This window comes from Mesoplodon mirus (assembly GCF_964341445.2).
Source record: "Mesoplodon mirus genome assembly, chromosome: 16".
NCBI classification, from domain to species: Eukaryota; Metazoa; Chordata; class Mammalia; order Artiodactyla; family Ziphiidae; genus Mesoplodon; species Mesoplodon mirus.
Genome location: NC_138992.1, coordinates 46,537,001 through 46,646,772, shown reverse-complemented (window position 1 = coordinate 46,646,772; position 109,772 = coordinate 46,537,001). Strand labels below are relative to the sequence as shown.

The following is a 109,772-nucleotide window of genomic DNA, read 5'->3' as shown; positions in this document are numbered from 1 at the left end:
AATATACAAAACAGTATTGTTAGCTATAGTCATGTTGTACATCACAACTGGAAATTTCTATATTGTTTTTTATTTACTATCTTGCCTGTGCAATTTCAGAGGCTCCCCATTGGCCTTTCCCACTTTGATAGCTCTTATTCTGTAGGCCAAAGAACTGTACTAATGTGGGTGCTTTACTAACTAGCAAATATGTCCTTTTCAATTATATATTTGGCAACTGTGGAAATGACCACCAGATAGGTCCCTGTGCTCAGTGGACGTACTTCTTCCACACCTGGGCAAAGATTCCATTTATTATCTGGCTCCTATCTACCTCTAACTGCAGGTCATAATAATTCTTTGTGTTCCTGGGTATCAATAATGATTGTGTCCAACAATCCTCAAAATGTTTGAGCATTCCCTATTCCTCAGTGTATGGTTTCCCAAGGGAATGGCCATAGGTCCTTTTGGGGAAGGACTGAGGGTGGGGTGGGCATGGACGGGGAAATCACTACCATATATTCTCACCAAAGTGTTACAGGGTGCTTCCTCCTGGCAATCCTGCCTCTCCTTCAGTAAATGGGTTCTGGATTGGTAAACTGGCTCAAGTTAGAAAACTGGGTAAGAGACTGACTTTTTATTGAGACTGCTGCTCTCAGCCTTATGTCACCCATCCTTGATTTCTTGTCATTGTATAGATTGAGCATGCCCTTGTTAGCTAACCTCTATCTTTCCCCCTAGGGATGCCGTATTCTATTAATCATCTTCAGAGGTCAGGATCTCTGATTGTCACTCCTATTTTGCCACTCATTTGGATACGTGTAGTGGTACCTTTCTTATGGTTAAGTGCTGCCACCTGGCTTCTATTGTTTCAGGATTCTGTTACCCTTGTTGCTTATATGTGAACCCAGTTCTGTAACAACATCTTTTATCATTACCCATGACCTACGAGAAGAGCCACCACTGAGCTTCTCAGTGATGCTGGTGCCCCTCTCACCAGAGAATTCTAGTCACTTTGATAAAGTGCATCTGTATTGGAATACTAGCATGCCTACTTTTCTGAGCATTTTGCTCCTTACATCTTCCATCTGCCATGACAATTCTGCCATTTCTACTTCTCTTAGTGTGGGCCACCACTTTCTTCAAGCTTCTAAGAGCCATCATGGAAGAATGATAGTCATATTTCCTAGGGTCCTTGATAGTATTAAATCCTCTCTCCCTGGAGAGTGGTGCCAAATCAATAAACTCTCCCTTGTCCAAATTTATTTTCCATCTGCTTCCTTGTTTAGCATTTTCAGAATACAGTCTCATAAGCACTCTTCTTGTTCCTGCTGGTACATGTTGGTGAGGTCCTGCAGCTCCATCACTATAAAGTCACTTTTTCCCTTTTCAGGGCAAGTCCTTCCCCAGCTGGCTTTTGCTATAACTTTGTCCTGTTTATGTCTGACTACCAGGAGGATAGATTGAGTAGTCTCAGAGTGATTAAGGAAAACTTAACTGTTGCTTGGCAACAATACATGTCTGTTAATCAGAGTTGAGAAATATTAAAAAGATGGGACACAATGCGGGTAGAATTTAAGATTGGTAGGAAATTGGTCTGCTCATTGTTCCATGCTCCTTGCTTCATGTAGTTTGCTGGCATCTCCTCTTACCTCTGTTCTGTTATAAACAAACCCTCTTAGATCTTTAAAGTCTTCATGGAAAATTCCCTCTACATCTTGCCTTAAATGAAACATGGCTCTCTCCCTAGGTCACAGCTTCCTTCCATGAGTTCTAGGATGGTCATTCCAATACCTCTCCCACTGACATGCACCATATTTATTGGTCAATAGAATTACTATTTCCCCAAAACTTTCACTTCCATTTTAAGATATTCATCTTCCCTGCCTTGCAAAATCTCTTCTAGGTCAGGATTATTTCATATGACTACCCACTCTCTATACCCCTTTTATTGTTACTAACTGCACGTATGTCCATGTCATTTGCCCATATTCATTGAGGACATTGCCATCTATGTGAGAGTTTTCTTCTCCATCCCAACTCCTCCCATCATTCTCAAGTAATTGTAAGACACAGCTGGACAACATATTCTACCAACTAGGCTCACATTTCTTTGACTTTCAGCTCCTGTGGCTTTCATTTCTGCTTCACACATACTACCCTATTGATGGTCCGTTTTAGCTCTTTATATCACCAGAATCTTCTTCACCTTTAATATCCAACTTTCTGACTGGAGCTGCTTGGCCTTCTCACTTTCTTATATGTTCACTCCCATTACACCTGCTGTTTAGCTTCTTCCTGGTATCCAGCCACTTGAGCCCTCCACTTTACCCCGGTTAACTGTATCCTTCTATCCTCCATCATATGCAGGATAGACACCAGGATCTGAGCTTGAATTACTTTTACTCTTAGCTCATCTCTCAGTACTGAGAATAGCTCTCAGAATAACTTTTACTCTCTGAGCTTTCAACTCTCACTTTCAGCTCTATAGTTCACTTTTCTATGAGCCCTAACAACCCCTCATGTTGCTGTATGATTGTCATGAGTCAATCATACAGCAACATTCTAGACTGAAGCTTCTGGATAAAATCTGCCTATCTTTGAAAATATGAAATGAATGCAAATTCATAAACTCTAATATTAGTTGAACTACAGAGCACTATTCATCAGTCCCATTTCCTGTTTTTTTTTTTTTTTTATTCTCTATAAACGTAAAGAGCTATTCCACAGCTTCGCAAATCTCCTCAGATCTGGTCATCTCCTAGCCCCCTTCTAAGAATATGGTATCATATCTTACTGAGGAAATTGATGCAAGAACTTCCCTGCAATTTCTGTTCCTACTCTGCCTCTATCCCCATCATAAGACAAACTTCTTTCCTTTTAAAAGCTATACCTACAACTCATTCTTGCCTTCTTTTATTTTTTGGCCATGCTTCACAGTGTGTGGGATATTAGTTCCCCAACCAAGGATCGAACCCATGGCCCCTGCATTAGAAGGGCAGAGTCTTAACCATTAGACCACCAGGGAAGTCCCTCATTCTTGCCTTCTTATCTTTTATTTCAGGGTGTGATTTGACCTTTCAGTTTGGGATCAAATCCTCCATTTGTACTTAACTTAAACCCATCTCCTCTCATTTCCACTAAGGTTTTGCTTTATGAGTTACCTCTTTATACTACATACCTTCAATTTCTTTGTTTGTTTCCTTCACATTATCATAAAAACGTTTAAAAGACTATCTTGTCTTCCCCCCAAATTCCATTAACCCTGCCATTATTTTATAACAAATGTTAAGCTAAAACATAGGTTTAATAGAGCTAGGATTTAATTGTCTCAAGATCACACACTAACTAAGGTAGCTCAGTCTCCTCTGACATATAAGTGGGATTAAATAATAGCTACGTTGAAGTATTATTGTTAGCATTAAATGAGATGCTGTACTATGCATGGTAGATGTTAAACAAATATTAGTTTCCTTTTCTTTCCTTCCTTTCTATTTCCTTAAGGGTAGGGGCTGTGTCTAAGTAATTTTTGAGTCCCTACTGTATGAATCATTTTTATATCTCTAATATTTACCATAGTGATGGGCACAAACAGGCACATAAGTGTTTGTTGAACTTAACTGCTCATTGATGTCTTTTGAATATCTCATTGAATATCACTCTTTCCAACCTTTACTTATATTGGAACTGTGAAGATAGGTGGGGTGTGGGGGAATAAGAAGCATGTGGAGAAACAATGTTGACGCAAGGTGTATCTTTATGATTCTGAGGATTATCTGATAATAAAGAACAATGAGTTCTATTTTTGTAGTCTAACCCTAATTCTATTTTACTAGAATTATTCTACTATAATGATTTTATATTTTTTGAGAATAAACAATTTAATTTCTATGTGACTAAATTGCTTTGTCTTTACATGGCAGTATAATAGTATATATGTTAATCTATGCATTATTAGTAGACTTAATGAATTAATCTACTGGATTACAATGATCAAATTGGCTGTTTGACCGGAATTTATTTGTTAAAAAATTGGATGTTAAAAGAATGCAAGAGGGCTTCCCTGGTGGTGCAGTGGTTGAGAGTCCGCCTGCCGATGCAGGGGACATGGGTTAGTGCCCCGGTCCGGGAGGATCCCACGTGCCACGGAATGGCTGGGCCCGTGAGCCATGGCCGCTGAGCCTGCATGTCCGGAGCCTGTACTCCGCAATGGGAGAGGCCACAACAGCGAGAGGCCCATGCACCGCAAAAAAAAAAAGAAAAAGAATGCAAGACCCCAAATTGCAAAGTATATGACTTGACTTTACAGAATGAGAACAAATAAGTCTATGTAATGGAAGCATGGGTTAGCTTTACTTCCAGAAGTCACTCAAGTCACCCTAAATGATTGCAAAGCACTTTAAAAATCTGAAGCTTAATAATCATCTAAAATGTGCAAATTAGATGAAGTACGTAAATACTAGAATACATAAGAGCTACTATTGTAAAGAAAGTCATATCTTATCAATTACTTTATGTTAACAGCACTTAACAATGACTTTCAGAGTACCATACCAGATGGTCTATAATAATTCTACCAAATCTCATTTGTTTGTAAAATCACAGATTTTTAGACTACAAGTGATTTTAGAGATAATTTATACTAACACCCCAGTTTCATGGATGAGGAAAATAATGCTGATAAAAATTTATTTGCACAGTAGCAGAAAGCCAGTGTGCAGCAGAGTCAGGACAAGAACAAACTTCTGCTTCTCAGTGCAGCTCTCTTTGGATCCCTTCAACTGCAACCTGGACCAAATCCTTGGAGCCCTACCCTTGAGCAATCCCTGTGTAGTGCAGCCTGGGAAGTGAACACTGGATCAGAAACTAGAAGGAGGAACATTATCAACTGTTGCTTCTTTTTCTCAGGCTCAGACATATACCTTTAAGGATGTTACAGGTCACATGTTCAGTACTTCTCACCTAAAATAAGCAGGACATCTGCTGTTCCCCAGTAGTGAGATAGAAGCCAGGACTTCTTAGTCACTCTAATCCTTCTTCAAGACAATACTAAACAACCCTCTGGTCGTTTCTGGAAGTCATGGTTCTTTAGTACCCCACAGTCCAGGCCCAAGCCTGGTGTGACTATATGGCTTTAGCACTGGGCATTGTTGGCTTTGCTCACTGAGTGGTTTGTTGCTGGGGGGCAGGGCATGATTAAAAACGAAATCTCCTGCTACCCCAGAAAACCTCTCCACAAAGATAGAAGAGAAAGGGAACAGCTTTATTATCGAATAAGCATAAACTGTAATTACAGGTGATCTGTTAAAGAGATTGCAAAGACAGAAAGAAATCTCACCCTTTTGTATAACGTTGACAAAAAGTTAATCAATGATTGAGCTAAGAAAGAAATTAGAAATTTTATTTGAGCCAACCTGAGAATTATAACCTGGGAGACAGTCTTTCAGAAAGCTCTGAGGACTGTTCCACACATTAGAGGTCAAAGCACAGTTATATAAATTTTTGAGACAAAGGGTTACACATCAAATGATGTATTGACTGTTTACACAATCCAGACTGCATGCACAAAGCAAGTAATTTGTCATTATGACCCTTTACAGGATTAAGAAGGATGGTTGTCTCCTAAGGAGGTCTGGTTAATGCAGATGCACAATACACACTAAGGGGAATGAGGAGGCCCAAATAGGTGGAAAAAAATTTATGATTAAATTTTTGTCCTGTCATAAAATGAATTTTATTTCATCAATTTCCCCCTTTTGATCATTAATCTTTTGAGAGAAAGCATTGGGTGACCAAATATTTGATCCCTCAATGATAGGGTGGTTGCTTACCTTCCCTGGGTCCATCATGTCCCTTGATGTCAGGTCTTAATAGCCTGGTTCTTTTTTTCCTTTTAGGGGTTGTACTAATAAGAACTAATGTCAATTCCAAGTTGTCCAATAGGATTTACACCAATTTTATCTTGCATGTGCATTGTGCATGTTCATTAATTTATAGAGGACTATAGATGTGATCAATAGTTTCAAGTTGTTTATATACCATTCTTAGTAGGAGTAGGTGATGCATAGTGTGAAAGGCAAAAAATTATCGCTTTATGAGTTACACAAACTGTAATCAAATTGACAGTATAAGTAACAATGTCATTTAGTAAAGGTTTAAGCCAAGACCCTCCTAAACCAAACCATTTTCTTAGTATTTCCCCTAAACTGGGAAGAGGGTCATTCAGAGTGGCAATATGATTTTTCATATATGTCATAAGATGAGTTACAATAAAAGACTCATCAGGTATAAAAGCACAACATTCAGTATGTATTATAGCACAAGCTCCTCCTTGGGAAGCAGTTAGAATATTGAAGACCATGTGATTCTGATTTTCATGGAGACTTCTGAATTTAGCAAGCTAATGGCTTTATTACTATTATTTAAAGCTTGCTGAGTAAATTTTGTTAAAGCCTCTATGTGATTAATGACATCTTCTATTCCAAGTGATGGAACAAATACTGTAACCAAATTGTCATACTGTTGGAAAACTGACTGAATACAGAATGCTCACATTAAAGGCAGATTGGCAGGAGCTGTTTCCACCTACGTGTAGGTGACATTGAGCCCAAGGAAGAAATACATTTGGTTCATAAACAAAAGTTTAATAAAGTAATACAGGCCTGGCTTAGCATCTTGAGTCAGCTGTCTACTTCAGATGTCATCTTCTTGTTCTGGTCTGACAGTGCTGGTCTTAAGTTAGTCAGGTGTCAGAAACAGGAGTTGCAGTTCATTCAGGAGAATAAGAGGCCTGATATGATCCCTTCCATCAGGGCTGTAAAGAATCCTTTATCTGATGTTTTTTTCAGTATGCATAATCTCCTGGTCATGGGGCATCTGATCCTCATCCAAATATAGATTACTGTGATAAGCTTCAGAAACAAACTTTACAATAATGTAACATAGCAATAAGGAGCCATTTGAGAAGTGAGTCTTATGCAATAAATACAAATAACTTCAAAGACAACAACACTAGAGCTTCTTTTTAAACCACACTAGAACTTAATGCCCACTGAAACATAATCTTTTCTCTCTAAAATACAGAAAGTTTTAACAGATTACTTAAAAGGTTAAGAAACTTTCCAATCTGTTATCAAAAGCAGATTAGTATCCTAAGAAAACTTTGTCCTCTTAACAGGGAGTACACCAAGTTCAGATTTTACACCATTTAACCTTTAGTATTAAAATTAACTTACTCAATTAAATTTATTCCAATCTTAGCAAATCCCGACATAGAATTCTTTCATTTTCTTTCTCACAAACCTTCAACAACTTTCTATATCAATATTAATTTGTCCCTTATTTCTTTTCCCATTTAGAAATAACCAGCTTTAGGACAAAATTACTTTCTTTTCCCTTAAGAAAACTCATTTCCAATCCTTATACCTTTTTTTTCCTTGCATACAAAGATGTTTTCCTTGTTAATTTTTAGTAGTTTTAATTACATATTTTAATTCTTAACTTTAAAACCTTATTGTCTCAAACTAACAGGCAAGTAATTATGAACTGTTTGTTTGTCATACCAGCACTTCCTGACTGGCAAACTTAGAAACATATTCTAATTTCTTTCCTCAGTGAGGCACAATATATATCTAAAGAACCCAAATATCTTTAGTTTTTCTCTAATAAGAAGACAAAAGTATGTAAACTTAGACTTGTTTAGCAGTTAAAGTTCCAGTACATTATTTGGAATGATCTGGATATTCAATGAATTCCCATCATTTAACTTAATTTAGCAGTTTCAAGTTACCAAGAAATCTGCAGAAGCTATTTTAAGTAGACAGTCCTTAAAATAGAAACTATTTTAAGTAGACAGAAACTATTTTAAGTAGACAGTTCCATTTTAAATAGAGAGTCCCATCATTTTACTTAATTTAGCAGTTTCAAGTTACCAAAAAATCTGGAGAAACTATTTTAAGTAGACAGTCCTAAAACATCATTATTCCTAGAGTTCACCTAAAAATCTCTCACCTCATTTATATTTAATGTATTTTAAAGTTTCATCATATCAAGTTAATGTTCTTGCTGACAAATTTTTCAACAGGAATGATAAGAACTTATTTGACTTATAGTAAACCTAGGTACCATAAAAGTATTGATATTACACTTAATGTTGATGACTCTAAAGACACGTCTATATTAATTAAAACAACACACTTAAACTTGATTTCATTCATTAAAGTTAATCTTAGATCATGTGATACTGAAATTCATTTGGATTAGTTTCTTTTATATTTGAGTTTTTATATAAGCACTTAATTTCCTTTCAGCCAAGTAAATAGAGTTATTTTATAAATTAATTTTAGCAATACCATATATCTAAAACCACCTATGTGGATACATACAAACACACAGACACAGAGACCCCATAGTTCCTATAACAAAATTTCAGCCATGAATCAGGTACAATAATATAAAACCCATCAGTTACAAAAGAGATTGGATTCAAATTGGGTTTCTGGCAGATGGAACAAATCAAGGTCATTTGTTTAGATGGCTAAATCCTTTTAACTATTATTTATTGAGAAGACACTTAAGATGTGAATTTGTTCTTGACAAGTCAAGTTCCAAATTAACTATCTATCTCTCTTTTGTTTTTTTCTTTCCCTAAGAGTTACCTTCCTGAAATTTGCATTTTAAAAAGATGGCCTACATAAGAGTTCCTAGAGAAGACCAGATATATGACTTTATATCTCAAAGGCATAAGAGGAGAAATGCAAGTTCCCCTTAGGAGGAAATTTTGTTCCCTTAAAGCCAGAATTTATTTTTTCAATACTTACAAGCCACTTAAGACAAATAGGGGAGGTTTGTGGAGTAGTAAAAGGATTGGTGGGCTTTGGATTGTTTCTGGAGACACACATATGGTCCTGTAAAGACTAGACTTATAAAACAAGGACAGCTGTTTTTTTTTGTTGTTGTTTGTTTGTTTTGTTTGTTTTGTTTTATTGCGGTACACGGGCCTCTCACTGTTGTGGTCTCTCCCGTTGCGGAGCACAGGCTCCGGACGCACAGGCTCAGCGGCCATGGCTCACGGGCCTAGCTGCTCCGCGGCATGTGGGATCTTTCCAGACCGGGGCACGAACCCGTGTCCCCTGTATCGGCAGGTGGACTCTCAACCACTGCGTCACCAGGGAAGCCCCAAGGACATCTGTTTTTAATTCCTCAAAGGATTGAGTGGCCACTTAAATGATATCGAAGGGCTGACTTACTTTTTCAGCTATGTTGGATTGTTTTCATTTCCCTCCTTTAGCTTAAGGGAGAAAGCCAAAGGAAAAAAAAGAAATCCAATCAGACCCTCAACATTAGTTATGGTTCTGTTAGACTGGTAGCTTCCCCTCTTGGTAATCCATTTACAAAAACATTCGAGGATTCTCCCTGGGTTTAAAAAATTCTTTAACTATGGCCCCCAGTTTGGCCTTTGATCTGAAGAGGCTCACCTAGAGCCTCAGGTGGTCCCATTCTTAAAGGTAACCATTCAATAGTCTCTTCATAGTGGAACGGCAATTCAGAGGATTACTAGAATGAGTACTCAAATAAAGGGGGACAGAGGGGAACAGTACTTACATCAGTCTTGAAGTCTTTTGTTTTAGGTACCTTTTATATCAATCTTTCATTAGCCTTCTACAACAAATCCTTCAATGAAGCCACATTGGAATTCTGAAACCTTTTGGGGCTTTTGCACACCAATTAAAATAAGTACAATGTTTTATAAGATGAGAGGTATCTAAAATTTTAACAGTTTAGAAGTCTTTCCAATTCAAAGAATCCAAGGAGCTAGCCCTACACATATTTTCTCCTGCTATTCTAATTTTAGAAAAGAGAAAAACTATTACCACTCTTGTTTCCAGTAGATCCTGCAGACAGAGATCCAGCAGACTGGTTGCCATGGTAAGAACTTACCTTCCACTGGCTTTCTTTAACTGTGAACACAAAGTTCAGTTTTGGAGTGCCTAAAGAACACTATCTTGGCCATTTCAGGGTGGGATTTCCTTTAATACCCAAATAAGTAAGTACTTGCAAGTATACATAAACCCAGCTGGTATTCCCCTGAGTGGCTATCTTCCCAGGAACTGTTTGGCCTTTGAGAAACAATTTTACATTAATAATTTGGTAATCTAATTCAGATATTAAATCTCATCTGAACAACTTTCTGAGGACAGTGTGGTAGATTGGATGTGTGCTTCTTCTGAGTCTAGCTCCCCGAGGAGTTGCCTTTGGGTTGGTTCAAGTGTCTCAGTTTCTCCCTCTGACAGTCTGAAACCACTGTGGGTGCTTCCAGCACTGGATGATCAGTCCTTATCTCGTGCATCTCTGGAAAAGCAGTATTTACTTAATGATTATAGTGGGGTTCTCTGTGGGGACCTCACTGCATATCATGAGGATTGATCCTCAGATACTTCCACTATGTTCTTAGTCACCTAAGAACACCTTGTGGCTGGAAGGAGCAAATGCCCCTTGTTCTTCAGAGCTGAATGATTCAGTCTTTCTTACCACTAACAAAAGTTTTGTTCTGAACATATATCAAATTGTTTTGTCAATTTAAGCCAAATTAAAAAAACCCAGCCTCCTATGATTCCCTGAATCTCCTGCCCAGATCCCCCTAGGTTCCTGCCTAAGAAATGCACTGGTGCCCCTTAAGATTCCAAGTCTTAAGTAAAAACAGCTCAAATAAAAATTTAGAATCATCACTTAAAAGCAATGAGATCCAGATATCAGGAGAACTCACCAGAACACCTGAGGAGTACTGAGAAGCTGGTGGGGCTCAATGGGCCTATGCTGGTACCAAGTGACAGTTTGGGGTAGACTCCAGGTGTCCTCTGGTGGGTATCTCTGATATCCTGCCAACCATGCCATGCATATGTCAATGAAAAAATTAATCAATAGTTGATCTAAGAAAGAAAGGGAAATTTTTATTTGAGCCAACCTGAGGATTATAACCCAGGAGACAGTCTTTCAAACATCTCTGAGGACTATTCTACTCATTAGAGATCAAAGCACAGTTATATAAGTTTTTGAGACAAAGGTTTATATGTCAAATTACATATTGACCATTTACACAATCCAGATCTAAATGTACAAAACAAGTAGTGGGCCATGATAACCCCTTACAAGATTAAGAAGGAAGGTTATCTCCTGCGGAGTTATTGAGTAGTAGATCATCCTGACCCTTTACAAGATTGAGAAGGAATGTTGGGGATTCCCTGGTGGTCCAGTGGTTAAGAACCCACCTTCCAATGTAGGGGACGTGGGTTTGATCCCTGGTTGGGGAGCTAAGATCCTACATGCTGTGGGGCAACTAAGCCCGCTTGCTCTAGAGCAGGGGTCCCCACCCCCCGGGCTGTGGACTACTACCAGTCCATGGCCTATTAGGAAGCCGGCTGCACAGCAGGAGATGAACAGTGGGCAAGCAAGCAAAGCTTCATCGCTTCATGTGTTGCTCCGCATTGCTTGCATTACCGCCTGAACCATTCTCCCCATCGCTCCCGTTACTGCCTGATCCATCCCCCCACAATCTGTGGAAAAATTGCCTTCTATGAAACCAGTCCCTGGTGCCAAAAACGTTGGGGACCGCTGCTCTAGAGCCCGTGCACCACAACTAGAGAGCCCATGTGCTGCAACTACTGAGCCCACGTGCCACAACTAGAGAGCTCACATGCCCTGGAGCCTGTGTGCTGTGGAGCCCATGCACCACAACTAGAGAGAAGCCTGTGTGCTGCAACGAAGAGTCTGCCAGCTGCAACTAAGACCCAATGCAGCTAAAAATAAACAAATAAATACTTAAAAGAATATATATATGGGGCTTCCCTGGTGGCGCATTGGTTGGGAGTCTGCCTGCCGATGCAGGGGACATGGGTTCATGCCCTGGTCCGGGAAGATCTCACGTGCCGCAGAGCGGCTGGGCCCGTGGGCCATGGTCGCTGAGCCTGTGCATCCGGAGCCTGTGTTCCACAACGGGAGAGGCCACAACAGTGAGAGGCCCGAATACTGCCAAAAAAAAAAAATATATATATGTATATATATATATATATATATATATATGGTTAGAAAAAAAGACAGAATGTTATCTCCTAAGGAGGTCTGGTTAATGCAGATACACAATACACATTAAAGGGGAGGGAGGAGGCTCATATAGGCAGATAAAAATTTTATGTTTAAATTTTTCTTGCCTTGCCATAAAATATTAATTTTATTTCACCAATAGCCAAGCAGATATAACCTATCCCATGCATGTTCTCAAGATAAAAAATTACTGGTCTTCAAGTAAGGAGGACTTGACAGCACTGTTTGTCACATTTTGTTCATCCTAATTTTACGTGGTAATTGGAGTGACCATCTGTGTTAACTAATTGGTTTTATCCAAAGGAAAAGTAAACTTCTCATATCTTTATGACAGGAGGTAATTTTGCAAGTTGGAGCTGGAGGTCCTCCGAAGTTAGACTCCAACCTTCCCACAGAAACTAGAAGATGGGGTACTCTCTTTCTTGATAATTACATTTCTAAGAAATGGCCCCCAGATCTCTGAGAAAGACATTGCTGGATTGTAAAGCTATCAAGAAGTTTATTTAGCTTTATAAAAAAGATTTACATTCATTTCAAAGAGAAAGAGAAAGAATTTACAATTAAAAGTTTTCTAAAGTTAATGCTCTAAAAAAAGGGAGATAACGGAGTTTTTCCCCTTAGTTTCAACAGGGAGAATTGTCTATTATTTTTAATTTGTATCCCCATTACTGTACCAAACTAAGTGGGACTGATCACCCTCTTCAACCTCTTCCCCTTGAGCAGAAGCTGTGAGGCATAATTTTGTACAAACAGAACTTGGCAAACTTATTTTGGACACTATATGTCAGGTTTTCGTAAAACTCTCTAACAAAAGTTTAAATAGCATTGAATGTAATTTCTAGACAATAAATGCTTGAGCAGGAATTTTGTAAGTTTTTCCCCTTTTTTTTTTCTCCCTTGGAGTAGTTTATCTTCTATAATAATCTTGTTGAACTTGCTTAATAGTAAGAGACTGTGATTGCATGGGAAAAGAAAAAATCATTATATAGTGATGGCGGGGGTTTCCCCCTAATCCTGGGTTAACAATTGTCTTTCTCCATGTGCATGATAACAGTGAGTGTTTACTGGCTCTTTTCTATATGCCAGGCCCTATTCTAAGTGCTTTAAATATGTTATTTCATTTAAACCTGTATAGAACCTTACAAAGTAAACACTCTTCTTATCTGTACTTTACAGATAAGAAAATCAAACAGAGTTCATAACTTGCTGCACATTAGGCATCTAGTGAGACCTGTAGCTTGGCTTGAACCTCAGCAGTCTGACTCCCATATTTACACCCTACTAGCAATGGCTGCGAGCTGGGCCCCAGAGCCAGACAGCTCTGGGCTCACATACTATCACTGTTAGCTGGGAAGTTTGCCTAGTTGTTCTGTGCCTCAGTTTTTCAAATGGGGATAATAATAGTATAAACCTGTGAATGAAGAATGTTGCCTGCCATATCAGTAAACAAAGGATGTTACAGCCATAAAGCCATCACATTACAGCCACCCCTTACAGTGAGCCCTGAGGGAACTCAGGATGGAAACAGGCTGCCCACTGCCCAGCCCTCAGCTGCTGTAACCACCCCTGACAGTGCACCCTGAGAGGACTCAGGATGGGAAAGAACAGGATACTGACCCTGGTTGGTTACGGCGCATATCAAAGGAATGATTTCAGTGAGCCCAGACTCTTGCATCTTCTCATACATAGAAAAGTGCTAAATTCCTTAACTTGAGATGTCTGGTTTTCTTTAATTAACAGCAATCTTTTGAAGTTCCTACTACCTGGTCTTTGTTGCAAAAACTCCTGTATATCCTGGCTCCTCCTTTACCCTTTTGGAGCAGTCTCTCAGAGCTATATGAGAGGCTGTGTCCTGGCTTAAGTCCTCAGTTTTGTCTGCCAAATAAAACATAATTCTAAACTTTTAGGTTTTGTGTTTTGTTTTGTTTTGTTTTTTTCAGTCGACAACCTCATGAAAGCTCATGAGGATTACTGATATGTGTGCACAGGATGCTGAAGAGTTTGACAAAGAGAAAAAAGTTGAGAGATATTAGCTTTCATTAATAATATATCCTCAGTCCTTGAAGTCAAACCCCATGGCTCCAGCCTAACTGAAATAACTCACTGCATTTGGAAAGGTCTCTTTCTTTCATGCCCCCAGTCTATTCCTTGGTAGTGACTGTCAATGCTATAAGTTCTCTAAATTATATTTATGGTACTGGCTTTAGAAATGGCAACAGTCTCAGTGCTTACAAATTCATGCAACAAATGTTTCTTGAGGGCTCACTATGCTACCAGTCATTTGCTAGATATGGGAGATAGAAAGATAGTAAATAAAAGACACTCACCCCCACTCTTCCCCTCTAATACAAAAAAGAGAGATGCAACTGCAACTGTGACAAGAGCTACAAAAGGGAAATTGAGGGCTCTATGAAAATGTAGAACAAGGTGGATTTACCTGAAGCTAGTAAACTTCAGGTCCCCTCACTTGCACAATCCTTCCAAGGACACAGAGCCATTTATTTTTTAGTAAAAGTTGCAAGATATCTTAACACTTGTGGTTAAAATAACTTTTCATTCCACTTCTGTTTGTCAAAACTCCTCTCCTGTTGGATGATGTTGGGGTGACCACCAGCAGTTGGGGGATTTGCTAAGAGGAAGTTGAATTGGGGATAGCTTAGACTAAATGAGAAATATTTTGTGATTATTTGTCTCTTCTGTATAGGCGTAAGTAAATTTTAGTTGTACTGCTATAGGACTATCTTCCAGAAATATACTTTCTCTGTACCCTGTGACATCCATGTCTAGGCCAGAGGTGGTATTGAGATATAGATATGTCCCAACGTGTCCAGTCCTGGAAGAATATGAGGATGGAAGGAGAAGCAAAGTTTGAAATGTTTGAAGTGTATGGAATAAGAAGTTAGTATCAATTGTGTAAAATTGTAAGCAGAGGATATGGTTTCATGGATGCATAGTCATAATGGAAGTTTTCCTTTGTCAGAAATATTCAGCAATATAGTATTTACTATTATGATGCACCATACTTTTTGTGTGTGTATGATGGGAATTGGACACAATAGAATTTATCAGAATTTCTGCCTATGCAGGATACAAATCTGTAGCAGTCCTATAAATAGCAAGTCTGTATACGTGTGCGGTCACATGATTTAGCACCCGAACTTTCTACTCCCTCTATAGAAAATGTGCTTACAAAATCTTTGATATATGAGGAGGTGATCAAAGACAATGCAGCCAAAAAAATGTAGGGGAAAAGTGTAAATAGTGGTATGGTAATTAAGCACTTAAGTAATTAAACATATTACCTTACTTTTCTGGATTGTATGAAATGTGTGATATTACAGATTTTTTTGACATTTGTAATTTGTTATGATTTCTTCTTACATTCTAAATTAATATTCATTTTTGTACCTAATTTGGTATTTTTTTTTTCTTAAAGAAGGCTCCCAAAAGTGTGTAAGTATCAGATATCACCAAACTTGGATGCAACTCTAGCAGGGAGACCTAAACTAGTCCAGAAGTCAAGGTAACTTTCTGAGAAAATGACATTGAAGCTGACTCTTGATGTTGGAGGTCAGAGGCAGCCGCACTAAGATGGTAGTGTATTTATGTGTGTGTATGTGGGATGGGGATGGGAGGGAGAAAGTGTGAGGAACTGGGGTGCAGACGCTAAGGCTGAACCATGAGGAAGGATGGCAGAAGTCATGGTGTGTTCTTAGGCCCTGCAATTTCAAGAAAAATTAAAAATTAAAAAAATTTAATATGATAATTTCTTTCGTGTCACATTCAAGACAGGTACAGTATATATGAATTTTCAACCCCATATTCAGGAGTGAAAGTAATATCATTTTATTTTATTTAAGTCCCATTCTTAGTCCTCATCCATCCGTCCATGATTGTGGGAAATTCAATCTTAGTTATCCTTAGAGTCCTGTTCTTTTCCTTCACTCTCAAGATCATGAGAAGGTGGGCTTTCTCTGAGGTATGTGTGTTAGTCCGTTCATGCTGCTATAACAAAATACCATCGACTGGGTGGTTTATAAACAACAGAAATGTATTTATTGCTCGCAGCTCTGGAGGCTGGAAGTCCAAGATCAGTGTGCCAACAGAGAGTCCCCTTCTGGTTTGCAACTGCTGACTTCTCATTGTAATACCATCGCTTTGGGGGTCATGATTGCAACATATGAATTTTGGGGGAACACTGATATTCACTTCATAGCAGCATGTGCTCTCCATCTTCTCCCAGAGTTTCCCTGTGGCATTGGTCTAACTGCCTACATTGTTAGTTAACTGGATAACTCACCCTATATTGTCTGCCTCCCTTTCTTACTGGTATTCCAAAGTTCCCCAGTGAGTCATTTGTAGTGGATCCTCCTCTCAGGATCTGCTTTGGAGGAACCCAACCTGAGACAATGAGTTAATACTGTAAGGGCACTGTCAATGCCCTCCAGCCAAAGACCACCAGGGACACATCTATAGTTGAACCAGTTGGGTTTATTTATTTTTTTGCATCAAAGTAGGACACACACCATGGGATATCATGGGGTGTCTCTGAAAAAGTGTGTCAGAAAGGACCTATTATAGTATTTGGACTTGGCTGGATGGTTTGGGAGATGGTCTAAGGAAGCGGGGATTGGATACTGTCAGAAAGCACAGGCAATTCTATGAAGGAGAATCTCAATAAATCTTACCTATAGTGAGGGGAGACTAAAATGAAGTTAAAGTTGCAACTGGAAAAGAAATAGCCACTCATCTGGGCCAAGAGCTGGGCTGTCAGGTACTTGTGGGTGACAACCGGGAACTTGTTTTTGTCTGTGCTTAGACAAAATTGTGAAGTGGACTTGCTTTGTCTCACCTTCTGATCTCAGAGTAAACTTGTCTGAGGTTGGTATTCTGTGAGATGGTTTATGTCTAATAGATTAGCATGGTCTACCTGTGAATGCCAGGCCAGGTTCCGAAAGTCCAGTCCTGGTCTGCTTTTTAAATTTCTCAGCACTTAGAAAATGCAAGGCACTTAGTAAACTCTCAGTGTCACATACCAGTCACCAGTCTGAAGTTAGGGCTTCACAAGCATCCTCTTTTAATCTTAACAATAATCTTGAGTTAGGTATGAATTATATTCACATTTTAGAAGCACGGAAGAAATGTGATCTGTGCTTATGCAGAATGTCAACAGGTACATTACATTAAGATGAAGAATGATAAACCAGAGATCTGCCCTTAATTCTGAAGTGAATATTATTAATCCCTTAGAGAGAAAAAGCAAAAGCAGGAGGGTCAGAGGCCCGCTGTCTCTCGGCAATAAGATAAAAGTCGATGTGTCCTTGGAAAAATCAAAGCTGCCCGGAATCTGCAACTTCTATTAGATTTCAGCCACTTCCCCTTAGGAATATGGAGGCTGTCTTAAATATATTATTATTCTGATGATGTGTGGTTCAGCTTGGACTTAAACATGCACTTCAGGAATAAACATAAATTACTGAAAAGGCATGAGCCCTCCGGCAGTGTATACATGCCTTTTGTTTCTGCAGTCTTCAAACTTTTCTGGCACAGTAATTCGTCCACCAACACAAGGACATATAAACCGCCATTACCAGCTCTAGAAAAAACAATCCGGACAACAAAGGGAAAGACAGCAAGAAAGAGCGTGAGAGAGGCCAAGCGAGGCAGCGCCCTGGGGTTCAGACCCGGGTGCAAGGGCGCGAGGCGCCTCGGCCGCTAGGGCCCGCCCGCTCCCAGCCCAGCCCTCATAGCTCTAGGATTTCTGGCCCGCCCCCTGCGCCGCCCGCTTTTCCGGCCAGATGTTGGGAGGCTCTACATGGCGCTGCTAGGCCGTGTCCTCTTTGCTTGGGGCCGCGGTCCTCGGCGGGTAAGGCGGCGCTGGAAGGGCCGAGGGCCCTGCGCTCTCCCCGCAAACGCCCTGTCCGGGGGGGTAGCGGAACGAAGCGCAGAGCGTGGAGTCGCGTTACCGGGACGCTGGGAGCGAGGACAGGGTATCTCGCGGAGAGAGGACAGAGGACTGGGGTTTCTGGGGAATCTCGCGAGGAGCGGGAACCCGGGGACTGGGATTACGTGGGAAGGTCGCTTTGTGGTGCTGTCGGAGGAAGTCCTGGTATATGTTTGTGTTTGGGATGGGGGTGGGGGTGGGGAGGGCACGCCGTGGTTCTCACTGGTTCCCATTCCTAGTAGTTTCAAAGTTGTGTGTAAGTAGAAAGAGAGGACACTGTACACACCGGCCTTTAGAGGAGTGGGAGAGGGACGGGGTGGGGAGTGGGGGCCCAGAGGGAGCATTGGCCTTCTCTGTAGTTTTTTTTTTTTTTTTTTTTTTAATGAAGGAATTCTTTCAAGTGTTAGTTGTTCAGTTAAACATTAATACAAACATATTCACATAAAAAACTTCCCTTCCTAGAGATAATGCTGGGCGAGCTGCATCTCAGGCTGGCTTCCACCACTTCCACTCTCATAATTTTGTTTTGTTTTGTCAACATCTCTCCAGTAGACCAATAATCAAAATAAAGTGTGCAAGAGAAGGCAGCTAGAAGGGGGAAGAAAGAGAAAGGAAAATAAAAAAGTCATATCCAAGACAGCCCCTTCCCCCAACTAAATTAAAAAAAAAAATCTTAGTGAGCTAAACTAAACTAAACCAGAGTTCACAATTTCCTTAGCCAGGTAGAAAAATTAATCTGCCAACTGTGAAAAAAACTTTTTTTTCAGTTAGAATGGGCAGCCATGGTTTTCTTTTTTGAAAAACATGGACAAATTCCAAATGTGAACACAAGGAAATGGTATAATGAGTCTCTGAAGTAAGAAAGAAATTCCTTTTAAAAAGTGAAATTTGTTCAAGGTTAGGGTTTTGTTGATACTGTTTTCTCTTATAAAGATTTAGGTTATAGGTTATTGTAAAAGAAAGCTACATTTTCAGATCCCTTCATAAAGAACTCTCTCATTTGAATCCTACCATGGATCTGTAAAGAAGAAAAGTCTTCAGAGAATTTTTTTTTATTAGTCTCTGCTTTACAACAAAGTGAATCAGTCATACATATACATCTGTACCCACATCCCCTCCCTCCTGCGGCTCCCTCCCTCCCACCCTCCCCATCCCACCCCTCCAGGCGGCCACAAAGCACCGAGCCGATCCCCCCCGCGCCACACGGCCACCCCCCCACCATCCATCCACCCCACGCCCGGCAGTGTATACACGTCCATGCCTCTCCCCCGCCCCGTCACAGCCCCCCCACCATATCCCAAGCCCACCCCCAGTAGGTCTGTGTCTCTATTCCTGTTTTACCCCTAAGTTCTTCATGACATTTTTTTTTTCTTAAATTCCATATATATGTGTTAGCATACGGTATTTGTCTTTCTCTTTCTGACTTACTTCACTCTGTATGACAGACTCTAGGTCTATCCACCTCATTACAAATAGCTCAGTTTCGTTTCTTCTTATGGCTGAGTAATATTCCATTGTATATATGTGCCACATCTTCTTTATCCATTCATTTTTTTTAAAAACACAAATCATTAGGATTGTAGTAATAAGGTCACACAGACCGTATCCCAGCTCTTCTGACACCATTAGACAATACAGCATGAGGGGGAGAAAATGAACTCATTTAAAAATTAACTGTAATCTGACAGTTGTGAAATTCCTTTGCTTAAGAAAAATGGAAGTTTTGAGGATGGGGGTTTGAAGGCAAGAGAGGAGGCCCTTATAGGTGGTGTTTCTCTCCTTCCTGGCACATGCAGGCTTGGGTGTGAATTACTGGGAAAGGAAAAGTCTTCACATCTGTTAAGTGGGAGATTGTTCCAGGCAGCATAATGTTTCTGTGAGCAAATACAAGTTTTTTCAGATAAAGCCCCTGATTTGAATATTTTAGTTACCAAGAAACTGAGAAATGTTTCCTTTGTCATACATCCTATTTATGAAGTGCTGTATTGTGCTGTTAGCTAGTAGGGTTCAGTTCAGTGCAGCGTTTAATGAGAACTGGCTCTGTGCCTGCCCTGGGGATGCAAAGGTTAAAAAAAAGTATGAAACTTGCTCTCAAGTTGCTCTCAGTTTTTTTTTTTAATAAATAAATAAATTTATTTATTTATTTATTTATTTATTTATTTATTTATGACTGCGTTGGGTCTTCCTTGTGGTGCGAGGGCTTCTCATTGCAGTGGCTTCTCTTGTTGCTGAGCACAGGCTCTAGGCACACGGGCTTCGGTAATTGTGGCACATGGGCTCAGTAGTTGTGGCTCGTGGGCTCTGGAGTGCAGGCTCAGTAGTTGTGGCGCACGGGCTTTTTTGCTCCATGGCACGTGGGATCTTCCCGGACCAGGGCTCAAACCCGTGTACCCTGCCTTGGCAGGCGATTCTTAACCACTGCACCACCAGGGAAGTCCCGCTTTCAGTTTTAATGAGGAAAACATTCACTCATTCAGAAGTTTATCAAGAAATGCTAATTAAGTGCCTACAAAGTGTTGGGCATTCTTTGGCGATCCTTACTTGAAAAGTATCTCTACCATCCTTGAGCTAATAGCCTCATATGTATTTTTCAAGTTATGGATAATAACTCATGAATGGACCTTGAAATAATTTAGTGGAACAAAATGAGTTTAAGAAAAATAAAGTGGAATGGAGTAGAAAATAAAGTGGAATAGAGTAGAAAACCTAATGTAGTAAGGTTAAGTTTACTTTGTGAAACTTTTTTTTTTAATTTACTATTCTTCCCTTCATAAATTCATTCTTTGATATCTGTGGTGCACATTGCTTTTTCTTTTTCCTTTTTTGTAATCAAGAGTAATAACTACTATTTTTATAAAAATGATACCTGACCAATATGAATTCAAGTAATATAGTTAAATTAAAACAAGCAAAGTAACACATGTTCCCAAACTGGCCACCCAGAAATAACTGGGGTTAACATTTGGCTAACATCATTCCAGGCACCTGTTTGTGCTGGTAAAAGGATGGGTAGATAGGCATAATTTTGCTTGGATGTATCACATTTATTTTTCCCATTGAACTTCATCAACATTGTTTCATTGTCTTCTGATGCTGATTATTGTCAAGAAGAAGTGTAAGGCCAGCTGGGTTTTTTTTTCCTCTTGTTTGTGTTTTGAGTTTTCTTTCTTTCCTCCCTCCCTCCCTCTCCCCCCTTTCTTTCCTTTCCTTTCCTTTTCTTTCTTTTTTTTCTCTCTTTCATTTTTCTATAGAGAAAGCCTAAGAAATCTTTCTTTACCCATCTCAGAATTTTGGAATATAAGCTTCCTGGAGGCAAGGATTTTCGTGTGATTTGTTCACTGTTGTATGCCCAGAGAGCACAGAGTAAATATGGAATATCTGTCACACGACTGAATGCATGTACTGTGTGGTGTATAAGGCATATTTCTTACTAGATCCTCATTCAGAATATGTCTGAAAAATGATATTCTAGTGGGTCATCACCAGACATCAACAGACTGTGAAAATGCAGATGTTTATTAGAATGCATATATGAACAAAGCAGTGTGTGCCTAGAGGAGGCAGGGAAGGCTTCATGGAGGAGGTGGGCTCCTAGAGCTCACTTTTGAAGGAGTTGCAGTGTACAGGATCCCAAAGATAATCTAGATGTAAGGAATTGCATGTATCAAGAAGTGAAGAAGCATGACCTATTTTTAAAAATTCAAGTGTTTTGGCATTGTGGACTTTGCAAAGTATTGGAGTCAGAGAGAAGTTCATGGAGATGAGACGGGACAGGTTGCTGGGGGACCAGGGCATGGTGGGCTTCACTTATTTATGTGGCAAATTGAGCATTTACTATATGTTAGGCACTGTACTAGGGATATGAGCATGAGAAAAAGAGCTGATTCCTCAGGAAGCTTAAGAATCTAGTAACATTATAGTATATTATGGTATGTGTTATGATGAGTGTTCTTGATCTTAGAGGGGGTACAAATAAATAACATCCCTCTTCTCCCGTCTGAAAAAACAGAGTAAAGATGGAGGCCAAAGTACCACTTGTTACAGTTTGGTATTAGAGCCAATTCTAACTGGATTTCCTGAATTAGGCAGACTTATCATCTGAGGAGGAACATTTGCTTTCTGAGGGCAGCTAGCTCCCAAGAGGGAGAAGGTTTAAGAAGGACTACTCATGCCCAATTATTCTCTCAAAATTTGCTGGTCAGATAAACCATTTCCAGGGGGACAGGGTGACTAAGGGGGCAAAAAGAAGCCTGGAGTTAAACTAACTCAGCTCCCCTCCTGGAGGGAAATGAAACATCAGGATTAGGGAAGAAACATTTCCCACCCACAGTGGGAGAAGTGTACAGTTTTAAGGAGTATAGGGGCTTCCCTGGTGGCGCAGTGGTTAAGAATCCACCCGCCAATGCAGGGAACACAGGTTCGAGCCCTGGTCCGGGAAGATCGCACATGCCACGGAGCAACTAAGCCCATGCGCCACAGCTACTGATCCTGTGCTCTAGAGCCCGTGAGCCACAACCACTGAAGCCCACGCACCTAGAGCCCGTGCTCTGCATCAAGAGAAGCCACCGCAATGAGAAGCCCATGCACTGCACCAAAGAGTAGACCCCACTTGCCGCAACTAGAGAAAGCCCGTGTGCAGCAATGAAGACCCAGTGCAGCCAAAAATAAAATAAATAAAATAAGTAAATTAAAAAAAAATCACTTTAAGGAGTATAATTTTGGGGTTTTACATATAAGCTGGGACCTGAAGGATTAGTAGAAGTTAGTCAGGGGGAGGAGTAAGAGTAAGAAAGTTCTAGGCAGGAGAGTGGCCTATGTGAAGGCACAGACTAGATTATAGGTAGCAAGTAAGGAGGCAGGTGGTGAGAGACAGGCCAGGGAGCAGCCTGTGAGCCACATTAAGGAGTGAGAGCTTTGTCCTGAAGGCCTGGGAATAGGGGTGAGAATGGAGGCAACCTGGGTAATCTCTCCAGATGAGAGGCCATGGTGGCTTCAACTAAGGAATGGCAGTACATGAGAGACTTGAAGTCTGGTGATATTTAAAAGAGATATATTGAGAGGTCTTGATGATTGGTGGTAGGGGGTGAGGAAGGAAGATTGGGCCATGCTGAGGAGGTGAATGGCACCATCAGAATTGTGAGCAGGAAAGTATTATCATCAGGTGAGACTTGAGATGGGGATACTAGAGTGCAAGTATAAGTGATAAGGGTCTGAACTAAGGGCAGTTGTTGGAGCTATTTAGGACTAAAATGAACCGAACTTAGTGGTTTGGGTATGTGGTGTAAGATGAAGCCCAGATTTCTATTTTTGATCCCTGAGCTAAGGGAAATGCTACTCTCTGAGAGAGAGCATTTATGAGAGGGAGCCAGAGGGAAGAGAGGGGTAAGTGATATATCTTGAACATGTTAAAGGGCCTCTAGGACTTCCAAGCTGGTATACAGATAATTTGATTAAGTTATAGAGGTGGTGGTGAGAATGATAATTCTGTTGGGAGTATTTGGGAAGCCTCAGCCTTGAATGATGAATGTTGAGTGATGGTGGGGATCAATTTGTTGTTGTTGTTTTTTTTTTTTTTTTGGTGGGGATCAATTTGTATAAAGGTAAATAGGTAGAAACAATTTGTGTTTGGGGAACCCTGCATATTTTGTTTTTTTGAGTATAAATTTCAAGGTGGAAAAGCAGAGGGAGATGAGGCTGGAGAGATGGACAAGAGCCAGGTCATAATGACTTGCTGTGCTGGGTGAAGCTAAGGAATCTGGACTTTATGCAGGGAGTCACTGAAGGATCTTAAGGGTAGAAGTACCATGAGCAGGTTTGCAGTACTCTGGAGCGCAGCATTGCAGATATGTTGGGGTAAAGGGAGACTGGAGGACAGAGACCACATAATGGATGATGTAGCATAGGCCCTTAGTATTTGTGAATGATGGAAGATAGGGACCTTTGAACTCAGGCAGTGGATGGAGAGTAAAGATACTGACAGGGGAGGTAAAATACATGGGACTTGGAGAGGAATGGAATATATTAGGTGAAGAGAAAGAGGATGTGAAGGAGTCCCTAGAGGGAATCACTTGGATGAATGGTAGCCTCAGAGCTCAAATATTAATGTGAAGAAATTTCAAAACAAACTCCCTTCCAAAACTATAAAGCTAACTTCGTAATGTTAAAAAAAATCTAGATCTCAGATTATTCCCCACAGGTCATTATAAAGCACATCAAAAAAAGGAGGGGAATTCTAAAGTTAGCCAGGGTTTCCTAGAGCTCATATTAGAAGGCATTTCACTGGTGTTTGGCAAACCTTAGTTTTTAAAGAAAATTCCAGGTAGAAAATAATCAGCAATCTTAGCTGTCCTATATTCTCTTCCTAAGATGATAACTTACTTTGAGATTAGAAATGCCTGTGTAAATATAAGTAAGTTAAGAGTAAGGGGACAGCTATACTTTGATCCCTTCCAGCATGGGGAAGCTCCCACATTGCCTTGCATCTAAAACAGTGATAGAACTGTAGGCTTTCACAGTTTGTGAAATGATGTTGCCGTTTACCTTTAGCCCTGATTTATTTTATTCTCTGTGCTTCAAAATTGTATTTCCAACTGCAGATTAGATATCTACACCAGAATAGTCCACAGGCATCCGAGGTGGAGCATTTCTAATACAGAACTGGTTATCTTCAGTTCTCCATCTTGAATCTTTTCGTGTCAGCCCAATCATTTCAGTAACAGCATCACTCTACATGCAGCTATTTAAACTAGAAAACTCTGTCATCTTCAGCTCTTCCCTTCTTGCTCACCATTTCCAGTTGGTTGGCTTCTGAGTTCAGGCTAATCAGCATGTTAAATATGTGTGGTAAATGTTGTCTTGATTTCTGCTGTCATTATTTCTCACTTAGACTAATGCCTTTTGTCTGACTCATATCTATTTCCTTCTAGCTCACAGTTAAATCTTATTCTTTCCAAAACACAAAGGCAATGCAAAAAGTAGCAGAGGTATTGAGGTGAAGGTGAGAGAAGTGGAAAAGGCTCTATCCGCCAAATGGCCTTGATCAAAGGGAGAGACCTCTTTGTCTGCTTTTAGTGAAATAGGTCAATGTGTGCTGAGGTTGGACTTTGAGGCAAGAAGAAATAATTGGATCAGGCAATATTATGTACAATAGTAATTCACTATATCCTCATTTTCTGGGACCTTCCCATCTGCAAGTAATCTTATTTGCTAACTTCTTACCCCTTCTATGATGGCATCCAGTCTAAATCATCATCTCTTACCTGGCCTGGTATAAAAATATTATACTTACTCTCCTTGCTTTTAGTCTTGCCTCCTACATTCCATTCTCAACTTAGTAGCCAGAACAATTCTCTAAAAACTTAAGGCAGCTCATGTCAATCCGCTGCTCAAAACTTTGGAGAGTTTCCCACTTGACTTGAGTATAATTGTAAGTCCACGTAGTGGTTGACTCAGCCTGTGTGATCCAGTCCCCTTTACCTCATTGACCTCACCTCCTGTCCCTCTTTCTCTTCCCTCCTTCTACTTCAGCCACACTGGCCCTCCGATTCTTCCTAATGTGCTAGGCATGCTTCCTTCTCAGGGCCTTTGCTTTTAGTTTTCCCTCTGCCTGAAAGGACCATGCAGCTCATCCCCTCACTCCCTTTAGGTCTTTGCTCAGATGTCACCTCGATGAGACCTTTGCTGACCACTCTATTTAAAATAGCAACACTCTACCCATATCCTATGCCTTATCTTTCCCCACAGCAACATATTAACTTTTAATATACTCTATATTTCACTTAATTTATCTTCCCTCCCGCCCAAAGATAATCTCTCTTAGGGTAGAATATTGTATCTGTTTTGCTCACTGCTGTATTGCCATTGCCTAGAACAGTGTCTGGGGCATAGCAAATGCTCAGTAAAAACATGCTAAAGATAAATAAAATGAGTTAACACTATAATCGTAATATCATGTTTATCTCTAATACTTTTTCATACAAGCAAATTCCCAAATCAGAACAAACCCTTTTCAAGGGTTTGTTATGCTATGTTGTAAACTGTTACATTGTAGACACTTATTAGGAATTTTTATTTCAAATGCGATTATTTATACCTTTATAACCTTTCCTCTGTGAGGTTGAGAAAATGTTTTAATATAATAAGAAAAGAAAGTTTATATGCAAATATCTTGCTTAATTTATCTTTCATAAAGTACCAGTTAAAATTCCCTAGACAAATCAATACTAAATAAATAAAAATTCATCTTAGCGCTTTTGGGAAATTAGAACACATTTTTTCATTATTACTAGGTAATGATAAACTCACCAGCCTACTTGTGCAAATTTCCTGATTCATCATCTTAATGTAATAGTTCTGGAGTTGGTGGCAGCCTTAAGTAAAACTGCCATTTATGCAGATAAAGATTATTGTAAGTTGCTTGGATTATCATACTTTGGCAAAAGGATACCAAAAAATGCATTGTCAACATGAAGGTAAACGAAATATAATGACTGGCACGGAGGATTACCAGATTTGCAAATTTGTCTTTCACAATTATTTTATACATGTTTTCAAATTTTATCTTTCACTAACTTTTTTCCCTGGTTAAAAAATCAAATCATATTTATTGAATAGATTTTGAAATTACTAAGAACCAATCAAACTAACAAAAAGAACAAATAATCTTCCATTATCCCATCACCTAGACATACATAGTAACTGTGAAAGGTAATGAATGGACTCTGAAGTCAGACACATCTTCGATTTGAGTCTTTACTACTTATTATTATTTGTCTTTAAAAGTTAGTTACTTGACCTTTCTGTGCTTCAGTTTTCTCATCTATAAAATGGGAGTAACAATAGAATTTACCTTATAGGGTTGTTGAAAGTCCTTCATAGACCTGGCACATGGTAAATATTGAATCTACTACTAACTGTTGTTATTTTCTTCCAGTCTTTTTTCTAAGTATATATTTTTATTTATAGTTAAGAACATCCTGTATATTTCTTTTTTTTACTTAACATCATATTATAAGCATTTTCTTGTTCAGTTTCTAGTTGATGAATAGCCTTATCCTAAATCAGTGACTACATTTCTATTTCTTTAGGGTAAATTTTAGACATCTCAGAACAACTAATGGCAGCCCATTTAACTTATAAGAATGCTCTAGCAGGAAATTATCGATTCTGGAATTTTAATCTTATAACCATAACCTGATGGGGAATATCAGATACCCGACTGGTGTGATCATTAAACTCAGTAGGAGCTCAGTGAGTAAAGAGAGGCAGTATACAAGGTCGTTATAATCTTGGTTTTGCAAGTTGGGCAACATACTTAACTTTTCTGGGCCCCTCCTGAACAATGGGATAAAAATAATACCTATCTCATGGAGTAGTGAAGATTAGTTTCTAATCCTGATAAATGGTAAACACTTAATGAATATTAGCTCTTTATTGTTTGTTATTATGGTTAACACTTAAAAGTTTGTTTTCATAATTAAAAGTGAGAGAATAGCAGTGATTTTGACAAGTAATATGAGAGTAAGCTGTAAAATATAAGATAGGGCAGTATAAATATTTTTCAGTTGAAAATGGTTTGATTTTTCCCCCCATTTTAAATATAACAAATATTTTTATCTGTTCTAAATTTATTATCCAGAAGACAACATAGGAAGAGGCATTTGGTTTAATAAATCTTATAAAGGACTTTTTATAATTTTCTTCAGTGATTCAAAGATGGAATGTGATTTTTTTCCAAATTATTCTTGCTAAAAGACAAAAAGGCTTTATGTAAGTTTTTTTGAAGTTAAATTTAAGCTAAATGCATAAACTAATAATGCTAGCATTTATAGAGTGCTTTCTGTGTGCTACACAATTTTCTAGGTTTATTATTCATATTAACTCATGAAATCCTTATAATGTCCTATGAGGAAGCTTCTGTTATCATCTCCAGTTATAGAAGAAACTGAGGCAAAAAGAGGTTAAATAACTTGCTGAAGGTTACATGACTAGGGAGAAAATTCTGCCCTGTGTAGTTGAGCTCCAAAGCCCATGCTTTTAACCACTCTACTGTTACTTAACATTCCAACAGAAAAAGAATAAAAATTGATTAAATACAGTACCAACATGTTTACAGTGAGTTTGTGTTAATCCAAGAATTTGATTAATATTAGAGTATGTTTAAAAAAATTCATATCTTTTGTGGGAATATAAGTATGCAAATTTCAATTCATTTTTTTCTTTTAGTTTTTTAGGTATGGAACAAAAATATTATATCAAAACAATGAAGATTTTCAGTCTAAATTCTTTCCACCCTTGCAAAAAGTGATGCTACCACCAAATAGTTTTCAAGGAAAAGTAGCATTCATTACTGGGGGAGGTACTGGCCTTGGTAAAGGAATGACAACTCATCTGTCCAGCCTAGGTGCACAGTGTGTGATAGCCAGCCGGTAAGTCAGTCTCAGCAAGTTGCCTGGCAAGAGTCTATTGAAGAATAATTCTGTGCCACAATATTGAAACACTATTTGCCAGAGTTGTTTGATTTGCGTTGTAATCTTCTATGAAATATCCTTTAGATTATTTAACTAAATCTCCTTGGAAAAAGTCAGTTATAATTTTTGATGATAGGGCTTCCCTTGTGGCACAGTGGTTAAGAATACGCCTGCCAGTGCAGGGGACACGGGTTCGAGCCCTGGTCTGGGAAGGTCCCACATGCCGCAGAGCAGCTAAGCCCGAGCGCCACACTACTGAGCCTGTGTGCTAGAGCCCGTGAGCCACAACTACTGAAGCCTGTGTGCCACAACTACTGAAGCCCGTGCACCTAGAGCCCATGCTCTGCAACAAGAGAAGCCACAGCAGTGAGAAGCCCGTGCACCACAGCGAAGAGTAGCCCTGGCTTGCTGCAACTAGAGAAAGTCCGCACACAGCAATGAAGACCCAATGCAGCCAAAAATAAATAAATTAATTAATTTAAAAAAATTTGTGATGATAGAAATAATGATTGATTATGGAACTGATGATATATATATTTCACAAATTCATTGATAGAATTTTTTCTGTATGTGAAGTTAAAAAGTACTATATTGAGGCTGCTTGTTTTCAGTGAGAGTGATTATAATTACTGATTCAGTGGATAGTTAACCTTGTACCAGGATAATGGATATAATGCTTCCATTTCCTATAAGATGGGCAGATATTTCAAAACAGCTGTTGTGATGAATGTAGGGAGGGTGAGACCACGTGGAAAGAATTTCTTATTTAGGCATGTCCCAGTACCTTATAACGATGTAAGTATAGAGGTTTAGAGACTGGTCAAAAAAATCTACCCCTTCTTCCAATTTTGAATAGTGTACAATTTTTAGGTAGGCTAAGTAGTAACCTGAATGACAAGTCACTATGTAATTTACAGCGGGCAAAAGGAATTTCTTTCAGATGTTGTCTTTAATGCAAATTGGCCAGAACATTTTTTTTTCATGTTGTAATGTGTCTAAGAGTGTTAAAATATTATTTTCTTTGTAACACTACATAATTTACATTATTTATTTTTTTCTGTTTATCTCAAGAGCATAAGATTCTGACTATATATAGTTGTCCAGACCCATCAATTTGATCTAAAATCTACTAACGTAGATTTTATACATAACATAGATTTTTTTATAGTTTAACGTAAGCTTACATCATTCCAGGAATGTATTTTCCTTCTAAAGCAGGCTTGGGCAAGGAAATACAGAGAGATGAATATAATTAAGGAAATAATTTAAAATCTATGAGTAGATATAAAATAACTGGCTTAGAAGTAATTCAATAAAGTAGTGTCACATATATGAAAATTGCTTAAATTTAACTTCTAGAAAATAAATGCATTCAAACTAACTTGTTTGTAGATATAGCTTTTCTATTGTCTCAAAAATTCATGTCATTAAGCTGTAGATTCTCTTTTTTAATTTATGAAATTAAAAAGAAAAATATAGCATGAAGTTATTTCAGAACTCATGCAAAGTACCATGTGTTTATTTCTAGAAAAATTGATGTTCTGAAAGCAACTGCAGAACAAATTTCTTCTCAAACTGGAAATAAGGTACGTTAATAACAGTTACTTAAATCAGATTTAGGAATTATAGCATGCTTAAGTAATTTACTCATGCTCATGGATTAGGAAGTCTGAAAAAATGTAGGGTTCTTTTTTTCTCTTTGTTATTTTGCAGGTTCATGCAATTCAGTGTGATGTGAGGGATCCTGGTATGGTGCAAAGCACTGTGTCAGAGCTGATCAAAGTCGTAGGACATCCTGATGTAAGTGTAATGGTGATGAGGCGAAAGTATGAGGTCTTTGATGTTGATATCACCTACCAAGGAAATAAAATATTGATGTGAGCAAATGCTGTGTTAAGAAGCATCTATTTTCCATTGCTAGCAGAAAGCTAGCTCTGTTTAAATCAGGGAATAGATAAGGTGGACTGCTACACCATTTCCTTTCAGGAGTACTTAAAAAATACATTTACAATCATATAGAACAAACTTGATTTCACTTTATTTAATAAGATTATGAAATAAGAGCAGTTATCCAAGAACACAATATCTAGTTTAAATGATTCATGCTCTTTGCTTTTTTAAAATAACTTTTGATTATCTCTGTCAGTGGAGGAGAATAATACAAACAAGGAAACCTACAAAAAAAATTCCAGATTTCTTCTTGTAAGACCTGAGATATGCATGGGTATTTTGCTTTTGTTTGGTTCACATATTGGAAAGAAACCATTTCTTCCAGTAGTCTCAAAGAGAGCACTTTTCTGTGTTAAAGATATTTTCAGACAGACCAATAATGTATTATATTATTGGTGGAATAATAATATTCCACCGATAATAAGTGGAATCTTTATTGATATTGAAGAAGCAGGTCATCAACCAAGAATTTCATTAGCTAAATTAAGCCAAAATGATACCAAAAATTAAAGGCATTTTAATTAAGATTTCTTGAAATAAAGTATAGTCACATGGTAGATATGCTTAATCTATATTTATATTTTTAATAATAGACTCTACCCTAATTTTGAGATGGCGATTAGAACTCTAAAATTTGGTAAATAATAATAGGAAATTTTCACAGGCTCACAAAAGGTAAAACTGAACCAAATCTCATGGTATTTTTACATAGCAGACTGTGAACTTTAGCTTTATGATATTATTTGGATTTATAAGTTTCAAAAATAAAAGCCCTTTGGGGAAAATACTCTTCCTCATCTAAGTTTCTGTAACTTGCCTTAATCATTTATTAGATTGTGATAAACAATGCAGCAGGGAATTTTATTTCTCCCACTGAAAGACTGTCTCCTAATGCTTGGAAGACCATAACTGACATAGTTCTAAATGGCACAGCCTTTGTGACACTAGAAATTGGAAAGCAACTAATCAAAGCACAGAAAGGTATGTATATTTATTCTTTACATGTTTATTGGATCCCTACTTGTGCAGGTTCTGTGCTAAGCCCTGGGATACGTAAAAACGTCAATGACAGTGTCTATTCTTGTACAACTCATAATCTAGTGGGGAAGAAAGATACTTAAATAGTTACCATATGCACTTAAATAGTTACCATATGCTGTGATCTAAGCTATATTAAATGTTATGTTTCAAGTGCATTGGAAATCCAGAGAAAGAAATAACTAACTCTCCCTAGGGATGATTATCATGTTGAGGAACAGAATGCAATTTTAGCTGAATTTTCAAAGATCTAGACATGGAGAAGGGGGAAAGAAAGGAAATGTAAATGTCCATGGGAAGAAGCTTGGTGTGGGAAAAGCAGAAGGGTTTAGGGACTGGTTACAGACGGGAGGGAGATCAGTGGGAGATGATTATGGGAGGTGGGTTGGGTGTAATTGGGAAAGTTCCCGATACCAAAATGGAGAATTTGATGTTAATTTTGAGGAAATGGGGAATTATTTCCTTATGGCTTTTTCTTGAAGGTGTCTCATAAAGAATATGACTTGATTAGAAAGGTTACTGGGAACAATGTAGGGGCTAGAAAAGATTAGAGAGATCATTTAGGAGGGTCTTATTTTCCTTTTGTTAGGATAGATGGCATGGAGGATAAATTAGGAGATATTTAGAAGATAAGATCAATAGGCCTCACTGATTAGGTGAGAGAGTTTTTAGCTGGATTGGATAGTTGAGATGATGATGACATCAATGAGAAAACTGGAAGGAGAGTAGATTTAGAATGTACTAGAACATTTTTGTTTAGTACTATAGGAACAGACTTCTTTAGAAAAGTTCATACAATATAAATAGTGAATTTCGGCCTTTTGGCTAAGATCAAGTGTAATATAAATAGTGAATATATTTGTAATGTATTTATGTGGGTATATACATATATGTCTAGAACCAGTGTACATTTATTCATTTAACAGAAACTTACTGATGACTTTTGTGTACCAGGCCCTGTGCTGCATGCCCGCATGACAGGTGACTAAGACACTGTCCCTGAGCAGGTTGTGGTTGGGACTTGAAGGATGGGGGTATTTTCTCAGAGAGGTTGGAGAGTATTCTGAACCAGGACAAGGAGGAAGAATCCTTGTGTTCCTTGAAGGATGTCCTCTGGGGCTTGAGGGGAATGGCATGGAGCTGACCAGTTTCCTTCTGTTGGTTCAAAGCCTTTGCCTCATTAGGTTCAATTTCTTCTTCTTTACAGTGTGGATAATTCTCAGATCAGCTTGAGAAAGGATGTAGGAACAGACAGAAGGATGCTAGAGAGGCACTAGTTTTTTTCCTACGCATGTGCTAATAACTTCCATCTTTTCTCCATGCACTCACTGAAATTGAAACCCCAGGTCACTCATTCCCATTACAGCAAAGTGGATATGATTGAAATTTGGAATTTACATAATTTTTTTTTGATTTTTTTAAAGGGGTGGATGATTGGGAAGGGAGACAGAGAAGTGTGGGCTGACTTCTCTCTCTTCTCTGTTCTAGGATCCTTCTATCTCTTCTCACTCTGCCTCTGTCTGATTTTCTCTCTCCATACCTCTTACTCATTTCTCTTATTTGTTTCTCTCTGTATGTCTGTCTGTCTCTCTCTTTCTCTCTCTCTGTCAACTCTTCACTTTTGCTTCTGTTTCTTTCTTCATCTTGGTCTCTCTCACCGCTTGGTGTTTCTCCGCCTTGTCTCTTTTATTTCATCCCCTGCCCATCTGTGTTACTCTGGATTTCTGTCTGACTCTCCCTTCTTTTCTCATTATTGTCATTCATTTTAGCATAGACTTTGATCTATTTTTATTCATCACATTGGTTAAAATTCTATGGGCTTCATTAAAAATACATTAGCTAAGGCTTCTTAAAAGATGGAGCCAGTTTTTATTCTTCCAAAATTCCTGTCGGTTATAGATGCTGTAACCTGACAGGGTTTTAAGGACTTGTATTAGTGAGCTGTGGAGAGTACAATGCACAGGGTCTTTTCTGGTATTGGAGCGATAGTCTAGGAACTCAGGTGCTAATGACCTCTGAGGTGTGTCAAAGTGGTAAATATGGAAGTCAGTTCAGGGAGCAGGCCATCTGTAATAATCTGTGATCAGAAATATGTTAGGTGGTCTGGTATCTAGGAAGGCGGTCAAGGTAAGATATCCAGGAAGTCAGACTAGAAAATATAAGGGCACCAGCAACTAGAAGCCAGATGCTCACTTGCTGGGGACAGGAATTGGTGATGAGTTCCACTCAGAGAGGGGCTAGCAGATCACTGAAGATCAAGAGAACTGTGGCCTTAGCAGGGGCAGAGAAGCTAAAATTAGAGGGACACTGTTAAAGTATGTTTCTAGGCAGCACTGATGCAAAGCTAACAATTTTGAACAAATAAAAGATTTAGCAAACTCCTAAAGACCTTAGCCCAATGTGCTCTTATAGCCACAAAGGTCAGTAAATACATGGCTGATCCTTTCTGGGGAGGATTCGAAATTATCCTGCTGAGGTTCATTCATCACTAGTATGTCATGTATAAATTTAAAATTTTTAGTAAATAGTGTGGAAAAGAGTACCTAATTTTATTAAAGAATTGAGAGAACTTGCAATGAGGAAAGAGTAAAAGAATAATACAGAGTTTTATTTAAGAATCTAGTCATGAAGGACATGGATAGGATAAATATTGAATTTTTCCATCAAACCTTAGAGATCACTAGAAGCAAGAGATACCTCTTGAAACTCTTAAGAGGTTATTTTAACCTCTTAAAGTAGCACTATTATTTAAATAGCATTAATAATAACTTTATACCACAATAGTGCTTTGTAATTTACAAAGTATTTTCATATACCAGTATAGAATCAGTATGAAATGCAAGATTATTGTATGCTGAAATACAGATAGATTAAAGAAAGAGTAAATCAATGCATAATGTAGCTCTAATGTATATATTATTTTTAGTTTGCTAAATGGGAAGAAACATTTATATATAGTGAAATCCACAGATTTTCTATATATAAATTGATACAGAATTTTGATTGTTTTATAAATTTATACACTTAGGTAACCATTACCAAACCAAGACATAGAACATTTCTATTGCCTCCAAATGTTCCCTCTTGCCGATTTCTACTTATGTTCCCTCTGGCTGATTTCTACTTAATCCTCACTGTCTATGTTTTTAATCCATTTTTTATTGAGTTGTTTCTCTTTTTATTATTTTAAAAATTCTATATTTATTTTTTATTGAAGTAACATTGGTTTATAACATATATAAATGTTTCAAGTGTGCAGTATTTCTACTTCTACATACACTACAGTGTATTTACCACTAAAAATTTAGTTTCCATCTATCACCATACAGTTGATCCCCTTTACCCATCCCTCCCTGCCCCTTCCCCTGGTAACCACTACTCTGTTCTCTGTATTTTTTTTAATTGTTTTTCCTTCCCTACATCACAGCAGCATCTTACCGTATCTACAGTTGAGTTTTTTGTTTGTTTTTTTTTACGATGTTGGGGGTAGGAGTTTTTTTTTTTAATTAATTTACTTATTTATTTTTGCTGTGTTGGGTCTTCGTTTCTGTACTAGGGCTTTCTCTAGTTGTGGCAAGTGGGGGCCACTCTTCATCGCAGTGCATGGGCCTCTCACTATCGTGGCCTCTTTGTTGTGGAGCACAGGCTCCAGACGCGCAGGCTCAGTAGTTGTGGCTCACGGGCCCAGTCGCTCCACGGCATGCGGGATCCTCCCAGACCAGGGCTCGAACCCGTGTCCCCTGCATTAGCGAGCAGACTCTCAACAACTGCGCCACCAGGGAAACCCTGTTCTCTGTATTTATGTTTTTGTTTTTGTTTGGTTTTTTCATTTATTTTGTTTGTGTGTGTGTGCGTGTGTTTGTTTTTTATAGTCCACATATGAGTGATATCATATGGTATTTGTCTTTTTCCATCTGACTTATTTCACTTAGCCTGATACCCTCAAGGTCCATCTGTGTTGTCACAAATGGGAAAATTTTATCTTTTTATGGCTGAGTAGTATTTCTCTGTGTGTGTGTGTGTATATCACATCTTTATCCATTCAACTCTTGATGGGCACTTAGCTATTTTAATATCTTGGCTATTGTAAATAATGCCATGATGAACACAGGGGTTCATATATCTTTTCAAATTAGTGTTTCTGTATTCTTTGGATAAATACCCAGAAGTGGGATAGCTGGAAAATATGGTAGTTCTATTCTTAATTTTTTCAGGACCCTCTATACTGTTTTCCATAGTGGCTATACCAGTTTATAGTCCCACTAACAGTTTACTAGTGTTCCCTTTATTCTGTATCCTCACCAACATCTGTTATTTATGGTCTTTTTGATGATAGACATTCTGACAGGTGTGAGGTGCTATCTCATTGTGGTTTTGATTTACATTTCCCTGATGATTAGCAATGTTGAGCATCTTTTCATATGCCTGTTGGCCATCTATAAGTCTTCTTTAGAAAAATGTTTATTCAGCTCCTCTGCCCATTTTTTTAAATGTTTTTTGTTGTTGTTGAGTTGTATGAGCTCTTTATATATTTTGGATGTTAACCTCTTATCGGATATATCATTTGCACGTATCTTCTTCCATTCAATAAATTGTATTTTCATTTTGTTGATGGTTTCCTTTGCTGTGCAGAAATTTTTTAGTTTGATGTAGTCCCATTTGTTTATTTTTGCTTTAGTTTCCCTTGCCTGAGGAGACATATCTAGAAAGATTGCTAAGACTGATGTTAAAGAGCTTACTGCCTATTTTCTTCTAGGAATTTTGTGGTTTCAGGTCTTAGATTCAATCTTTAATCCATTTTGAGTTGATTTTTATGTATGGTGTGAGATAGTGGTCTAGTTTCATTTTCTGTCAGTGGCTGTCCAGTTTTCCCAACACCAAGTGCTGGAGAGATTATCCTCTCACCATTGTATGTTCTTTGCTTCTTTGTCATATATAATTGTCTGTATATACATGGGATTATTTCTGGGCTCTACTTTCTTTTCCTTTGATCTGTGTATCTCTTTTTCTTTCATTACCATGCTGTTTTAATTACTATAGCTTTGTAATTTAGTTTGAAATCAGGGAGTGTGATACCTCCAGCTTTGTTCTCTTTTCTCAGGAGTGTGTTGGCTATTTGCTGTATTTTGTGGTTCAATATAAATTTTAGAATTTTTTTGTTCTGTTTTCATGAAAAAAGTCCTTGGGAATTTGATAAGGATTGCATTGAATCTATAGATTGCTTTAGATAATAAGGACATTTTAACAAAGTTAATTCTTCCAACCCATGAGCCCAGAATATCTTTTCACTTATTTGTGTCTTCTTCAATTTCTTTCAACAGTGTCATATAGTTTTCAGTGTATGAGTCTTTTACCTCCTTGGTTAAATTTATTCCTAGGTATTTTATTCTTTTTTGTGATTGTAAATGGGATTGTTTTTAAAATTTGTCTTTCTGCTAGCTTGCTGTTGGTGTATAGAAACACAGCCGATTTTTTGTATGTTGATTTTGTACCTTTCAACTTTACTGCATTTCTTTACTATTTCTAATACTATTTGGGGGAGTCTTTAGGGTTTTCTATATATGAAATCTTATCATTCACAAATAGTGTCAATTTTTCTTCTTCCTTTCCAATTTAAATGCCTTTGATTTCTTTTTCTTGCCTAATTGCTCTGGCTGGGGCTTCCAATACTATGTTGAATAAGAGTGACAATGGGCTTCCCTGGTGGCGCAGTGGTTGAGAGTCCGCCTGCCGATGCAGGGGACACGGGTTCGTGCCCCGATCCCGGAAGATCCCACATGCCGCGGAGCGGCTGGGCCCGCGAGCCATGGCCGCGGAGCCTGTGTGTCCGGAGCCTGTGCTCCGCAACGGGAGAGGCCACAGCAGTGAGAAGCCCGCGTACAGCAAAAAAAAAAAAAAAAAAAAAAAGAGTGACAAGAGTGGATATTCTTTCCTTATTCCTGATTTTAGAGGGATAGTTTTCAGTTTTTCCCCATTGAGTATGATGTTAGCTGTGGGCTTGTCATGTATGGCCTTTATGTTGTTTCGGTATGTTCCTTCTATACCAATTTTATTGAGAGTTTTATCCTAAATGAGTGTTTAATCTTTTCAAATGCTTTTCTTCTTCTCTTGAGAAGATCATATGGTGTTTTCAAGTTAACTTTATTGAGGTATAATTGATGTATAAAAAACCGTACATATTTAATGTATACATTTGTGTATACACATGAAACCACCATTCAATCAAGGTAATAAAACATATCCATCACCTCCATGAGGTTTCTCATGTCCTTCTTCCGTGTGTGTGTGTGTTAAGAGCACTTATGTGAGAACTACTATCTTAATAAAAAATTTTAAGTGCACAATACAGTATTGCTAAATTTAGGCACGATTTTGTACCTAAAGAGATTTTGCAGATCTCTAGAACTTATTCACCTTGCATAACTGAAACTTTATAGTCATTGAACAACCCCCATTTCCCCTTCCCCCCAGGCCCTGGCAGCCACCATTCTACTTTCTGCTTCTATGAGTTTGACCTCTTTAGATACCTTATATAAGTGTAATCATGCAATATTTGTCCTTCTGTGATGGGCTTATTTCACTTAGCATAATGTCCTTCAGGTTCATCCATGTTGTTGCACATTACAATTTCTATTAAGGCTTAATAATATTCCATTGTATATGTATACCAAATTTTTTCTTTTTCCTTATCTGTCAATGGGCCTTTGGTTTGTTTCCATATATTTGCTATTACGAATAATGCTGCAATGAACATGCGAGTGCAGATACCGTTTCCAGGTCTTTTTTTTTTTTTCTTCTTTCTCTTCCCGCGGCACGCGGGCCTCTCACTGCCGTGGCCTCTCCCACTGCGGAGCACAGGCTCCGGACGCGCAGGCCCAGCGGCCATGGCCCACGGGCCCAGCCGCTCCGCGGCATATGGGATCCTCCCAGACCGGGGCACGAACCCGCATCCCCTGCATCGGCAGGCGGACTCTCAACCACTGCGCCACCAGGGAGGCCCCGTTTCCAGGTCTTGATATCAGTTCTTTTGGATATATACCCAGAAGTGAGATTGCTGGATCATAAAGGTAGTTTTATTTTTAATTTTTTGAGGAGCCTCCATACTGCTTTCCATAGTGGTTGTACCATTTCACATTTATACAATGGTTGCACATTCACCAGTAACAGTGTGCAAGGTTTCCATTTTCTCCATATCCTTGCCAACACGTAGCTTTTTTTTTTCTCAAATAATATCTGTCCTAACAGGTGTGAGGTGATATCTCATTGTGGTTTTGATTTGCATTTCCCTGATGATCAGTGAAGTAGAGCACCTTTTCATGTACCTGCTGGCCATCTGTATATCTTCTTTAGAGAGATGTCTATTCAAGTCTTTTGCCTATTTTTTAATCTGACTATTTGTTTTTCCCTATTGAGGTGTTGGAGTTCCTTATAGAATTTGGATATTAACCTCTTACCAGATATGTAATTTGCAAATATTTTCTCCCATGCTACAGGTTGCCTTTTTATTCTGTTGATTGTTTCCGTTGCTGTGCAGAAACTTTTTAGTTTGATGTAGTCCTACTTGTCTATTTTGGTTTTTGTTACCTGATTCCACATGCAACCTTGAAAAAATAACAAAAATTTTATTCTTCTGTGTAACACCATACCATAATTTTACCTAAGAAAACTAATAATTCCACAATGTTTTATTATCCAGTTCATATTCAGATTTCACCAAATGTCTTCACAAAATATCTTTTTTTAATTGAAGTATAGTTGATATATAATATTATATGTTACAGCTGTGCAATATAGAGATTTACAAGTTTTAAAAGTTATATTCCATTATAGTTATTATGAAATATTGTCTATATTCCCTGTGTTGTACAGTATATCCTTATAGCTTATTTTATAGGTAATAGTTTGGACCTCTTAATTGTCTCCCCTAAATTGCCCATCCCTGCCCCCCTCTCCCCACTGGTAACCACTAGTTTGTTCTCTATATCTGTGAGTCTGTTTCTTTCTTGTTGTATTCACTAGTTTGTTGTATTTTTTAGATTTCACATGTAAGTGATAACATACAGTATTTGTCTTTCTCTGACTTATTTCACTCAGCATAATACCCTCCAGGTCCATCCATCTTGTTACAAATGGCAAATTTCATTCTTTTTTTTATGGCTGAATAGTGTTCCATATATACATATATATTTTACATATATATATAAAACATCTTTTTTATTGGAGTATAATTGCTTTACAATGTTGTGTTAGTTTCTGCTGTACAATGAAGTGAATCAGCTACATGAATACCTATATCCCCTCCCCCTTGGACCTCCCTCCCACCCCCCGTCCCACCCATCTAGGTCATCACAGAGCACTGAGCTGAGTTCCCTGTGCTTTATAGCAGGTTCCCACTAGCTATCTATTTTACACGTGGTAGTGTATATATGTGAATCCTAATCTCCCAATTCGTCCCACCCTCCCCTTCCCCCCACTGTGTCCACATGTCTGTTCTCTACATCTGTGTCTCTATTCCTGCCCTGGAAGTAGGTTCATCTGTAACATTTTTCAAGATTCCACAATATGTGTTAATATACGATATTTGCTTTTCTCTTTCTGACTTACTTCACTCTGTATGACAGACTCTACATCCATCCACATCTTTACAAATGACCCAATTTTGTTCCTTTTTATGGCTGAGTAATACCCCATCATACATATGTACCACATCTTCTTTATCCATTCATCTATTGTTGGAGATTTAGGTTGTTTCCATGTCCTGGCTATTGTAAATAGTGCCGCAATGAACATGGGGTACATCTGTCCTTTTGAATTATGGTTTTCTCATAGTATATGCCCAGTAATGGGATTGCTGGGTCATATGGTGGTTCTACTTTTAGTTTTTTAAGAAACCTCCTTACTGTTCTCCACAGTGGCTGTATCAATTTACATTCTGAGTGCAAGAGGGTTCCCTTTTCTCCACACCCTCTCCAGCATTTATTGTTTGTAGATCTTTTCATGGTGGCCATTCTGACTGGTGTGAGGTGATACCTCACTGTAGTTATTTTTGTTTGTTTTGTTTTTGTTTTTTGTGGTACGCGGGCCTCTCACTGCTGTGGCCTCTCCCGTTGCAGAGCACAGGCTCCAGATGCTCAGGCTCAGCGGCCATCGCTCACAGGCCCAGCCGCTCCGCGGCATGTGGGATCTTACTGGACTGGGGCATGAACCCGCGTCCCCTGCATTGGCAGGCAGACTCCCAACCACTGCGCCACCAGGGAAGCCCCCTCACTGTAGTTTTGATTTGCATTTCTCTACTAATCAATGATGTTGACCATCCTTTCATGTGCCCCTTGGCCATCTGTATGTCTTCTTTGGAGAGATGAAATTTAGGTCTTCCACCCATTTTTTTTTGATTGGGTTGTTTGTTTTTTTGATATTGAGCTTCATGAGCTGTTTGTATATTTTGGAGATTAATCCTTTGTCCATTGCTTCGTTTGCAAATATTTTCTCCCATTTTGAGGGTTGTCTTTTCATCTTGTTTATGGTTTCCTTTGCTGTGCAAAAGCTTTTAAGTTTAATTAGGTCCCCTTTGTTTATCTTTGTTTTTATATTCATTCATTACTCTAGGAGGTGGGTCATAAAAGATGTTGCTGTGGTTTATGCCAAAGAGTGTTTTTCCTATGTTTTCCTCAGAGTTTTATAGTGTCCAGTCTTACATTTAGGTCTTTAATCCATTTTGAGTTTATTTTTGTGTATGGTGTTGAGGAGTGTTCAAATTTAATTCTTTTACATGTACCTCTGCAGTTTTCCCAGCACCACTTATTGAAGAGGCTGTCTTTTCTCCATTGTATATTCTTGCCTCCTTTGTCATAGATTAAGTGACCATAGGTGAGTGGGTTTATCTCTGGGATTTTTATCCTGTACCATTGATCTATATTTCTGTTTTTGTGCCAGTACCATACTGTCTTGATTACTATAGCTTTGTAGTAGAGTTTGAAGTCAGGGAGCCTGATTCCTCCAGCTCCGTTTTTCTTTCTCAAGATTGCTTTGGCTATTCGGGGTCTTTTGTGTTTCCATATAAACTGCAAAATTTTTTGTTCTAATTCTGTGAGGAATGCCATTGGTAATTTGATAGGGATTGCATTGAATCTGTAGATTGCTTTGGGTAGTATAGTCATTTTCACAATATTGGTCTTCTAACCCAAGAACATGTTATATCTCTCCATCTGTATGTGTCATCTTTGATTTCTTTCATCAGTGTTTTATAGTCTTCTGAGTACAGGTCTTTTGCCTCCTTAGGTTTATTCCTAGGTATTGTATTAGTTTTGTTGCAATGATAAATGGGATTGTTTCCTTAATTTCTCTTTCTGATCTTTCATTGTTAGTGTATAGGAATGCCAAGAGATTTCTGTGATTTAATTTTGTATCCTGCAACTTTACCAAATTCATTGATTAGCTCTAGTAGTTTTCTGGTGGCTTCTGCAGGATTTTCTACGTGTAGTATGTCATCTGCAAACAGTGACAGTTTTACTTCTTCTCTTCCAATTTGGAGTCCTTTTATTTCTTTTTCTTCTCTGATTGCCTTGACTAGGACTTCCAAAACTGTGTTGAATAAGAGTGGTGAGAGTGGACATCCTTGTCCTGTTCCTGATCTTAGAGGAAATGCTTTTAGTTTTTCACCATTGAGAATGATGTTTCCTGTGGGTTTGTCATATATGACCTTTATTATTTTGAGGTAGCTTCCCTTTCTGCCCACTTTCTGGAGAGTTTTTATCATAAATGCGTGTTGAATTTTGTCAAAAGCTTTTTCTGCATCTATTGAGATGATCATATGCCTTTTAATCTGTAGTTTGTTAATATGGTGTATCTCATTGATTGATTTGCATATATTGAAGAATCTTTGCATTCCTGGGATAAATCCCACTTGATCATGGTATATGATCTTTTAAATGTGTTGTTGGATTCTGTTTGCAAGTATTTCATTGAGGATTTTTGTATCTATGTTCATCAGTGATATTGGTCTGTAATTTTCTTTTTTTGTGATATCTTTGTCTGGTTTTAATATCAGGATGATGGTGGCCTGGTAGAATGAACTTGGGAGTGTTCCTCATTCTGCAATTTTTTGGAAGAGTTTGAGAAGGATGGGTGTTAGCTTTTCTCTAATTGTTTGATGGAATTCGCCTGTGAAGCCATCTGGTCCTGGACTTTTTTTTGTTGGAAGATTTTTAATTACAGTTTCAATTTCATTACTTTTGATTGTTCCTTTTATATTTTCTAATTCTTCCTGGTTCAGTCTTGGAAAGTTGTACATTTCCACGAATTTGACCATTCCTTCCAGGTTGTCCATTTATTGGCATATAGTTGCTTGTAGTGGTTTCTTATGATCCTTTGTATTTCTGAAGTTTCTATTGTAATTTCTCCTTTTTTATTTCTATTTTATTGATTTGAGTTCTCTCCCTTTTTTTCTTGAGTCTGGCTAAAGATTTATCAATTTTGTTTATCTTCTCCAAGAATCAACTTTTAGTTTTAGTGATCTTTGGTATTGTTTTCTTCATTTCTATTTCATTTATTTCTGCTCTGATCTTTATGATTTCTTTCCTTCTACTGACTTTGGGTTATCTTTGTTCTTCTTTCTCTAGTTGCTTTAGATGTAAGGTTACATTGTTTTTTTTGATATTTTTCTTTTTCCTTGAGGTGAGATTGTATCGCTATAAATTTCCCTTTTAGTACTGCTTTTGCTGCATCCCATAGGTTTTGGATCATTGTGTTTTCGTTGTCATTTTTTTCTATGTATTTTTTTGTTTTATTTTGATTTCTTCAGTGATCTCTTGGTTATTTAGCAATGCACTGTTTAGCCTCCATGTGTTTGTGTTTTATCCATTTTTTTCCCTGCAATTCATTTATGATCTCATAGCAGTGTAGTTGGAAAAGATGATTGATACGATTTCAGTTTCCTTAAATTTTCCAAGGCTTGATTTGTGACCCAAGATGTTATCTGTCCTGGAGGATGTTTTGTGTGCACTTGAGGAGAAAGTGTATTCTTCCACTTTTGGGTGGAATGTCCTATAAATATCCATTAAATCTATCTGGTCTGTAGTGTCGCTTAAAGCTTTTGTTTCTTTATTAATTTTCTGTCTGGATGATCTGTCCATTGGTGTAAGTGGGGTGTTTAAGTCCCCCACTAGTATTGTGTTACATCAGTTTCTGGCTGTTAGCATTTGCCTTACGTGTTGAGGTGCTCCTATGTTGGGTGCATATATATTTATAATTGTTATATCTTCTTCTTGGATTGATCCAATGACCATTATGTAGTGTCCTTCCTTATCTCTTGTAACAGCCTTTATATTTTATCCGATATGAGTATTGCCACTCCAGCTTTCTTTTCATTTCCATTTGCATGGAATATCTTTTTCTATCCCCTCACTTTCAGTCTGTATGTGTCCCTAGGTCTGAAGTGGGTCTCTTGTAGACAGCATACATATGGGGTCTTGCTTTTGTATCCATTCAGCTAGTCTATGTCTTTTGATCGGAGTATTTAATCTATTTACATTTAAGGTAATTATCGATATGTATGTTCCCATTACCATTTTCTTAATTGTTTTGAGTTTGTTCTTGTTGGTCTTTTTCTTTTCTTGTGTTTCCCGCCTACAGAAGTTCCTTTAGCGTTTTTTGTAAGGTTGGTTTTTGGTGCTGAATTCTCTTAACTTTTGCTTGTTTGTAAAGCTTTTGATTTCTCCATTGAATCTGAATGAGATCCCTGCTGGGTAGAGTAATCTTGGTGTAGGTTTTTCCCTTTCATCAAGTATATCCTGCCACTCCCTTCTGGCTTGCAGAGTTTCTGCTGAAATATCAGCTGATAACCTTATGGGGTTTCTGTTGTATGTTATTTTTTGCTTTTCCCTTGTTGCTTTTAATATTTTTTTAATTTAATTTTTGTTATTTTGATTAATATGTGTCTTGGTGTGTTTTTCCTTCGGTTTATCCTGTATGGAACTCTCTGCTCTTCCTGGACTTGGATGGCTATTTCCTTTCCCATGTTAGGAAAGTTTTCAACTCTCTTTGAATATTTTCTCAGACCCTTTCTCTTTCTCTTCCTCTTCTGGGATCCCTATAATTTGAATGTTGGTGTGTTTAGTGTTGTCCCAGAGGTCTCTGAGACTATCCTCAATTCTTTTCATTCTTTGTTCTTTATTCTGCCTCTCAGCAGTTATTTCCACCATTTTATCTTCCAGCTCACTTATTCATCCTTCTGTCTCAGTTATTCTGCTATTGATTCCTTCCAGTGTAGTTCTTATTTTATTTATTGTGCTGTACATCACTGTTTGTTTGTTCCTTATTTCTTCCAGGTCCTTGTTAAACATTTCTTGTATTTTCTCAATCTGTGCCTCCCTTCTATTTCCAAGATTGTGGATCATCTTTACTATCATTACCCTGAATTACTTTTTAGGTAGGTTACATATTTCCTCTTCATTTATTTGGTCTTGTAGGTTTTTACCTTGCTCCTTCATCTGTTACATATTTTTTTGTTGTCTTAATTTTTTGTTGGGTGGGAGTGTGTTCCTGTCTTAATGGTTGTTTGGCCTGACGCTTCCAGCACTGGAGGTAGCAGGCAGTTGGGTAGAGCCAGGTTTTGGTGCCAAGATGAGGACCTCTGGGAGACCTCACTCCAATTAATATTCACTGGGGTCTGAGGTTCTTTGTTAGTCCAGAGGTTCGGACTCAGAGCTCCCTGCACAGGAGCTCAGTCCCGACCTCTGGCCCATGAACTGATTCTGCAAGTGATATGGTGTGACACGAAAAAAAAGAAAAGGAACAGAACAATGACAAAGAGTAAAAAAGAAAATAAAAATAGAAAACTAACAGGTATATTAGAAAAATTAAAAATATAAATGAAACAGCAACCAGAAGGTAAAACATAATCCCAGTAACAAAAAAAAAAACAAAAAAAAGCTGGAAAAGGCCTTGGCTTTGGGGGGCGGAGCTTAGCTGGGGTGGGGCTTAGCTGTGGGTGGACTTTAGGCTGGGGCAGAGCCTGTGTTCAGGTCCTATGCTGCTGGTAAAGGCCCTGGTGATTGGGGGAGGGTGTTAGGCTCAGCGGGGCTCTAGGGGCCCTTGGGGTGCCTCCAGCCTCGGAGGGTGGAGTGCCAGGCCCAGCACCCCAGCAGTTTCCATGAGGCCAGAGTGGGCAGGGAAATGCTAGCTGTGTTCCCTCTGATTCTCCTATCCTGACGGTCCCTCCCTATTTGCGTCTACTCTTCCTCCCCTGTCTTCCACACCCACAGGACGCATGTGGCTGGAGGGGGCCTCAGAGGGGAGAGATCCAGGCCCAGGACCCCAGCTGGCTCCCAGGGGCTTGAGTGGGTGGGGGAAATGCTAGCTGCATTCCCCACGGATCTTCCAACCCTGGGGTTCCCTCCCAGCTCACCTCTACTCTTCCTCCCCCCTCCCTCCCATGTTCCCATGACCCATACGCCAGAGGGGTCCCTGGAGGGCAGAGGACCAGGCCCTGGACCTCAGCAGGCTCCCCAGGGCCTGAGTGGGTGGGGGAAATGCTAGCCTCTGAACCCCTGAGGGTCTCCCCCCCCCCAGTTCCCATTGGTTCGCTCATGGTGAGTGGGCCTCTCCAGGAGTGGGAATCCCTCCCCTTCCCCAGCCACCCCTCAGGCATGCGGGTCCCGTCCGGCCTCCACTTCTCCCCCCTCATTCCCCACGACGTCCTACCCGGTTGCTCAGGGTTTCCTGCCATCCCTTTGGGTATTGAGGTCCCCCACCAGCATCTGGTAGGTGCCCTAGTTGTGAGAACATGTGAACTCTGTCCTCTTACTCTTCCATCTTGACTCCGCTCTGTTTATATCACATATTAATCCACTCATCTGTTGAGGGATATTTAGGTTGCTTCTGTATCTTGACAACTGTAGATAATACTACTTACAAATAAAGGTAAGATGTTAGGGGAAAACCAGAATGAACTTTTTGGCCAACCCAGTACAATGAACATTGCAGTGCATGTATCTTTGCAAATTAGTGATTTTTTTGGATGTATACCCAGGAGTGAAGTTCCTGGGTCATATGGTAGTTCTATTTTTATTTTTTTGAGAAACCTCTGTACTGTTTTCCACAGTGACTGTACCAATTTACATTCCCACCAACAATGTACAAGTGTTCCCTTTTCTCTACATCCTCGTCAACATGTGTTATTTGTGTTCTTTTTCGTGATGGCCATCCTGACAGATGTGAGGTACTATGTTATTGTGGTTTTGATTTGCATTTTCCTGATGATTAGTGATGTTGAGCATCTTTTCACATGCCTGTTGGCTCTCTGCATGTTCACTTTGGAAAAATGTCTATTCAGGTCTTCTGCCCATTTTTAAATCAGGTTCTTTGTTTTTTGATGTTGAGTAGTATGGTCATTTTAACAATATTAATCATTCCAATCCAAGAACGTAGTATATCTTTCCATCTGTTTGTGTCATCTTCAGTTTCTTTCATTAGTGTCACAGTTTTCTGAGTACATGTCTTTTACTTCCTTAGATAGGTTTGTTCCTAGGTATTTACTCTTTTTGATGTGCTGGTAAACAGGATTGTTTCCTTAGTTTCTCTTTCTGATAGTTTGTTGTTAGTGTACAGAGATGCAACAGATTTCTGTATATTAATTTTGTATCCTGCAACTTTACCAAATTCATTGATGAGTAACTTTTCGGTGTGTTCTTAGGATTTTCTATTTATCTTGTCATCTGCAAGCAGTGAGTGTTTTGCTTCTTCCTTTCCAATTTGGATTCCTTTTATTTCTTTTTCTTCTCTGATTGCTGTGGCTAGGACTTCCAGTATTATGCTGAATAAAAGTGACAAGAGTGGGCATCCTTGTCTTGTTCCTGACCTTAGAGGAAATGCTTTCAGCTTTTCACCATTGAGTATGATGTTAGTTGTAGGTTTGTCATATTGGGTCTTTATTATGCTGAGGTATGTTCCCTCTATGTCCACTTTCTGGAGAGTTTTTTTTTGTTTTTTATCATAAATGGATGTTGAATTTTGTCAAAAGCTTTTTCTGCACCTGATTGAGATGATCATGTTTTTTATCCTTCATTTTGTTAATATGGCATATTACATTGATTTGTGATCTTGAACCATCCTTGCATCCCTGGGATAAATTGCACTTGATCATGGTGTATGATCCTTTTAATGTATTGTTGTATTTGGTTTGCCAATATTTTATTGAGGATTTTTGGATCTGTTTTTATCAGGAATATTGACCTGTAATTTTCTTTTTTTCTTTTAATTTTATTTATTTATTTATTTATTTTTGGCTGTGTTGGGTCTTCGTTGCTGTGCGCGGGCTTTCTCTAGTTGCGGTGAGTGGGGGCTACTCTTTGTTGCAGTGCGCAGACTTCTCATTGCGGTGGCTTCTCTTGTTGCAGAGCATAGGCCCTAGGCACACGGGCTTCAGTAGTTGTGGCTCGCAGGCCCTAGAGCACAGGCTCAGTAGTTGTGGCATACGGGCTTAGCTGCTCTGCAGCATGTGGGATCTTCCCAGACCAGGGCTCGAACCCGTGTCCCCTGCATTGGCAGGCGGTTTCTTAACCACTGCGCCACCAGGGATGCCCCTATAATTTTCTTTTTTGTTGTTGTCAGGATGATGATGGCTTCATCTAGAGTTAGGAAGTGTTCCCTCCTCTTCAAATTTTTGAAAGCTTTTTAGAAGAATAGGTATTAATAGATATTAAATGTTTGGTAGAATTCACCTGTGAAGACATCTGGTCCTCTACTTTTGTTTTTTGGAAGGTTTTTGAATACTGTTTCAATCTCTGTACTAGTGATCAGTCTACTCAGATGTTCTGTTTCTTCATGATTCAGTCTTGGAAGGTTGTATGAGTCTATGAATTTATCTGTTTCTTCTTTGCTGTCTGATTTGTTGGCATATAGCTGTTCATAATATGTTTTTATAATTCTTTGTATTTCTGTGTGTCTCTTGTTATTTCTCCTCTTTTGTTGCTGATTTTATTTATTAGAGCCCTCTCTTTTTCTTGTGAGTCTAGCAAAAGCTTTGTCAATTTTGTTTGTCCTTTTGAAGAAACAGCTTTTAATTTCATTGATATGTTCTTTTGTCTTTTTAGTCTCTATTTCATTTATTTCTGCTCTAATCTTTACTGTATTCTTTCTTTTACAGACTTTGGGCTTTGTTCTTCTCTTTCTAATTTCTTTAGGTGTGTAAGTTTATTTATTTGAGATTTTTCTTGTTTCCTGTTGTAGGCCTATATTAGCATAAACTTCCCTCTTAGTATTGCTTTTGCTGCATCCCATAAATTTTGGTATGTTGTGTTTTCATTTTCATTTGTCTTCAGGTAATTTTTGATTTCTCCTTTGGTTTCTTTATTGAACCAATAGTTGTTCAGTAGCATGTTGTTCATTCTGCACATATTCGTGATTTTTCCAGCTTTCTTCTTGTAGTTGATTTCTAGTTTTATACCATTGTGGTTGAAAAAGATGCTTGATATGATTTCAAATTTCTTAAATTTTTTGAGACTTGTTTCATGTACCAACATATGGTCTATCCTTGAGAAAATTCTATGTGCACTTGAGAAGAATGTGTTTTCTGCTACATTTAGATGGAATGTTCTTTACAAATCTATCAAATTCATATGGTATTATTTCACATTTAAGGCCACTGTTTCCTTGTTGACTTTCTGTCTGGATGATCTATCCATCAATGTAAGTGGTGTGTTAAAGTCCCCTACTATTATTGTGTTGCTGTCAATTTCTTCCTTTAGGTCTGTTAATAATAGTTACATATATTTTGGTACTCCTGTGTTAGGTGCACATATATTAATCACTATGTCTTTTTGATAAATTGTCCTCTTAATCATTATATACTCTCCATTTTTGTCTCTTGTTACCTTTTCTATTTGATGTCTATTTTGTCTGATATAAGTATAGCTATATCCACTTTCTGCCAGCGTTGAGTAGATGTTCTGTGTGAATCGTTCCACTTGTACAAGTGTTTTTGATGTTTTTGTGGGAGGAGTAGAGCTTCAAACCCTACTCCTCTGCTATCTTTTTTTGTTTGTTTGTTCCCAAACAAGATGGCGGAGCCATGTTGATCACTCCCCTATACCCACTTTCTTTTGGCTACTATTTGCTTGGAGTATTATCTTCTACTGCTTCACTTTTAGCCTATATTTGTCTTTAGAGCTGAGATGAGTCTCCTGGAGGCAGCATATATTTGGGTCTTGTTTTTTAATTCATCTAATTCTGTGTCTTTTGATTAGTGAATTCAATCCATTTATATTTAGGGTGATTATTGTTAAATGAGGATTGCCATTTTATCTCCTGTTTTCTGCTTGTTCTGTATCTCCATTGTTTCATTTTCTTTGTGTTTCTGTCTGCTGTTTTGGTTTGGTGGTTTTCCAGATATTTTACTTAGTTTCCTCTTTTTTATGTTTTGTGTCTCTGATCTAGATTTATATATTGTGGTTCCATGGGATTTGTATAAAATGTCTCATAGAGAAAATTGTCCTTTTTCTGATGATAGCATCAGACCTTTATTTACCTATATGGGTTCCATCCCTTACCTCTTCACTTTCGTGTTTTTCTTGTCTCAACTTACCCCCTTTTTATGCTGTGAGTTTGTTACCAAATTGAAGTAGCTATATTTTTCTGCTTTTGTTCCCTTTTAACTTTAAAAAAAAATTATTTATTTATTTATTTATTTATTTTGGGCTGCATTGGGTCTTTGCTGCTGCACGTGGGCTTTCTCTAGTTGCGGTGAGTGGGGGCTACTCTTTTTTTTTTCTTTTTTTTTTTTTCCGGTACGCGGGCCTCTCACTGTTGTGGCCTCTCCTATTGCGGAGCACAGGCTCCGGACGCACAGGCTCAGCGGCCATGGCTCACGGGCCCAGCCACTCCGCGGCATGTGGGATCTTCCCAGACTGGGGCACGAACCCATGTCCCCTGCATCTGCAGGTGGACTGTCAACCACTGCGCCACCAGGGAAGCCCAGGGCTACTCTTCATTGTGGTGTGCAAGCTTCTCATTGTGGTGGCTTCTCTTGTTGTGGAGCACAGGTTCTAGGCATGCAGGCTTCAGTAGTTGTGGCTCGCATGCTTAGTTGCTCTGTGGCATGTGGGATCTTCCCGGACCAGGGTTTGAAGCTGTGTTCCCTGCATTCGCAGGCGGATTCTCAACCACTGCGCCACCATGGAAGTCCCCCTTTTAACTTTTATGCAATAATAAAGTGTTTAAAAGACCTGTTCTGTAAGTTTGTTATGTACAACATGATTAATATAATTAACACTGCTGTATGCTATATACGAAAGTTAAGAGAGTAAATCCTAAGTGTTCTCATCACAAGGAAAAAACTTTCTTTCTTTTATTTTGTATCTGTATGAAGTGATAATTGTTCACTAAACTTATTGTGGTAGTCATTTCATGATGTATGTAAGATTGTTATATTGTACACCTTAAACTTATATAGTGCTTGCTGTATGTCAACTTTATCTCAATAAAACTGAAAGAAAAAAACCTATGCTGATAAGAGTTGCAATTTTCCAATAACATCTTTTCTATTTATCATCTTACTCAACATTTTGTGTACTTTTGCCTTTTTGTTTCTAGTAGAAGTGATGCTTTCAACATTTTTTGTAAGGCAGGTCTAGTGTTGATGAACCCCCTCAGCTTTTGTTTGTCTGAAAAAGTCTTTATTTCTCCTTGATATCTTAATGATGACTTTTCTGGATAGAATATTCTTTGGTGACAGTTTTCTTTTTTTTTAACATCTTTATTGGAGTATAATTGCTTTACAATAGTGTGTTAGTTTCTGCTTTATAACAAAGTGAATAAGCTATACATATACATGTATCCCCATATCTCCTAACTCTTGCATCTCCCTCCCACCCTCCCTATCCCACCCTCTAGGTGGTCACAAAGCACTGAGCTGATCTCCCTATGCTATGCAGCTGCTTCCCACTAGCTATCTATTTTACATTTGGTTGTGTATATATGTCCGTGCCACTCTCTCGCTACGTCCCAGCTTACCCTTCCCCCTCGCCGGGTCCTCAAGTCCATTCTCTACGTCTGCGTCTTTATTCCTGTTGTGCTCTTAGGTTCTTCAAAACCTTTTTTTTTTTTTGGTTCCATATATATGTGTTAGCATATGGTATATTTTTTCTCTTTCTAACTTACTTCACTCTGTATGACAGACTCTAGGTCCATCCACCTCACTACAAATAACTCAATTTCGTTTCTTTTTATGGCTGAGTAATATTCCATTGTATATATGTGCTGTATCTTCTTTATCTATTCATCCGTCGATGGACAGTTAGGTTGCTTCCGTGTCCTGGCTATAGTAAATAGAGCTGCAATGAACATTACGGTACATGACTCTTTGAATTTTGGTTTTCTCACGGTATATACACAGTAGTGGGATTGCTGGGTTGTATGCTAGTTCTATTTTTAGTTTTATAGGGAACCTCCACAGTGGCGGTATCAATTTACATTCTGAGTGCAAGAGGGTTCCCTTTTCTCCACACCCTCTCCAGCATTTATTGTTTGTAGATTTTTTGATTATAGCCATTCTGACTGCTGTGAGGTGATACCTTATTGTAGTTTTGAGTTGCATTTCTCTAATGATTAGTGATGTTGAGCATCCTTTCATGTGTTTGTTGGCAATCTGTATGTCTTCTTTGAGAAAATGTCTGTTTAGGTTTTCTGCCCATTTTTGGATTGGGTTGTTTGCTTATTTGAAATTGAGCTGCATGAGCTGCTTGTATATTTTGGAGATTAATCCTTTGTCAGTTGCTTCGTTTGCAAATATTTTCTCCCATTCTGAGGGTTGTCTTTTCTTATTGTTTATGGTTTTCATTGCTGTGCAAAAGCTTTTAAGTTTCATTAGGTCCCATTTGTTTACTTTTGTTTTTATTGTGATTTCTCTAGCAGGTGGGTCAAAAAGGATCTTGCTGTGATTTATGTCATAGAGTATTCTGCCTATGTTTTCCTCTAAGAGTTTTATAGTGTCTGGCCTTACATGTAGGTCATTAATCTATTTTGAGTTTATTTTTGTGTATAGTTTTAGGGAGTGTTCTAATTTCATTCTTTTACATGTAGCTGTCCAGTTTTCCCAGCACCACTTATTGAAGAGGCTCTCTTTTTTCCATGTATATTCTTGCCTCCTTTATAAAAAATAAGGTGACTATATGTGTGTGGGTGTATCTCTGGGCTTTCTATCCTGTTCCATGTATCTGTATTTCTGATTTGTGCCAGTACCATACTGTTTTGATTACTGTAGCTTTGTAGTATAATCTGAAGTCCAGGAGCCTGATGCCTCCAGCTCTGTTATTTTTTATCAAGATTGCTTTGGCTATTCAGGATCTTTTGTGTTTCCATGCAAATTGTGAAATTTTTTGTTCTAGTTCTCTGAAAAATGCCATTGGTAGTTTGACAGGGATTGCATTGAATCTGTAGGTTGCTTTGGGCAGTAGAGTCATTTTCACAATGTTGATTCTTCCAATCCAAGAGCATGGTATATCTCTCCATCTATTTGTAACATCTTTAATTTCTTTCATCAGTGTTTTAAAGTTTTCTGCATACAGGTATTTTGTCTCCTTAGGTGGGTTTATTCCTAGGTATTTTATTCTTTTTGTTGCAGTGGTAAAAGGGAATGTTTCCTTAATTTCTCTTTCAGATTTTTCATCATTAGTGTATAGGAATGCAAGAGATTTCTGTGCATTAATTTTGTATCTTGCTACTTTACCAAATTCATTGATTAGCTCTAGTAGATTTCTGGTAGCATCTTTAGGATTCTCTATGTAAGTATCATGTCATCTGCAAACAGTGACAGCTTTACTTCTTTTCCGATTTCGATTCCCTTTCTTTTCCTTCTCTGATTTCTGTGGCTAAAACTTCTAAAACTATGTTGAATAATAGTGGTGAGAGTGGACAGCCTTGTGTTGTTCCTGATCTTAGTGGAAATGGTTTCAGTTTTTCATCACTGAGAATGATGTTGGCTGTGGGTTTGTCATATATGGCCTTTATTATGTCGAGGTAAGTTCCCTCTATGCCTACTTTCTGGAGGGTTTTTATCATAAATGGGTGTTGAATTCTATTGAAACCTTTTTCTGCATCTACTGAGATGATCATATGGTTTTTCTCCAGTTTGTTAATATGGTGTATCACATTGATTGATTTGCATTTATGGAAGAATCCTTGCATTCCTGGGATATACCCCGCTTGACTATGGTGTATGATCCTTTTAATGTGCTGTTGGAATCTGTTTGCTAGTATTTTGTTGAGGATTTTAGCATCTATGTTCATCAGTGATATTGGCCTGTAGTTTTCTTTCCTTGTGACATGTTTTGTCTGGTTTTGGTATTAGGGTGATGGTGGCCTCGTGGAATGAATTTGAGAGTATTCCTCCCTCTGCTATATTTTGGAAGAGATTGAGAAGGATAGGTGTTAGCTCTTCTCTAAATGTTTGATAGAATTTGCCTGTGAAGCCATCTGGTCCTGGGCTTTTGTTTGTTGGAAGATTTTTAATCACAGTCTCAATTTCAGTGCTTGTGATTGGTCTATTTATATTTTCTATTTTTTCCTGGTTCAGTCTCGGAAGGTTGTGCTTTTCTAACAATTTGTCCATTTCTTCCAGGTTGTCCATTTTATTGGCATATACTTGCTTGTACTAATCTCTCATGATCCTTTGTATTTCTGAGGTGTCAGTTGTTACCTCTCCTTTTTCATTTCTAATTCTATTGATTTGAGTCTTCTCCTTTTTTTTCTTGATGAGTCTGGCTAATGGTTTATCAATTTTATCTTCCCAAAGAACCAGCTTTTAGTTTTATTGATCTTTGCTATTGTTTCCTTCATTTCTTTTTCATTTATTTCTGATCTGATCTGTATGATTTGTTTCCTTCTGCTAATTTTGGGTTTTTTGTTCTTCTTTCTCTAACATCTTTTGGTGCAATGTTAGGTTGTTTATTTTTGATTTCTCTTGTTTCTTGAGGTAGGATTGTACTGCTATAAATTTCCCTCTTAGAACTGCTTTTGCTACATCCCATAGGTTTGGGGTCATCATGTTTTCATTGTCATTTGTTTCTAGGTATTTTTTGATTTCCCCTTTGCTTTCTTCAGTGATGTCTTGGTTATTAAATAGTGTATTGTTTAGCATCCATGTGTTTGTATTTTTACAGGTTATTTCCCTTAATTGATATATAGACTCATTACGTTGTGGTCGGAAAAGATACTTGATACGATTTCAATTTTCTTTAAAATATAAAGGCTTGATTTGTGCCCGAAAGTATTGTGTATCCTGGAGAATGTTCCATAAGCACTTGAGAAGAATGTGTATTCTGTTGTTTTTGGATGGAATGTCTTATAATAAATCAATTAAGTCCTATAAGTATCAATTAAGTCCATCTTGTTTAATGTATGATTTAAAGCTTGTGTCTCCTTATTTTCATTTTGGATGATCTGTCCATTGGTGAAAGTGGGGTGTTAAAGTCCCCTACTATGTTTCTGTTATTGTCTCTTTCCCCTTTTATGGCTGTTAACATTTGCATTATGCATCGTATGTTGGGTGCGTAAATATTTACAATTGTTATATCTTCTCTTGGATTGATCTCTTGATCATTATGTAATGTCCTTCTTTGTCTCTTGTTATAGTCTTTATTTTAATGTCTGTTTTGTCTGATATGAGAATTGCTACTCCAGCTTTCTTTTGATTTCCATTTGCATGGAATATCTTTTTCTGTCCCCTCACTTTCACTCTGTATGTGTCCCTAGGTCTGAAGTGGGTCTCCTGTAGACAACATATATACAGGTCTTTTTTTGTATCCATTCAGCCTGTCTATGTCTTTTGGTTGGAGCATTTAATCCATTTATATTTAAGGTAGTTATCGATATGTATGTTCCTATTAACATTTTCTGAATTGGTTTGGGTTTATTATTGTAGGTCTTTTCCTTCTCTTGTGTTTCCTGCCTAGAGAAGTTCCTTTAACATTTGTTATAAAGCTGGTTTGGTGGTGCTGAATTCTCTTAGCTTTTGCTTCTCTGTAAAAGTTTTATTTCTCTTTCCGAATCTGAATGGGAACCTTGCTGGGTAGAGTAATCTGGATTGTAGGTTTTTCTCTTTCATCACTTTAAATATGTCCTGCCAGTCCCTCTGTCTTGCAGAGTGTCTCCTGAAAGATCAGCTGTTAACCTTATGGGGATTCCCTTGTATGTTATTTGTTGTTTTTCCCTTGCTGCTTTTAATATTTTTTCTTTGTATTTAATTTTTGAGAGTTTGATTAATATGTGTCTTGGTGTTTTTCTCCTTAGATTTATCCTGTATGGGACTCTCTGTGCTTCCTGGACTTGTTTATTTCCTTCCCTATTTTAGGGAAGTTTTCATCTATAATCTCTTCAAATATTTTCTCAGTCTCTTTCTTTTTCTCTTGTTCTTCTGGGACCCCTATAATTCAAATATTCATACGTTTTTTGTTTTCCTGGAAATCTCTATGACTGTCCTCAATTCTTTTCATTCTTTTTTCTTTATTCTGCTCTGCAGGAGTTATTTCCACTATTTTATCTTCCAGGTCACTTATCCATTCTTCTACCTCAGTTATGCTGCTATTGATTCCTTCTAGAGAATTTTTATTTTCATTTATTGTGTTGTTCATCCTTGTTTATTTGCTCTTTAGTTCTTCTAGCTCCTTGTTAAACGTTTCTTGTATTTTCTCCATTCTATTTCCAAGATTTTAGATCATCATTACTATCATTACTCTGAATTCTTTTTCAGGTAGACTGCCTATTTCCTCTTCATTTGTTAGGTCTGGTGGGTTTTTACCTTGCTGCTTCATCTGCTGTGTGTTTCTCTGTCTTCTCATTTTGTTTAACTTACTGTGCTTGGGGTCTCCTTTTCACAGGCTGCAGGTTCATAGTTTCCATTGTTTTTGGTGTCTGCCCCCAGTGGGTGAGGTTGGTTCAGTGGATTATGTAGGCTTCCTGGTGGAGGGGAAACTAGTGCCTGTGTTCTGGTGGATGAAGCTGGATCTTGTCTTTCTGGTGGGCAGGACCATGTCTGGTGGTGTGTTTTGGGGTGTCTGTGACCTTATTAGGATTTTAGGCAGCCTCTCTGCTAATGGGTGGGGTTGTGTTCCTATCTTGTTGGTTTTCTGGCATAGGGAGTCCAGCACTGGAGCTTGCTGCTTGTTGAGTGGAGCTGGGTCTTAGCGTTAAGATGGAGATCTCTGGGAGAGCTTTTGCCTTTTGATATTACATGGAGCCGGGAGGTGTCTGTTGGGCCAATGTCCTGAACTCGGCTCTCCCACCTCAGAGGCACAGGCCTGGCACCCACTCGGAGCACCAACACTCTGTCAGCCACATGGCTCAGAAGAAAAGGGAGAAAAAAAGAGAAAAGGAAAGAAAAAAACAGGTACATGGGGAGTTTTTGCCTTTGGGGAAGTCTGAGGTCTTCTGCCGGCGTTCAGTAGGTGTTCTGTAGGAATTGTTCCACATTTAGATGTATTTCTGATGTATTTGTGGGGAGGAAGGGGATCTCCACTTCTTACTCCTCCGCCATCTTGAAGGTCTCCCGGATTTGTGTTCTTAAGGCCTTACTTACTACTCTGTCAGTCCTCAGCTCTACTTTGCCAATAGATATGTTGGTTACACCCCTGTCTTTTGAAATTGATATTTTATTTAAACTAAATTCAACCAATGCCTCTTGTGCCACTGTGAAAGACATATTAAATAAGTGTTCAACATAGTATGATACTCTTCATACTTGGTTGTTTTTCAGAATCTTAAATTACTTAACATTTGAGTAAGAATATTGACCACATATCCACTATTATTTTTTTAAAAAATATATTTGTTTGGATTCTATTTAAAGCGAACAATTTTTCTTAAATTTTCCTTTTTTTGTGTGTGTGAGTGTATTAATTGACAAAATATGTGACAGCCTACCCAGGTATTTTACTTGATTTTGGACTATCTTTGATCATTGAGTCACATAGATTACTTTATACCAGGAAGCTAGAATTTCTTCCACATAAGACCACATATGAGAAATCTGTAGTGATTACTGCAACTTGTATAATTATTAAATACAGATATAAGATGCAATAGATGTTAGAATACTGAACAGTATTATTTATAAGTAAATGCTCTAATTTTAACTAAATTTTCTTCCTTCTTGTCTCCCTCAGTCCCTCTCCTTCCCTCCCTCTCCCCTCCTTCCTTACTTCCTTTCTTCTTACTTTTTAAAAACACCTAACATTTATCAAGTGCTTATTCTATATCAGGTTTTGTTCTAAGTGTTAAATATTTATGAACTCATTTAATACTTGTAATGACTCTGGAAGGTAAGTTTATAGTTATGGGTAGAAACTGAGGCACAGAGTTAGTCTTTTTTAATATATTGGTAGATGTTTTTAATTCTCACTTTTACAGATGAGAAAATATGGTTTATTAAATAACTAAGAAGTGTTAATTATCACTGTTAAAATTGATGATTGACATTTTTTTTTATTGTCAGAGGTAGTCCAGGGCTTCCCTGGTGGTGCAGTGGTTGAGAATCCGCCTGCCAATGCAGGGGAAATGGGTTCGATCCCTGGTCCAGGAAGATCCCACATGCCACGGAGCCACTAAGCCCGTGTGCCACAATTACTGAGCCTGTGCTCTAGAGCCATGGGGCCACAACTACTGAGCCCACATGACACAACTACTGAAGCCCACATACCTAGAGCCTGTGCTCTGCAACAAGAGAAGCCACCACAATGAGAAGCCCACTCACCACAATGAAGACCCAACGCAGCCAAAAATAAATAAATAAAATAAATAAATTCATTAAAAAAAAAAGAAGTGGTCCAGTAGGAAAAAAGAAGGAACAGTAGTTTAATTGAAGTCATTGTCACCTAGTTTATACCTGATACTTAGATGGTGAGTCTTGATATTTTGACCACTACTTAGCTTTCTCATCTGTAAAAACGATTGGATAATCAACTACTACTCCAATATTTAGTAAGCAAACAAGGTATTAGATACAAAAGTTTTGTGAAAAACATAAATTGCTTCAAAAATATTCATGTGCTTCTTCATGTATGTGAATGAACATATGGTAGCTTAGATAATTTAAAGAATTAGGTAGAAATAATTTTCAGAGATTCAGGGAATCTAAGAGTATGGAATAGTCAGAAGCAACCCAAGGAAGCTTGAATCATATGGACTGTGTCAGGGAAAGGCAAGGAGTGAACGGTTACTGTCTAGTCAGACTAATCATGAACAATGAAGGGGAAATAGAAAGTAGTTAAGAAATGTCTGTAAAGGAAATCATGGATAAGATCAGTGTCATTGGAAGTATGCCTGAGATGATCTTACCAGCAGCCTGAGAATATCTTACCAGCAGCCTTGTGCTAGAGGAAGAGAAGAGTAAATGCAAATAATGCACCAACTGAAGAAACTAAAAAAGGAAAGATCCTTTTAATCAATAGTTATGAAGAAACAGTTGAAGGCTTTGAACTAAGTGAAATACTTTATGCTATTCTTGCAATTGAGTTAAAACAAATTATCAGAAAACACAAGGTTTTTAACCATCTTGCTGTTCTAGACACATAATGTGTGAACTGTAAACACAGAAATAAATTTTAAAGCATTCTTAGTTTCAATCCATTGATATTGAACTCAGCCAGTTACTTTTCCCTCATCATTCATCATTCAGTGAACCTCAGCCTGTCCAATCTCATGTCCTTCTGTAAACACCCTTTGTTTGGCTGCTCTTTTACATAGACTCTGAAAGAATCATTTTTCCTTAAGCCATATAGAATTGTCATGCCCAGCTTTAGTTCCACACCTCAATGAATGATGTCCTATTCAAAAGCTCTAATACACACTTCAGCATTTAAAAACATGCTGCACATTGTTATTGTTCCATGTTGTAAGTCTCCTTTTCTCATCCATCAAAACTGGAAATGCTATTACCCATCAGTATACAATACTTCTGCCCCACCTGCAAACCCTTTCCACCCTTACTCCATTCTTCTCCCCACCAGTTCCTAACTCATCACTAAGCACAAAGGTGATGCTTTGTTTATGGAATGAAACATTTTTGAGACTCACAAAAAGAAGGCGAATTGAGGGCATGTTTAACACTACTTTAAATTATGTCCTTCAGCTTTACTATTAGGGGAAAAGAAGATGACGAGCCTTTTGACAAAATCAACTGATAAGGAGGCAAATGCACCTTGTTTCAGAAGAAGGAAGAGTAGAGCAGGCATAGGATGAGGCTTTTCTTATTTGTCAGTTGTGTGAGTGCAAGTTGTATGCTGTTTAGATTTTAAAGTATAGAAGGACCATATGGGCACATTTCTGTGTATTGCATCTAGGCCTTCCTTAGAACAATGGGTGCATTTTAAGAATGTTTAAAAACACTTTCTTAGTAATGAGTTGGCATTTATTAAGGCAGTGTTAATATCCTTTTAAAATCACTTTTTGCTAGGGTTACTACTTTGATACAACATCTCTACCTCATTTATTAAATTTTCTTATAGAAACTGTGTACTTTACTTTGATGTTTTGTGAAGATAATGTAACGGTAAGGTGATTTGGAAATTTTGGAAAGGAATCTTTTTTTTTTTCTTTTTAACTATATAACTGGAAATTTCTTTGAGAGGAAATTTTATGAGTGTAGGCTCTGGATCAAACTGCCTGGTTCTAGTCCTGATGATACCACTTATTAGTAGTGTGAACTTGGGAAAACTACCTCTCTGTGCCTCAGTCTCTTTTGTAAATAGGAGGATAAAGATAGAACCTTCCTCCTAGGATTGCTGTGATGATTAAGTGAGCTAGTGCCTGTAAAGTGTTAAGAATAGTGCCTGGCTCAGACTACTACTCAGTAAGTATTAGCTATTAAAGAAAATGTTAGATTCCTCCAAGATAAGTGTATTTTTACCACCTGTTTTACAAGGGGACCATAAAGTATCTGAATGTAAGGCTATGTCCCTATGTCCCATAGTTAAAATAGACTAGAAAAACCGGAGCTCTGATACCACTTATTGTAATTAAACTTTTAAGTTTCAACCTACATGAAGGATGTATTTATGTTAAATGTTCAAATGAGATGTCTTCACTTAGTAGATAATATTCTTTTAAAAAGAGTTATACTATTTGTTTTTAAGTTATATGATCATCCTGTGAATAACTTTTAGAGTGTTGATGACTTTTAGATTTAAATTCAATTGAGGCTCTTATCAAAAAGTGGCTAAGAGTCCTCTGTGCCTTCATCAAAAAGAGAAGAGTTTGCTCTTCATGTTATGATTGTCAGGAAGATTAATTGCTGGCAATAACAGTAGAAGAGTTAAACCTGCAAACAGTAGCTCACCTGTGTGCCTAGAAAGTACAAGGAGTTCAGGTTTACTTACTTGTAGTATGTAATGCCTGGAGAGGCAAAGATGAGGCTAAGGGGTGTGGACTTTACCCTCTGGAACTGGGTAAAGATAAACTGAAGGATCTTAACAAGAGATATATTCAGAGTGGTGATTGAAACATGATTAATGACTGAGGGGAGGCCCCAATGAGGAGAAGTGTTGAGAAAGAAAGAAGAGAGAACCAATGAGGGAATGTTCTAGTCTCAGGAGATGTGAATCAGAAACACAGGTGGAGGAGTTTACTCTGGATACTGAAAGAGTTGATAAATGATGTTGAGGGCCCTGGTGAAATTGTAGATGCATCTTTCCAATGACATTTACCTACAGTTTGGAACAGTTTTAAAACTCCCTCCTTATAAGAGTGGAGAAGGCCATTCTGGTATTAAGAACTGCAGGTTGGATGTTTGAGAGAATGTGTGGCTAGGAATTGAGTGCCTGATTCATGTAATAGTCTAGGCTGTAAATAGAAGAGTTAGACTAGGAGGGAACTATAAGCCTAAAGAATATTGGAGATAAAGCACCCAGAATTTATAATGAAGTCTCAAAGAGCACATGTAGTATGAGGATGTGAAAGATCTGGAAGGACAGAATACGGAGAGTAACACATTGCATTTAGTATTTTGGAATGATGACAAAGTTCAGGTTGTGGCTAAATTGAGGTAGCACCGAAGGTCATGGAGCTGTAAGATTTATGATCTTGTCCACGTGAATGTTGAGATCTTCCAGATTGTTGAGAGAAGTTGGCTTTGAGATGTGGTTACAGATATTTTTGTAGGTTTAAGGCCAGGAGTCAAATTTTAATGAAAATGGCAGAGTAGTTGGGAAGTCAAAGTTAACATCAATTGAAGTTACAAATGGTGGTTAAAGAGCTGGATATTATCATTTTCAAAATGGGACTTTTTGCATGAGGGTAAAAGAGTAATAGGTAAAATTGATAGCAATGATTAATTAGTGAGCAATCTGTAGAATGTAATGACATTTGCTGGAAACTCCCTATTTTCCTACTTTACAGTGATAAATCTGGGGCCCAGAACATGGAAGTGATTTGCTCAAGGTCACACAGTTATAGAGCTAGTAAATAGTAGAATCAATGTTTGAGTCAGGTGTCTTTAAACTACAGTATTCCATCTCTACTGAACATTGGAACTGAAATTTTTATTTTAATGTTCAAAATTTGTATCTAAACCAGATTTTAGAGCTTTTGAGTCTTTTTTTTTGAAACTGGCACATAATCTTACACGTTTTATTTAATAGTGTGATTTTTAGTGTTTCTTTGTTACTACTTTTTTCCATTTTGAAATAGTTAAGGATGGGCTAGCATAATATTTATTTTATTTATTGCTCCCTTTCTCTATTTTCTTAACTTTGCTAACATAGGTTCTATTTTTGTTGTCAGCACTGGGATATTAGAAACTTGCCATTTACAAACCTCTTCCATAGGTAATTCTAATTTAAATGATTAGCCTTCCTATGAAAAGAAAAAAAATATATCTGTGACTGACCCTGGGAATCTGGGAATTCTTTACTTTGAGCTATTAGCACCACTGTTCATTTTTTGAAATCCAGCTGTTAATTGTTTATGCAGCATTCATCCTATTGGAACACTGCAATTTCAAATGTTTGCCTCTTTTTTACACTCGGGGTAATTAAAAGCAGCAGTATCTCATTCTAAGCAGTGGGCTACCCACATCTTAAATAAAATCTAGAGAGAAAGAGAAGAGGACGGTAACTTTCATTTCCAGTATCTCAATTATGTAATAATGACTTAACTCCTCCTTTCCCACACCTCAAGAAAAATTGCTGTTAAATCTGAATAGGAAGATAGAGCACATTCTATTGGAACACTGGCATTACATAAGTAATTGTCACTTTTAAAAGTAGTTTTTATAATTTTGTTGTAAGATGATGCAGTTAGCATCTGTTGTCAGTTTACTGTAATGGTGTACACTAAAGTTCTACTTCCTCTTCTTTCACAGGGTGAATTTGGAAACAAAGTAATTTTCAGAGATCTGAAAGACTGAGCTTGATATATTAGAAAAAGTTACCATAATGCCTAACATAACTATTCTTATTTCTCATGTCCTTAAAATGGTACTCCTGTCCCCTCTTCCACTCCCAGTGTTTTCCGGGTTGTGCTAAGTTTTGTTTCTACTCTGGAGTGTGTGGAGGGAAAGAGAAACAAAATATGTCAAGGAGAAAAAAAACTTATCTGAATATTCTTTAAATTATTTTCCTTGTAGTCCTTCAAACTTGTAGTCTTAAATTTCTTAGAGTATCTACTGTTTCATAAATTTTATATATATATATATATATATATATATATATATATATATAGTTTGATTCATTTGCTAATATTAACTTACAGTATTTTCAGTGTTGTGGCAAAGTAAGAAGTAGAAAATCACTGATTTTTCAGGAGCTAAATATTATTATTTTAAATTTTCATGCAGTCAATTTACTGAGAACCCACTATGTCCCAGGCAGTGTTGATTACTGGCTGTATTTTCCTCTGCTGTACAATATATCCTTGTTGCTTATTTTATACATAGTAGTTTGTGTCTCTTAGTCCGATACCCCTATCTCACCCCTTCCCCCTTTCCTCTCCTCAGTGGTAACCACTAGTTTGTTCTCTATATCCATGAGTCTGTTTCTGTTTTGTTATATACATTCATTTATTTTATTTTTTAGATTCCACATATAAGTGATAACATACAGCATATGTTTTTCTTTGACTTATTTCCTTAAGCATAATACTCTTTAGGTCCATGCACATGTTGCAGATGTCAACATTTCATTCTTTTTTATGGCTGAGTAATATTCCATTGTGTATATATATATACCACATTTTCTTTATCCATTCATCTGTTGATGGGCACTTAGATTACTTCCATATCTTGGCAATTGTAAGTAATGTTGTTATGAACATTGTGGTGCACGTATCTTTTTGAATTAGTTTATTCTTTTTCTTCAGATACATACCCAGCAATGGAATTGCTGGATCATATGGTAGTTCTATTTTTAGTTTTCTGAGGACTCTCCATACTGTTTTCCATAGTGGCTGCCTCAATTTACAATCCCATCAACAGTGTACTAGGGTTCCCTTTTCTGCACATCCTCACCAACACTTGTTATTTGTAAACTTTTTGGTGATAGCCATTCTGACATGTGTGAGGTGATATCTCATTGTGGTTTTGATTTACATGTCTCTGATGATTAGCATTGTTGAGCATTTTTTCATGTGTCTGCTGGCCATCTGTATATCTTCTTTGGAAATATGTCTTTGCCCATTTTTTAATTGGGCTGTTTGTTTTTTTGATATTGAGTTGTATGAGCTGTTTACATATTTTGGATATTAACCCCTTATTGGCCATCATATTTGCCAGTATTTTCTCCCATTCAGTAGGTTTTTAAATTTCATCCATGGTTTTCTTCATTGTACGAAAGCTTTTAAGCTTAATTAGTTCCCATTTGTTAATTTTTGCTTTTATTCTTTTGTCTTAGGAGACACATCCAAAAAAAGATTGCTGTGGTTTATGTCAAAGTGTGTTCTGCCTGTATTCTCTCCTAGGAATTTTATGGTTTTAGGTCTTTTTAGATCTTTAATTCATTTTGAGTTTATTTTTGTATATGGTGTGAGAAAATGTTCTAATCTTTTTCTTTTACATGTAGCTGTCCAGTGTACAATATCATTTGAAAGGTCTTCATCTGCTGATTCTCTGTTTTGTGTCATTTCTGAGAGTCTTTCTATTATCTGATTTTTTCTCCTGGTTGTTTCTGTGTCTTTTTATGTGTAGTAATTTTTGGTTGCATGCTGTGAATTTTATGTTGTTTATGTTTATATTTTATGCTGTTGCTGTTGTTGTGTGTGTGTGTGTGTGTGTGGTGTCCACATATGTGTATGCATTTTAATTTCCCTTTGAATTAAAAACTTGTGGACCAGCTTGATCAGTTCAGTGTTTATTTTTAAGCTTTATTTGGGTGAGTCTAGAGTAGACTTTACTTTTGGGCTAATTTAACCCTCCTATTAATGCACAGCCCTTCTGAACTTTCCACCGAAAGACCTGGATATTCAACAAAGCTGCTCAGACTCACTTATCTCCCAGCCCTATGTGTACTCTGGGAATTGTTCAGCTTATGGTTCCCAGGCAGTTGTTCTTTGCCTGGCCTTATGGAATCTTATCCTAAACACGTACAGCTTGATGTTTGGCCAGAGACTCAAGGATACACTATGCAGATTTATGGGGCTCTATCTTTACATACTTTAATCTTTGGGGGAACTCTCCTCACAAATTGCAACTTCCTCATTCTCTCTAAAATCAGATCTGTCTCCTCAACTCAATGATAATGCCTTATTTGGCTATTTTCCTACTCCTTATGCCACAGTCTATATGACATATGTATATAGTATAATATAGAGTATGTAATATAGAATATATAATATGTATATATATGTATATGTAGTACATACTATATAGTATATATACAGTACCTTTAGGCAAAATCTGATCTTAGGGCTCATTACATTTGTTTTTCTTCTCTCAGGAATTGCCATCTTTCCCTGCTTGCTAAACAGTATCTGAAAATAGTGGTATCATATATTTGATACAGTTTCTTTGTGTTTACAGGAGGAGGACAAATCCATGATGCTGGAGGCAGAAGTCCCTGCTATGCTAATTTAGTTTTGGTTCAGATTTATTCTTATAAATGTGTTAATGGAAATCCTGTCCAGCTGACTATGCAGGGTATAATAGGGCCATACCTTTGAGATTTGAGCCTTGGTATTGACTCACCTGGTATAGAATTTTAATTAAGCACAGACTGGACCATCCTGAATGGCAGCAAGATTACTAGCAAAGATGTAGCAATATTATTAGATTACTCTTTCATTAATTTAGGCTTAGTGAAGTTTTGAAATATTCTTCAGTTTTTGTTATACCCTCTTGAATTAGATCCCATTATTATAAATAATGTTTTCCTGATGTGAATTGATTTAGCTGTATTGTTAATTACTGTATCATTTTAAAATGTCAGGAGCATCGTTTCTTGCTATTACAACCATCTATGCTGAGACTGGGTCAGGTTTTGTAGTACCAAGTGCTTCTGCCAAAGCAGGAGTGGAGGCCATGAACAAGTGAGTACTACTGTGTTAATCCTGTCACTGAAGATAAATAATGTGCTTTGGTAGCTTGTGTAACTAAATTCCTGCTTTCTAGTCTCTTTCCAGAGAAAAATAAAACAAAGACTAATTTGGATTCACCAGGAGACATTCTATTTCATGAATAAGTCCTAGTTGTCTACAGCAGCACTGTCCAATAGAATTTTCTGCAATGATCAAACTGTTTTGTAAATCTGCAGTATCCAATAGCTATATGTGGCCATTGAACCCTTGCATTCTGGCTACTGTGACTGAGACACTAAATTTTATTTAATTTTAATTACTTATCCAGTATGACTGTGTATTATAAAGTATGAGAAAAAGTCTGATAGGAACTCAGACTAGTGTATCCATGTATCTTTACTAGTGCCCCCTCTGACCTCTCTTAAACATACCTTCATCCTTTTATTCTACCTACTATACACGATTAATAGAACTAACATAGGCCGTGACCACTTGTCAGCTCTTTTGGCCTTTTCTCAGCAGCATATGATTGCTTTTTGAATCTGTTCCCCATTGGCCTTTTCCACTGTCTTAGTTGTAATGTAAGGTCTTATCATTGCTTGTCTTGCTTACTGTAATAACCCCATAATATGTTTCTCTGCTACCAGTTTCTTTTCTCTCTATTTTTTATTCACATTCCCACCAGACACAGCTTTCTAGAAATGTATATCTGCTTATTATAATGCCTAGCTAAAAACCTAATATCATTTTTCTATTACTCTTTGGAATAAAAGCCAAAACTCAATATGGTATTCTAAACAGACTTGTCTCTGGCCTTTCTTTATTCATTGACTTATTTGATAAATATTTATTGTGCATCTTTTGTGTACATGGGATACAGGGATATGATAGTGATGGAAATAGAACAGTCCTCATTCTCACCTGAACTTGCATTCTTTTACCATTATTCCTGTGCTTTTAATTACCATCATTCCTGTGCTCTATATTTTCTTAAACACACCATGCATTTTTATATCTCTATGCCTGGGTTATGCTGTTGTTGGAATTTGCTGTGGTATTTTGCCTCCCTTCAGGGCGTTTGTATCACCTCCTCTGGGATATTTTCTTTCATTTCTCTAGAAGAGAATTAACCATTCTCTACTCTTTGCACCCTTAAAACTTTGTTTATTCCAATCTAGTGAGAAGACTAACACATTAATAAATGCCATCCAGTGTTGTAGATTCTAAAATGAAGGGGCACAGAGAAGGGCATTGTAGACTATTTTTAACATGTCATTAAAGCTATATGACTTCCCCACTAGAATGAGTGTTCTGTGAGAGAAGAAAGCATATCTTATTCGTCTTTGTATACTCATTGCTCAGCAAGATCGGGTACATAGCTGGTGCTTAGTTCTTGTAGAACTACATAATTGTTCTCTTTTTCGAGTAGTCTCAAGATTCTTTTTAACATTTAAACCAGTAATACACATTTGTTTGAGATACAAAGAAGTTATACTTTACTCAGCAGTTTAGTTTGGATAGAGATAATTACCGTTTTTTGGTTTTTTTTAAGGTCAAATGGTATTGGAAATAAGGGATTTGAACTTGACTATTTTGGCACCATTTGTACAATATTTGTTTTGTCGAGATCTTTGACTCTTGTTAGAGGTTTCAATTTCATGTCTTTTAAGGACTATGATTCTGTGCTGCTTTTTTGGTATTACTGTATAGTGAATTGCACATAGCAGATGCTCAGTAAATGTGTACCTTCCTCCCCAGCCCGTGTTCCCATCAGCCCTCTTTCATACTTTGTAGTACACAGTCATACCAGATAAGTTCTTGTAGGTCCCTGAATACTGCATGTTGTTTATGCCTTTGTCCTTTACTCACACTGGCCCATATGCCCGGGCTGTCTTATTTTCTCCACCCTACCTTCTAATATCTCCCATCCTCTTCTTTCCCCCTTACTCCCACAAAAAACTCCTAATCCTTCTTCAAGTGTCAGCACAATTACCACCTCCTGAGGGAAGCCTTCCATGTACTTCAGGAAGGCATAGATACTTCTTCCTTTAAGTAGTCTTAGCACATATTACACAGTTTCCAGGATAGTAGTATCTAGTTCATTATACAACTAAAGTGACCTCTCTTGAGAGAGGGACCATCTCCTGAAAGCAGGGCTGCCTTTCTTTATTTGAGGGTATTGGCATATAGTAAGCTCACAATAAACACCTGTTGATTGAAAAACAATAATGGTTAACATTATTGAGGATACTGTACTTAGCATCTTAACATTCAGAGTGAGCCAGTGAGGTGGATTCCTCATGTTACAACAGATCTTTTTTTTTTATTAGTTTCTGCTTTATAACAAAGTGAATCAGTCATACATATACATCTGTTCCCACATTCCTTCCCTCATGCATCTCCCTCCCTCCCACCCTCCCCATCCCACCCCTCCAGGCGGTCACAAAGCACCGAGCTGATCTCCCTGTGCTCTGCGGCTGCTTCCCACTGTCTATCTACCTTACGTTTGGTAGTGTATATATGTCCATGCCTCTCTTTCGTTTTGTCACAGCTTACCCTTCCCCCTCCCCATATCCTCAAGTCCATTCTCAAGTAGGTCTGTGTCTTTATTCCCGTTTTACCCCTAGGTTCTTCATGACATTTTTTTTTTAAATTCCGTATATATGTGTTAGCATACGGTATTTGTCTTTCTCTTTCTGACTTACTTCACTCTGTATGACAGACTCTAGGTCTATCCACCTCATTACAAATAGCTCAGTTTCGTTTCTTTTTATGGCTGAGTAATATTCCATTGTATATATGTGCCACATCTTCTTTATCCATTCATCCGATGATGGACACTTAGGTTGTTTCCAGCTCCAGGCTATTGTAAATAGAGCTGCAATGAACATTTTAGTACATGTCTCTTTTTGAATTATGGTTTTCTCAGGGTATATGCCTAGTAGTGGGATTGCTGGGTAATATGGTAGCTCTATTTTTAGTTTTTTAACAACAGATCTTGAGAATATAAACTAGGTTAAAAGAGCTAGCACTAGAACACATTTATCTGCTGCACCTATGAATAGAGATAGCATGGCTTTTCCTCTTAAGCCAGTTTCCTTAATAGCTTGGGAAGTTTTTCACAGAATGCTGTAAACTCTGCTCAGCTCAGTAATTCTGTTAAGACACACAGCTACTACTTCCCTAGCAATCTAGGAGGTGCACTACAAGTACATACCCAGGGTAGGTATGGTCTTGGACTCTGTCAAAGGTATCACTCAGAAAAGCAGTTTTTATGTATGATTTGCCTGAAAGAGATGCAGCCCATTTCTCTAAAATGCACCAGTGGATTAATCAGATTAACAGACTGTACTTGGAACACAATGCCTTATAAAACATTGCTTTATAAAGCATTGTTAATGTTAATGCTTATCTTAGTGTTATCTTAGTGTTAATGCTTATCTTAGTGTTAATGCTTATCTTAGTGATTATCTTATTACATAGAGCTTATGTTATGCTTTATAAAACATTGTAATGTTTATCTTAGTGATTATCTTATAATTACATAGAGCTTATGTTATGCTTTATAAAACATATGCTTTATAAAACATTTATAAAACATTGCTTAGTGATTATCTTATAATTACATAGAGCTTATGTTATGCTTTATAAAACATTGCTTTATAAAGCATTGTTAATGTTAATGCTTATCTTAGTGATTATCTTATAATTACATAGAGCTTATGTTAATGGAGATCTTATAATTACACAAAACTTATCCCTTTGTATCTATTGCAAGGATACAGTGTCTTAAGGACATTACTATACTACACAATTTTCCTTTTATACGTTTTCTTGGAAGAAATGTTTTATTAAATTTTTTTGTCGGAAACAATTGTGTTTTTCCTGAGAGATTAGCTTGCTTTTTTCGTTATGGGCAGTGTGAATTGTGTAACTGATTAGGCTTACCTTTTGCATAGCATCATGGAAGGAGTAGATACAAGTTTTTGACCTGCCTATTATAATTATATGGAATATCACAATACATTTAGTTATAAGTTTCATTCTCGACTTCTTTATATTTCCTTATCCTTGTTTTGTTTGTTTTCTTTCTTTTCAAGTAATTTTATCTTCTTCATTTGCATTATATGTATTCCTTAAGTTACATTAAATCATTTTTTGAAAGTAGATTAAGTATATATGCATGCAAATATACATATGAATATAAATTTCTAAAATAAGTTTAGGTAATAAAAGTTAGACATATCAAGTAAGCTTTTTTTAAAATTTATTTTTGGCTGCATTGGGTCTTCATTGCTGCGCATGGGCTTTCTCTTGTTGTAGCAAGTGGGGGCTACTCTTTGTTGCGGTGCACGGGCTTCTCATTGCAGTGGCTTCTCTTGTTGCGGAGCACGGGCTCTAGGTGCATGGGCTTCAGTAATTGTGGCACTCAGGCTCAGTAGTTGTGGCTCTTGGGGTCTAGAGCTCAGGCTCAGTAGTTGTGGCGCGTGGGCTTAGTTGCTCCACGGCATGTGGGATCTTCCCGGAGCAGAGCTCGAACCCTTGTCCCCTGCATTGGCAGGCAGATTCTTAACCACTGCACCACCAGGGAAGTCCCAAGTAGGCTTTTAAAACAGGTTGCTTCTTCAGGGTTTCATGTTTGCTATTAGAGTTCTATTTTGCTTCAGGGCATTTAGCAAGATTCTTTTAGATTCTTATTTCCTTTTTAGCTCAGTTCAACAATTGTATTAAAGCCTAGTTAGACATGATATGGTTAATATTTTAAATCTATGTAATCCATCTCTTACTCAATTAAGGCACTTATAATGTTGCAAACATTGTAATCTAATGTACTATGAGTAAAGTTACGTTGAACTTTATAAGTGCAGGACTGAACTCCAGAAAATGTGGGGGAGAGACGTGAATCTCTTCCTTCTTTATGCTAAATAACGATACCCTTTTCAAAGGTGTGTATTGATATTGGACTTCGTTCAAAATGTGAATAGTAGGTCATCTAGCCTAGTGCTTAAGGACACTAAAATGTAAATGGTAGATAGTACAGCAGAGTGTGATTAAGGGCACAAACTCTAGAGCTAGACTGCTACAGGTTGACTCACTAGCCATATGACCCAGAGCAAATGATTTAACTTCTCTGTGCCTCAGTTTCCTTGTCTGTAACAGGGGGGATAATAATAGTACCTACCTATTGGAGTTGTAGTCTCTGGCATTTAATAAGCATGCAGTTTTGGTTATTAGTATTTTTAATATATAGTATGATATTTTAGAATCTGTGTTGTTTATTTTAATTTTTAGGTCTCTTGCAGCTGAATGGGGTAAATATGGAATGAGATTCAATGTGATTCAACCGGGGCCTATAAAAACAAAAGTAAGTTTTGGTTTGCTTATGATCACATTTTGAGTGATTAAGGCGTCAAAGATAGTAGATAGATTCTGATGTGTGCAGGATTTTCCATGATACCTTAGTTTGGAGCCCTGGTGGAAGGGAAGAGGGTTTTGCCATTATCCAAAATAAGAAATAAGGAGATGGGCAAGAATACAGCAGCTATACAACTCCTTGATAAGGTCTATTTCAGTGTCGTAATCTTTCTGGGATCTTTTATGCCATCAATTTTGGCATTTTGTCTGATTTGCTTTAATGATCTGTTATTGTGTTATATTTCTTAATTTTTACTATATTTTAAAGGTTCTTACTTTGACATCCTTTGTTAAAATGGAAATGTAACTATATTTTAAATTTAAGAGATGCTTTAGAAATTTATCATATAAGCTTGGTCTTGTTATAGGCAACACTTTCTTTGACACATGTCTGTGCCTTTTCACTTTCAAACACTGTTATGCACATCTTCTAGTTCCCATGTCTCTCTGATTAAAAATCCTTCTGATGGCATGCATTTCACCTGAAATCAGATATTGCAACTCATAATTATCACTAATGCTGTTACAGATGTTGCTTAAAAGGTTCACAGGTTCTCTGTTCTCTCACATTACCCCAAATGACTTCACTCTCATACTTCTTTTTGTTCCCCTGTAAAGCAAGAATTTATAATCCCAACTGGGATGTTTCTTTGAAGGCCCAGGTGAAATTTGCTAAGTTGCTTCTGTTGTATAAACTGAAAATAATGCAAAGGAGTATTTGGCTTGTAGATGGTTCTGGGGTATTAAATATTAATATGGAGATGGTTGTATTAATTTATTTAGCAGTTTGAAGCGTGGAAAATGGAAAGAAAAACTACCTGAGTGAGTGAAACTTGACTGAATATCTTATTTGTTTGGCACTTCTGTAATAAAAAATAATAAAATTAATGGAAAAATAATTCAAAGGCACATATTAAAACACATGATTCAGAATAGCACTGTGCTAAGCACTATCTTATATATAGTCATAGAAACTTCTTTCTAGGACCTCAGTATCTAGGAAAGATCATCTGCATTTTGTTATTTATTTAACATGTATTTACTGAGTGCCTTCTGTATGCAAAGGTGCTAATAAGAAAGATACAAAAACATTTGTGACAGATGCTTGCCATCAAGGAGCTTTTAGTCTAGCAATATAGGTGTAAGTTTTATGCAAATAACATGCATATAGTTTTAAAGAGATTAAAAGAAAATTGAAATATAGAAACTCTCTAGCAAGCACTGATAGAACCAGGATTGGGACCTTTGTCTACCGTTTGTCTTTCATGCTTTATACCTGCCTAGGGAGAGCTGAAGTGCTCACAAGGAGCCTGTGTGTGCTTGCTATGTCTCATATCTGTGTTACTGAAGAGAGTTGTCACCTAGACTTCCAGGCACTGGTAGAGAAAAAGCCAATTATTCTTATTAATCAACACGCATGCATACTTTATCTTGGTCTGCTCCTTTTTATCATTAACAGAAGGCAGAAATTGTTTGGCAAATTTAGTTATGGTTTTTCTCTCTCTGGAATCTACTTGAATTTAATATACCTACATACTTTTTTCTTCCTTTTCTATTATTTTGAGAAGAAAGGAGAAGAAAAGGAATTTCCTCTTAAATATTTCCTACTTGAATCATTTTCCTGTGTTTACTAAATCAAATGACAGTAGCAGCCCTACCTCCACCACACTAAATTTGTACATATTTCGGAGTACTTTCATATGCATTTTCTCATTTCTCAGACAACAATTTTGTAAGATAGCTAAGACAGGCATCCTCATTATACATATGAAGAAACTAAGGTAAAAGTTATATTTTCTAGTGTTTTTTTAAACATCTTTATTAGAGTATAATGTCTTAACAATGGTGTCAGTTTCTGCTTTATAACAAAGTGCATCAGTTATAAATATGTCCCCGTATCTCTTCTCTCTTACATCTCCCTCGCTCCTACCCTCCCTATCCCACCCCTCTAGGTGGTCACAAAGCACCGAGCTGATCTCCCTGTGCTATGCAGCTCCTTCCCACTAGCTATCTATTTTATGTTTCGTAGTGTATATATGTCCATGCCACTCTCTCACTGTGTCCCAGCTTACCCGTCCCCCTCCCTGTATCTGCAAGTCCATTCTCTAGTAGGTCTGCATCTTTATTCTCGTCTTACCCGTAGGTTCTTCAGACCTTTTTTTTTTTTTGATTCCATATATATGTGTTAGCATACAGTATTTATTTTTCTCTTTCTGACTTACTTCACTCTGTATGACAGACTCTAGGTCCATCCACCTCACTACAAATAACTCAGTTTCGTTCCTTTTTATGGCTGAGTAATATTCCATTGTATATATGTGCCACATCTTCTTTATCCATTCATCCGATGATGGACACTTAGGTTGTTTCCAGCTCCAGGCTATTGTGAATAGAGCTGCAATGAACATTTTGGTACATGTCTCTTTTTGAATTATGGTTTTCTCAGGGTATATGCCTAGTAGTGGGATTGCTGGGTCATATGGTAGTTCTATTTGTAGTTTTTTAAGGAACCTCCATACTGTTCTCCATAGTGGCTGTATCAATTTACATTCCCACCAACAGTGCAAGAGGGTTCCCTTTTCTCCACACCCTCTCCAGCATTTATTGTTTGTAGATTTTTTTTTTAAGGAGAGTTTAAAGATGCTTCCCCCTTTTTTTTTTTTTTTAAGATGTTGGGGCTAGGAGTTTATTAATTAATTTATTTATTTTTGCTGTGTTGGGTCTTCTTTTCTGCACAAGGGCTTTCTTTAGTTGTGGCAAGCTGGGGCAACTCTTCATCATGGTACGTGGGCCTCTCACTATCACGGACTCTCTTGTTGTGGAGCACAGGCTCCAGATGCGCAGGCTCAGTAGTTGTGGCTCACAGGCCTAGTTGCTCCGCGGCATGTGGGATCCTCCCAGACCAGGGCTCGAACCCATGTCCCCTGCATTAGCAGGCAGATTCTCAACCACTGCACCACCAAGGAAGCCCTGTTTGTAGATTTTTTGATGATGGCCATTCTGACTGGTGTGAGATGATATCACATTGTAGTTTTGATTGGCATTTCTCTAATGATTAATGATGTTGAGCATTCTTTCATGTGTTTATTGGCAATCTGCATATCTTCTTTGGAGAAATGTCTATTTAGGTCTTCTGCCCATTTTTTGGATTGGGTTGTTTGTTTTTTTGATATTGAGCTGCATGAGTCACTTGTATGTTTTGGAGATGAATCCTTTGTCAGTTGCTTAATTTGCAAATATTTTCTCCCATTCTGAGGGTTGTCTTTTCATCTTGTTTATTGTTTCCCTTGCTGTGAAAAAACTTTTAAGTTTCATTAAGTCCCATTTGTTTATTTTTGTTTTTATTTCCATTTCTCTAGGAGGTGGATCAAAAAGGATCTTGTGGTGATTTATGTTCTGCCTGTGTTTTCCCCTAGAGTTTGATGGTGTCTGGCCTTACATTTAGGTCTTTAATCCATTTAGGGTTTATTTTTGTGTATGATGTTAGGGAGTGTTCTAATTTCATCCTTTTACATGTAGCTGTCCAGTTTTCCCAGCACCACTTATTGAAGAGGCTGTCTTTTCTCCACTGTATATTCTTGCCTCCTTTATCAAAGATAAGGTGACCATATGTGCGTGGGTTTACCTCTGGGCTTTCTATCCTGTTCCATTGATCTATAGTTCTGTTTTTGTGCCAATACCATACTGTCTTGATTACTGTAGCTTTGTAGTATAGTCTGAAGTCAGGGAGCCTGATTTCTCCAGCTCCGTTTTTCGTTCTCAAGATTGCTTTGGCTATTTGGGGTCTTTCATGTTTCCATGCAAATTTTGAAATTTTTTGTCCTAGTTCTGTGAAAAATGCCATTGGTAGTTTGATAGGGATTGCATTGAATCTGTAGATTGCTTTGGGTAGTAGAACCATTTTTCACATTGTTGATTCTTCCAATCCAAGAACATGGTATATCTCTCAATGTATTTGAATCATCTTTAATTTCTTTCATCGGTGTTTTATAATTTTCTGCATACTGGTCTTTTGTCTCCTTAGGTAGATTTATTCCTAGATATTTTATTCCTTTGTTGCAGTGATAAATGGGAGTGTTTTCTTAATATCACTTTCTGATTTTTCATCATTAATGTATAGAAATGCCAGAGATTTCTGTGCATTAATTTTGTATCCTGCTACTTTACCAAATTCATTGATTAGCTCTAGCAGTTTTCTGGTAGCATCTTTAGGATTCTGTAAGTATAGTATCATGTCATCTGCAAACAGTGACAGCTTTACTTCTTTTCCATTTTGGAATCTTTTTGTTTGTTTTTCTTCTCTGATTGCTGTGGCTAAAACTTCCAAAACTATGTTGAATAATAGTGGTGAGATTTGGCAACCTTATCTTGTTCCTGATCTTAGTGGAAATGGTTTCAGTTTTTCACTATTAAGGACGATGTTGGCTGTGGATTTGTCATATCTGGCCTTTATTATGTTGAGGACAGTCCCCTCTATGCCTACTTTATGGAGGGTTTTTATCATAAATGGGTGTTGAATTTTTTCGAAAGCTTTCTCTGCATCTATTGAGATGATCATATGGTTTTTCTTCTTCAGTTTGTTAATATGGTGTATCACGTTGATTGATTTGCGTATATTGAAGAATCCTTGCATTCCTGGGATAAACCCCACTTGATCATAATGTATGATCCTTTTAATGTGCTGTTGGATTCTGTTTGCTAATATTTTGTTGAGTTTTGCATCTATGTTAATCAGTGATATTGGCCTCTAGTTTTCTTTCTTTGTGACATCTTTGTCTGGTTTTGGTGTCAGAGTGATGGTAGCCTTGTAGAATGAGTTTCAGAGTGTTCCTCTCTCTGCTATATTTTGGAAGAGTTTGAGAAGGATAGGTGTTAGCTCTTCTCGAAATGTTTGATAGAATTTGCCTGTGAAGCCATCTGGTCCTGGGCTTTTGTTTGTTGGAAGATTTTTTTTTTTTTTTTTTTTTTTTTTTGCATTACGCGGGCCTCTCACTGTTGTGGCCTCTCCCGTTGCGGAACACAGGCTCCAGATGTGCAGGCTCAGCGGCCATGGCTCACGGGCCCAGCCGCTCCGTGGCATGTGGGATCTTCCCAGACCGGGGCAAGAACCCATGTCCCCTGCATCGGCAGACGGACTCTCAACCACTGCGCCACCAGGGAAGCCCCGTTGGAAGATTTTTAATCACAGTTTCAATTACAGTGCTTATGTTGGTCTGTTCATATTTTCTATTTCTTCTTGGTTCAGTCTCAGAAGGCTGTGCATTTCTAAGAATTTGTCCATTTCTTCCAGGTTGTCCATTTTATTGGCATAGAGTTGCTTGCAGTAATCTCTCATGATCCTTTGTATTTCTGAAGTGTCAATTGTTACTTCTCCTTTTTCATTCTAATTCTATTGATCTGAGTCTTCTCCCTTTTTTTCTTGATAAGTTTGGCTAATGGTTTATCAATTTTGTTTATCTTCTCAAAGAACCAGCTTTTAGTTTTATTGACCTTCACTATCGTTTCCTTCATTTCTTTTTTATTTATTTCTGATCTGATCTTTACGATTTCTTTCCTTCTGCTAATGTTGGTTGTTTTTTGTTCTTCTTTCTCTAACTGCTTTAGGTGTAAGTTCAGGTTGTTTATTTGAGATATTTCTTGTTTCTTAATATAGGCTTGTATAGCTATAAACTTCCCTCTCAGAACTGCTTTTGCTGCATCCCATAGGTTTTGGGTCATTGTGTTTTCATTGTCATTTTTTTCTAGGTATTTTTTGATTTTCTCTTTCGTTTCTTCAATGATCTCTTGTTTATTAAGTAGTGTGTTGTTTAGCCTCCATGTGTTTGTATTTTTTACAGATTTTTTTGTGTAACTGATATCTAGTCTCATAGCGTGGTCAGAAAAGATACTTGATATGATTTCAATTTTCTTAAATTTACCAAGGCTTGATTTGTGACCCTAGATATGATCTATCCTGGAGAATGTTCCATGAGCACTTGAGAAAAATGTGTATTCTGTTGTTTTTGGATGGAATGTCCTATAAATATCAATTAAGTCCATCTTGTTTAATGTATCATTTAAAGCTTGTGTTTCCTTATTTATTTTCATTTTGGATGATCTGTCCATTGGTGAAAGTGGGGTGTTAAAGTCCCCTACTATGAGTGTGTTACTGTCGATTTCCCCTTTTATGGCTGTTAGTATTTGCCTTATGTATTGAGGTGCTCCTATGTTGAGTGCATAAATATTCACAATTGTTATATCTTCTTCTTGGATCGATCCCTTTATCATTATGTAGTGTCTTTCTTTGTTTCTTCTAATAGTCGTTATTTTAAAGTCTATTTTGTCTGATATAAGAATTGCTACTCCAGCTTTCTTTTGATTGCCATTTGCATGGAATATCTTTTTCCATCCCCTTACTTTCAATCTGTATGTGTCTCTAGGTCTGAAGTGGGTCTCTTGTAGACAGCATATATATGGGTCTTGTTTTTGTATCCATTCAGCCAACCTGTGTCTTTTGGTGGGAGCATTTAGTCCATTTACATTTAAGGTAATTATTGTTATGTATGTTCCTATTCCCATTTTGTTAATTGTTTTGGGTTCGTTATTGTAGGTATATTCCTTCTGTTGTGTTTCTTGCCTATAGAAGTTCCTTTAGCATTTGTTGTAAAGCTGCTTTGGTCGTGCTGAACTCTCTCAGCTTTTGCTTGTCTGTAAAGGTTTTAATTTCTCCACCAAATCTGAATGAGATCCTTGCTGGGTAGAGTAATCTTGGTTGCAGGTTTCTCTCCTTCATCACTTTAATTATGTCCTGCCACTCCCTTCTGGCTTGTAGAGTTTCTGCTGAGAGATCAGCTGTTAACCTGATGGGGATTCCCTTGTGTGTTATTTGTTGTTTTTGCCTTGCTGCTTTTAATATGATTTCTTTGTGTTTAATTTTTGACAGTTTGATTAATATGTGTCTTGGTGTATTTCTCCTTGGATTTATCCTGTATGGGGCTCACTGTGCTTCCTGTACTTGATTAACTATTTCCTTTCCCATATTAGGGAAGTTTTCAACTATAATTTCTTCAAATATTTCCTCAGTCCCTTTCTTTTTCTCTTCTTCTGGGACCCGTATAATTCGAATTTTAGTGTGTTTAATATTTTCCCAGAGGTCTCTGAGACTCTCCTCTATTCTTTTCATTCTTTTTTCTTTATTCTGCTCTGCAGTAGTTATTTCCACTATTTTATCTTCCAGGTCACTTATGTGTTCTTCTACCTCAGTTATTTTGCTATTGATCCCTTCTAGAGAATTTTTAATTTCATTTATCGTGTTGTTCATCTCTGTTTGTTTACTCTTTAGTTCTTATAGGTCCTTGTTAAACATTTCTTGTATTTTCTCCATTCTATTTCCAATATTTTGGATCATCTTTGCTATCATTGTTCTTAATTCTTTTTCAGGTAGACTGCCTATTTCCTCCTCATTTGTTAGGTCTGGTGGGGTTTTGCCTTGCTCCTTCATCTGCTGTGTGTTTCTCTGTCTTCTCATTTTGCTTATCTTACTGTGTTTGTGGTCTCCTTTTCACAGGCTGCAGGTTCGTAGTTTCTGTTGTTTTTGGTGTCTGTCCCCAGTGGCTAAGGTTGGTTCAGTGGATTGTGTAGGCTCCCTGGTGGAGGGAACTCGTGCCTATGTTCTGGTGGATGAAGCTGGATCTTGTCTTTCTGGTGGGCAGGTCCACGTCTGGTGGTTTGTTTTGGGGTGTCTGTGACCTTATTATGATTTTTGGCAGCCTCTGTGCTAATGGATGGGGCTCTGTTCCTGTCTTGCTAGTTGTTTGGCATAGGGTGTCCAGCACTGTAGCTTTCTGGTCATTGAGTGGCGCTGTGTCTTGGCATTTAGATGGAGATCTGTGGGAGATTTTCCCCGTTGGATATTACATGGAGCTGGGAGGTGTCTTGTGTACCAGTGTTCTGAATGTGGCTCTCCCACCTCAGTGACACAGCCCTGACTCCTGGCTGGAGCACTAAGAGCCTGTCCTCCACACGGCTGAATCACTGCAGAAACGTTCTGGAAATGAAGCATGGTATTCTCCTAAGCCCATTTAGAAATACCTTGGAGGAGAATCATGGAGTCCCTCCAATCTAGTTTTTCTTTTTCCTTGTGTCCTTTCTAGTGGTTTTTTAAAGGTCAATATTGGGTAAAATGAATATGGAAGAATTTGGCAAACCTCTCTGTTGCTTACAAGTACTAAGGTATGAACAGGCTGCCATAGTAACATTCCATTTACTGCAAATTTTGTTTCTTAAATAGGAAAGAGGTTGTATTAAAAAAAAAAAGCAACCTAATTATTTTCTTAATTCCTAAGGGTGCCTTTAGCCGTCTTGACCCAACTGGAGCTTTTGAGAAAGAATTGATTGACAGAATTCCCTGTGGTCGGCTAGGAACTGTGGAAGAACTTGCAAATCTTGCTGCTTTCCTTTGTAGTGATTATGCTTCTTGGATTAATGGAGCTGTAAGCATTGTTGTCTCTCAACTTTTTTGGGAGGTGGATTTGGGGTGGGGAGGTGGATTGTAGAACCAATCCCGACGATGTTGAATGTAAATATGATTTAAAATATTTAATTAGCTATATTTAGTATATTATTTATAATATAGAAATATTAATATATATTGTTTAGCTTATGGAATTGATTCATTGATAAATTAATTTTATTAAATGCAAATCACTCTGGTAGACATGCCTCTAAGATGAACTTTAAGATTGGGTATAATTTGAAATTGTAGAAATGATGGAGAGAGGACTTTAAAGAGAGTAAATCAATTTAGGTTTAGTCATCAGTTTTGTCCTTAAAATTTAGGCTTTGATTGAAAGTGCCAAGGAAATATTCTATCCAGTTAGGATGGAGAAATGACTAATGGTTCAGAAACTTTTTAAAAGAAGTTAGTTTCACTGCTTTTATTATTATTTTTCAGGTAATTAGATTTGATGGTGGTGAGGAAGTATTTATTTCAGGGGAATTCAACAGTCTGAGGAAGGTAATACCATTTTGTGAGTATAATATAATATTGGCAGTGAGGATACTAAGCTTTAAAAACACACAAGAAACTCATTAAATTGACTTTTTCTTTTTGTGGTAGGTCACCAGGGAGCAGTGGGACACAATAGAAGGACTCATCAGGAAGACGAAAGGCTCCTAAGACTACTCCGGCCTTCATCTTGGTTATAATGGAAATTATACAAACTGTCTATAATCTTTTGAATATTTTCAAGTCTAATAAATTGTTACATAGCAAACATTGAGCGTTTATTATATGCTAGGCCAATGGTAGGTAGATCTTGTATATTAAAAGATAAATAAGATGGGATGTTGTCCCTTTAAAGAATTTTTTAAAAATAAAAAGAGGAAAGTGAGTGAAGGCTTTTGATAGAGGTGAAACGAGACTGGAAGCGCAGAGAAAGGAACAGATATTTGTAACCTGGAAAAATCAGGAGTAACTTAATGGTGAAAGTAGTATTTGAATTATATATTAAAACCATGTCTTTGGTGATGGTGCCTAAAAGAAAGTAGAGGATTTACAGTAAATCTAATGGACTCTTGTCTTTTCAGTGTATTTCCTTTTCATTGGACTTATGAATTGTCTTCTTTAGATAGCTCAGTATTAATTCAAATAAGTTCTTGCCAGGACCTATTTTGTAGCCAGACATTTTATTTGGTACTGAGAATAAAACATGAATAATCTACAGCCTTTGCCCTCTTAAAACTCATTATCTAGCAGGATAGATAGACCTGTAAATAATTATTTATGATTCATTGTGATAAATATTCCAGCAGTGTTATAGTGTGGAGGGGGAAGTAATTCAATCTGTCTCCAGAGTTTAGAGAAAGTGACACCTAGGAGATAGCATTCCATCTCAGCTTTTAACATATATATTCTCTATGAATTTATGGTTACCAGGGGTGGGGAGGTGGGGAGGGATAGACTGGGAGTTTCAGATTGACATGTACACATTGTGATATTTAGGATGGGTAGCCAGTAGAGACCTTCTGTATAGCACAGGGAACTCTGCTCAATATTCTGTAATAACCTAAATGGGAGAAGACTTTGAAAAAGAATAGAAAAAAAATTTTTTTTTAAAAATTGTTGTTATAAAAAAATTAAGTGTAATGGAATAGGAAATGCTAAAAAAATAAAGTATATATTCTCATGTAGAGAAGATGAGCAAAGCTCATAAAATATTTTTATGTATAATTTCATTTCATTCCATATTTGGTTTGACTAATTTGTCATCCTAAGAATCAAATAATAAGAAAGCCACAGTCTCAAGCTATAATTTTGAGTTTATATTAAAAAACAGTATTTTGCTTTCATAGGAATCTCTCATTACATGCTCACTAGACTGACTTTCCCAATTGCCTGAATTACCAAGAGAGGGGACCAGCTTCTATCTTACCTCCTCTGAATAGATCTGCAAAGGAATCTAGTTTTCCTGTTTGAATTTATATGCTGTAAGCCTGATATGCAAATCCTTATTACATTGACAGTTAATTTTGTGCATGTTACATTAAATTGTGTACATAAATGGTTTAGAATGAGTGGCCTTGACATTTCCAATAATTTTGCCTTTCACTGGGGTACCATACCCAGTCTCCATTTTACCTTTAACACTAACCATAGTTTTCCTCTCTTCTATCTACATCTTTATTTTTAAATTATCAATACTTCTTGTGGTGTAGGAAAAAAAAAGTGCCAGTAGTTATATAAATTACCTTTTGTAAGTTTCATCACTTCTTATTTTCTTCATGATAAAATTCAGGATTATAATATCTGTTTCACAGGGTTGTTATGAAGATTAAGTGAGATGAAACAAAAACAGCATGTAAATGTAAAGCACACAAATTAAAGACAAGGCCCTCCTGTTTTTCTACTCTTTGATTTTTAAGACATGATTATCATAGAAAATGTGAGAATACAAAAGAATAAAAAAATTTAAAACTAACTTCCTAAAGAAAACTTCTATTAATACTTTGGTGTATTTATTTCAACCTTTTGCCTTTTTTCATTTAATTTTTATTTTTTATGAAACTAATTTTTTTATATAATTTATATAGGGAAGAGTACTACTGCAATCTCTGCTCCAAAGCTATCTTCCCATGTAACTATCTTCAGCTCTTTTAACCACTTTTTTTGTCTGTTTTTTTTTTTTTTCTGGAATATACATTCTTCCCCATCCACTAATTCTACCAATATAACCATATCCCTATTTTTGGTTAAATTTATATTCAGTGTTTATAGTTTTATAACTTTATTAATATTGCTTTTTCCTCAATGTTTTCTCAACTTCCCTACTTCTTTTTAACAGTTGAGATTATATGATAAGTCAGATCCTGTTTCTCATAAATAAAATATTTTTTATATTTCATTGTTTATATGTATCATACTTTGATTTTTTATTCTTAGAATTAGTTAAAAAAATTTTTTGGTATAGTATATAAAACTGCGATGAAGCTTTTAAAGACCCTTGATACACATTTCCAAATTGCTATTCCTGTGATTTGTATGGGTTTAAAAAACCCTGAGCTATGTGTGCTAGTGCCAATTTCAACAAATACCTACCAACATGGGGTAGTTTCACTTTCAAACTATTTGCCAATTTCATAAGTAAAAATTGATAGCTCCTTCAAACATTTAATCATTAGTGATAATACTTTTCTATACTTAATGTCCTGTTTGTCTTTTTACTTCTTAATGGGGTATCATAAACATTTTGTCTTGTCTGAGTTTGTATACAAATTTTTCTTCCGTTGATCATCTCTTAGAGTTTGCTTCATTATTGTATGTTATTACAAATGATGAATTAAGAAGCAAAGCTTGCAAGCATGCCAGGGAGGACCAGAAAAGAGATCATGGTAATATTATTTGACTGAAATTTCTTCCTAAGAAAAATTTCTTAGGAAGTCTGAAAGAGAAACAAACATTATTGATGGATAGTCACTATATTTTATGACACAACACCTTTGGGCTGTAACCATATCAGTGTTTTACCATAAGAATTATTACTTTGTCACACTACTTAGTAACTTCTCTACGAGTTCTGCTTCTAATGAGTTAACAGAAGAGTTAATACTCAGAAAATTAAAGTGAGGATTATTGGTAACAGTATCACTCATCTTATCATTAACGTATGAAGACACCCCCAGGAAATGTTTCAGGTAAGGAGTAACAGCTATTGTTACTTTGTTCTTGTGGAAAACTAAAGCAGTGAGAATTTAAGTGACTTTGAAAAATAGAATTTTAGAGCTGGAAAAGTCTTAGAAGATAGTACTCTCAACCCCTTCATTTTATAGTTAAAGGAACTGAGGCTCAAGGAAGTTGTGACTTGGCAGGGTCATATAATTAGTCAAGCTCATGTCTCCTGCTCAACTGGACCAGTTTCTTGGGATCATAATTTAAACCAAGAGACAATAATAGGGTCTTTATGAGATATAGTTCTATTGCAAAATCCTTCTTCAAAGGAAAAAAGCCCATTAATTTTGGGGTGGGAGGTGTTCTTGATCAATTTTATTTTGTTGTAATTGAACATAAAAATATTTATTAGACTTTCATAAATTCATTCTCAACCTCAATCCCTTTAATTTTCTTCTAAGGTCTTACATTTCTCAACTGTACAGTAAAATAATCCTTGGGTTTGGAGACAGAAAAATGGCGCTTAGTATAAAATCTCAGCCCCTTAACACTAGCATAGGTGATCTTGCCTGCTCTACCTTATACACACTCTCCCCTCACACAGGCTCTGTCACAGCAGCTTTCTTTCTGTTCCTTAGGATTGTTCAACCTAGGGCCTTTGCACTGGCTGCTTATTTGTCCTATGAATGTATTTTTCCTTATCTTTATATGGCTGGCTTCTTCAGAGAGGCTTCCCTATATCCCTATTTGCACACCATTAATTTTTAAAAACTTTTAAGTGACCTATGATTTCTGAAAGTACTCAAATCGTGAATTTTCACAAAGTAAATATGCTTTTATAACCGCTAACTAGGTAAGAAACAAAATATCACCAGGAATCCAGAAGTCTCGCTTATGTCTCCCATCATTACTCCCTTTCTCTCCCTAAAACTAACCACTATCTTGACTTGTAATCTCTAAGCTAAGCTGCTTTTGAAGTTTATATAAGTAGACTTACAGAACATGTATTCTTCTACTGCTGGCTTTTATCTGTGTAGCAATTGCTTATGCATTTTCATTGTTACATAACATTCCACTATGAATATACCACAATTTATTTGTTCTGCTATTGGTGGACATTGGGTTGTTTCTAGTTTGGGCTATGTCAAATATAATGCTGCTATGAGCCTTTTTTTTTTTTTTTTTTTGGTGAAGATAAAACATAGAAGTGAAATTGTGGGATTGTGAAGTGTGCATATGTTCTAAATTTGAACTACTATCTACTAAATGTAGATACCGCCAAATAGCTTTTCGAAGTCTTCACAACCTCCCATCAAGCAGTGTGTAAAAATTTCCATTGTGCCACATCCTCATCAATACTTAGCATTCAAAAATCTCTTTAACTTTAGCCTCTCTGATGAGTGCATGGTAGTATTTCATTTATTTTAATTTGTATTTCTCTTGATTATTAATAAAGTTGATTAGTTTTTATTTTGGATATTTAGATATGCTTTTATTTGTGAAATGCCCATTCAACTTTCTTATATATTTTCTGTTGTGTTATATATAAACATTATTTTTAGGAATAATGTTTATATATTTTGGATATGTACCTTTGTCAGTGTTACAAATTGTTGGAGGAGGTCATTGAGAGGACATGACTGCAGGTCGACTCAAGAGCTGAATCTAGGCTCCTCACTCCCTCCCTCATTCTGGAATGTAGATTGAGCCACCGTTCCCACAGCCAGAGCTATTTCAAGGAAGTAGCCTTGAGTGAGTAAGGTGCTGTTGAGACCATCTGGATTGAACTCGTGACTGAACCCAGTTTAAAGGCTCTAGAAACTTTAAGACTCTGGTGGGCAGGTGTAGAGATCTACTCATTTTGCACCCAAGCCAAACCTTGTACATAGGTTTCCTTGCTTATTAAACATGCCACCTACCAATCTGGAGTGGTCTGACTCTTTCTTAGGTCTCTCTTTGTCCTCCATGTACCGGGACCAGTTTCAGATTTCACCTGGGGAACTCTCAAGGTTGTAAGCCAACATAAATATCTTCTCACACTCTGATGTTTGGTTTTTCAAACTACAAACAAATTTAATCTCTTAATAGTATATTTTTGGGAACAGAGTTCTTAATTTTAATAGAGTCCAATTTCTCAATCTGTTTTTTTCATAATTGGTTAAGGAATTTTCCATGCATGAGGTATCAGAGATACTCTCTTGTTGTCTGCATATACTTCCCATTTATGTTTAATAATAATATACTTGGAATGAATTTTGTGATATGAGGTAGGCATTATATGAGCTATCTTACATTTGCCTTTTCAGATTCATCTTCCATTCTTCATTCTGTTCTCTGCTCCAGGGGGCTGGCCTGTCACTTATATGTAATTGTGACTGATTTAGCTGAGTTATAAGAATTTCTTTTCCTGGTAGTACTCGGGAGTTAAAGTCCACCATGATAGGCCAGGTGCTGGATTCGTGGCCATTATTACTATGAGCACTCTAGGAAGTTCCCTCAGATATACTCCTATCAGATTTTTTTCTTGTTGCTTTTCTTTCTTTTTCCATGCTATTATTGTAAGAGTACAAAACCTGGTCTAGTTATGGTGTATACTTTGTAATGGATAGTTGTTTTCCTACAGATGAAATGTAGGAAAGTTCTATATATTCTTCCTATTCCTCTGGAGAACGTCTTTCAAACAGAAATATTTGATTATGTCTGTTGGGCAAAGAGCTACAAATATTTGGATTTTTTGAGATTTCTTTGTAAATCTTAACGCCAGAGACACATATTAATTCAATGAGGCATCCAATAATGCACTGAGTCAGGCAGGTTTACATTTATTTAGATTTCCTAGGCTGTAATAATTTCAGTAACCTACACTTCCCCTGAATTGATCATGGGCTACGTATTCACTGACTTTTTGAGGAAGAAAACAAATATACAAGATTATTAGAGTTATTTTCCTTTTCATTTATTCTTAGTAGTTAAATTCAGCCTAAGGTCAGTGCTTCCATTTACACACTAGAAGCAAAGCCAGTCTACTACTGCCATCATATGAGAAACTTTATTTTTTGGCAATCTCTTTTCTGTTCATTCTTGGGGGAAAGAGATACCTCACTTTTTTGTTATTTATATGAATTGAGAAAACCAGTGCAGAATTTATAGAATGGAGACATTCAAAGTGACCCAGAACCATTAACTCTTTGGCAGTAACTTTATAAATTTCAAAGAGACACATCTGGGGCTTCCTTGGTGGCACAGTGGTTGAGAGTCCGCCTGCCAATGCAAGGGACACGGGTTCGTGCCCTGGTCCGGGAAGATCCCACCGCGGAGCGACTAGGCCCCTAAGTCATGGCCGCTGAGCCTGCACGTCCGGAGCCTGTGCTCCACAACGGGAGAGGCCACAACAGTGAGAGGCCCGCGTACCACAAAAAAAACAAAAACAAAAAAAAAAAAAAACCAAGAGACACATCTCTCATAGTTCCCTGCTTCACATCAAAAAATGAGAAATCGCCAACCATAACATGTCAACTATAACCAGTATAGTATATTCTAGCTACAACTATATGAAACTGTGACTTGGATGTGGGTCAAAAGAATGTTTTAGAGCCACCCTTGCTAAATAAGATAAATGATTGCATTAGCATTTCTCTTGAGATGTTCTTTTTAACTCATTGGAAACTATTCGCAGATAGAAATAGAACTATTTTGAATGCTGATCTCAACATGAAATATAGAATTCACAGAATACACAAAATTATTGATGATATAACATTCAACAATCAGGGTGCTATGAATTTTAAATTAAAATTCAATTATGTAGTAAAAAAGATTTGTTGTAGCTAGAAAAGAAAATATTTTCCGAGGCAGCAGTTACCCTTGGTGGAAATGAACAGTTCTACATAAAAAGGAAATCCAGGAAGAATGCAAACTAAACACCAGGATACCTGATATATATAATTTAATCAGATAGTACATAGACTATGACATAAAAACAGCAGTTTACTAGAATAATTATTGTCTGCAGCACATGAAAACAGTTTAGAAAATGGGTTAAGGTCATACTCTTTTACAGTAGACTCGTTGGAAATACAAATGTAGAATAAGACAGATTTATGCATCGTCTAGTGCTGCCTTTTCTTGTCATCAAATCAACTTGAACCAATAGATTGGTGTGGATTCAAGCAATAGGTGTGTTGTTGATTAAATCTTGCCTAGTGAGACTGTTAACCTCATAGAGCCACAGTTAACTAAATATTTATTGATATTTTGGTATTTTAGATGCAAAAGCACATTTCTTCTAATTGGAAACACAGCTTAGAACTACTTTGTGGGGCAGACTTACAATTGTCTGAAATAAGAATGCTTGGCTTGTTATATATAGCTCTTCTATTCAGTGACAAATATGCATTTACATATCAGAGACTAGGATTTTAGAGATTAATCCTGGTGGAATTTTTAGGGAAATCTTGTCCAACTATATTTATGGAAGCAAGAATATGTTAGATTATTTTTTTTAATTGGGTGTGTTGACTGGCCTAAGCATAGACATTCTCCTTTTCAAATGTACAAAAAATGTACATTACAAAGAGCATAGAAACAAACTGAAAAGAGTGTGCCACACATCCTGGATAATTATCTATATGCAGTTAAATTTACAGATACAAAACAAAATACAGCCTATTCCCTTATAGTGCACAGTTATTTTTTAGATACAATGTACCGCTAGTAAGTGGTCATGGGCATCAACTCTAGTTGTCCCCAGCAGAGAGAATAAGAGCAAGATCCGTTCGGTACAGCTTCCCTCCATCCGATAAAGCCATTATGCTTTTCTTGTACGTTGGAATATTATTAATATCCAGATCCTATATAGAACATAGAATGTATTATAATCCAGTTAAACATGGAAGTGAATTAACCACTGTCAAGTGATAAAATGTGAGACGAAACTGCTTGTTACATCAATCCATCAAGAAAAGAGCTGGATTAAATTCTTATACAAATGTGGATAAATCACAAGGTTGTTTTTGAAATCTATTTATCACAGTTAAACACTGATTCAGGCCAGTACCAAATCAGGTTAAGAACTGAAATCTACTTCTGCTCCTCTATAAATTTTTAAAGTAGATTCTCCAAAATGGATATGAGGTTGCTTCTAGATGGATCCATCAAGTCTGCTTAAGAAGTAAGTGTGGCAAGGTAACTAGATTACCTGTTTATTCTTCTCACATAGATCCTTCAGTAAAGCATCCAGTTCATTTTCATCTATGTATCCATTGCCATCCTAAGGGAGGAGTAATAAAACAGTATATAAGCAAACTCATCCATAATAATGGAGAATGTAGTAAATTGGAAATAATTGAAATCCTCAGAAAATCTTCCTACTGCAAACTTGGCAGATATTCTAACCTCTTAGGTCAGACCCTCAAATTTTTAACTGTTCCAAAGTTCCAAAATAGATATGAATTCCCTCTCATTCAGCATCATATATTTGTAATATACTTTGAAATTTTCAAAGTGATTTCACATTTAATATTTCACTTTATGTTAACAATATCACCACCTCCTGTTGAAGTAAGTAATTAATCACAAATATTTTCATATGAGTGAGGACATATAGGCTTGGGGAAGCTATATTACTGGCTTGATGTCACATCAGGCAGTGGAAAGGCTGTACTAGAGCCCGCAGAGGACTGATTTGGTCCAGGAGTAGAGAAATTAGAAGAAACAAAACATGTTAACTAGTGACATCATACACAACCTTTCCTCACACACATGATCTTACCATATACTTAATGGGAGGATTCTGCTGGATATTTTCATCTAGCTTAATCCTCATTCTACCCTGCAAAGTGAGTATTATCATCTCTTGGTTACAAATGAGGAAACTGAGGATCAGAGGATTTTGGTATCTTATTCAAAGCCTCACAGGAGATAAATTGTTGCATGGGATTTGAATCAAATTTGTCTAATTTGGGATATAACATAACTCATTTCCTATGACAAGAATAAATTGGCTGAGTAATTTTAATAGCTCATGTTTCTTTTAATATAACCTTGAGTTTGAGGTTAACCCTTCCTGAGCATTTTCCAAATTTTTCTAAAGAATCAAATTATAGATAAGAAATTTTTTTTACCTGATCATATAACTCAAAAGCTTTATTGAACTCTTTCCCACACATTTTGACTCCCTAAATGACAGAGAAGAGAGCAAAGATTAAAATGCAACTATTATATTCCATTGTGTTTCCCTTGGCAAATATCCCACATTCTAACCTTTCGAGAAAAATATTATTTATGGTAGAGAAAAGGAGAAATACCTGAAATTTAAGAAGAAAATTCTCCTGCACTGGCAGTAACCTTTTGAGAGAAAAACATTATATTAATACATTAGATTTTTGACAAGGATCAGCTTTTTATAATAATATTTGCATAGTTCGTAAACTCACCTGGCCATCTCAGTTAATTCTAGTTTCCCATCATTATTTGAATCAAACAATTTCAGCTGAAAGACAGAATGCATTACTGTAGCCATTGAAGAATTATTTATTGCATTGAGGAGGAGGAAATTCAAAATAAAGCAGTTTGAGTTATCAATTACCTATATAGACAGCAGAATTCTAGAAACTAGCATTTATTAAACTTCCAGTGCAAAATTTCTATTCTGTGACCTGTGTCAATTGCCAAAATTTATCAGAACAATATAGAATAGTCAGAGTAATAGTGATCTTAGGCTAGGCTTCTGGAACATAATCATTTATTTTTCTTGCAAATATATGTTTATATGTATCAAGATGTGGGAGAGATGGTGTTTGGCAGTACATAGCACATCCTGAAACTTTCCAAATAATAGTATGAAATTTAATATTTAATTTGTTTCTCTCTTTTACAGCATCAAAGAGTACAATCAGAATAAGCAGATAATATGAATAAATCCTCAGAGAATAAATTTTTGAGTAAGTTTGAATTGTTTTATTTTGCCTTGGGTACTAGGTACTCAATAAAGCTCCTTATCTCCCCATTGCACTTACGTATACATCATATACCAAGACATAGCCAGGTATAAACACATTCATACCCGTATTTGGGAAGCATTCACATTTTAGAAAGTTGCAACTACTGTTCTAATATTTTATATAGAAGGACTACATATAAAATAAAATATATAAAATATGTGAAAAAGTGGTATTATTTTTGTTTTTAAAGAAAGGAATGTGATCATAAAGTACATAGGTTTGGTGAGGTCTCTTTAGGGAAAAAAAGAAGGGCATTCTGTGGTTTGAGATGTTCTAACAATCCTTTGTAGGAGGTAGATTTTTTCAGGATCTGATACTGATGTAACATTTTATAGTCCATTGACTATAAAAGTTCTAAATTGTCACAGTGTCTACCAAGATACTGGACACCAGATCACACAGTTTAGTGTCCACAGGGAAATATTTCCCTACAAATATATTTAAATTTTAATTAGTTCTTGATTAATCTACTTCCTGGATTTGAGCTTGTTTATGGCATTTAACCAGATAGGCCAGGCCAATTCAACAGGGGGAAAACTCCCATTTGAGTGGTTTTAAAAAGGCTGCTTCAAATTTCTACTTGGAAAGGAGTCTTTAAGTAGACATCATTTAAGACTGGCACAAAACAGAAAATTGATAAATGTAGGTTATTGTCCATTTCCCAAAAGTTATTCAGAGTGTAGATCTGCCCATTGTAACACGTGTATGTTAGTGATGTGGTAAGTGGCAATGTAATGAGGAATTAAAGAGGGCACTTCCTTACAGTGAAAACTTTTTTGATTGCTCTGAAACTAAAGATTAGTCCCACTTTATAATAAATATCACTGTATAATGAATAGGGCAATAATAAAGTTCTAGTGGTTTTTTTTTCCCCACATAAAAGTAGGCTGACAGACTGAAAGTAAACCTCAGTTACATCAAATATGATCAAACTTTTTATAAAATTATTTCTCACGAAAAAATTCTAACTCCTTTATTGGTCTAAAATAACATAATTTTTATAATAGGCACTTATGTTTTACAAGTTATTTATTTATATCAATGAGGTAAGAATTCACTGTACATTTATAGTACTTAAAGTGTGTATAAATATATGTACTGATCTGGATAATTTAAAACTGTCTGAATTTCAAAAATTAAACAATTAAAATAATGTTGCCAAAATACTGGGCCATGGCTTAATCAGTTTGGCAAAGGCTTTTTCCTCATAGTCCTAATGCTGTGAATCAAAATGAACAAACTTTACTCACTTGGAAGTTAATTAACTTCATGGGCATTGTATTATTTTATCTGGATATTTATAAATTTATTTGTTCATTCATTCTTCAAACATTGTGCTTATGTGTAAAGCAATTTTCTTCACTCTATTAGCAGTATTCTAAAATAGTTCTTGGTTATACTATTTACCATAGCATCAAGCTCAGGGTATATTTGGATTTCCTCACCAAAAGCACCAAGACAATATTCCAAAATAACAAGAATCAAAGGAAAGAAGGAGGAAATATCCATTTTTAGTCACTGAATGAATAAGGTAGCCAGAAGTTTTCTCTAAACTCTAACAAAATCAATGATTTCCTAAGACATGATAAAAATTGATTCAGAATCTCTATAATAAGTGAGGTTTTGGTGATATAATTTATATATCTATAATGTAACTTACATATATATGTGATATAATTACACTGGCTTGTAAGAAAAACAAGTGATATTTTGATAGATGAAAATTACCTACCTCTACAAGAAAGGGAATGCTCATATGCTGAGCCTTAAAACCAGCCTTACAATACACTTGTAGCATTCAGCCTTACAAGGTATAAGCATCCCTAGGTATTTCACTTTTGCAGTGAAATGATACCTATGTGCATGTGATGCCCACACCATGGCTTGTTTATTTCATCCTGTGTAGACTTGGGAATTAGCCAGAATACAGTAATATTTCATAGGCTCTTGGCTGTAGTCTTTTCAAGATCAGTCTTACCATTAGGTCTGTATACTCAGCTAGTTTTTTATCATCAACAGTCTTGTTTGCTTTTTCCAGCAGGTCCTTTAGAAAGTTCTGTTAAGACAAAAAAGTCAGATAAATTTCATCAATAACAAACAATCTGCTTTCATTTCAGCCTGCCTTGAAATGGAACACCCCAGGAATACAAAGGAAGTCTCTTTTTGAGGGTAGAACCAGGTAACGGGAGGAGCTTAGAAGGGAGGTACTCTTGGCGTTCCAGCAGTTCTCTTTGACTGAAAACTTATCTGTCACAGTCTGTGCTATGCTATGCTATGCTTTTATGATTTCAATTAAAGAAGTATCTGGATTGTGCACCATGTAGGAATCAGAGTAAAAACCTGTAAAACCAGCCAGCCCAATGGAGGCATTTCTACCTAATGGTATTATCAGTAAAGAAGGTGGAGACCTACCCTTAATTACAAGTGCATTTTCTGCCCTCACAAACTGTATTTCCACATCAGTTTATAGCCAATATGAAGTACATTTCACCAGAGGGCTTTTAGGCTTGATATGGTACAAACCACCTTGGTTACAATGTTTCAGCTGACTGTTCAAACTAAAACAGTTGGCTGCAGAGGTTACCTAATCTTTGAAGGATATATGAATCACATCAAAGTAGAGATTAATGTGGGAAGGATGAAAAAAGATGATTATTAATTTGACAGTTGAAGTTTAGGAGTGAATTTAAATTTTTTTACCAGAGAAATAAATTAAAGCTTTATAAAAACTTGCCATATAAATGACAGTGTAAGTACTTAATATAAAGTCTTTCATTTTGTCTAGTGCTGTTGATTTGCAACTTCTTTATTTGTTCAGAAAATGAATTAATGCAATTATGGAAAACTGAGCAGATATTATGTTCAGACATTATTGAAGGATAGGATTTCTTCAGTTTTGTAGTTGTTTTTCTCCCTCCCAGATTTTCTAGCTCTGCTGGGCTGATTTAACTTCATTATTTTCAAGGAAGGAGACCTTTTTCTTGGTTTGATAAATTTAATTTCACTTCAAACATTCCACTTCAAATTCAAAGTAAAGCATGGAAAACTCAAAGTTATCTGTTGGGGGATGAATTTTACTTTTGAACCATATGAGGCTTTTGTCAGAGACTAATTGGGTTAAAAATCCTCATCAGAGACTAAAATGGTGGTCACAAAAATAGCCTGGGAGAAACCTCGGGATGCTGAGATTCAAAGTCGTGTCTGAGAGCAAGCAATGTTTTACTCTATTATGGATCTTAAAATTAGCTTTCTTGAAAGATCCATTAAAAAAGAATGCCAACTTATCTTCAAAATTCCCCAGAGAGGAGTACTTCTATTTAGAATCTCTTCTGAGAATAAAATTTAGAATAAAGAAGGCCAGTATTGGAAATGAGCTAAAGTTTCATTATGAACTTGAAATGATTTTTAAAAGGATTTTTTTGGTCCAATAGAATAAAAACACAATAGTTTAACTGTCACCTTGTGGGTAACCTTGTGGGTTGCTGAGTTGCATATTTGTGAAAGACATTGTTTTTGGTGATTTCACATGAAAAATGCTTACATTTCTAAGTGTTTTTATTTTTTAAGGTGTTATTACTATTATTTTCCTTTCTTAAAAATTTTTTTAAGAAATTTAAAAAAATTATTTTTTTCAGCCATGCCAAAAGGCATGTGGGATCTTATTTCCCCTACCAGGGATTGAACCCGTGCCCCCTGCAGTGGAAGCATGAAGTCTTAACCACTGGAGGGCCATGGAAGTCCCTGTAAGTGTTTTTAGTTAAATATGTTTTAGCAATTTTGCAGTGGTACAAATATATGTAACTCAAACCATGTTAAACTATGACCAGGAAATTGTGTTTGTTATTCATGTTTCCCTACATAATAGCAGAAGATGTAGCTCTTGATGACTGAAGCTTGAAAATGTTTGTCCTTGTGGGGAAAAAAAACATTATTATCATTATCAGATATTCTGTGTCCAAAACCAGGTTCTTTTCCCAGGCAGCTGTGTACTCTTTAAAAATTATCTAATCTCTCTGAATTTCAGTTTCTCTGTTTGTATAATGGGAATTATAATACCTCCCTTGTAACTTTTCTGTGAGGATTAAATGTTAAAATATATTTTAGGCATCTAGTACTATGCCTGCAACATAGTAGGTGCTCAATAATTATTAATCTGCTTCCCTTTTAGTTACTCTATACCATGAAGATAGAGAAAATAGTGTCTTCCATACTGAGAAGTATTGAGGTGAATTTAAAGAAATGACAGAAAGATGCTTCTATATTTCTGAAGGCTAGTAAATTATTGAGTTCATGAATAATATAATTTATACTGTGCCTGTATTTCACAAAATCTTCCATGTGCAACATCTTACTTGATCTTCACAATAAAGCTGAAAGGAAGGTATTATTACCCCCACATAAAAGATGAAAAAAATCAGGCAGAATGATATAGAGATTTGTCCAGAGGTAAGACTTGATTTCAGACCTCTTTGCCTTTTCCTTCATATCTTCTTCCTCCCCCACCAGCTCTTATATACATCTGTGAGATATGAATTGATAAATTCATTTTCAAAGTTGCAGTTTTTCGGAAGTTTGATTATATTAGGACTTTGTTTTTATTGCTGTTACTGAGAGGCAGTAAGCTACGGGTCTTGGAAACAGACGAGTTTAGAGATCACAGTTCTATGTCTTATTTCTGTGTAGCCTTCAGTACATCACTTAACATCTCTTAAATTTTTCCTCACTGGGTTAAGACTAATCTCAAAGAACTCACGTGAAGATTAAATGTGTGTAAAGCACCTGGCATACAGTAGGTGTCCAATAATTGTTTATCTTGAAAGAGAAATCTATTTATATAGCTGTTTCATTTCTAAAATAAAATGTCAAATTTTAATGAAAATAACCAACCTATTTGGCTTAGTATATAATTTATCTATCTATCTATCTATCAGCTACCTCATATAACAATTTGTATATACCACAGAGAATGCTAATTTTACATTGCTGAAGAGAATTTCAAGAAGTACTTGAAGTCTCTTTTTTGATCTGGTTCTTTATTAATAATTGGAAGAGTGGGTGAAAATGTGCCATTGCTTAACATTAGTTTCTTTTGTGGGAGGTTTTTAAAAAAGCTACAAAGTTTATAATTATATTTGACAGGAAAAAACTTACATGTTTTTACTTGCTTACCTTAAGCTCCTCAGTTTCTATGAAGCCACTGTGATCAGTATCATATTTTCTCCATGTCTGTAAATTATTTTGGATAAGGAAAACCAAATATATTAAAAAAAAAAGGCAACCATTTTCCTATTTTAAGTAGCTTTCTGAAAACATCACTCAGTGACAGAGCTTTCTTATACCTTCATGAACTCCTCACAGGACTTCAGCTGCTGGCATCGGAAGAGCAGCAGGAAGTTCTCTTCTGTGGGTAATACATGAGCCAACTAGAAAAGATTTTAAAAGTTGTTGTAAGGAGCTTGAAAACAAGTCTCTCACATTTCCTGCTCTTAGGTTTTCCTAACATAGTTTTATTACCTAGAAAACTAGGAAAGGAAAAACATTATAATCGATTTTTCCTTTCTGATACTTTGCCCCTACAAAGTGCCATTGTGTTTTCCAGTGCTTGGGTGTCCTTGAGTGACTGGTTCTCTGGTCTGGGAGATGACCACAGCAAGGATGCTTAGGAAGCTCAGATAGGGATTATTTGACCAATTCTCATCTGCTAGACATAGAAGGAGACTTATCCTGGTGGCTTGACCCCTTCATCTTTTCTGTGCCACAGATCTGGTCTTATTCTTCTTAGGGCACACAGAATGGCACACATGGAGCCATACATTTCATGTAGAATAAAAGAAACTATGAGAAATATGAATGCAGTGGAAAGGATAGAAGGAAAAAATGCATTCTTAAGTCTGAGGAGAAAGCTTATTAAGAGATGCAAAGGAAGGGAAACTCGAGACAATTATAAGACGGTGGAAAGAGAGATGGAAAGGACAATTCACAATGAACAGTGGAAACTGACCAGTAATAGGGAATATCAGTTCTCAAATTTTTGGTTTCTGCTAAAAGAACGTCTGCTGCTTGAGTCCAGGGCTTGAATTCTATTCGATGATTTCCATTTAGTGACCCTATGATATTTCTCCTTAGATCTCATTTTGTAACTTCAATGCTCTTCTTTTTTTTTTTTTTTTAGGAAAGAAGGACTCCAGATCCCGTTTTAAGATGAATATAATCTATCTATTGTGTGCAGGGAGGGAGGGAGCTGGATTGATGGCCTCACTGAAGGTATGGGTTCTATTCCTGGCTCAGCTGCTAATTAGCTGTGGTCCCCAGCAACTCCCTCAGCCATTTCTGGAACTTAGCACTCTCGTCACTAAAATAAGGACTTGAAATAGAAACCAGTGTCTCTTAAATGTATTGGGTTCAAAATGACTTTGAGAATCTGTTAGAATCACTACATCTTCACCGTTAAAGAGTGAACCTACAACACTATATTTCATCTAATTTCCAGAAGCTGATGAATCCCCTGAAGTATGGGCATGAACCCTCATCTCTGGATTTTAGACCAAGAATCTGCAGTCTAGATTAACCTTAAGGTCAGCATAAACACCGAAAGTTCTACCAAATTATAGGAAAGACTCTCACACTTCAAAAAAATGTTGTCCTTTTAGGTCCATTAAAAAATATAAAATTTAATATAAAATGTATCATTCTACCTTATAGGCAAGTAATCTCAGCTTCTTTATGCCTGTATAATATGTCCTTTAACTTATCTTGTTTTTAGATCTTTGAAATAATGTCTCAGTTTAGAATCATTCAGTTTATAGGCACTAGTAATGGGATGAAACTAAGAGACAGGGCCAGACATCTTATTAGGATGTTTAGTATGACTCAGAAAACATTTTCTTATTTATTTTGAAACAAAGGTCACTAGTTTGGTTGTGCATTAATGCAAGCATTTATTTAGGAAACAGGAAATAGCCAAAGCCAACTCTCTATTTATTGGTATGTAACTTGTCAGATACCACTTTGTAAGTTTTGGGTGGACCTCCCCAGAGACCATCCACTTCAGGAGGGCAAAGACTATTCTTTGTCTTCATCCTCTGAATACTCAGTGTGGTGCTCAATGTTAGGTGCCTGACATAAATGTTTGGAATTGGTTGATAATTTTACTTCATTAAAAATACCTACTTAATATGATTTGTAGTGAGCATTTTTTTTTCCATCTTCATTGCAATTTTCTATATTGCTTGGATTTTCCTAATTATTGTGTGTTGTTTTGAACAAAAATAATAATTTTTCTTAAAAAATTCTATTTACCAAAATCCACCAAATATATAAAAACAGGAAAAATAAAAGAATGAGCTAATAAGCAATGACCACATGTAAAATTAGGGAAATTTTAACCATCTTTGTTTCAAAAATTAAACTTCATATAACTTTCATAAAGTTCAGAGGTCTCTAGAATGTCAAATACAGAGATGGTAAAATTGCTCTTCATGTAGTATAAATATATATCTCTTTGCCCATGTCATTTTGGTCCTAGTTGGTTTAATTATAAGAAAATACATATTATATCTACATGCAAAATAGTCAATCTTTTAATTTGATTGAACTGTTAATGTTAAACTGAATACAGTGCTGTCCTATTTTACAGACATTAGAAGTGAGTCTAAACACATAAAACATTGTAATAAGACAACTAGTCACTAAGAAAGAAGCAGTGAATATGTGTGGATAGGATGTGGCTATTAGTGAACATTAAGAAGTCTTTTTGGGGGCTTCCCTGGTGGTGCAGTGGTTGAGAGTCCGCCTGCCGATGCAGGGGACACGGGTTCGTGCCCCGGTCCGGGAAGATCCCATATGCCACGGAGCGGCTGGGCCCGTGAGCCATGACCTCTGAGCCTACGCGTCCGGAGCCTGTGCTCCGCAACGGGAGAGGCCACAACAGTGAGATACCTACGTACCGAAAAAAAAAAAAAAAAAGAAAGAAATCATCTTTTGTGTGTTTTTTCTTTTGTTTTTGGTGGGGTTTTTTTGGCCACATCATGTGGTTTGTGGGATCTTAGTTCCCAGACCAGGGATTGAATCCGGGTCCTTGTCAGTGAAAGTGCCTAATCCTAGCCACTGGATGGCTAGGGAATTCCCCAAACCATCTTTTTCAAGGTGTGTTTCACAATGCATATGAATTAATATTCAAGTTTCAGAGCTGGTGCAGTAACTCTCCAGCAGTTGACTTTAAGACCATATCTACAAAATACCTGAGGTCTTTTATAGAAGCTGTTAAGTAGGGCTACTTTGTCTCTGTTTTGCTAAGCCACCGTTGTCCATAGTAGTATCCAGTACTACCTGTCCCAAGATTATTGGTGATTTCTTAATTCTTGGGCTACCTACCTGCTTTTTCATAAACTCTCAAAACTTTATTATGGGTTGGAGAAGAGAGCAGAGAAAAGCAAGGGAATAAGTGGCAGGCAGATAACTGTGGCTGCCATAGAAAAATCTCTCAAAGCTTCATTTATGAAGCTTGTCGCTTGTTGCTTTTCACTGAGAGTGGGGAAGCAAACATTTCTACTTGCCTGTCTTCCCTATCAGTCTATATACAGCTTGAGGAAAGGGTCTGTGTCTTAATTACTGTTTCTTTGCCTGGCACCTGCAAAAATTTCAGTAAATATTTTACTCAACCAATGAATGAAGGCAATTGACTATCTTGGGTCAGCATAGGCTTTCAATAAATGGAAATAAAGTTCCTTTGGAGATGATTCAAATAACTTATTACTGACTTGCAGATAGGGGTTGGGGTGGCCACTGTGATATGACAGCCAGAGCTCTCTTTAGGTGCTAGGAGTGTTGCTATGGTCTCAACTGCCAGGTCTCTTTGGGAGATTACCTGGGCTGAAGAGAACTATGTTCCCCAAGGAAGCTGAATTCTATGACTGATGCATATGGGGATATAAAACCTAGCCCTCTCACTGAAAACTTGGGACATCTCTGAAGGGTCATCCCAGTTCAGAGTTCACTGTAGGGTCAACTGAAGTTGAGACTATATCACAGCCCAAAGCCTCCCTCTGCCCGGCCCTGTTATTTTCATTTACCTTCCACAGGTATTAATCCCAAGAGCACTTCCTAATAAACTTCCTCATTGCTTTTCTTCAACTCAGATATGCTCCCCAAGGAACTCAACCTGTCCCATGACAGGGATCTCTACCATCTGTCTTCTATTTCTAGGCATAAAATGGAGCCCTTGCCTGTGTTTTGGAGTAGGTTGAAATCCCTTGCTATGGCTCATGTGGCTATGATTCAGAACCTACTAGGCACTGTGCTGGATGCTGGAGATTCGTAGTCACCGATAGTAAGAACTTTACAGGGAGGCAGATAATTTCAAAAAAAGTTTTTTTTCAGACAATTTCAAAGCAACATGCTAGGTGCTGGGAGAGTACACATGAAGTAACTTTACTAGAAATATAAGTGACTGAGCTATATCTTTTAAAGCACACATGAGACATAACTTTTGAAGACAATCTTGGTGCATGTTAGCTTCCTTCAACACATATTAGTAAAACATTCACTTTTTTGGTTTGGGAACCAAAGAAATATTTTTCTAGCCAATGAGAAGTGAGTCCAGGAAACCTGGAAATTTGAAAGGCAAATAATCTTTCTGTACAAATTAAAGCCTGGTGGAATTTAATAATTTGAATTTGACAAGTTATAAAAATGGGAAAAAGATTGACATTCAGAAAAATGGTATAGATTTTCCAATGAAATATTTTTATTTTTAATAATAATAGCAAGTACATTTATTGAGTTTTTACAGTGTGCCAGAGTTTATCTATTTGTTTGACATGTATTATCACATTTGATGTTGATACTCATATGTCACCCCTGTTCAGAGTCAAGGAAACAGAAGCTCAGAGAAGATAAACAGCCTGCTATCACATAGCTTATAGTTGGAGCCACATTTGAAATCAGACAGTCTGACTTTTTTTATTTTGAGACCTTGTCCTTTTACCATCACCCTCCATTAAAATCTTCAGTCAAAAAATTTTCTTAATAAACTGTTTTTAAAAATCTATCCAGGGGCTTCCCTTGTGGCGCAGTGGTTGAGAGTCTGCCTGCCGATGCAGGGGACACAGGTTCGTGCCCTGGTCCGGGAAAATCCCACATGCCGCAGAGCGGCTAGGCCCGTGAGCCATGGCCACTGAGCCTGCGTGTCCGGAGCCTGTGCTCCGCAACGGGAGAGGCCACAACAGTGAGAGGCCCACGTACCGCAAAAAAAAAACCAGAATGAAGTTTTAAATCAGACTTTATTGTCAGCCATTTCCTCAAATTCTGAGGTAGAAAAGTAGTCTGCTATAAAAAAAATTACACTTACTATGGTTAAACTCACATGCTCAAATCCCACTATGGCTGAAAAGAAGGAAAGTCTAGAGAAGTGTCTGCTTCCCTGGGAGGGTTATTATAGTTTTAGGATTAGAATAACTTGTAGATCTATTTTTCCAGTGGGTGCACTGACCTGGACAAAGAGACACAATAGACTGGAGAGGTTGGTAGTTTCCCACATAGTTCCCAAGGGATCAGGTGAAAAGTTTGCAGATTTGACATCCAGCTAAAGGAAATATCTATACTTAATGTGAGCACCAGAGAAGAAATTTCTATTATCTGTTAAATCATTCAGTCTCTCTCTTTAACTATTTTAATCAGTCTTCTCTGCAATAGAGCTATTAGTCTGAATAAATTTAGAACATTTTGACTGTCACAGTATTTGTTAAATTATCTCAGAATTTCAGTGCTCCTGTTTTGAGTTTGTATCAACAATCTCTTTATTATCGAACTGTATTTGTGTGAATTTTAAAATCTCTTTGGAGACATAAAATTGAAAAGTTCACAAGAAAGCATATCTGTACATTACCCTTCTTTTTACATGTTTTTACATGTCTAGGTAGCAAAAGCATGTAGTTGGAAAGTGTCAGTCAACTTCATTAGAACAGAAGTTTGAAAATTAACCACTATATTTTCTGATCTTTTGAATGACATATTTCAATTACAGCCAAGTCAATTTGGCCTGTTTCCACCAGGAAAGTAGACTGCCACTTAAATACCATTTGGTTTACTTTGATTAGATTTTGATGAGCCCATGTGTACACCTGCTAAGTGGGCAAAACAAGCAAACCTAACCCCTTTTTCCTTTGAACACCGAAGTGATGGTGTACTTGATGTGAGTTGATGGGAGTAAGTAGACTATTATATATTTTGGAGAACCTGGGTTTTTCCATTCCTTCATAGCTGGCTGAGATTTGTGTATTTGTATTTCTTGTTATATATAGTATTTCTTAGCAAGTGATATATAAGTTGGAAAACAGAAAGGATGAAGTTTATTTAATACAACTTTCTGGTGACACTAGAGAGCACATTACAAATTCAGGCATTCCCCACTCTCCCTTTCTCCATTTTGTACATGTAATCTGTAGTTTTCAATTCCTTTTTTACAATGATTTTTTCAGAACCTCTCATTTTTCTTGTCCCTCCTACTTAACCAGGCTAAGTACAATCAACATGCATATGAACTACAGCAGCAATCTCTTCCCTGTTCTCCCATTCTCTCATTCTCACTTCTCCAAGTTCTCACCTTCCCCACTTCCTTCTCTGTCTTGGCTGATAACTCAGATTAATGAAAAGAATTCTGGAATCAGAGTCAGACATAAGCCTGTATAAATGTTCTGTTACTCCCTGCCAGTGGGATCTTGGACACATCATTCAACCTTTCTGGCTTCAGTTTCTTTATCCTTAAAATGAGAAATCTTGGCTAGCTTTTCCCACAGGTCCCATATGACAAAAATTTCCCCGTCCTGGAATACTTAAACTTTCTAATTAATTTTTATGTGTCTCACTTCTCTCCCTTTAAACTCTTTCTGCTTCCATTGATCTGAAAGTTCTTCCCAAGTTATGTTTCAAGTGGTTTGGTCAAATAACTTCTTTATACTTTGTGCATCCCTGTTCAACCAGGCTAAATTTAAGCCTTGCCATAAGTAATCAATGAACTGAAGCTTGAAAATATTTTCTTTTAATGCAGAAAATGTATGGATTATTAATTGTAAAAAAAAGGCTGAGTAATTTAAAGGAAAATGGCTGAAATTCTATTGAAGTCACAGGTTCCTCAACTATAAATTAGATGCTCATTTTATATTTGTATTTATTTTATTTTGTTATAATGAGAATCAAATGAGATCACATATTTGAAAACACTCTATAAATTGTGTAATGTATAGAAATAAATGAAAATTCTTTTTCTTACTGTTATTGCTATAACAAGTTCCTCAAGTCTTCATTTCAGTCTTCACTAACTTCTTCATCCACTTCTGTTACCTATTTCTCTCTATCATTCCTCATACAGAAATCTTTTCTTTCCTATAACAGTTTCTTTTCTCAAACTTCTGGGGAAATTTCTTGCATCAAACCTCTAGGAAAATGTATTTGCTAGTGAATCCTAGTCTCCCATCCAAATTAGACCTCAAATAATGCTTCATAAATGATTATACCATATCATACACAGTAAAATATAGATTCAAAACAGATTCATCCATCTGATCCTTTTAAAAATGTAGAATCCATGTGAATCAGATCCATGCTTTTTGTGCTACTGTTACAATCCAGTATCACTGAAGAAATTAAAATAAATAGCTGAGCCCACTGGAGTTCTTAAAGGTGAAATACTTTAAATACAAGATGACAGTCTTTCCTCTGATAGAATTATAAAGTATGCCAAACTCTGAAATAGCCACATCTATAATTTCACTGATTTTAGAATTTCCACTAGTTTTGAATAATTAGATTTATGTCATCTCACTTATATTCATTTCAAAGTTATTTTCTTATCCTTGATGATTCATATCTTGATTAGTTGGCCTCTATGTCAGTCTATAAGTCCCATTACTATTAATTTATCTATTTATATAGTAATGAGTTACACATGGGCAAAGGGGAAAGTGTATACTCCAGGGAAATATTTTAATTACAAAGATAATAATAGTATGTTCTTCTTTAACTCTATTTGTGGTAGCTGTTTAAAAATAAGTGTATTTCACATTGACATCACAGGTGTCCTATAAAATCAATTATTTGAAAACCAGGTTAGTTCTCTGAATCAAAGTTAAATTATGACTAAATGTTTCTCACAGCCAGAATACTTCACAATCTAATACATTAAGAACATTATATAAAGAACATAATTATGCCTATATTTGGTATATTTTAAAATATGACCTTATTAATTTTTCTGGACAAAGTTGTTCACTCAACTTCTCTAATGGGTTGCAGAGTTAAAGAAAGTAGCTGAGACACTAGATTTTATAAAAGTAGAAGTAAGGGAAGCAAAAGCTGTTTCACAAATCTGAGAATGCTGAAGAATTAATGTATAGTCAAAGTTTTGTCTCCTTGATTCATAGACCAAAAGAAAAGTTGTCCTCAATAGGAAAAGTCATTGTCAAAAGATAAGATTTGACACCAAGAGTTTTAACTCTTAATGACTCAAAAGAAATCTGTACCTATAACACATCATAAAATATTCACTGACTTTAGCTAAGTTCTTATGTTTTTATAAGGCCAACTGCTAATCTAAAATGGAATTTCAGAAACCAGCATGCAGCTTTTTACCATGATATCATTTAGGGACTGCAAATACTTTATTTTATATTCTAACAGAAAAGTCTACACTGTTAAACAATAAGAAATACCAATGAACCATATACTTGGTTGGTGTTTTATTGACCTGAATCTGGGTAATGTAATGGGATGAGTACTCATCTAGAAGTTGGGGACTTGAGCCTCTAATTGCACCAGTGCCAGCAAACAGTTAACATAGTCAAAGGCAAATCATTTCACTTCTCCAGGTCTTAGTTTCATAATGTACTAAATTTCAGCTTTGGATTATGCAAATTCTTAGGTTTCTTTCATTTCTGAGCAGTTTTTGATTTTATATTTCTGAACAAAAGATAATATGTTACTTAAGTAAAATAAACCTCTTGGAACAGGTCTTGCCATATCATGTTTGAGTTGAATACAACTCCAAAAATCTCACTTATTAAAACTATATGAGAATAATGCATAAGTTTCTTACCTCTACAATTCCTATTTTTCCATCATCTTTTTGCCCATACTGATCCACAAAAGTTTTCATCTCAGGTGATAACTCCTAAAATTATAAAAAAAAACAGGTAAGAAGTTTAAAAAACAAACAAACAAACAGTATGCTTGTGATGGTGTAATAACTTGTTGCAAAGAAAAACTGGAATTAGAGCCATTCAGAATTATGCATACGATTAACTATTTTCATGAAAATTAAAATACAAGTGATACACAGTTTTTACTGGTTTCAAATGACTTATTATTATTTCTGAATCAATCACTATGATTTATCTTCTATTATTAGTATTCAGAATATGTTATCCTTTGAGAATGTAGTCAGAATCATTCAGTTCATAACATTTAGTGAATTTAAATATAATGATCACTGTGAAAGTACTTTAACATTGCTTGCTTAAGGAAAGATTATTTTATATTGCTGCACTAATTGTCCTATAACATTTTCTTTATTATAACATGTTTTATCCATGGAAGTTAAAAATATGTGTTTTCAGACAAGCAAATAATGTGAATGTTCAAGAGCAACTCATTTGTGAGCAAAGAATGTTTCCAGCACGGAAGTAGTTGGAAACATTCTTTGCTTACAAATTAAAAATCAGAAAAATATGTGTCAGATTAAAAAAAAAAAACTTGACCAATTTGCACTTTCATTAGAGACAGACAGTACTGATGACCTTATTTTGGTCACTGACTGTATATGCTTAAGATCTTTGACTCCAAGAGTAATTTAGGGAGCAGTTTTCCAGTGTTTCCTTGTTTCCATTTTTTTTCCCAAGACGATGTTCTCTCTCTCATTTTGTTATGTACATAAGACATGTTTAAGAGTGACAAAGTGAATGCTTTCATCTCATTTGACTTATTTTTTTCAATGTATTCTATTGCTTACATAATCTCTTCACATATTGCCAGATTAGAGAGCTCTGAACTGTAAACTAGTAACCTGAACATAGAACTAGTATTCAGGAAGTTGGATTTATACCCTTGGGTCTTCAACATAGCCCATTTAAAATAGCCCTCTTGAATTAACTGAAGCCTATGTAAAATAGGTCAGCCTTTATGAGTGTCCTATTCTGTGTCCTTAGAAAAGTAAATTAAGGTCTCAGTTTTTATCATAACTAACAAGATAGTGATATTATCTATCACACACATTTGCTCTAGGGATATAATTTGACGGCTATATTGAGGCTGAATATTATTATTTCTAGTGTTACAAAATCCTGCTTTGGTTAAAAGTAAATATCTTTAGTAGAATTGAGGTAATAAATAGTAATTAAGCAATTTAATATAGACTTTAAAAACTCTTCCAATATGGATTAATTTCAACTTGTATTTATTAAAGTTTATTTATTTTATTACAGCAACAATTGTAAGAAAGTGAAAGTGGCAATAGTGTGACTCTCAGTTATATTCTTTACACATACCTTAAAGTAACAAAAAAGTGTAAAGTAAATTTAAAACAGTGTATACCTCTAGTCCAAATTTATGTTTTAAACAGTGTAAAACATAATGATAATGATAATAATAATAACAAATTAAAGCTTTATAAAAAAGAAATGCAAACTTAAAAACTATGTTTAGTGAAAAATGGTAGCTCTGAAAGTAGACTGGGTTGTTATATTTCATTAATGCTATATTCACCTATAGTAAATATTATTGAAATTTTTGAAATTTCACATTATTAATATGATAAGCCAAACAATGTTTTCATTAATACAGTAAAATCTGTTATCCTATTGCTAGAAATGCAAATAAACTGGGTTTATAAGGTCAACCTTTAAGTTCTAAAAAAAGAGAAGAAAAAATATAAAAGTAGATTTAGTACAATGGGGTCAGTAGTGAAATATTTGTCTACTACATGAACTTCTCAATCCATATCTTGATTTAGATTTTAACTATTCAAAGCCTATATTACATAATTCACAAAATATTCAATAATCAAGGTATTAAGCAACTTGATATAATCCTGTACCTGTGCTCAAATTTGGTATAATAATCTAATAATTACAGCTTCCAATATTCTAAAATTGGAATCTCGGCTGTAGAAAAAAATAATTAAGATCTAAAATCTTTAAAATTCTAACATGAAGTCACTGTTTGCAAAAAGTATAAATATTAAAATGGGAAGAGGAAAAGAAGTATCTGAAAACATGTATAGAGTTTCTAAATATCTTAATTTCTAAATGAAAATAAATATTAAAATTACTTCCAGAACAATTAAAATATAATCATTTAGCTGCTGGAAGCATCTTTCAAGGTTTTAATGAGAAATTTTATGTCAAGTAAGATTTTCCAACCAGATTTTTATATATTTATATTTTTAAATGCGGAAGAAAATGTTTTGTTAGTCAAAGATACATAGAGCTATAATGATAGCATTGCATGAATTTATTTACATGGTAATGTATAAGGTGGGGGAAGGGAATGGAGAAGTATATAAAACATTTTCAATTTTATTTGATTTCATCCTATTATACTTTCAAATTTATGTAATATTAAATCTGGGTAAAACAATTCCCAGAGTGTTATCTGGTTTTAAATCAATTTGATATAAATCATTGGATTTTAGCAATTGATAGTTTTTTAATGCTTCGTAATATATTTTAGTGTTCTCTGGGATTCTTTTGAATTTGTTGTACAGAGATGTGTATCACACAATTTTTAATTTAGATAGAACAAAAAGGGAACTGTTAGTAAATTGTATGTACAGATATATATATATAATATATGTGTACTATTATATATATAACTCAATGCTAGACGTGGTGATCTGCTAAAGGATTCACACACCACTATATTTTCCTCTAAAGATATATATATATATGTATAGTCTATAATGTAAAATCTCTAACGATAGTCAAAAAGACGAAAGATGGGTAACATCTCTCTAGCCCAAATCCAACATTGCCTTCTGAAATGCAGTCTTACATAAACCCCAATAGATTAGTAAGATTCTTAACTTATTTTCCTCTATGTAATCATCTCATCTATGTTTTAAAGCTGGGCATATTTTATTTTTATGCTGACAATATCTCTTCTTAACAGGTTAATTTATGCCTAAAGGAAGTCATTCATAATTAGTAAAAATTGTCATTTGTTTAATTAACTAATGGCTTAAATTACAAATATAGCTTATTTTCAAAACACCACTAATTGCTTCTCATTAGAGTATCACTTTCCTTGTTTAAATATGTGAAGTTCTTAAAATTACGTTTTACATCTCTAACTTTTGGTTTTCTCCTTCTCAACAGAAATGAATCCCCTTTTTGCTAAATTCCTTGCTCATTGTTATGTTGCAAAGTTGTACAATTTTCCCCCAGAGAGGAAGGTCAAGACAGGACATTTTCTCATCACTCCAACCACATCAACATTACAAGAATAATAATTGGCAATAGAATAAGAGATCCATAATCTGCAGATTTGTTTCCTGACCACCAAGGGGCAGAAATGTATTTCTACCCCCTTACAGGCTGTTAAAGAGAAGTTAAAAATTACCTAACTGAACTCAATCGAAGAGGTGGTGATCTGCTAAAAGATCTCACCCACACTTTCCTTTTAAGCACTATTAAAGAAAGTACAAGTATAGAATCTATGTTTTAAAAGCTCTGGTTTCATATTGTAAGGTTTTTTCCCTTTAAGGAATTTCTCTCTCTCTCTCTCTCTCTCTCTCTCTCTCTCTCTCTCTCCCTCTCCCTCTCCTTTCTCTCCCCCTCTCCCCCTTCCCCTTCCCCCTCTCCCTCTCCCTCCACAATTTGGAAAGGCGCTCTTTCTCCCCTTCTCAGTAAATAAATGTTTACATTCCTGGAAACCGTTTGATTTCGCTGGCTCTTTATGAGAATGCTAGAGTATCTATTCATTTAAGGGCGAAGGTCCTTTTACTCCTTTGCAAACTTCAACCTACCAATCCAGCCTTCTTCCGCGCTTGCTGGAGCTCCTGAATCAAGTTCTGAAGCTCTTTTCCTTCCAGGTAACCACTTCCTGTAAAGACAAAGAGGTACCCAGGTGTCAGACATCTCATTCTGAGTTTCTTCGCCATTCAATTTCCACAACAGCTATCTTTCTGGCCACCGGAGAGGTTCTCTCTTGCCTCGATATTCATTAACCCGCAAAGGATACAGGCACAGCAGTGCTCCCCTCCCAGCGTGTCAACATTTAGACTCACTAAGGCGAAGGAGGATAGTTAGGATGCTGAGTGTAGCAGTAGAAACTTTGCGGGGCAGGGTTCCTCAATCCCCCCCACCCCTTTTTATGAGTGCCATTCTTGGAGAATAAAAGTTTACGGTTTGGGGATAACATAGAAACAATACATAAACTTTAAAGTCAATGGTTGGCCGCCAAATGGAGAGATAAGATTAGGGAGGTGCGGGAAGAAGTAAAGAAAAGAAATGAGGGATAATCAGATCGGGAGCCTCGAGGGAGGGGAGAGGGAGGGGAGAGGGAGGGAAAGGGCAGGGACAAGGTTCTTCAAAAGAGAGAAGATAATCACCGTCAGCGTCGAAATGAAGCCAGATCTCGAAAAACTGTGAGGCTGTGATCAGGGATGATTGCAGGTGGGATTCTGCCATTGTATAGCGGAGTGTGTGTCTGCGTGGAATATGTGTGTGAGTATGTCAGGGCGAAAGTGGGCTGAGAACCTCAGGGTGTGTGTGTGTGTGTGTGTGTGTGTGTGTGTGTGTGTATGTAAAGAAGAAATCCTGGGCTGCTGGAGGAAGAAGAGCAGGGCGCAGGCGCTGCCAGGCGCTGTCCTCGGTGCTGCTAAGCTCTGGCGTTCCTCCGGAGTTCTCTCTCCACAGCCGGCACCCAGTTCTCAGTATTTATCTTGACAGTCGAGCCGGGCCACGCCTCCTCTTGCCTCCCATTCCGCAGTCCCGCCTCTTGCTCGCACCCACCTTCTTCCCCTCCCTTCCAGTTTTCTCCTCTTCTCCCAGGAAAGCTAGTGGAGCAGTAGTTTTGAAGTGTAGAAAGCAGCGGGTGGTGGGAAATCCTTAGCTCAGAGACTGGATGCTGAAAACAGACTAATTTCTCTCCACATTCTTATGTCCAAAAGGTATCTTACTCCTGAATACTGTAGTAAAACAACGTACATGAAGAGGTTTTGATTTTCAGATGGAAGAGGAAAGCTAATGATGGGT

The 109,772-nt window shown here is 36.8% G+C and overlaps 2 protein-coding genes and 1 long non-coding RNA gene across 4 annotated transcripts; 2 read left to right on the top strand and 1 right to left on the bottom strand.

Annotated features, from left to right (window-relative positions):
* Window positions 1–17,860: 17,860 nt before the first annotated feature.
* Window positions 17,861–80,636, top strand: DECR1 (2,4-dienoyl-CoA reductase 1). 2 transcript variants are annotated; one of them, XM_082601063.1, is made up of 10 exons: window positions 17,861–17,944; window positions 28,247–28,449; window positions 30,020–30,077; window positions 30,205–30,291; window positions 31,275–31,422; window positions 65,880–65,979; window positions 71,260–71,332; window positions 79,707–79,853; window positions 80,315–80,377; window positions 80,480–80,636. In XM_082601063.1, exons 1-10 carry the CDS (start codon window positions 17,894–17,896, stop codon window positions 80,537–80,539), a joined length of 990 nt encoding a protein of 329 aa, XP_082457189.1. In that variant the 5' UTR covers window positions 17,861–17,893; the 3' UTR covers window positions 80,540–80,636. The 2 variants fall into 2 exon arrangements, with proteins under 2 accessions (XP_082457189.1, XP_082457188.1); XM_082601062.1 differs by having other exon boundaries at window positions 80,315–80,390.
* Window positions 37,534–38,700, top strand: LOC309791709. The gene is made up of 2 exons (XR_014291546.1): window positions 37,534–38,256; window positions 38,489–38,700. It is a non-coding gene; the product is annotated as an uncharacterized lncRNA (long non-coding RNA).
* A 6,880-nt stretch (window positions 80,637–87,516) lies between the features above and the next one.
* Window positions 87,517–104,687, bottom strand: CALB1 (calbindin 1). The gene is made up of 9 exons (XM_082601274.1): window positions 104,618–104,687; window positions 95,868–95,951; window positions 95,698–95,754; window positions 92,507–92,584; window positions 89,962–90,017; window positions 89,833–89,872; window positions 89,650–89,703; window positions 88,725–88,796; window positions 87,517–88,377 (listed from the first exon to the last, which is right to left on the bottom strand). Exons 1-9 carry the CDS (start codon window positions 104,675–104,677, stop codon window positions 88,264–88,266), a joined length of 615 nt encoding a protein of 204 aa, XP_082457400.1. The 5' UTR covers window positions 104,678–104,687; the 3' UTR covers window positions 87,517–88,263.
* Between the last annotated feature and the right edge of the window lie 5,085 nt (window positions 104,688–109,772).

Excerpts from the sequence above, each read along its gene's own strand:
- DECR1 (XM_082601062.1), top strand. The coding sequence starts at position 17,894 with ATGGCGCTGCTAGGCCGTGTCCTCTTTGCTTGGGGCCGCGGTCCTCGG. Across the intron at positions 28,450-30,019 it reads CAGTGTGTGATAGCCAGCCG|AAAAATTGATGTTCTGAAAG; the intron begins GTAAGTCAGTCT and ends GTTTATTTCTAG. Across the intron at positions 30,292-31,274 it reads AAGTCGTAGGACATCCTGAT|ATTGTGATAAACAATGCAGC; the intron begins GTAAGTGTAATG and ends ATCATTTATTAG.
- CALB1 (XM_082601274.1), bottom strand. The coding sequence starts at position 104,677 with ATGAAAACTTTTGTGGATCAGTATGGGCAAAAAGATGATGGAAAAATA. Across the intron at positions 95,952-104,617 it reads GAAAAATAGGAATTGTAGAG|TTGGCTCATGTATTACCCAC; the intron begins GTAAGAAACTTA and ends AATCTTTTCTAG. Across the intron at positions 89,873-89,961 it reads GAATTAACTGAGATGGCCAG|GTTACTGCCAGTGCAGGAGA; the intron begins GTGAGTTTACGA and ends TTCTCTCAAAAG.